This window comes from Excalfactoria chinensis, chromosome 6 (assembly GCF_039878825.1).
Source record: "Excalfactoria chinensis isolate bCotChi1 chromosome 6, bCotChi1.hap2, whole genome shotgun sequence".
Lineage (NCBI taxonomy): Eukaryota > Metazoa > Chordata > Aves > Galliformes > Phasianidae > Excalfactoria > Excalfactoria chinensis.
The window spans coordinates 1,707,608-1,849,596 of record NC_092830.1 but is presented as its reverse complement, the minus strand read 5'-3'; the positions used below and the strand labels follow the sequence as shown (position 1 = coordinate 1,849,596).

At 44.1% G+C, this 141,989-nt stretch overlaps 5 protein-coding genes across 6 annotated transcripts; 2 read left to right on the top strand and 3 right to left on the bottom strand.

Moving 5' to 3' along the window:
* Positions 1-24,103: 24,103 nt before the first annotated feature.
* On the bottom strand, positions 24,104-27,143 carry DNAJC9 (DnaJ heat shock protein family (Hsp40) member C9). Its single transcript, XM_072340378.1, has 5 exons — positions 26,897-27,143; positions 26,678-26,818; positions 26,305-26,559; positions 25,454-25,540; positions 24,104-24,727 (listed from the first exon to the last, which is right to left on the bottom strand). The coding sequence occupies exons 1-5, from the start codon at positions 27,074-27,076 to the stop codon at positions 24,608-24,610; spliced, it is 783 nt and encodes a 260-aa protein (XP_072196479.1). The 5' UTR covers positions 27,077-27,143; the 3' UTR covers positions 24,104-24,607.
* Positions 27,144-27,288: 145 nt separating this feature from the next.
* On the bottom strand, positions 27,289-30,790 carry TFAM (transcription factor A, mitochondrial). The gene is made up of 7 exons (XM_072340219.1): positions 30,649-30,790; positions 30,422-30,558; positions 30,248-30,318; positions 29,416-29,565; positions 28,852-28,947; positions 28,382-28,438; positions 27,289-27,998 (listed from the first exon to the last, which is right to left on the bottom strand). Exons 1-7 carry the CDS (start codon positions 30,714-30,716, stop codon positions 27,789-27,791), a joined length of 789 nt encoding a protein of 262 aa, XP_072196320.1. The 5' UTR covers positions 30,717-30,790; the 3' UTR covers positions 27,289-27,788.
* Positions 30,791-31,426: 636 nt separating this feature from the next.
* On the bottom strand, positions 31,427-44,613 carry UBE2D1 (ubiquitin conjugating enzyme E2 D1). Its single transcript, XM_072340188.1, has 7 exons — positions 44,482-44,613; positions 39,646-39,709; positions 39,520-39,551; positions 36,737-36,814; positions 36,349-36,454; positions 34,813-34,906; positions 31,427-32,322 (listed from the first exon to the last, which is right to left on the bottom strand). Exons 1-7 carry the CDS (start codon positions 44,503-44,505, stop codon positions 32,277-32,279), a joined length of 444 nt encoding a protein of 147 aa, XP_072196289.1. The 5' UTR covers positions 44,506-44,613; the 3' UTR covers positions 31,427-32,276.
* A 27-nt stretch (positions 44,614-44,640) lies between these two features.
* CISD1 (CDGSH iron sulfur domain 1) lies at positions 44,641-52,596 on the top strand. The gene is made up of 3 exons (XM_072340189.1): positions 44,641-44,886; positions 46,208-46,413; positions 50,655-52,596. Exons 1-3 carry the CDS (start codon positions 44,856-44,858, stop codon positions 50,742-50,744), a joined length of 327 nt encoding a protein of 108 aa, XP_072196290.1. The 5' UTR covers positions 44,641-44,855; the 3' UTR covers positions 50,745-52,596.
* A 5,830-nt stretch (positions 52,597-58,426) lies between these two features.
* On the top strand, positions 58,427-89,552 carry IPMK (inositol polyphosphate multikinase). Of its 2 annotated transcripts, XR_011904042.1 has the most exons (7): positions 58,427-58,822; positions 63,096-63,181; positions 77,039-77,135; positions 82,396-82,568; positions 85,586-85,667; positions 86,577-87,299; positions 88,096-88,229. XR_011904042.1 is itself a non-coding variant. In XM_072340186.1 (6 exons), exons 1-6 carry the CDS (start codon positions 58,576-58,578, stop codon positions 87,209-87,211), a joined length of 1,320 nt encoding a protein of 439 aa, XP_072196287.1. In that variant the 5' UTR covers positions 58,427-58,575; the 3' UTR covers positions 87,212-89,552. The 2 variants fall into 2 exon arrangements, 1 of the variants encoding a protein (XP_072196287.1); XM_072340186.1 differs by having other exon boundaries at positions 86,577-89,552.
* Positions 89,553-141,989: the final 52,437 nt, after the last annotated feature.

Here is a 141,989-nt window from a genome sequence, read left to right as displayed (position 1 = left end):
TAGTGTTTGTCTTCAAAAGTACAGAGGTGTATTTTGGTTATAAAGAGCTCCTGAAAGGTGATAGATTGGCAGCCCTAGAGAATTACATTACCCACGAGAGGACTTGGTGCAAACAAGTCACTAGCTCACAAATCTCATTTCCCTACCAAGCATCAAGTACAGAGAGTCAATTCTTCCAGTGTGTTAATCTGCTGATACAGCTGCACCAAGAAACCCAGCATAGAGAGAGAGGTTTCAGAAGTCATAAATGACAAAAGACATAAAGAAAAGTAGGTACTGAAACACTGATTTTCTTATGAACAAGCCTCTCAGTTCTGCTTTTTCATATCTAGAATCCCAAAGGTAGTCACGGCTCATCTCTGGAATCCTTTTATGCTGCCATAAACTTCCTACTGCTTTCTTGTACAATTAAAAGTGAAAAGCAAAGCGTGCCTGAATAGCACAGTGAGTTCCTCTATCCTGTCATCTTTGGGCCAGCATTTCATTCTAATTTCAGAGATGAAAGCAGGTTGTTTATAGTTTTCATCCCATTCCTCAAACGCTTATGTCAAGTGGTCAGGAATTCTAAGTTTCCACTCCTCAGAAGCGCTCAGGATGGACTGGTAGGAGCCTCAGCAACCAGTGCAGTTGTTATTTCATGTCTGCCTATGGCCGTGTATTTCTTTGGAAGACCAGCCAGAAGGCAAAATAACATATAGCATTAAGATTTCTGCCCATCAGATGTTTTCCCTCCCAGCCCTCTTCAGCTCAACAGCCTCTTCATTAACAGCTAACAGGTAAAGTTTTGTTAGGAGACTTCATATTACGTCTCAGATATCACAAGTCAAGACTACAACTGCACATCCTTCTCCCTCTGCACCTCACCAAAACATGACATGGACACCAGTTTCTGCAGAGGTGATGTGAAGATCAAAAATATATTCCACAGTCAACCGTGGTTTGTGGTACAAATAGTGGTAAAGACGCATCTACTTTTCAAAGACATAAAATTAGTACCTACTGAAAGCAGCTTTTTAGTACATAGCCAGTAAGAAAACCTGTACGTTTCAAGGAAGTCAGCAGTCACCACCTCCTTGTCTTTCCAATGGCATGAAGGCACTGGCTCTTCTGCAAGCTGTCGTTTGACTGCATTTACCAATAATGATAGACTGGATGCTTAGTCGTACCATTCATTTGGGAAAGTAAGTTTGAAATGTTAATGACAGCAAATCAGAGATCTTTAGTAAAAGAAAACATACCCGCATCAATTAGTAAATCTCTTTGCAATTCCTTCTTTGTCCTCTCTCAAATCTGTGTGTAAAGCCATATAAGCATAAGACACACAGGCTCACTGAATTTGCATCAGGACACTTACACTGTTAAACACTGGAAGTTATCAGAGAGAAACTGCTGTAAACAAGTTCTGGCTTCTCTCTTCTTTCTAACCCAAATAGTATCTGGTGTCTCAGGAATGAACTTCAAGAGGAACACCAGCAAAACATGAAAACTCAGTTAAGGAGAAAGTCATATGAAGCCAAAAATAAAAACAAACCCAAAAAACCAACAACACAGAACCAAAACAGCATTATACTACTGCTTCTGGCACGACACACGCTAAGTGACAATTTGAGGTCTCATGGGTACATTCCTTACACCACAGCCTCAGCTTTTGAGACGTTCCTCCAGAACACTCTTTTTCCACCAGTGGAGTCATGTGCTAAGCCATGTTTTGTGGCAGAACATCACGGACAATGCTGATCTGTCCTGTTCACACAGCTGCAGACAGAGGGCTTCCAGCCACTTACTGCACCCAACCCAGGAAGTAGCTCTCCTTGGGTTTGCGTCAAAGAGCTCCTGACTGTGCGTCTGTATTTCCAACACCTTCCTTGATAAAAACATTGCTTTGAAACTTCCTGGAGCTAGATATCTATCACTGTCATTATTCTAGTCGTCCCCCAACAGTCCCCAAGTTCTCAGGCTGGTCTCCTTCAGACCAGAGCTTGAAGAGGTCCATAATCTCCCATAATAGTCATTCTGTCTGATCAGTGATACATCTCTGGAATCCTTTCAGAAGAGCCAGTGCAAAGCTTTCAAACAACACGGTCAAGATGCATTTTGCTGCCTCAGGTCACTCAGCTTGGCAATATCTTCTTCCTGCCATGGGAAAGGCAGCAGAGGAACAGAAATTGGAAATAGGACTGAAGAAAATGACAGCCTTCCCACGGGCCTACTGTAGAGCCATCCTTTTGCATTAACAATTTTTATTCTCCTTCAATCAGCCACTGCTGCTGTGAGACCTTACCTGCTCAGAGGTCCCTGCCAGATTACAGGAAACAGGAAAGTAATTGCTCCTTGCTGAACAACCTAAAGAGCTGTAATCCCAAAACAAGACCCAACAAGCTCCCCGAGATCATAATCCCCAGTTTCCCCTTTCTGCTCTCCCTAGGGCATTCATTGTGCAAAATTCCCTTACTCTTACAGAAGCCCAGATAGCTCTGCACAGTTCATAGTCACCACCAATTGCTGTGCATTTTCACCAGCAATGAGCAAGAGCCTGCATGCAATGTAACTGAGTATCTGAACATGAAGAGAAACTTCTTTATATTAAGGGTGACAGAGCACTGGAACAAGCTGGTGAAGAGCTGATGAAGTCCCCTTCTCTGGAGATATTCAAAACCTGCTTGGACATTTTCCTGTGCAACCTACTCTAGAAAACCTTCTCCAGCAGAGGAGTTGGACTAGATGATCTCCAGTGGTTCCTTCAAACCTTCCTATGATTTTGAGATGTTCTAAAGCGAGCAAACCAAGTCCAGATTCCTTAGTCTGTCTTCACAGGACAGGCACTCCAGTGCCTTGATCATCTCTGTGTTCCTCCTCTGGTCCCACTCCAACAGATCTTCAGCTTTCTTCTGCTGGGGGCCCCAGGTTTGGATGTAGTGCTCCAGATGGGGCCTCATGAGGTCAGAGAAGAGGGGAACAAATCACCTCTTTCACCCTGCAGGCCACCCCTCCATTGATGCAGCGTGGGATACAGTTGTTCTTCCAGGCTGTGAATGTATACTGTATACTGTTGTTCAGTAGGATTCATCCAAGCAGGAAATGATACTGTCAGCAAGAGGTGGTTTCTGGACAATATACAAATATTTCAGGGTAACAAAAATAAGGTTTTGGTAATAGTTAGCATACTAGTATCCCTCTGACACTGATCTTTGTTGGTGCAGATGAAGAGAAGGATTTTTCACATCAAGAAGTAGAGACATGACTCTTCTTATCCTGTTTTTATGGAAATGAGCAGCATTATAAAACATGGGAGATCATAAGGAAATTCCCTTATTTTGAAAACATTCATCAGGATCATCTTTTGCATCTCTTTCAGGACTGTAACTTCTTCCTCATTTTACCAGTTGTACCTGCCAAGGTGGGTGTCAGGTAAGACCTGATAAATCTTCTGCAGACTCCACTAGCCCTCCTTTGCTTTGCTTGTAACTAAACTGCTTGCAGGCCAGAGGAACACTAAAGCCCAGACGCAGGCTTAACTTCCCACACAGCCTGACAGCTGTAAAGCAAGGAATTACTTGGTAATGAATATGATAGTCACAAACAACGAAGGGTTAAAAAACAACAAACCAACCAACCCACAAAACGAGAAGGAATGGAAAAGAAATAGAAGAAACAAATGTTTGTTAAAGCAGTAGTGCTTTCCTTCTACATGATAAATTCAGTAGTATTTAGGGTTAAAAAGGAAGCTCCACTGAGAAAGCCAGCCTAAAACCCAGTAGCTTAGTATTTCTGCAGATCTCTGTGATCCTAAATGCAGCTTTAATGAAAAGACATACAATGAAGTTAGGAGGCCTTCGGTTGATTGATATTCACTGCTCCACAATTCAGGGTGATAGTAAGAGAACTGCTTTGCTCATATTCATTACAACACTATAAAAAGGTTTTTGTCTTCTAATAGGAGTTGGGGACAAAAAGGTCTGCTGCCAGAAAGAAAGTTCAACAACTTAATGGCAAAGCCAGTTACAGCCTATCTTTAATGCACTTGCAAAATTAATTCCTTTCACAATTGACAGCAAGTTTTAAGCCAACTCTGTCCTCTGGAGAGGAGACAGACTCAGATTGCTTCAAGGACAGGAGCACCCCTACATCACCATCTCAAAGAGACATCCTGCCAACAGCACAGCGCCCTTATTGTGTGGGGGGGAGGAAGAAGGCAGAAAGATGAGAACAGTCTTCCCCCACAACACATAAAAGGTGAAAGATAAGGTTGGGGAGAAAACCAGCAGAGATTTTGGAGAGTAGGTCTTTTTCCTGCTGCTCCCTGTAAGGTAGGATGTAGCAGCTACTGCAGGAAAGGCAGCAAGTGTGCCTTCCTTCATACCTAATTCTTGCTATACAGGCAGAACACTCTCCTGCAAGGCTGGCATAGCCTCTGACTGTGACCTGAGCCGGATCAAGGTGATGGACAGCATCACCACTGACTTGGATTTGCAAACAAACAGGGATTTCTTGTTGTGGGCTGCAGACTGGAGCTGTCTGACAGGCTACGTGATATCAGGAGATACACAACAACAGATAACTTTCACTCCACAATTGATAAGGTTTGTGTGGATTCATGCTAATGCCATATTTCCAAGACTATATATAAACTAGGTCTGAAAAGGCTGGAGAATGAGAGGATGAGCATGAAATTGCTGTGCGTACACTCAGATAGATGCATTAGGAAGTGCGCTTGTGATATTCTGATAGTTTAGTTAAGCTCTCCTGCTTCTGTATATTTCTACATAGGAAAAAAAAAAAAAAAAAAAAAAAAAAAGCTGTAGATATTCACCCCTCTCTGGAAGTTAGTAAAGCCATACCATGTTAGACATAAGTAGATCTTTCCAAAACAAACAGGCCATTTGCCAGGAGAGGTTTACATTGGGCACAAGCAGGGCAGCACAGAGGTGCGGTGTGCAGCTTCTATAACCCAGTTATTGAATGAGGAATGCTGTGCTAAATGCATGCTAAATATAAATCATCATGAAAAAATGCGTCCCCAGCAACACAACCAGCTATATCTCTTCAACTCCCCAAACCCCCATTACACTGCCTTTATAACTTTCTTCCCCAGTTCATCCTAATCCGAATTTCTGAACCTGGGCCACCCTATGAGGTGTGGCTTTTTGGAAAGCAACATGAGAACAGATGTTTCCATTGAATCAGTTCCGCTTCAAAGGACAGCCCAAAGGCATCTTAGCACGCTTAGCCTGTGCAAAAAAGAGGGAGTGATCAGCAGCTCAGCTACCCCAGAGCAACTCACTCATCTTTACAACCAAGAGCTAATGCCCCAGTTTACCTCCCTACTCCTTCACGCTAAAGACGACACTGAGCATACCATCAAAAACTCTGATTTTGTCTTTTTTCAGTAACCCAGAATTGCACTAAACTCTGAAGCATGAGAAAAGCCCTCTTTGCTAGGATGGCCTCAAATAAAGTGATATAGCAAAGACTGGAAGTAAAAGCATGCAGACAGGTAGCATAGCATTCCCTTAGTTACTTACTTATTCGAAGGCCAGCATGCAGAACATGCAGCAAAGAGCTTTTGAAGGAAGGGCTTCATATAAGTACTCTTCCAATCACATCTGTTACAGTAAGAGAATTGTTTTTAATTGCTAACAGTTATAAGGTCTTACCACCCTGCGCTTTTGAGAAGTAATATGCTTCCATTGACTTTGACAGGTGTTTTCAGCTCTATAACAGAACCAAGGCACTAATAACCTCTCTACTGATAGTCTGCCTTAATGTCAGAGTATCTCTTGTCACTGAAGTATGGATGAACAAATTTAAAGAGGCGGCTTTATAAATACTTCCTTATTCGGGAAAAAAAAAAGCCACAGGAAAAAAAAAAAAATAAAAGAAAAAAAAAATTATCATTTTCAGATTATCGCAAGGGGAAATGATCAAAACTGTGCCCATTTTGAGTAGCATTCCACACCTTCTCAACACAAAATTAGAGCATTTGTCTAAAAGCAGAAAACTTCCTAATGTCTCCAAGAGGTAAAGGAGAAAATCTGGCAGTTAAGGAAAGCCAGACACCACAAACCCTTGTGCATTGGAGACAGGGCATGATAATACTTAAATACTAGCCATGATGTCAGATGATGACACTGGAGAAGACAATGAAAAGGAGGAAAGGGAGGTTCTTTCAGGATGAGATCCAGCATAGCTTCTGTTCTCCACCATAAAACCCAGGGGAGCATCGCAGAGCCATTGCAGATTGAAGACAATGAGTTCTTTGCTTTAAATCAGGATGCTCCTTTCATGTGCAATTAAATATTAACATCAATTAATTCTATCAGTGTACTTCATGGTCTCCTATTATGTACTTCTGTGATTACGTGGTTTCTTACAGCTTAAAACACTAGATTTGATAAATGTTGGGTATTTCATAGCTGCTGTTACTCTCCTGACCTACAGCTGTGAGCAAATGCAGTTTGAAGTAATTAGCCTGAAACACCTGAGACTCAGCAACCAAAGCACAGAATAGCTTCTAATTGAGAAAAGTTCAGCTGTACCTTCCTACTGCTTAAACTGGCTTAAAAGCTTAAGCAGAAACATCTGTTTTTTGAAACACACATGGATTTTGCTGTACTATATTTGAGCACCAAGAGCCTGGGCTCCACAGAGCTAGCATTGCACTCTAGGTACTGAACAGCCTTCTTGCTGCAGACAGGGAATGTGGGAATCTTTCATTCCTTCCTTCAGTTAACATCCTACAGTGCACTGATATCTTGCCCAGCAGATGTATCATTGCTACAATCTGGGCCATCCCATCCTTTCAGACTGCAGGTTATGAGTAGAGCAGCCTGCCACCATTTTTAATGGAACCTCAGTGCAGCACCTGTGGCCAAGATGCAACTAAACACTTTCGGAGCACAGTACTGAAGGATTTGTGCTACATATTGGACACAACCCCTTCCAGAGCTCAAGTTCAGTTGGTATCATAAGCATTGTCTGATTTATAGTATTGGGTTTGTAATCCAGATAGAAGATGTGGTCTCCTCCCCAGCAGATGACATTAGATTCGTGTTTTAACTGTCTTCAGTAAAATTTGGATCAAATTGAGGGCTCTTGCTTGTTCTGCATCCCAATGTCCTGCCTAACTACTGTGTCTTCTCAACTTTTGCCTACAATACCAATTGGTGCATCTCAATCCAGACCAGGTGTGGAAAACCTAGACTAGATGGCCCTTAAATGCCCCTTCACACAGTAGGAAGTCAGTTCACCTTAATAACAAACCTTATTCAGTGCATGAAGCATTTTTGGTCTCATTACTGCACAGTAACAACCACAAAGACACTTCTCAAAGGCTGATGCTTCACTGTGATGGATCACTGAGCATTAAACTGGTGATTTGTACTAACTAGGATCATCAAACCACAGAGCTTTTACTATGGCAGCTGATAAGTATAAACATACACACCTCTGGATCCTACTTCAGCCACACAATCTTAAATAGCTATTGAAATCAATGGTTTATCTGACAAATAGGAAAAAATATCAGACTGGATATTTATATTTTATGTTGGGTAATGAGAACCAGGAAAGAAGCTTCTTCATCAACAGGAGACCCATTGCCTCTGGTAACTGTTATTTGTATTTCATCCACTGAAGCGGCTTTATATTTGACTCACAGCTGCTCACTCTGGAAAGCAGGACATCGATGTTCATGGGAAAACCTTAAGGATTTTTTCCCTTCCCGTCAGTATCTGGGACAAGCATGCAGTGAGCATCCTGCTGTTCTCAGACCTCCTCTCCTTGCGGGTAGTTCTATGCAGGAGGCACCTATAAGGAGGCTCATGTGGCTCAGCACCCTGCCTCTGCACACAAGGCTGAGAAGTGAGCACATAATGAGGAGAAACAGTTAAGCACCATACGTCACCAGTGCAGTATCCACCAAGGTATTGCAAAGTTCTGCCTCGTGACAAGCACAGACTATACAAACACACACACACTTTGGTCAAACTCCGACCAGCTTTTCTGAGATCTCAGGGCTGTACAAGGGACTAAGCCTAAGCAAAGAAAGCTCTGCAGTTTCTCTCTTCTCATGCAGCAGGTCATCTGTATCTTGTGGGACCACTGACCTATAATTAGGAAATGAGGGAAATAATTGAATTTTAAAAATGGAACACATTTAAACAGCAAAGCCAGCCATCAACACATAGAAATAATTTCTTTGCAGGTAGATGACATTACCTTTGTGCAACAGCAACAAGACCACGGCCTGTATCCTATAGCAGATAATTAAAATTCTCTTGTTTGATTTTAAGTCAATTATTGATAGGTGGACTGGATGTCTGACTGTTCTTAAATAAAACAGAAGCAACTTTTGGCCTAACTTTCCAATAAAGGCTCAACAAACTTCACTCAAGACCAGTGGGAGCAGCTGTGAAGACAACCAATTCATGAAACTACATTGCTCCTCTCTGGTAGCTGGTAAGCTGGCTACGAGCATCCTGTCTGACAAGATGTCTGCGTTCTGCTGGGGCATGGCTGCAAGCACTGTATCAGATACATCTCTACCATCACTTCCTGGAAAAGCCTTGTTGTTAAGAGCTGCAATTTCATGTATGATGTTCTAACCACATCCTGCTATTAAGATTTTACAAAGAATACTGCAGCTGGAGATAAATGGACAAAATAAACTCCCATTGGGAACACGACCTGAAAGAACCTTAGTGTTTCTGCATTAAACAAAGTATTGATTTTATCAATACTTTTGTTTACATCGTTTATATTTTATCAATGTCACATTGATCACTAAGTTATTAACAGGAACGATTTTCATATGAAGCCTTTACATAAAAACTGACTGACTGTTACTGTTAAGTAGCATAGTCTACAGTGACAGAAAGCCTGCGCTAGGGTTCAGAATTACATAATCCTTTAGAGTACATCAGGGTTATGTCTTGCTTGAAAATCAAGAAAAAAATCACACAGTGCCTGGCCTACTCTTTGTGCCACACTCACTTGGCATCCCACCTGCCTGGTTCACTCGACTCAGTCACTTGGCCATGGTCACAGCTATTTGGTATCTAGAAGACTAATGTGTTTCAAAGTGCTCTTGAAATTTCTGTCCTGCCATTTTACAGTACACAAATCTACATGTTAGTAGCAAAGCAATTTGGACAGCATGTCCTGATACTCAAAATACAATTAGTTCTTAAAGTGAACGTACGGTATTGTTTTTACTAGCAAAGCCAACTTGGTTACCTCTTGGTTTACCCTGGTAAAACTGCATTACACAGCCTGGCCATAATCAGTCTAGGGGAATTTATCGTGGGTGAAAGTGGTGACTGAGACAAAGCCATTGCCAGCATTTCTCAGCATAGAAACAGCTGTGTCAAGGACTTCCATGTGCATGCTGACTCCTGTTATCCCACTGAGACTGTTTAGACTGTTTATGGTAATGAGACTTCACTTGCATAAGTGTAGGTTCCAGCATCTGGTCTCAAGAAAATCAATTAGTTGTCTACTGCGTTCTCTAGCAGAAAACAAAGACAAACTTCTAAAGTTCAAATGAAACTGGTTTGTAAAAGAAATAGGTTACAAGTTCATGCATTTGGAGCCAAATCTCCTCTATGTTCACCAGGTTTGCTATCTGTTACGAGGAATAGAGGAAATGGAGGTTTGGCTTCCTAACAAAGAAACATCCTTAGGGACCTTGGGAAAAAAAAAAAAGCATTTCCTGTCTGCTAGTTAAACTGAGAATATAGAGTTGGTCTTGAGAAGTCTATTTCCTTTCAGCTGCTGCTGCTATACCTACTCTTCTCTGAATTACATCTTTCTGTATTCAATTTCCATAGTTTCAGATTGTAGACAGCACTGTTGAAATGACTGTAATTGAAAACAAGACAAAAGGAAACATGAAAGAATTACACAAAAGTGGTATTTTCAATCAAAACCACTTCAGCACTAGTGAGTACCTCAGAGACATTTGCAAGCCTTCTAGAACCCTTTGAGTTGGATGCATCAAGACTGTTTTTTTTTTTTCTTACAGGGAATCTATCCAAGACTAAGAGCAATTGCAGCATAGAAATGAACTGAATGTACTCCTAAAGCCAGTGCATTCCACAATGTTTTCCTTTCTTTTCACGACCCGAATTAAAATCCAAGACCAAAACCTTGACTCCGGGCAGGTCGCTGACATGATTGCTGTGATGTAAACAGGCACCAGTTTGACTGCATTTCCCCTTTCCCCATCACCCAGTTCCTCGCCTACTCAGTGACAGTAGTGTTCCTGCTGAAGGCTGGCAAGGTCCCAACACCTGCTACAGTTGGAACAAGTGTGACTTTTGGCCCTGGCTTCAATGGGAGAAGGCTCAAACTTTGAGACACGCTGGAAATGTAGCTATGTGGAAATGTCACTATGTAAAAATTCTTTATTGCTATGCATACTCACAGCATTCAGATTAAGCAGGAAGCACCTTCTCTTCCAAGAGATTTTTGGCCATATACAGGTTGCAGGCTTGGGACACTCAGGTGGCCAAAATCACCAGTGCCTCTAGAGTGGTCCAAACTCAGACAGCTGACCCCACAGTGCACGTGCATTACACACAGCCAGAACTGACCAGCCATGCAGCATCTGCTGCCCACGTGCTGCACAGATGACCTATGCAGGGCAGTCAGAATGCGTCAGCACTAGGTGCCAGCTCCTGTCTGTGGGAAGGCCCAGCTGTGCAGCACATGGGTTGAGCAACCAGATTACCCAAGGCACCCTGCAGCCAGCCTGACTCTGACCCACTGCTGCATGCAGTTTCTGCATGTGCACACATCTTTCTACTTAGAAACCTCAGCTAAATGTTGTAAAACGACCTCTGCTTATGACAAAGGAATTGCAAGAGAACAGTATGTTGCTGGTGTAGATTTAGATCCACACTTTAAAACCCACCACCAGACATTGCTGAGCAGGCTGGGAGGACCTTTGTCAAACTTTGCAGGGCCGCTTTACGTGTTGTACCTTACAAATCCCAGCATAGAGACAAACTTCTTTCTGTTTTGTGTCTTTAATAATGGCTGACATTCCTTCAGTTAAAGTGAAGGAATTAGGTTTTTAGATCAATTTATATCAAGTGAAGCTGGGTTTCCATAGCATAACTGCATATTCTGTGTAGAGAATATTACCAAAACTTCGCAGGACCGAGTAACAAGGTGTTAAAAAGATAGATTAGCAGTAACGTAAATGGACATGGAAAACCAATCCTAACTTCAAAGATATAACGTTGGGGATCATTCTGAAACATTTCAGTTCAGCAGTGAGTAAAAGTAGAATGTATAATGAACACATCATCTCAGCACACAGTCATGATAAAACAGGGATCATTTAACTTGCTTAAAAATACAGACCACATCATCATGCTGTTGCCTAAATCCATGTTTTGTCCAGAGCTTGGATATGTATATGTAGTTCTGTCCTTCTCACTCTTCAAGAAGGTGGACTGATACAGGAAAAAGTTCAAGTTGGGACAAGGATGGACAGGATAACAGCCCATTCCAGGAGATTCTCATTTAGAAAAGACAATACAGGACAGCAATGGGGATCTGTAAAATCATGAGTGGCAAGGAGAGGCTGAATTACTAGAGTACAGTAGAGTCTGTACTCTTGACTCCCAGCAGTAGACCTGGGGGTTAGTTAAACCTGCTTAGTTAAACCATGACATTCGTGGCCACAGGATGTCCTAGGTGTACCAGTTCACATGTAGTTAAGGAGGAGTGAGGACACAGCAGTCAGAAAGCCCTTGGAGGTTCCTTCTCCTTGGGGACCACCAAAAATAAGCTACTATTTTTGTACTTTCACATAGAGAATTTTCATGAGAGATCACTGCATATTCCCAACCACTACAAAATTGGTTCCGGATTAAGACCCCATATCAGAAATAAAGAAATTACTTCTTTTATTGAATTTTAGTTCTCTAGCTTGTGTTTTAAAGGTTTCACGTGAGCAGCATAGATCGTGAATTAAACTGCTATTCTGGAAAGTTATACCACAATAGGAAAGTCGATCTATTTCAAGCATCATAATTTGACAAGAGAATGACATAGTAATAGGTTTCTTAATACTGCAAGAAGGTATTAAAATGCTCCAGCAAGTCAGATTTATATAATACACTGAATATACTATATTATTATATTATAGTACAATATGATTATATTATAAAATATACTAAAATAAGAATTGAAGCCTTAGTAAGTCGGGTAGATAGTGACGGGACGAGGGGAAGTGGTTTTAAGCTCAAGGAGGGAAGGTCTAGATTAGATGTCAGGGGGAAGTTCTTCACAGAGAGAGCGGTGAGGTGCTGGAACAGCTTCCCAGAGAGCTGTGGATGCCCCATAACTGAAGGTGTTCAAGGCCAGGTTGGGTAGGGCCCTGGGCAGCCTGGTGTAATATTAATAGTGGAGGTTGGAGGCCCTGCCTGTGGCAGGGGGTTGGAACTTGATGATCCTAGAGGTCCCTTCCAACCCAAGCCATTCTGTGATTCCGTAAACTCTGGGCTTCTTCACTTTCCTTGTAAGTTTTTAAAGCTTCTCATTGAAATGAACCTACCAAGGTCCCACACATTGCTTCATCAGTGCCCCGTTTTGATTCTAATCCTGGCAAGTAAACTCAACCTGCTTGAAATTTTTCCATGGCTTCACAGAATAGTGTGTACTGCAGAACTCAGCGCTATCAAAATCCAGAGTCTACCACCAGAAAACAATAACAGCCTCGCAATCACTTTTACAAACCCATACCCATATGTACCTACAGGGCAAGCTAATAGTTGTAGCAATAACACAGAAAAAGAACTGAGAAGAGAGCAACAAAACAACATGATTTGTACTTAGACACATCCTAAGAATTGGTTGAAAGAGGCCCTGAGGTGTCCTCATTGCTCTCCACTCCCCCACATAATCGGTCATTTCATCACAGAAGGCAATCTAGTTGGACAAGCACAATTTGCTCTCAAGAAATGCGTTGACTGTCCTTGATTAACCTCTTGCTCTTAAAATATTTTGAAGAAAGAACACAAGAGAATGAACTCATGGGCGTTCTGGGGACTGACAGCAAGCTGAGCAGCCTATAGCCACCCCCCCAGGTCCCTGTCCTTGCCTTTCTTACGCATGGATATAACCTCACTTTTATTTCCCTGGTTGTCCAGGATTTCTCCCAATCACCATTATTTTTCACAGTCTGCACACAGCTGCCTTGCCATCATGGCAGCTATCTCAGCACACTCAGGGCTAGCACGCTTGGCATTGCAAGTATGAAATATCCAGATTCCCTATGTAACACCAAGGCTGTTGTTACTCCACTGCTGGCTGCCTTTCCTTTCCAAACATGCGGTGGTCTGCAATCATGTGAAATCTATTATTCTAAAGACAAAATAGCTTTTAAACACATAGAGTTCACATTCTGTTGACACAGGTAGCTCTGCTGCATGGAAAGCAAGAGAGAGGCACTGATCAGAAAGTTACCAACTGAATACATTGGTGGCAGGTGTTCTTACATATGTAGTTTATGGATGATGAATTTCCAGTCCCAGCAGCAAAATTAGTTGCCTGTGATGACTTACAGCCCATTCTCTGATCCACCTTCTCTTCTGCTCTCTATAGAAAAGACAATATAGTATCTTAACATCTGCTCCAGTTTTGACCTTACATCATATACCACTGTAAACGTGCATTTACTCACACAGAAGATGATGGCATAGATCACAGGGAAAACCAGGCTTTGAGGGGAACATCGACATGGGATTGATTCTTTTTCATGCTTCTTTTTCACAAGCAGCCTTGCAAGAAGTCCTCAGAGTGCAAGGAGCTGTAGAAAAATCCCTGCATGTGCTTTGGTTGCATATTTGCATTGCCTTCCGGATCCTGTTATGGTTTCTAGAGCTGGCCCACATATATCACAACCAGAATCACAGGACGAGAACTAGAGCTCAGCTTCAACAGAGACACATGCTGGATGAACAGAGTTTCATGAGATATCTGTTAGAAGCCTGCCACCCATTTGGATTTGGGTTGCCCTGGAACTGCACTTCTAGATGTGTGTTTTGCAGCTGATGTGTAATTTTGATTAATGTTAACTAAGGCCATTTACATAGTGAAAAACATGTAACATTTGCTATCTCCACGGAAAAGAAAAAAGCATTTGTGTTCCAGCATCTGATTGCAGACCAGACAGCTAAAATATTACCATATTACTTACATGTTACAGTTAATCTGTCTGTTTCTTGCAAAGCTGTTTAACAAATCTTGAGTGCTTTATTGATAATAATGAAAGCAGCCCTCACGCTCACCTCTGAAAATGAGCTGTTATACATGGAGATTAATTTCTATGTAATTACAGACAGGTGTCAGATACCAAGGGCTTAAAAGAATATTGCTGCATAGAAGCCAACAAGGATTACGGGAAAATTGAGACAACTCCTGAGGGAATTTGGTGATGCAAAAGATGCACCATTAATGAGTCACATAACTGCAAGTACCTCAGTATGAAGGGCTGTTGTCAAGGACTGCAACAGACATTGACATGAATGCTCCAGAGAGCATGGATCTCTGTGCCCATAAGCTCACTTGTATGCTGCTCATTAACCAAGCTCCAGCCTGTCCAACCATTCAGCTGCTTCCAGTAATTCTAGGTTTGGCAATCCTTGCGATAATGGTTTGGGGTTCTTTTTCATTTCCAGAAAGAAAGGAGGGGGGAGTTTTCTATTGCCCAGCTGAAACTGAAGTTGTATAGTCTCGAAAAGATGAAATGTCTCCCACTATGTGCTAAGTCCTAAAATAGCGCACCAAAAAGTTTCAGTGTATTGTGGTTATAAAAATCTGGACTGGCCAGTTTTGATTTCATTAGATGACATGTGGTGGACATACTTTGGAACAGCGTTCTGCATTTATCACGGGACAAAACAGAATGAAAAACAACACCTGCAAACAAAATCACACTGAAAAAAAACCCAAGATAAAACTATGGCAAAAACAGAGTCCAGTTCCATCTTTTCAGCCACAATCATTGTGTATTTGTTTTAGATTTCTTCCTTGATCTGCTTTTTATTTAATAGACCTGAGAGATTTTAGGTCCTCTGGCCCTACAAGCAACATTTGTGACTCGCAGCGTCTTGAGGGTTTGCACTGGCTCTAGCTCTTATACAGCACCTGGCATAAGGGAAAAAAGCAACCTTAGTGTACAAATAGAGCTATTTCTAAAGTTCCTGCAGCAAATGCTGAAGTAGTTAAATTCACTTCTGAAGTAGTTAAATTCACTTGGCTCAAAGTTTATTTTTCCATGGGAAACATTACAGTTCTTCATTAATACTTCTGCCTTTCATATCCAATTTACTCAAGAAATAACACGACGTGCTTCTTTATTTCTTGCTCCCTTATTTCTCAAAGAATAAGCATTTATAATGCCTTTATAGAGAAGGAAATATTGACGGGGCTAAGCAGAGTTTCTTATCACAGAAATCGACTACATACTTATTGTTAATTATTGATTACAAATAATAGAGAGAGAAAAGCAAGGCTTAGATGGGTTCTTTTCTAGCTTTCATTGATACTTTACATCTTGGAAGTCTCAGGAGCTTAATGGTTTCTAAAGCATAAGATCACGTGTCAGATTCCAGCATCTCTGCTGTAGTCCTGAAATTGCTTAGCCAGCTCCCAGAGGACTTTTGATGCCTGTAAAACACCTCCTAGCTCAGCTACTTCACTCTAGCTTAAGCTACAAGATCAAAGAATCAGGAACAAATGGAACGATCTCATTACAACTTCAAGGTAAACCTAATTTGCTGTAAAGACGCGTGAAGCAAGGAAGACTCATCCCACTTGTTTTCTACAAGATCTGGAGATGCAAAGATATTCTCATGTGCATATTGCTGTGCTGAAAGACACGGTGCTGAGATGAGCTGTAGAGCAGCACAGCAGCTTCCTGCCAAATTTTATGTCAGATATCAGTGCATAAGCTAGACCTCAATACCTGGGTGTTTGTGCTGCTGGACTTCTAACCTCCAACCATAGGTGACAGGATGAAAGTCAGTACGGAGGAACAAAAGCATCCAAATTCATCTAATGCCAAATATCTGCTCAGGCGTGGCCAAAAGAGGATGATTCTGAAGTCAGACACTGTGGCATAACATAATCCTGGATCATTACAGGAGAAGGGGAACAGCCATCAATAATTCAAATCAAGGCTAAGTCCAAAATGGTACTGTTCAGAGTTACACAAGGCCTGCTGGAGGTGGAGCAGCTTTCTGCATTGATTAAGCTCTTCTCTATACATGCATTCCTTGCTATTTCTGCTATGAAAAGTTCTTTTACCATCACACAGTATTTCTGTCAAGGTATGTGATTACATTTTAATTCCACAGCACGTCATCACATTAAAAATGAAAGCGAAGCATGTATTCTACATATCTTATTTTAGTGATCAAATACAACATTACAGCAAAAGCTCTACTCTGCAGAAGTCCACTTTCATTCCATAGCTTTACAGGGGATTTTTCAGCACCTTGTAGTTGTGGTTTCCTATAGGACACGAGACCAAAATCCATGTGAATTCAATTACCTTGGGAAAAGAACTGTACTGTCATTTCAGCAGTGCATTGCTTATTATGACATTACTTCTACTGAAGGGAAATGAAGAACTAAACAGACACCACTCACGGCCGTGTCTCTACCAGGAAATATTAACCAAGTTTCACTGTGATATCCCTAACAGCAAATAGGAGGTTGTTCCCATCAACAGTTAAATCATGTTAGAAGTTGGCATGCCAAGTATGAAATGCATCTCAGTAGGAAAAGCATCAAGTTTAAAGAAACTTGTGCACCTTTCTATTCTGCGTTTGACGGCACAATAAACATTAAGAAAACAGTTTGGCACATTTCTAATTGATGTTGTGTTGTGTCCTACTGTTTGCAGTAGCATTTTGTGTTAATACAGCATTTGCTCTGTTCTGCAGCACAAGTAATGTACAAATCCTGTGATATTATATAGTCCCAGGCAGGCTTGCAGACCACATTGAAATACAGTAGCTTTTAGAGCACAGTTTCTAGATGAAAAGGCTGCTGTACTCCATCTTCCATATATAATCCATACATCAAAACCAAAACATAACCCAAGGTTAACTCCTTCCTGTGCCTCAGCCTTTTTCCCTGTAGCAGATCTCACTCCACAGTCTCTCAGTGTTATCCCCAGCTCCCGGTCTATGGTGGCAAAGCACAGCCTGCCCCTAGCAGCAAACCAAGAGCTGTGGCATTCTGTAGCAGACACCCACGACGTGCGTGTTTCACGAGCTCTCTCTACTGGCGCTTTCTGGAAATACCACTGTGATTATGTAAGTAACACATGTAAGTAACTGTCGATGTTTTCCTGCAACCATTTTCCAGATCAGGTCTTTCATACGAGGTATGAGTGATGTAGAATAAACATCCCCCAAAACAGGGACAAAACCCCGCTGGGACGATGGGATAACTACCCTAGAACTAAACCCACATTTGAAAGCAAGCTATCTTCAGCCAGCTACAATCTAAAATGCCAGATGGCGGTAGGACTAATATCACTGTTCAAAAGAAGGCAAATATGACCCCCAACAGCACAAACCACTGGTAGGTAGGATCTCATCGGATCTTCACGTCTGGTCTTTCTCGCTTGCTAGGAGAGAGATCCAGAAAAAGGGAAGGTCTACTACTGCCATTTAAAAGAGGAGCTCATCCCTGATGAAGTCTTACATACCAGCAATGTGATTCTCCATTTCTGTTATCTTTCTTTTCTCTAACACGCTTCTCCTTAGTAAGTCACCTTGTGGGTTGACGTAGCTCCATTATATACTTATCCTGACCTAATTCCTTATGCAGCCTTCAAACTTCTCTTCCTTGAGGTGCATTTAGGAGTAAGGAGCCTGTTCTGAGTAAACCAGCACAAGAATTAGGTCTGTAACGTTCAGGGCTCGATTTACTTGGGACAGAAAGCTTTACTGACGAGCTTTCATAGACAAACTAGCTTTACATTCATGCACCAAAAATGGTCTTTCCAGACATTGATTTGGATATAAACCTCACACCATTGCCAAAACTTAGATTTCCTAACAACTAATATAATGCTGAGGTTATTCTGATATCCAGGCCTGACCAAACAAAACCCTCAAGACCTCCAAAGCACAGCATACAACTACAGTCAGAATTCATCATTGCTGCTGTCAGTATTTTTTGTGGTGGTGTGGCTTAACTGACATTTCCAATGCATGTCCCCAGGGAGCCCTGACTTTTCTGACCTTACTTACTCCAGTTGAAATTCCTTGGATTCACCGCTGAATTTCAGTGCTGCTGGACTTGACTCCTGGCCTCTCTTCAACTCTGCGGTTGGAGTTTTGTGTCTGGTTTTGAGAGCTAGATGCTATCAGCACACCAGTGTACCTATGCAACAGATGAATGTCTTCACACTCACAACATCTGGGTTGCAGTAAAGAAGCCAGAACAGCTCACAGGAGGCATTTCCAGTGAGGTCACCAAAGAAGGCCACGAGAACTACACCGTGCTAATAACTCACTTACAGAGGGATATAATGCATGATGAGGAGTTCCATACAAAGTGGAGTAAGATATCCATACCCAGTGCAGTAAGAGTCTAAAAATTGGTATCAGTGCTCATGCCCAGTAAGCCCGGTGCTTATTCAGTACATGAAATAAGGATTCCTGGAAATACTTGTTTGAAGTGCTGCAAAGAATCTAAATACTGCCTTTCAGATGGTTTTGGCCCTATGTGGAGTTCAAGTTTCATTTGTGATCCCTCTCAATACAAAAGAGGCTCAGTCCACAGCCTTTGGGACCTCTCAGGAGATCGCAGTTGAAGACTGTAAACCTTTTTGGTGAATGAAAATTAAACATGTGAAAGAAACATGATAAGAAATTATCCACAGCTCTAACAGCACATAGCAGTGCAAACATCGCAGTTTATCATGTGCATAGTGTTGTATCTACCATACCGAGATTACTTAAACCTAACCACAAGTCTCTTATTAAACATATCTACCTGATGATTACGCTCACTGTGACTTGCCATTGCCAAAACCCTGTGTGTAGACGGGAAGTTAAGAGAGGTGGTGAGACTGAAGCTATACACATATAAATACTACATCTATGTGGGAGACATGTTCAATCGTCTAACAGCTATCTTAAGTGAAAATCACTTAGAGAGGAGAAAGCTCTGAGTGTTCTCATCTATGAAACTATGCACTGAGCACTATGAAAGGAGACAACCGGGAAACAACCCCAGTAAGCAGATAAACTAAGAGTGGCAAGTAACATAAATTCTGTAACATTACCCACATCTCTCTCATTTTATAAATGCTTATTCTATGCACTGTATGCTATAGCCTTTTCCCCTAGTGAAGGAAGACAGACCTTGGAAGGCAGTGGGCAGGGAACAGGCTGTGCAGGGTGGTGGGCACTGCCCTGAGCCTCTGCTAGTTTGGTTTTTTCCCCTTTTTTCCTTTTTTCTTTCCTATTTTCTATTGCCAACCTTCCCATTCCATGCAAGCTGTTACTCCGTTTGACACCTGTGATTGCAGACATAAATGTGCAGGAGTGTGCAAATCTTTTCCCTCCCCGCTTGTTTTTACTTTCAAAGTCTTTATAACAGATTTATTTTAGCTCCCCTGCATGTGACCTGGAAATAAGGTGGTCTTCATGTTAACTCAACAGCATTTGAAGCACTCAGATGTTCTTTAAAATCTGGTTCCAGCAAGTCTGACATAAAATACACTCTTTTTGGACAGACTAAATGTATTCAGTATCACTCCTGCAAGATATTTAGCCCTTAATGAGCACTCGCTTCCCCTGCCACTGAAATCACTGTGCTTTATAAATGGCCTTTTCCATCTAAGAGTTCACAAATTTACCTGGTTTCTGGTTTAAATGACTCACCAAGGGAACTGATGGAGTGACTATCTTCTGAAAAGGAAAAGCTATGCTGACTCGATTGTGGTAGTTCCTTCAATATGTGTTTCCAGTGCTGATTTACTATCTGGCTTTTTAATTTATAAAAGTACAGAGTATAAAAGGCTTCCTCTATCGTAGAATTATCTGCAATTTTAAAGCATTAATTATATAAATTAGCACCTAAAAGTGATTATTCCTCTGAGTCTTCTCTATGAAACATACTCTGGCCATTAAATATTTGTGATGAATCCCTACAGAACTACTTGAAATTATATTTATTTAAATCAGAACTTCATCTCACTTACGACATCTCAGTAGGAACGAGTAAGCCTGATGTTGTTTTCCCAGCAAGACAACAACACGCACAGTGCATGCTATCAGTCAAAGATGTGCCTACCACATACTTCAAATAACTCACAGCCCAAACATGCCAGATTCTTCAGCTTATGGGGAGGCAGACTCCCCTCAGCAAACATCAACCAGCTTCTCCCAAAGCCCTGCTGACAAGCCAGAGCCTAGCATATATTTCCAGTGCAATATCACCTGTGGGTTAGGATAAGCCAAACAGAAGCCTCTCCTCATGTGCCCTGGGATTCCTGTGAGCTCTCTATTCCTCATCCACAGTGATGCTACCAAAGGTGCTTACACTTTTCTTACTTAGGACCCTTTTGTTTCGTCTCCAGTCCAGTTTTTTCCCCACATACGTGCTTTCCTGAAAACAGTGCCAAACAATTAACAACAGCATTTTAATCTCTATGTACTTTTCTACATGCTCAGCTCATCTCTGAGATGTGAAGGGCACAACAGGCTGTGGCTCACCAAGACTGGCAGCCTCAGGTCTTCCCTCCCCAACATCCAAGACTGACGTGCTTGAACTGTACTATTTTAGCTCCTAAACAGGCCAGCTTTGATTTAAACACCACGTTATGTCCTTTTTCATGGCACTGTAAGTGCTTTAAATGATTTTTCAGCCCCAACTGTGCCGTTCTCAAGCACACATCACATTTACACACCTTTTGTGTTTAATTTAAATCTCTGGACTAGTTCTAATATTTCTTATTTTCTGTATTTTCTTGGCCAATGTCAGATTATCTTTTTTAATAAGAGGGAGTGAAATCTCTCAAATAATATCTAGCTCCTATACAGAATCTGATGCTGTGTCCATTCTCCTTCTCCGTGTACATCATTGCCATCTAGTGTTATTTAGGTACACAAAAAAGGCTATGAAGATGGTCATTAGTTACCTTGAGTCAGCAGTAATGTTGACAGCACACAATGAAAACACAGCAGCAAAACATAGGAGTCAGAATTAGAGTACAGTAAAGCAGAACTGTAATGCAGGCATTATCAGAGAATGGTTTCAAAAGCTGGATAGTTAGAATGACTGATCTGGCAGCTCATGTGGTTGAGTTACTGCGTTCTCACAGGTTATATTTGGCTTCTAATTCAAAGTATCAGATAAGCAAACACAAGATCTCAGAGGACTGAACCTGAAGAAAAGCTCACAACTTTGTTCATTTACGGAACACATATTATTCAGCAGTGGTCCTCCCAGCTCACATGCATGAACTGAAGCCTAGCGGACGATCTGTCTGATGCTGTCAGGTCTGTAACTGTCAGAAAAATTCTTTTCTACCATAACTGAAGTGACAGTTTGGATGGGTGAATTTGAGATCATTATAGGCATATTCAGCCTGGAGAAGAGGAGGCTCAGGGGAGACCTCATTGCTCTCTATAACTTCCTGAAGGGAGGTTGTAGTGAGCTGGGGGTTGGCCTCTTCTCTCGTGTCGTTAGTGATAAAACCAGAGGGAATGGTTTCAAGCTACAGCAGGAGAGATTCAGGCTGGACATTAGGAAGTATTACTTCTCAGAAGGGTGGTCAGGCACTGGAATGGACTGCCCAGGGAGGTGGTGGAGTCACCGACCATGGGGGTGTTCAAGGAAAGACTGGATGTTGTACTGAGGGACATGGTTTAGTGGGAGCTATTAGTAATAGGTGAACGGTTGGACTGGATGATCTTTTAGGTCTTTTCCAGCAAAAACTGCTCAAAGCTGCCATGCACGTGCATGTCAATTTTCACAAGGTTATGTATCGGATAAGTACTATGCCAAGATCTCCAAGCAGACCAGAACAGAGGCTCAAGAGTTAAGTAAGGGAAAGCAACTAAAATACATCTGAGTGGACAGATGCAGAGTTTAGAAAGCTTAATGTGGATGCCTGCCTCAGTCCCAAGTGGATTGCTTTGACACATCACAGCTATGTTTGTTTGCATCATTTCTTTTGCAAAAGCAGCATATAAAAAAAGGTCGCTTTATTTATTTATACTGCATTATTTTGTTTTAAAAAGTGACTCTGACTTTCTAGTAGAAATGAGAAACTCATTAAACTTAAAACAGGGAAGAGGAAGTGAGAGGAACAACCTCAGAGCAATGCAAAAACGAGTAAGACGCTGCTTGTTTTGAGTAAGCCCACTCATTCTGACCATCTGACTGCTCCTTTTATGGACAAAAATGAGGTTTTTCCCATGACTTCTTTTGTGACTATGCAAAAATAGCCGTTGTTTTTTGTCTTGTAAGTCACTTAGTATTCTGGAATAGATATTTCTAATCTTTACTAAAAAAAAAAACTTCTCCCCTAAAATGAGTGTTGCAACTACTGCCACATATCTTAGTTTTTCTGACACTACCTTCACTAATGCCCACGTGATTATTACCAAAAAATTCTAAACACAAAACCAACAATAAAATCTCTGGAGGTTGCTTAGGCTGGTTATCGCATGGATCTACCACTCCTCCTTGTTTTTAAGTGACATTGAGGCTACTGCCTAACGTACTGCTGTCCTGTGCTGACATCTTGTGGGCCCTGCTCAGACTGCACTAAAACAAACCCCACAGCACATGCGGAGGGTAACCTGCACACCCTTCAGACTCTGGGCATTAAGTGATTTCTGCAAAATAACCCTTCGCTCTGCTGTTCTCTGGCATCTTGGCACCATTTCTGGCAGATGACCCACAGGCGTCCTGGGTCTCCCCAGCTTCCCTCTGAATGCCTAAACAACGATAGAAAACCTGCGCATCTCCTCCCTTGCTTTGAAAGACAGTGGGCTCACAGTGACAGGAGTCTGGGGTCCCCCTTCTGTTATGCAGTGCTTGAAAACAGTCACCAAATGAGATCCAGAGCTGCCTTTGGGCTCAGTCTCCAGGCACCAGCTCCAAGATGAAGCTTTTTTCCATGCAAAGTGTTAGCCAGGGAACCTCACAAAAAAAAAACCCAAGGAAACAGCTTAGCGAGGCTAACTACTTCCAGAATCAAACAGTTGCAGAATGAGAGGCTGTGTAATTTAGTTATAAAGGTAAGCTGCATATTTTAGTTTACTTCCCTCCTCAGGTCTCAGTGTTAAGGAAGCTGATCACTAACTTCATCCAGCCCTCAACCACTGCAGCCTCACAGATAACGAACCAGAACAATGCAAACACGGAGTTGAGTGTGTTTGGGGTGGATGAATACCCTTAGCTTAATGGATAGGACACTCCTTCTCAAAACCATTCTTCTTAAATCTCAGAATTCTTGTATAGGCTGGGCCTGATTTTTATTTTTCCCTTTCCCACAATGCAGGAAACAGCGATGGTACCAAACAGGCTTTACTCCGGAATATGATGCTGCATCAAAATGCAGGGTACTGACCCCCTAGGTCATTTCATCCTCTGCTATGCACAGAAAACAAATGGTTGAGGAAGAAACAGCTGCTGCAATTGGAGGGAAAATGTGTGAGCTCGCAAAGGAGAGCTTTCTATTTGCAGGTAAGATGGATTTAACATTAACTCATCCTCAAAAACATGCATAAAAACTATACTTTGTACTCTTTGTTATCTGGAGCTGAATGTGATCCAATCACACTTGTTGTGTAGATGGAGTGACCTGGCAGAGTTAGGTCACATACACTGCCAAACAAAGCCCCTGACCTTGTGAGGAAGACAGGGCAGCCCACGAAGCACAGCTGCCCTGAGCAGCTCATTAGTGGGTGAAGCTGCTAACACACCCACAGTAGAGGTGCAAGGGAGAAAAAACATAATTAGATTAATAACGCTCAGAACATAATTAGTGGATCACTGTGTTCTGATTAGCTAACAAAGAGGGCGTGGGGAAGCAAGAGAGCACCAAGTTCTGCAAAACCATTTATTAAATCTTCTGTTTTTAAAAGTTTTTATAGAAACCATGACATCCCTGAAAGACTGGTTAGAAAAGAAACGTGTGAACAGCAGAAGGATAAGGTTTCTAACTCAGAAGTCACAGGAACGAGTGGCAAAGACTCTGAGGTGCGGGATCACACTGTTTCACCTTCAGCAGTACTGACAGTCCTGAACATGATTCAGCACAAGTTGAACAAACAGGCAGCCATCCCAGGCATCTCAGCGCTTCCTTACTGTAACAAAACTATTAGCCAAGAATTGCTTTGACCTTAACTAAAAAGAACTCAAAGGATTTTAAACAGTAGCGCTACAATGCTTTGTCTTCCTTGCCCACAATGCATTCTGCATCACGCTCCTCAGTCACAGCAAGTTGATGCGCTCACACTCTGAAACAGCAGTCCAGAGAAACTCTGAAACTCTCCCAAATCCACATGTTCCCAACTGCAATGATACCTGACACTTCAGCATACACAGTCCTTTATTTCTTTCCTTTCTTGGCTGCGGTCTTCTTTCCTCCCTTTTTAGCCTGACTCCCATATTTTGCTTCCATTTGGGCCAAAAAGTCATCCATTGCCTTTTTTCGGTCTTTATTTCTGCTCTGGGGGAGGAAAAACAAAATAAAGCAAACCGTTATTACTGTTAGATATGGAACATTCTAATGAAGTTCGATAGCTACTTCCAGCTCTGGCATATATTCAGTAGGGAACACAGGCTACGGAAGGTAGAGTTCTGTCAAGTCAAAGCCTACTTTCTACTCCAGGCTCTAAACTCCTGTGAAGTATTGAGACTGAGGTAAAGAGAAGCATTGAAAATACACAACATACGGCTTGTTTAGACCTAGAAGTAGTACCATCTGAGGAATGATTTAATTTCAACATCCTATTTTAAGCCCACTGGACATTAAGAAAGGCAAGACTGAAAAACAGAACCTAAACAGGGTATTTCCTTCCTCATTGCCCAAAACATAAAAGCAGAATAGTGAGACTGATCTAGTTTTATATCCTTGTGGTATCCCTCAGAAAGAAATAAGCATTAACGCTCTTTGTCCAACTGCCTCAAACTAGAAAAGTTAAGAGAGTTTGATTGTGTATGCGGTAAAAATAAGCACATTATAATAATTCACTTTAAAAAGATACAGGTAACAAAATCCATCCCATACTCTGAATATTAACTGAAGTACACCATCAGCACTAAGGTCACTCCCTAACATCAGGAAGGTTTTGTGTAATAAGAGCTGTAAAGGTGCTATGTGTTAAGATGCTCAGGGATAACACAGTTTTAAGCCAGGAACGCAACTATCTTCAATGGATGCTTAAGGCCTTACTTGAATCAGAGCTTTCAAGTCATCTTCTCCATCACCGAGGCCCAGTTCTTTTCTGCTCTCTTCGGCCTCCTTAGCTTCTTTTTCTGCCTGGAGTAGAAAATCAGCCTTTAGGAAGGTATATTGCATCTGGATGCCTTAGAAGAGTTACTAAACACTTAACTTTTGCATTGATACTTTAAGAACCACAAGAAAAAACAGTTTCCAAGTTTGGCCACAAATGAATAACCACAGAGAGCCAGCTGGGTAGCGGGGCAGCTCCTCACTGTTTGGCAGCACTGAACACCACCAGATATCCATTGCCAACCTTGTTCCCCACACCCACACTTGGGTTTTTGTCGCAGCAGCCATTATATTTTCTATCAGTTGAAGGTTACTGTTATGTACAGGGTACAAAGTATCAAAACTTAAAAAAAAAACAACAAACAAATTAACCAAAAATTAAGTTGGAGAGAATTTAGCCTGGGCTGTCATTTCACAGCTGTCAGTAAGCGAGCAAATTGTATTTCCCCCATGTACTCCCAGCTCGTGACTGTAGCTTTGTAACTGAATGGACGTTCTGAGCTGTAATAGTTACTGTGGATAATGCTGAAACAGAAGCAAGAAGGTACAAGCAGCAGCAGCAGCCTGTTACTACTCAAACCCTCTCAACCATTCCATCTGAATTGGTGCAAGCAATAGTTATGGAGAGGGGAGAGAGGTGGAAAATAAAGGTGGTAAAGCATGGAAGTGGAAGGTACTGAGCAGATCTGCAACCCTGAGGCAAATATGTGTCCTAACTGAATTAGCTTCCACCAAGGGAGATTAGAAGCTCATTGAGCAGTGCTTCCTTTTGGTCCCTGCTTGGTACCCACCCGCCTCTTCCTTGCGGTCATTTTCTGCTTGGACTCTTTCACAAAAGCTTTGTAGGAAGGGAGTTCTCCTGCATCAATGGCTTTTTCTATGATCCTCCTCACTCTCGGCTCATCCGTGTAGTCCACGCACAGCACCGACTCCATTATTCTGTCCATGTCACCCTCAAAATCCATGTAGGCCGATTTAATATCCGCTAGCTCTTGCTCTGAATCTTTGTAGTTCTTCTCAAAGTCTTGAATATCTTTGATGGTGATCTGAAGCAAAGAGAGCACACACCTGAGTGACGCGATTCGTTCACAACGCGAGGGACGGCAGTAAAAAGCAGACGGCGTGTCAGCCTGCAGCACAGCGCTGCCCGGCACCGGCCCTCACCTTCTTGAACAGCAGCCTCCAGTACTCCTGCCAGTCCCGCTCGGCCCTCAGCGCCTCGCCCTCCTCGTCCACCGTGCCCTGCTCGTCGTACACAGCGCGCAGCTCCGCATCGCTCAGCACAGCGTAGGCCTTGCCCAGGATCTGTGGGGCCGGTCGGTCAGTCAGTCAGTCAGTCAGTCGGTCGGTCGGTCAGCCAGCCTCCCTCCCGCCCGCACTCACCTGGAAGCGCCTGGTCGCCTCCTCTTTGGCTTCGGGTTCGGCCCGGTCAGGGTGGACGCGGAGCGATGCGCGGTGATAGGCGCGACGGATCTCCTCCGGCGAGGCCTCCCGGCGGACTCCCAGCGCGCCGTACAGATCGGCGGCGCCGAACGCGGCCTGGCAGTCCTGCAGCAGCCCCATCCCGCCCGCAGCCCGCCAACCGCCCCGCGGCACGGCGCATGCGCGAGGCGGGGCAGGCGGCTCCGAGGGCGGGAAGCGCTCCGCTCAGGAAGGCCGCGCTCGAGCGGCTGCTCCGCACCGCCCCCCGCTTATAGCACGGCGGGGCGGCTGTGGGGGCACCGGACTGCCGCAGTTGGGGTCCCGGAGGACAGAAACGCTCCAGCGGAGACGTGTTTGTACAAATTTCATACGGCCTTTAATGAAACGCCATGGAAGTGGTATGTATACACACACTGAGACATACAAAAAGACCAAAGCAGAAGTCGGCACGTCACAATTGAAATGTTTCCCCTTCTCTACCACTACCATGGAGGGAATAAAACACAGCAGCGTATGTCAGCTCCTAGTTACAGAAGGTAAATGGTAACATAGTGGAATATTCTTGCTTTCATAAAAAAAATCTCTTACAAAAGCTAGCTGGCATCTACCATCGTAGGAGAGCTCTGCTGACCTCAGTGAGCGCCACCATTCACAGCTTGATTACCTGGTTCTCGTTACACCTCAGGTTACACCTGCCATGATTAAGTCAGTTTCAAGAGACACCCAATTCTCTTTCCCCATCACCTTCCTTTCCAATCTCTCCAGCGGCCCCTTGTGGGTTGTCCAGAGTTCAGTCCTAACCCTGAGTGCAGCATTAGCACAGCAGGATAAAGACATTACATACGGAACCGTTTTATTCTTCAGGCTTTTTCAACTTCAGTTTTGCCAGGCTTTCATGTAGCAAAGCTTTGGAGCCTCCCCGGGCAGCCTCACTCTTCTTTTTTGGCCACTGCTCTTTGGAACGTATCAGGTCTTCGCGTCCAAGTTCGACCATTTTTGCCTCCCACGATTTCATTTCATTCTGATACCGAACCTTGTCGTCTTGAGCAAGCTGCAGGTACGGCTGAAAGAAAAACACATCTCTACAGCCATCCAGGGGGCTGTATCTGGGTACCTGCCATGCCACATCCTCCCCTTTGCAATATCGTTTCTGACAACTAAGGCATCTTATTGGTGGGCTAGTCTGAGAGAGCAGGCTTCGGTAAAGAACACCAATAGGCACGAGGTATTGGAACCGGCTGCTCAGAGAGATGGAGGAGTCACTGTCCCTTAACGAAAGCTTGAAAAAATATATACATTTCAGATCAGAATAGCACTCCTCCCCTTTTCAAATCATCACCTGCAAACTCCTACTTGGAAAAGCTGGCAGAAAAGCACCTGAGATAAATTTAATAACTTACGTGCAAAACTGCTTTTACTGTGCATCACGAGAAGCCGCAGACATACCTGCTTTTGAGAAGCGGATAGATTTTGCCACGTTTCAAATAACTGCTTCAGCTTTGCCTGTGGGATATTGAACACGCAATACATCAGTGTTATTTGAATGCCAGACATCATAGAGGGTTACAGTTGAAAGCCAGGTGTAAACCAGTGTAAAAAAACTTATTGCCCAACACTCTTGACCTTGGTAAGTAATTGAAGACATGGCCTGACAGCTTGCTGGGCATCATTTTAGACACTTTACAGATGATACTGGCATAGATACCCTAAACAACACCAATAAAACAGACACCAACCCCCCTTCTGAGCCTAGGAACATTCAGACACTGAAAGCTTAGTTCAAAGCATTACTTGGAAAGCAACAGAATCCAAGAGACATCTGAATGTGATGGTTATGACGCTCACCGTATTTTTTAAGACAGCCCTCACAACCACACGTCGATGCTACCCAAAGAAACCCTTCCTAACTTACTTACCGTAGGTGAGAGTCCTTTGCTCTGCTGAAAGTTTTCTGATACAAAAATGTTGAAGCCACTTCGAGGTCTTTTCGGTTTTCCAAGCACAGTCAGCTCCTTTAAAAAAACAGTACAAGCGATTCAATCCATCCGACACACCTTTTCCCACAAGCCAAACTTCACATCAGCGTTCATAACTCATACAAAAAGTACGTGCGGACTGACTCTTACTTCAGCTAAGCCTGATTCTGGAAACCAAAGACTAGTTACTAAATTCCACTCTGCAAGAAAGTAACGATGGTAAGTTTTGTTATTTTCAGATAGTTTTGGCTATGCCATGACATACTGTATGCTTGCAGAGAGAAGAGCAGGTGGGTAAACTGTGTGGGAGGCAAGGCTGAACAGAATGCGCCAATTTCTAGGGCAAAAAGAGTTAGTTTCTGCTATGAGAATGCTTTGTATACAGGAGGTCAAAGAGAAAGTACAGCAAATGACGGGCGTAGTTGCACCTGCTGGTTGTAGTTTTCTTTCTCCAGCCCTCTCCTGGTAGCCTGGGGTGCTGTGGGTTACCTTGGAAACACTTACTCTCTTTATCCTGAAGGATCTTCTTTTTGCCAGGCGTTTTCTCCTTTCTTCTTTCAAAGCTGCAGCCTGGGCTGGAGTTAGCTGTGCTTTGTACGCAGCCAACTGCTCTTCGTATTTTCGCCAGTCTGTCTTCCTCGCCTCCTCATAAACCTACAACGTAACCACCAGCCTTAACGTTCAGCTAAGCACGGCGCCTTGCGTTCTCAAATCCACGCACTCGAACGTTAGAAGCCAACACTTCTAACCCACAGTTCAGAAAGATAAAAACCACAGACTACTGTTTAATATTAGTTTGCAGACTGCCATGTTAAATTTAGGTCTGCTCAGCAGAACAAACTCAAAAGAACGGATTCAAAACCTGGGCGCACCCCATTAATTACCTTAGTCAATCTGATAACGCGGCACGTGGCAGCAGGCAAACGTTCAGATGCAGCTCGATGAAATAGCCATCTCCCACTGATAGATAATTCCCTTTCACTATGCCAACCCACGGCAGCACGCAAGTGCTCTGGTACCCAAACACAGTCCCACAACAAAGGTACTGCTTGTTTAGGTAGGAAAAGAACTAACTGCTAACGGGAATCAAGGTCAAACAGTCACTTATTGGCTACAGTTGGCACTTACAGCAACAAAAGGCAGCCGTATTTGTGGAGCTGTTTTACACCACCGTTTGAAACTGCCACCCTTGGCGCAACTTAACTGCCCATAACACAAAACAAGGTAACAGGACGAGGCTCAACGGCGGGTACTTCCAACAACCAGGTCCGTGGTAACACGGAACCGGGCGAGAGAAGCAGCCTCAGTGCCTGCCCACACAGCCACGGGCACTCACCTGCTTCTGCGAGGCCGGCAGCTCCCTCCAAACACCCGCCAGCTTCTTCACCAGCTCCAAGCTGTTCAGTTCTGCACACCGGACAGCGGAAAGGAAAACACAGTGTTTTCAGTCAGTTCTCCTCGAGGGAAAGCTGCCCCTCTCTCGGTAAAACCCAGCCGCTCGCCGCCCTACCTGGGTTCTGCTGGCGGAACTCCGGCTGCTTGTCCCTCAGGAAGCGGAAATAGGCGCTGAGGGGACGCTTCGGGCGCTCGGCCGAGCTCATGGCCCGAGAGCAGCCCGCCTCCGCCGCGCGTCCAACGCCGCAGCCCCTGCGGGCAACACCAACAGTCAGCGTCGAGGGGAGCCGCGTCCCGTCCCGTCCCGTCCCACCCCTCCGTCCCTTCCCCGTCCCACCGCACCCGAGCAGCCGCCGCGCTCCGTTGGCGAGGCCCGCAGCCCGGCCCAGCAGCGCCAGCGCCGCCGCCATGCCGCAGCCCGCCCGCCGCCGCGGGGCACCACGGGATGGCGGAGGCCGCACCGCCCAGCAGCGACCGCGAGAGGGGAGGAGCCGCCACACGTTGCGCCAAGGTGACCCCGCGGGCCGGGAGCTGCTCGGGGCTCGGCGCCGCGCTCTTCCCGTTGCGCGCAGTTGGCGCGGGCACGAGGCTTCAGCTAGGCGGGAAGAAACGAGCTCTGCCAGCAGGCGCTGCCGGTCGGGTCCTGCCCGCAGTGTGAGCGCAGAGCCCCTGCAACAAAGCGCTCCTCTCATAGCAACACCAAACATTCCATCAGTGAACAGCGCTATTGCGAGAGCAGCAGGGCTGCTCCCCATCGAGCTCGTTACACTCTGTAGCAAGTCAAGTAACAATTAATGGCTGTGCAAGCTTCCAGTGTGAGACCTGTACTGTAACATTTTGACATCGCAAACACACCCTCTTCACTGGCGCACTGGATTCCAAACGCTTGTAATACACAATTCAACTTGTCGGACTCCTGCAGCAAGCAGCAGGTACACCGTGCTGAGCAAATCAGGCTGAACCTGGGGTGAAAGTTAATTGCAACACAGGCCCAAGTAGTGCCCGACACAGGGCTTCGTTCCTTCACAATAAACACACACACTTCAAATTGTCATGTCCTAGCAGGAGAAAGCACGTGAAGGACATGCACTGAGAAAGAAACAAGACAACAGCCAGGACAGCTAGTAGAAAATTCATTTTATTCATATGGAAAAGGCTACATTTAGATTTGTAAAAGGTCTGCATGTTATGCTGCCCACGTGTCAAAAATCAGTCGTGAAACGCAACAAAAAGGTTACATATTTTTCTACACAGCAGTGCAATTAGTTCACATTGCAATAAAATTAAGTCAAGTATGCAACAGAATCAAAACCATGTGTCTCTCCGTAATCGGCATACCCAGAATTACAGTGCAAAGATCATTTTAGGTTTTCAGAAGTCTGTAGTCAGTCTTTAGAATACCCCAGCGGGCAGGATATCTCAATCCCTTTCATCACCAGCAGTTGTATGTTGTCAATACCGTGCATGAGAAAGTCAGTCTAGAATGAAATGACTTACACCGTAAATAAAATACATTTAGTCTATACAATTAAAAATACAAATCATAGCAGTGAACTAGCAGAAGGAAATCCAAACACACCTATGAAACAGACCATATATCTTGAAGACACACATACAGTATCATCACTTAAAAACGGCTACTTCTCTCCAGCAAAAATAATTTGGCTGCTTTACAACTGCATTAAGGATCTTGTAGTCTGAAGATGCAGATGTCCAACTCTTAAAAACCATAATAAATGTCTTCTGCAAAGCATACAAAGAGGATAAATACTCTCGTCACAGTCATAAGGTTATTTTCTGGAAGTTCTCCCTTGCTCCAGAAACACACTGACATGGGTGGAAAAATAAAACATTCAAGGGGCTCGATGGGACGTTCGAACAGTCGGCTGTGCTCCGTTTCCTTCTAAGTTTGAAAAAAGAACAACTAGAATTTACAGTACTCTGTGGTGTATGAAAAAGTCTTCACAAGTTTACATTGCATATTTCTGAGTCCATTCTCTCGCGTGTCTGTTGTATCTGTACGTGCAGAAAGAAGGCATTACAGTGAAGAGTGTTAGAGAGACACGGACAACGGCCACCTATTTACTTCATGCAGACACTACTGTGCTTTTCACTTCTTAATGTTAAAACTTCTAAGAGCAAAGAAGCACACCAAGGGTATGTTTGGTTCTCAAGGCTGGCTACCAAAGCTACTTAAACTCCTAACTAATCTCACAGGTCTGCACTGGAAAGGCTATCATCGTGCACACTGAACTTGCATTTCACAGCTGGTTCCCTTATTTGATGTACACAGCAAGTGGAATCGGCTGCTAATTATTCCCCAGTGTGTGTGCTATTAGCAGTCCGACAAAGTTCACACCTTGAAGTTGTGTAAAATTCAATATAATTAACCAGTGTTGGAGCGGGTGGGGATGGAAGGCACCACGATTACTAGCATTATTCTCCATCCTGCACTTCCATCTGCATTTCACAAGCTGAAAGGAAAGGCACTGCAGACCAGGTTCTAAGCCTCATGTCTCTGCCTTTTGCTATGAAGCTGACTAGCATTCCCAAAGCTAGGTGTCCCCAGAGGGTGTGTTACTTTGCTTCTGCTCCTTGCATTCCATAACATTCTAATCTCCAGACTAGAAGCGCTTCCTTCAGGGCGATCCAGAACAAATGCTGTTAAGTTTGTTTTTAAAAGCCATTCTCCAGATCAGTATGCCAACTCCAGCACTAACTGCTTTTGTTCCTATCAATGTCATCATGCAAGCCCTTGGATTTTTTGTTATTCTCAGATTATTAAATATCAAGTTGCAGAGCAAAATATCCATTGCCCACCTCCTCTACAAACAGGAGGCTGAAGAAAACGGTTCAGTGAAAGCTGAGGCACAGCTTGTTCAACCTGAGGACAACCTGCTTTGCAGTGTAAGCCACAGATCAAGCACTCCTGAAGCAGATTACATTACTCAGTAGTAGCAGACCCTTAACAGTGCTCATTCTAGAAAAGAAGACCAGACCATAGACTTCTATGCAGTTTCTGCCTCATTCCTTCTCCATCCAGTCCTCAAGGTAAAATAATACTCAGATCTTGATGAAGACATGCAATAATCAATAGGCTACTTGCACACATTGCAAGAGATCTTCAGCAACTCAGCACTAAAGATAACCCACAGGTACCCAAACGTATTCTACAAGGTAAGAAATATTTATTGATATCACAAAACTCCCACAGAATCTCAAGCAGAGATTTTAACAATTAAAATGCTCAACATCGTGGCTACTAAGAAGAAAAAAACTCAGGAAACACAACCCTTAAGTATGAAAAACACCCTCAAGTAAACACATAACATTTTCCATGTCTTCAATGAGAAGCTAGATTAGGCTTCAGCAAGCAGCCGTGCTTCTAACACTGTCTATGAATGTGCTGCACGCCTATGACTGACGTACTGTCAGAACCACCAGTACTTCTGTGGCATGTTATTTCACTCTTTGTAAACTGGACTGGATCTGTTTGCAAAACCTTTGCCTCACAAGGACTATTTTCTCCTTGGAACCTTTGGAAACCACACAGTCTAGTCTGCACGATACAGAGCTTGAACTTCTTGCCACCTGCAATTGCTATGAACTCTCAAGAAATGAATGAATCACTTGACTTGCCATCTACAGATGTCACTACTTAAAGCTGCAGTGCTTGAAGAAGCTACCCTGTGAACACAGAGCTCTGAAACAAACTCCAGGAGTGCCAAAGCCCTGGATTTGCAAGCGACCTTTACATCAGTTATCTGATCTTGTGGGGGTTCAGCCAGGCAGGCAGCCATATCACAGCACTTCAAAACCCTCCATAGGAGCGTTGCACAAATAGCAAGCCTCAACAATGAATTGTGGAAAATACAGAACGTTCAGTGCTTGAAGACCCCAGAGCAGATTCCTACATTGATTTATAACATCCCAATTCAAAGTCAGTTGCGGTCCACAAGCACGTAGCATTTCAGTTATCTGCTGCCCACGTTACCCTCCCAAGATCAGAAACTTCAAGTTCTACAGTGTTCCAGAAAGTGAGAGGTTTCTCTCCACGAGGTGTTGTAAAATGTAAGAAACATGACTGACAATGATCCTTATCACTAAGTAAAGCAAAGTACTATCCTATCCCACATTTATCACATCGTGTCCAAAATCTAAGTTTACTGTTCATACCTGAACATCGTACTAAATGCACAGGATTCATACCTAGAGGACTGCAGTCACAACAATTAATTCCTAGCTGGAAAATTGCTCTTCTCATGTGATGAAAAATAAATAAACAACAGTACGATGGTTTTATGCAAATAGGAACAAACAAATACCTGACAGTTGTGTATGCCTACAGGTTCCTGCTTGTCATTTTACTAACATATGCTGTCAATATTTCAATATCCAATACTCTACCATTAAATATCTCTACAGAGATTTTTCAAGGAAGTGGACAGACTGTGTAGCCAATCACCATCTGCAAGTACCACACAAATACATCTGTGTTATACTCACTTTTCCTTGTCTGACTTGTAGATCTGTGCAATATCCGGTACTAAAGGATCATCTGGATTAGGATCACAAAGTAAGGAGCATATGGACAATAATACTAAATAAAAGAGACACGAGATTAAACAAGTTAGTTCACTTGGTTTCTGCAGTCCAGTACACAACATGAAGAAAGGAAGACTGGAAAGGAACTACACGAGTATGAAGCGCTCAGACACAGCAGTCCCACCCAGGAATATATAATTTCTCTAGGTCTAACGTAGTTTCTGATAGCAGCGCAGAGAACTCACAGTCCACGCACCTGTACTTTTGGTTGTCATCTCTTTCCCATGTCTTAGCTCATCAACACAGAACAGACGATTGAGGAACACAAATATTTTCCAAAGAAAGCCCTTCTATCTGCCATTAATATTATCATTAATATTAGGCTACTGTGCAAATCCTTCCCCACTTCTGTGCTGCTCATTATTTTCCTTCAGTGAACATTTCACTTATTTGATACATGCTTGACTTTCACTGGGGAAATACCGTATTAGTCACTCATGATTCCATTTTCAATTCCTGCTACTGCACCAAGGATACTTGATTTTTCCAGCACTTCCTGCACAGGCACATCAAGTAATTTCAACTCTAAACTTACTAATGTAAGTACTAAAAACACACAATTCTACAATCCAAACCATGTTGCGAGAGGGAATTTCATGCTATAATTACAATCCACTGGTTGTTATTTTAGTTGTTAGATTCACAATTTAGCCAGCTCTTCACAAGTAAGAGGTGCCACCACTTAACCTTTGGAGTCAAGTGACAACTTGGTGCAATATGATTAAGAGCACGGCTATGAACTCAGGAGATGGCTGAAAAGAACAGTGTCAGCAGCCACACTTGAAGCAGCTTTTGAAGTGACATAAAAAGTCTACCAAAAAAGAAAGACCATAACCTCAATGTTCCAAAAATATCTAGTGTACCACCTTGAGAAAATTCAACTACACGTTTAGAATACAGCTCTTAGCAATGACTTAAGACAACAGCTGCATCTTAAAGTTTACCTTAGAGAAATGCCAGTCAGAACGATTTATTTCTTGTTAAAATCTGGTGTGATTAAGATCCCTGCCTACGCAAGTATGCTCAAGCAACAAAAAGCCATCTTGAAAACTCCATAAGCAATCAAAGAGGCCCCCCTACGTGCCATTTACATCCAGGTTTCTTTAGTTTTACAGCTGTGTTCACAGATTTCTCCTCAGTTCCACATGCACAGTCAGCTGTAACAGAGAAGCTGCACTTCAGACTAGTTGTACTTCATCTCCCTCAACTTGCTTGAGAACATTTCCTTGTTACATATGTAATACATGATACAATGTGACACTCCAAATAGGCTGGACAAAGATACTGGTTCATAACAAGGATTCCAATAGAACTAGTCCCTTCTGGGACATGCAGGATCAATAAGGTCCCACTGGCCTCTTAGGACAGTGCAGCAATACAAAGGAAAAAACACTAGCGTGTGCAACGCTAAATCCATTAGCATGTCTGTGAGCTTACCTTTAGATACAGTCAGAGCTGGTGACCACTGCGACCTCAGGATATCAAGACAAATACTCCCATTACTGTTTATGTTTGGATGGTATATTTTTGTTGTAAAAGCAATCTGGAATGAAACAAAGTAAAAGTTGCAACTAACATCACATTGTTTATTACACTGACACTCTCTTCAGTTCCAGTCATGTTAGATCTTCCATACCCAATGCAATCCACTGTAAAGTCGTGCATTTTATCATTAGGATCAGTTTCAGGATTCAGTTGTGTCTGTTTATCCATTGTACATGTACTCCGTCCTTATCTTTCTTACAGAAGCGAGCCCCAAGCAGCAAGGATATAGACACAAAGCTCTGAGCAAAGGACTGCTTCAGTCCGCAGACCAAGTGCTTACCTTTGGAGGTTTGAAAGGATAGTCCGTTGGAAAGTGTACTGTGAGAAAAAACACTCCCCCTTGATACGCGCTATCAGGCTGGAAAACAAACAAACAAACATACAGCCATTAATACATTTCAGCTATTCTGGAGCTTCTCTTCAGATGGCAGAGAACCTCCCAGAGCAACGAGTACAGTAGAAAACCTTCTTTTATCCCCAGCACACAGTCCATACTGAGGATACTGAAGGTTCCCACTGGAAAGCAAAGCTACAGCAGAGCCAGCCACAGTTACTACTGCAGCGGCCCAATGAGTGCTGCCCTTTTTGCAGAGGCTAAAGGAGGGAGCAGCGTTTGACCGGTGGAGCTACAAAACTGCTGCTCCATCAGCTCCAAACCAGCTCCCTCCTCAGTATCTGGGCTGCAAGGAGCTGCTGGAGCTCAGCTCCACGGCACCGAGGGGAACACAAAGATCACAGCATGTCTTCCACATCCTGCCTTCGTGCAACACCACAGCCGCTCTGATACAGTCAGGATCTTCCTCCATCATTAAGCTACAAACATACTCACCTCAAGAAGTGGTTTCTCTTTGCAGATGCAAAGAGTAGGATTTTCCAACATAATTCAGTTGATCATGATGACATCAGGGAGTTTTAAAACACACAACATCTTTGTGACCTGCACAAATCTGTGAACATGCATTTTGTTAGAGAACATGTGCACAGGTTTACGGCCAGGCTGCACACAGTTAATAGATAGAAATAAAACTTTGTTGTAGTCATCTGTTGAAGAGATCTTTTCATTCTTATTTTTTTCTAGAAAAGTTGGAAGAAGAAGCCTCAACGCTAAATGACAGAGAGCACTGCTTCAAGGTCAAAGAAAGGGAAGAAGAAAACCTGAAAATCTCTCTTATTGCTTGAGAAGTCCAAAACAGCAAGAGAGGAATCCAGCCTCAGCCAGGCTGAGGGAGAACCCTGTGGGTTGTCTGATGGGAGCAAACGCAGGCTTTTTGTTCTTTTGCTTTTTAAATATAATGTTCACACCTTAAAAGTCAACAAAAAAATCCCATTCTAGAGACGAGTAGAAGATAAAAACCAATAAACGGCGCACTATGACATGTCTCCTTTTGCATTCAAAATGCAGACAGCGTCACAATGTAAGGCAGCCTATATATAGTACTGTTAAGAAGCCAGTGTTAAGTAACATCAGAAGAGACTGCAGCTGTACCTAAAATTAGGCTTGAAATGGCTGCTTGCATGCATACTAAGTTGATTTGTCAAAGTTAAAATAAGCTAAGATCAGACAAGTTCAGCAACAGAGTGAAGCGAGGTCACACCGTTTAGTAGGTAAGATATATAAAATGGTTGATGCCCACAGGCAGGAAAAGAAGTTATCCTATTTACACATGTCATACGTGAGTTCTGAAACTAAGTTTTAGCCCCGTGTTTCTCTCAGCCCCTCAGAAGACATACAGGATGTGCATCCTTCTTACCTTACATTATTGAGACAAAGGATAACGTGCTAATGGTTGTGGCTGAGAAAGTCTGGCAAGAGATGCTCACTCTTATTCTCAACTACAGAAATGTGAGGAACCTGAAGACAATATTTTCCACTACAGGATATAAGAAGCAAGTTGAGAACTAAAAAAAATAATAACAATTTAAGTTGGAACTTAAATGCTAGTATTTCCCTTAACTCGGGTCATTCAGGACAGACATACAAATACTGGTGGCAAAGATTTTTGTAACCCTATATTCTTGGATATTCTTTGCTGTTCTGCTATTCACCTTTAAATGGTGCAGAAGGTCAAGAGCACAATGACTGGGTATGTGAAGGAGCACGGCTGTTAAAAAACAACGGCAGAAGTATTACTACCTATAGAAATGCTTTTCATGATCACCAGAGCTCCTGCTGTGCCATCACAACAGACTCTAGCCTGCCACTGACAAAACACTCACTGATCTTCCACTGCTTCAGAACAACTGTGATAGAGATACAGAAATAGTCCCAAATGAGTCACAATTTCGCTTTCCTCCACCACTGCATCTCACTGGATTAAGTACTATCTCAATTTTCCAGCTCTCTATCAGATCCAGAAGCTTTTTCTCCCCCCAGGGTTACTGCATCCAAGGGAAAAACACCAGGAATACCAGTTTCTTGCCGTGGTATTTGTAAGCACCCTTTCTCTCAGGTGGTGTTTTCATTCATTCTTCTTGCTCACACCCTCGCTCATTTTCCTTTAGAACGTTCTGTTCTTAAGCTACGTCGCCTCCTCTTGTGTTGTGAATCATAAATTGCATCTTTCAGAGGTTTTCTTCAGATTGAGGACATCTTTCTCACACAGAAACCACAAGTTCTCTTGGCTTAGAGTTCCCAAAAGCCAGTTTTGCCAGAGCCGCTTCACACCCCCTGCTATATCCTAAAAGCCCCCATCTTGCACAACACCAATCTTGTTTACAGTTAGCAACTTCAACGTTGCATGACATTGACTATTTCTCCTTTCAGATGGCTGTATCTTTCAGAATTGAAATCATCTTCGAAAAGATCTTTCAACTAATTCAAGCGCTGCAGCTGACCAATTAAGCATCCCTAATTTCAGGCAGAAGAAGAAAGACTTTTTTGATCAGTTAAAAGAAGAAATTAGTATCGGACTACCAGGAACAGCAGTGTAAGCCCCAAATCATTAGCCAGCACACAGCACAGCTGAATTTGACTGCCAGGTTAACAGAAAGCCAAACGAACACTTCCGTAATGTAAATGGCAACAAGTCTACTTTTTAAGGGGGAATGAGTTATTATACTTACAGGTCCCATAATAGTGGCTTGCCAATGAAACACTGCAAGTCAAAAAGATAAAATAATGAGAACTTTTGCAAGCTTTTTCTTAACTGACATAAGGCGAGCCATGGCAACGTCCCAGGAGGAGCTTACAGTCATCTCCAACAGGTCCAGCAGAACAGTGGGCTGGGGGGTCTCGCTGCAGATCACTCAGTTCCTGTAAGTAACACGCAAATATTGGCAATTAAACACACGAGCAGACACCACACAGCATCATCACTTCAAAATGAAGACACAAAGGTTTTATTAAGTAGATCCATAATGTTTTGAAAGTAATTGAAACTTGAAGTGCCCTTTGATAATGGAAAGATTTCTTCTAGATAGGTTAGCAGCTGAAGACAATGTCAGGCTTAATTCAAGGCTTAAACAGGCACCAAGGTGACCCCAAGTAACATTAGTGTACGCAGTATGGTCAGACCTCTCACACAAGGTGAAGGGTCAAAACTGAACCCCAACTGCTGGGATATATTTATCTTTTTACAACATTCAATGAACAACTCACAGTGCCCTTCTCCAGACAGCTCACTGACCAAGGACAAGGTGCCCAGCACCACAACTCAGGCACACTTCTGACGGGTAACTCTCAGCCTCAGATTTAAAGAAAAGCAGAATATTCAGCCTCTTCGGTGCAAGAAGTTATATTACAACCTCACTAAGTCACTCCTTCAACTATGGGACTGAAAACAAGGGAGTTGTCTGCTATACCCAAACAGCTAGGGTGAACTACCAGCCCCCAGCTTCATTGCTCGGGGGGAACCCTAAGCTGTATCAGAAGCAGCACCCTGCCTAGGCTCAGCCTAAGAGCCAAGAGCAGAATCCTGTACAAGTGCAGCTGCTTTTTTATCTGGATTCAAATTTCATGAAGGAACAGCACAGAGAAGGGTAACCAAGTCACTGCCTGCACAAGAAGTCAACAAGTCTCAAGTTTCCACATATCACGAGACTCCATGAGCAGCTCCTGCCACTGTCTGCTCTGACTTGCAACGCAAGGTCCAACCAAGAGAACACTGAGTTTGCATGAAAAAAGCGAGAGTAAGAAAGCAATCTGCACAAGACCGGTGGCCAAAAGGGACACCTCAAAACCCAAGAATTCCATCTTAGAGCAATTATATGTGACTACTAACTTAAAGGCAACAATGGGGAGAAAGAGTTAAACTCAACATCTCTAACATACATGCAGACATTTCCTCGTGCATGTGCCCCACCAGCACAGCTGCCAGGCAGGCACCTCATCTTGGAGCCCCAAGTCCACAACACCACTTCCATTTGTTGGATGCATTCATCAAGACCTTCTAGACTAGTTCATTAATTCATACCAACACTCATAATTCCAAACTGGTAGGAACTAGAAAGGTGTATATTTCCAGCTTTTTCAGGCTAAGGACACTATCAACCGTCCACAATAAAAGCATGCTTTTAACCACAGCTTGCTAAGACCTAGATCAATGCAATCATATTATTTTGTAACCAAGATGAAGACAAGTCTCTCTTCAACCTAATGTGTTAAGTGAAGGTCCCAACTCATGCCACACTTTGCTCTCAAGAAATAACGTACTGACACCAACATGCTCCAGCACACACCATGCTTTACCCCAATAGGACCATAACCAACTCAGATAGAGAAGACAACTAAGCTGAGGACACTGATAGGACTAAGTCTTCTAATCCTCTCAAGCACTGAAAGAAATACAGAGTTAAATAAAATATTGCTAATTCTATGCCACCAACCGGCTGCAATTAACAGGTGCAACAAGAAATGATTTTTCCTGTTCCAAACTATAGAACAGCAACAAAACCTAAACATAGGCAGGGCTGCTAATGAAGGAACAGCAGCACTATGTTAGAGATGTTAACCATCAGCTACTGAAGAGGGACACAGCAAAGCCTCCAAGTGAACATCTCCAATTCATCACCTCCCCACATGCTGTAATAGATCTGTGGGCAACGTGAGACAAAAAAATTACAAATCAAGTTTAACTGATGTAAAACTATGATACACGCTAAAAGGTGGAAGTACGTCTGAATGTGCAGACAAGAGCTTTGCCGCTGAAGGACACTAAAGAATAGACTTCAGAATTGTAAAGCTGGTGAGGACAGGGCAGCTGCTCAAGCGGTTACGTGCCTCATTAAATACAGTTAGATATTGTCTCCTCCAAAGCCACTGGAATGAGATCAGAAAGGGAGATGAATGTTTTAGCATAGTACCTATGGATACTCAGTAAGCAGGAGTACTAATAAGAGAGACCTAAAAATATTCCTCATTTTTACTGCTAAGCAAGCCTGCAGGCTACGAGGAGACAGAAATAGACCATGAGCAGCATCACTAAAAGCTATTTTAATTCTTTAAGATACATGAAACCACATCCAGAGCTTTTTCCCCACACCATTATTTAAAACCAAGGTTTTGAAGTATCTCAGCTATGCTCCTCATCTCTTGCACAAAACGCACTGTGCTTCCTACTAAGTGCTCACATCCACCTCTGCTCCTATATTAACAGTGGATGGAACCATCTGAAGAAAAGCAATTAAAGCACAGATTGTACTGAAGTTAAAGGATTCCCTCTTCTTTCTAAGTTTAGTGAGTGTAAAACTCATATTTAATCACAACATCTCTTCAAGTTTCATTCCAGTAACAAAGGATTTAACCTATTTTTATACAACGCGTAATGCAAAATCCATTCTGTGATGTCACAAGTGATGTTTTGGAAGCAAACGAAAACACTTTCTATTAAGGATCCAAAAGTTTCCTTAGTGTGTTGATTGCCACCCAAAGAAAGCATGCAGTTAGAAGCCAAGTTATTTTCAACATGAAGATGTAAGCTGGCACGTCCCGCCCATCTATGCATATGAAACACATACTGAAACAAACAGACATTTAGTTCAACAGCATGTCTGAATGTTGGAATGCCTCCATTCTTACTGAGTGGCAGGTGAAAAAACAATCAAGCACTGTGCTGACAAGATGAAAAACAACAGCTATTTTCAAACCAGTCTTCAAATGTGTCAGAGAAGATGCTGCTGGTTTCAAAATCTTTAAGTAAAGAAGTCCAATTTCTTAACGCAGGTAACAAGAGCAAGCAAACACAGGTTTTGTAAGCAGTTCACAATGCAATCAACCACGCAAAACATTAATACTAGAGGGGCATCCAAAATTACAGGACTTCAGATGAAAACCATCCCACCAGATGTAACGCAGAACTGACAGGATAACAAACTCGCCATTAGGTAAGTAACGAGAGAATTCAGAGCAGGGATCTCTCAGAAATGCTTCTACACGGGACCAATAAGCAGAGCTGACCTACACAACTTACATAACCCAGCAGCCTGCATTACCTCCTACTTGGCACAAAAATCGCATCATCTCCATTTCCAGAAGTGGCAACCATAAGGACTCATTTGAAAATATCCCTCCCAACTAAAAGTACAGCACTGCTTTTCTTTCCCATAATTGCTAACATCCGGAATAAACAACACCCACCAAGCAGCGGGTTGTTCTTTCACAGCCTTCCATTATTCGTGTTCAGCCCTCAAGTCCACAGGGTGTCCTTTGTGGAGTCCTTCAAAGCAGACCAATGAAAGAAGGCAGTAAAGACACAGATCAAAGTGGCCGTACTGTGTAGGTATCAGTCCTAACTGGTGTGTGACGTAAGACACTAGTACTCACGTTCTGCAGTTGTGCTTCCTCCATAGGTGCCATCATTCTGACAAGGCAAACTACCACCATTACTGCCAACACTCAGGCTTGTGACCAAAGCCCCTCAGCTGTGTTCAAGCACAGTTGTGAAGCACCCTTAAACTACCCAACCTTAACCAGAGGCTGTATGTCTCGACTAACAAGTTCCCAAGCAATATCGCTGTGCACAGCCTTGAAGTCAGCACTTCTTCACTTTCAAAGAACGGAAAAGTAATCTAAAAAGATTAACAGGACATGAAACACTCCCTCTCAAGGATAAATGTCATATCTATTGAATACAAGACTTGTATTCAAGTATGTACTGTCACACTTAAGACAGCTGTGCCTTCCCAGTACATATGGAGATCACTAAAGCAGAAAGAAAATTTACACAAGACAAGTGTAAGAAAAATACAGCAAACAACCCTATTGTAGGAAGATGTCATTTGGAAGAGCACAAGCTATGGAAAAGATACCAGAACACCACCAGACCTCCCTTTTGCTTTGTCTGTTCATCCTAATGGGACAAAAATAAGGTATTCAGAACAATCCCCCTCTTACAAATGCAGGACTTGAAGAAAAAGTGAGAAAATCCAAAGCCAAGAAAGTGCAAAGCATCACCATATTGCACAGAGGCACAGCAGAGCTTAACGCTAGGAACAAAACAGTCATTGGCACGGGGTTGCTCCGAAAGTAACGCCTCCCGTTAATTCCCACGGAAACTACAGGACACAAAAAGCACAGCGATGCTGCTCGATAGAGCAAATCCTCAGCTACAAAACGCTGCTTTTCAACACGGCCACCGTTAGCTCCGTATTGGTGGCAGCGATGAACAGCGGGCTGCGTGCCGTGCTCCTCAGAACCTGTGCCAGCAGAGCTGCTCCACTGTCAGCACTGCAGAAACAGCCCCGTCCCTTCAGTCTCCTTGAAAGTTCAGCAGGCACCGATGACTACCAATGGGTGCCATTTTATCTGCACGGAGGGACTCAGGGATACACCTTTGCCTCGTAAGCTTTTCCACGACAGCCCCCACGTCGTAAGGCCACCCCTCCGTTGCCATCTGTCGCGACACAAGGTGACGATATACCGGCAGGAATCCTACGGCCGCGATATCCCTCCGCCCTACGTTCACTCCCCTCAGGGCAGGGAGAGCGACCGAAAAGCACCGAGAAACCCCCACCCCCACCCCCACCCCCACCCAGCTCCCGACGGAGACAACAGCTCAACCCCCCGGCGGCCTCCCCGGCCCCACTCACTTTCTGTATCCGCTTCAGCGCCATGGGAGCGCAAGGCGACGGCAGCGAGGAGCGCGGCGGGGGGAGGGCCGGGAGGCGGGGCGGGCGGCTAACGGCATCCGCACGCGCCGGCGGAACGGGAAGTAACAGTGAGGGGAGGGGCGGCGGGCGCTTTGTGTCCGCCTTCGCGGGGCACGCTGGGTAGCGCGGGCGGAGATGAGAGCGGCGACGCGGCGACCGCCGCCCCCTCGCGGCCCGGAGGTGCGACCCCCCGTAGCTCCTCCCCTCCGTAGCTCCTCCCCTCGTCCCTTTCGCGGCGTCGAGGCCTTCAAAAGGGGCGGGCCGCGGCGCGTGCGCCCTGCGGAGCCGTGTGTGTCCTCTGCGGAACGGGAGCCATGGGGCTGGGGCAGAACAGCGCCGTGCGGGGTGGGTAGGGGCGCGGGCCTACGCGGGGCAGAGGGACTGAGTGGGAGAGGAGAGAAGAGAAGGGGGCGCCGGCCCGCATGACGGATCCCTGCCGGCAAAATGGCGGCGGAGCGCCCTCAGGGCCTGCGGGCTTGCGTCCGTGAGCCGTTCGCGGCTGGCTTTGAGGGGAGGGGTCCGCGAGTGAAAGGCCGCCGTGTTGAAAGGAGTGGGGCAGGGCTCTGAGCGCGTGGGGATCAACGGGTCGTGAGCTCGAGGGAATTAGTGCGATTCTTGCGCGTTTAGTGAGGGAGGAGCGGCCTGCTCTGTGCGGCGGGGGATGCTGCGCTCTGCCGCCTGCGGGGCGCTGGGAGCGGCGGGCGGAGCTCCTCCTGGCGGCCGGGGCTTCAAGCAGGGAAACGTGGCCTGAATTGTTGGGTGTGAAAAACCATCTTTACTTCCATCGGTTTGAAGTTAGAGAGAGGGTTTGATTCTCCTCTGCAGGGCCGGCCTCAGTGCCTGCTCGTCTCTTGTTTTGTTTACTAAGAAAACTAACTTTAAAAGACTTCCGTATCTTGTTCTGTCCTAGTAAGGCTTTCAGTAAGTTGCCTTGGGGGGGGTGAAAGTACAGGTGGGCGGTAGTGGTGGTTTTAATGGCAATTGTCTTTCATACAGCTGGGACCTAACGTGGCTGAATCTGTGCCATTAAGTATAATCCTTTTGGATCCATGTTCTTTCCTGTACCACTACAACAGGTTTTTAATCTAAGTTGCTTTTTCTTACTCTTGTGCTGTGTTAGTAAATTAAATAATTTCCCCATTGCCAAACATCTCTTTACTTTGTTTGGTTACAGCATGCATTATATGAGTTACTCAATGCCCATGCCCTGGAGGGCTCTGTTTGGGTTGTTGATGCTGCGTGTTTGTCTTTAGTGACCTTCCTAAAACTGAAACGCTAAACAGGCTTTTTTGCTTGTAGTTTAATGTGCTGAACTTGGAAACACTGTATTTTTCCAACGTTGATATCACAAGTTGATGAAGAAAAGGTTAAAAACCAACCAACTGAAAAACAAAGAAAACTACCTTGCCACTTTAATCCTCACCCTTATATAGGAGGCACTGAGGTGGGAGGGAGCTCTGGTCAGTGGAGAAGAGCACATTAACTGGGTGCGTGTCCAAATAAAACCAATATTGTTCTAAAATGCTGTGTTTTGCCTAGAGAACAGAAAGATCTCTTGGAATGTCAGAGGTGTTGTCTTGAGCACAGAGATGTTTACTGCTGGGATTGGTTTTATTTCGATATCGTGGTCAGTAAACTGAGGTGTTTTTTCTTCTTGCTGTTGTAGTTGAATGGATTGCTGCGGTCTCCTTAGCTGCTGGAGCAGCTGCCGTTGGGTATCTAGCTTACAGAAAATTTCTCTCTAAAGACAAATGCTGCAAGGCAATGGTGAATCTCCATATCCAGAAGGATAACCCCAAGGTAGTCCATGCATTTGATATGGAAGATCTGGGAGACAAGGCTGTGTACTGTCGTTGCTGGAGATCTAAGAAGGTAAGAGAACCGTGCACATCGACAGCATTGGAAAACTTATTCGTTTTTCAGTAAAACCATCTTAGTGCTTCATTTAGCAGAAACTAGCTTTTTTTCACTGCAGTGAGATGTAGCAGTATTTCAGTCCTTAAAGCCATGTAGATTTATGCAGAGTGAAACCTTTGAATCAGCATTGATAGCTAAAACAATGTTTCTGTGGCTGTGGAGAAGCAGTTTCACTTGAGAGTACAGCTGCTCTACAGACTAACCAGTCATAAATATCAGGTTCCATTTTGCCACTGTGGTTTATCCAAAATTATTGGTCTGTTGGTAGATGAAGGAGAACCCAGGAACCACAGTCTGAGAGGACCTTCAGTACCTCTTACTGGGGGAAAATGGGAGCTTACTTTATCAGTTAGAAGATTCCTTGCTACTAGTTTGTATGGGTAAAAGCAAAACATTAACAAGTCTCTTGGTATACCAGAGCTGGTGTCAAATAGTCATTTGACATGCTTGAGCTCTCTGCTAAATCATGTGGACAGGGAGAATACAGAATTGGTTTGGGAGGAGCCTTGTTTGTGCATGCGGTATTGGTGCTGTCCTGCATTTATTGTTGCAGTATTGCTGTGTACAACAGAGAACTGCCTTTTGCCACTCAAATGAGTACAGCAGCAAATTTGTTTCCAGTGGTGATGGAGGTAATCTACGTCATGGCGGCCAGAAGTTTTGGAAGAATCTAAACAGATGGACTTAAAGCATTTGTCTTTGCAACCCTTGGTTTTGGGGGTAGCCCTATAGAAAAGCCAGCGAAACTATACTGGCATACTTTTTAAACTACTTGAGAAATTAAGAATCCAACCTAGATATGGGTTTGTCCAATTTGTTTGCATATGAACGTGCCTCAGTTGCTTAACTTCAGTGTTAAGTGTGATACCTGACCTTTCAGAAACACTGAAAGCACTGATCAGCTTTAAGTCTAACCTTTCATGCCATTGAGAACTACTTAATACATGTGTAGTGCTAGTTCTGGGTTCTGCAATGAGAGAAGACAGAGAGAGTAGTCTGTTTACAGCTGGCATGCATTTAAAAGCTGTTTTTAAGTTGAGGTGCTAATGTGTGGGTTAAATCTCAACTGAGAGCTAGAATTGGAAGCTGCTCTGAGTGCCACGGCTTCAGAACAGAGAAGGGTGGAGGAAAAAAGCTGCGTTAATATTTGCAGTTGGTGGTAGTATCTGAGCTGGAGTTTAATCCAGGTTAAAATACTATAGGCACCTTTCTTCAGTACTTGTGACATAAGAAATTGTTACTCAACCCTTGTTATTTATACTTAACTACCTCCTCTGTAGAAAATAGAAGGGATATCTGGATGTAGGGTTTGCATTGCAGCTCTTGCCGTTATTTCAGCTATTTTTTGATACTATCTTTTTGAAGTGAAATCAGAATCTGATCAAGTGTCTTTTGCCGTGTATTGAGGGGTGTTGTTAGTTCAGGAACATACCGCCCTACTGAGGCTGCTGTAATCTCATGCTAAAAGGAAGTAGGTGAGGGATATCATATAAGGAGTCTGTTCTTAGAATGTGCGTTATTTGACTGTGTAAGCTTGTCTCAGCAGACTAAGCCTGGTCTGAGGCATGAGGCTGTTAATGGAACCTGTAGCATTATGCACCACAGGTTATTTCACTGTGCACTCAGAGTGTGTTTGGGAAGCTTAAATAAAAAGTTATTCTTCAGTTGTTGCGTGATTTACTTGTTTGGTTTGGTTTTCCTGAAATAGTGTAGTTCAAAGGAGTGGGTTTTTAAGTTTGTTGCTGTTATTTGTGCTGGCTTAAGTTCGAATGCTTGCTTAATCCTTTGTAGAAAGCATTTATTTATTTGTAACACGGTACCTTCCGATAAGTCTGCCTTGGGTTGTAGTAGTCTGTCAAAGTGGGTGGTAGGTAGCTTTTCTTAAATGGCCCTTTCCTATTCAGCACTGTGCTCTGCAGAGACTTCATAGCACTGCTTGTCAAGTTTAATGCAGAAACCCTCTGTACTGGTGTAGCGGTATTGTCTTAAAACCAGACAATAATTAGTCTGAACTTAGAGCATCTGCACTGGTTGGTGTTTTTTTTAAGCTTTTGATGGAGAAGGAGAGGGGGAGGGATGTCTTAATTGGTTTATTTGTAATTATCTTCAATCTGTGTGTCTTCCAGAGCAGTGTTAGTCCCCAGGCTGCAGGCCGAGTGCTGCTGCAGAGCATCGGAAGAAGCAAACTTGTTTGGTGTCAAGGGAAATAAACTGAGCTGTCCAGACCACTGGACAATTCCCTCAGGGCTTGAGCTTTGCCCGCAGTTGCTAGCCTGCTGTGTCTTAAACAGGATAAACATGCTGTGCCAGGCCCAGCTGCAGTCTTGAAGGTGAACAAGTAGATGCCCTAAAAAAAAATGCAGCATTCTTTGTGTTGTATGTGGCTTGCTTTTTTGTGCCTGGTGTTCCATCTTCTGGGAGCTAGTGGTTTAGAGACCAGCAGGCCCTGAGGATGCCAAGCTGTCCAAGTAGGTAGCTGTTAAAGACACCTCGATGCTAGCTAATTACTATGAATTCCAACTTTTTTGTCACCTGCAAATGTCAAGTGATGTTGCTGCAGCTGGACTGTGGGCCTGCCTTCTTGGGCTATGTGAGATGTGTCTACTGTAAGCTGGGTAGGTGCTTCTGCAAAGGCAGATAGACTGTGGTGTTGTATAGAGAAACAGCTGGCCCAGGAACATCTGGGTGAGGAGCTGATGAGTATCCTATGAATTAGGGTTTAATTTCTGCCAAGTGTCTGTCAGTACCTACTCGCTGAGTCACTAATAACTGATTTGACAATGAAGTTCCTGTGTGAATCAGCTTACGTGACTGTTCTCCAAAATCTGGGGGTTCTTAATTTAGAAAACTCACCTGCCATTTATAGCATGGGTTTTGACGTCTTGTAACTGTGGAAAAACAAAACTCTCACCACTCCCTCTGCTTCCACCCTACCCTGCAGGCATATGCCTCTATTTTTAGTACTCTCAGAACGATTCTTTCTCACTAGTATGTTGTCTTCAGGATATTCCTTTCTTGTGATACTTGGAAATCTTTTCTAGCTAAGCATGGGTGACTGGGCAGTAATCATAATCAAGGACTATGACTGGGCTATGAATATTGGAACCACCAGAATGTCAGAGTTGGTTTGGTGGTGACCGTGAGGGAACACTGATGTTCTAAGGGCACAAGCTTAGTAATACCCAACTTAAATTCCAACCATTCCAGAGCGAACAAAATAGAAAGTGAATACAAATACTGGTGTGATACATGCGAAAAGGGCACAGCCCTGAAAATGCATCCTTGAGAAGTGGTAGGCTCTAATCTAACTCTTTGCTTCACAGAATGTCCATTGGCTCTTGCATGTGAAAAGAGCTGTTTGGGAGCAGAATAGATTTGAGCAGTCCAGGACCTGGGCAGCTACAGCTGGTTAAAGGAGTCCCTCTGGGTCTTGCTCTGACCGGGTCGTTCCAGTTTTGTTGATGGAACAAACATTTCTTTGAATTACTTCGTCAGTATTACCCTTACAAGACCCTGATGAATAACCATGTCAGCAGGAAGTGTGTTTTATTTCCATCATCAGGTCAGAATCCTGATGTAGAATCCAGCTTTTGCAAATGGACTTGAGTATTGGTGAGATAAGCTGGCTATGTCAGATGACATATGTCAGGTCTGCCACTCTAGCTGTCTGGTGGCGGGACTTATCTGTCAGTGTCTCTCTTGAGTAAGAGATTAGCTAGGAAAGCTGTCCTTTCACTCGTCACATGCTAAAAGAAACTGGAGCGGGAGGTAAAAAAGCTTAGGATCTAATTGTATTGCATTTCCTCTCCTCACTTAACTTCTGTAACTGCACTCAGTTCTGGCTGTGGCTCAGGAAGAGGAAGTGTTGGACAAAGTTGAGAGCAAGAAACTCCAGATAGTCCGAGCTGACCTTCAGCTGTAACCTGCATTTTCACCATGCTGACCTGAGGCTGGAACACCAAATGTGGTGTTGAGTGGCTTTGTTTTTCTAACAAGCTTCTTGTCCACTCTGCGCTCACATGGACAGAACTAGTGTTCAGCCAAACTTCAGGGACACCTGAAATGGCAGTGCCAAAATGAAAATCTGCAGCCACAGTGGATTTAATAATATGTTCCACTGAACTTGGAGTGTAGGTTCTTAATTCTGACTGTGAGTGTACTTCATATGTCCTTAATCTGTGTTTTTTCTTTTCCAGTTCCCGCTGTGTGATGGCTCTCACACACAGCACAACGATGAAACTGGTGACAACGTTGGGCCTCTGATCATCAAGAGGAAGGAGGCATAGAGTGGACAGTAGAAGTTGCGAAATGAATGTCTGACATATCCTCTGCTCGCTTGTAATTGGGGGAAAAAACACAAATTTGTTGTCGTGTCACTGAAGAATTTCCAGTGTAGTTTATACATCAGGCTTGTTTATTTTTTCTGGGGCTTGTCTTGTTTTAATCACTACAATGCATAGTTTACTAAATAGTCATAGTTGGGGTTTTTTGTCCTGTGATGTGTGTGTACTCTCTCATTGAGTATGAAGCTAAACTGACGCATAGAATGTATGAGGCTGTTCAGGAAAAGACATATTCAGGAGGTAGTTCTGAGAGGTTTGAAAGTTACCTGTCTGGATAGGGTTTCACTTAGAAAGCAGTGGCAAGAAGGAAATTGTGGTGCCAGAATGGAGCTTAACTTGTAATTATACTGCATTTTCTGCAGGTGTCACGTTTGGCCTATTACACGGCTCTTTGGTGTGGGCTCTGTCACAGAATGTGTTTACAATTGCTGATTATGAACAGACAATGTGAAATGCTTAGAACATAATGGGGCTAAGGGGCAACTTTGCCTTTTACAGCAGTGTTGAAACTTGACCCTACTATCATGTGGTATCGTGAATGTACTACCAGAACTGCAGGCCTGTATTGAGAGCAGGATTAGGAAGGCGATCTGTGAGAGCTTTCTCAATAAACAAGTGGAAGGATATGAAGTGCTCAGAGTGCTGGGTGAGGGGTTGCAGGGTTGTTTTTACTGCTAGAAACACTTAGTTTCCTTTGCAGTCTCTGACAGTGGAGCTAACTTCCCCAGACTGCAGGACAGGGAGGCTGTGCTGATTTATTTCAGAAGCTGAAAGAAAAAGTAAAACCCCACCCTCTTCTTCATTGGTCTGGCTGGTTCCAGAAGATGCTTCCTGCTGTTGCAGAGGGGGCAGGCACGCCTTTCCTTATTAAGTGGCCTTAGGCTCTACGTGTCTTAAATAGCTCCTGCCTTCCTGGGCTCACTGCTAATGTGGATCAGCTAATTTTACCAAAAGAACAAACTTGGACAGGCTTCGGTAACAGGTAGAAACGTGGACAAAAGGAAAGATGAGACAAAGAGGACTCACATCCTCCTTTTGTATGGCACTTGTCTGCCTTATCTAACACAGTTGCATAAATGGCCACAAGTCTCCTTGATTAGCTTTTGATTTATCAATGTATAAATGACTACAAAGCAAAACCCAAAGAGTGTGATGGCAGAGGGCAGTTTTGCATTAAACCTGGTCCCACTAGCATAACTGCAGCTTGTGTAAGATTGAGCTCTTTATGTCAAGAGAGAGAATGGCTACCTCAAAGCTAGAGAGAATGTCTTCTCAAGAAGTTGAACTTTTAACCGTAAAGATTTTTCCAGATAATTGTGGCAATAAGAACTGTGTCTTTAAGATAATGTTTGCTGCAACTGGCCAACACTAAAAAAAAAAAACCAATGATTTGCTTCTCCCTAGTGTGCGAATTTCTGAGGCTGAGGTCTTAGTTGGCAGAAGGTGTGGAAAGCAGAGCAGGTAAGCAACACAGACGCTAAAGGGTTTGCAGGCAGAGTATTCGAGTGGGGTCAACTACTGTCTGTGACAGACCTCTGCTTGTAAGAGGTTGCAACTGAATATATTTAGTCTCATCTTTCTCTCCCCATCTTGACTGTAAAGCTACCTGTTGTTGGTTTTGTTGTTTGTTTTTTTTTTTATGTGCCCGAGTACTGATGGATATGGAAAATGGTTTTAATCTTAAATTATCAAATATATTTGTTTTATCCGAAACCAAGTTCTCTCTGCATTACTAGAATGTGGCACTGGATATTTCTGTATTTTTTTCATATACATGCAATTGAGCTCACTTTGATCTCAAGGTTGTCATGTTTGAGTTCTCATAGGTGTGCTGTTTGTTCCGAGGAAGAATTGCGCTGTAAGTAGAGCTATAATCCAGTGCTGCTGTAACCATAAACCTGTGTCTGGGTTGGGTTTTCCTTCTGAGACTTCCTGCTAGCAGCAGAGTTGTGCTGCTTTGGAAGCAATGCAAGTTCACTGAAAACTGCATTTGTGTTTTGAGAGACGAAGTCCTGAAATCTCAATGAATCTTCTGAGTCATAAGACTGTTTCCTCCAGTAGGACAGGGAAATGCCTTGTGGTACTTGAGCATCAGGAAGTGGGGGGGCTCCATGAGAAGCTCTTCTTCCTGGGAGAGAAGAAGCAAAATCTTTGCTGATTTACATCCTGGTGGGTTTGTCTGGGAGAAGCGACACACTGAGAAATGTTGCCATCAAGTGTTTGTGGTTTCTTTCCATGTACATACAGTTTTCTGTACTGTACCTAAAAGTTCCACTACATTTATATGTGAGCTATTAGAACACAATAATGAAAAGAGATGCCTGAATTGAAGTAAATAAAATTGCCAGTCGTCTCAAAGAGCACCACAAAGTACTGCTCTGGTTTTTGCCTCCATAGCAGAGTAGGTTATAGTCTCATGCTAGTCTGAGTGCTTGGCTGATCCAGTGTTCTCTGCAATCTTTTCAGTGCTTTCCACAAAAAAATCTCAAAGATGTTATTGGTTTCACCTTTGCTAAGATTAAACCATCCAGAAATGATTCTGCAAATGTGTGTCTCTACATCACATGGAAAGTCTTACTTGAAAATACGGTAACTGTTTTTCACAGCTCAAAATAGCTGAGGATTTCTGTCCAAGAGTAAGCATGTTTCTACTTCATTATTTTCCAGCATATCTTTTAGGAAGGTGAACAAATTCAAGTATTGATTTTGCAGCAGTCAATTCTGCCGTATCACAATAGTGTGATTGCCGAATGCTCAAGTGTTTCTGGAATCGGAATGCTTGAAGAGAAGGCAGCTGTAGGTTCGGAGGTACTTCCTGCCCGTTGTAATTCGAGCACCATTAAGCTGGGTGGATTTCAGAGGCCAGCATTGCGATGACGCACCTCTCCGCTAGGAGGAGCCGAACGCTATGCAATTGGTGGGGTTTGGCGTCAGCAGTGCAGCTCTGGAGGTGAAAACCTTGGGACTACCTTAGCGATTCAGATCTCTTTGTAGTGCTTATGGGGCAACCGGCAGCAGACGCAGGGGTCTGTGAGATCGATTCTACACAGTCGTGTAGCAGTTGCACTGGGATTTCCCTTTAAGTGTCATACAGCTAGCTAAGATGTTGAAATGTGAATCAGTGCTGCATCACCGCTGCTCGCTCCAGTAATAGAGCATTTTATAATAGCAGGAAGGATAACAATATAGATGAGAAACTAAACACTGGCATCGTGAAGAAACTGTCAGCTGGCTTCTCTTTCCCCATTTTGAACACACATCCCTTAACAAATTTGGCTTGCTTTGAAATGTTGGAGCAATAGGCTATAAATTGAAGTGAAAGCAGTGTATTGCACTTATACCTCTTTCTAGAGTGAAACACTGACTGTAGTAGTGCCTGTTCTTTAGCTTTGGTGATTAAATTAGCTGAGAACTGGCTCTTGGAGCCCACGGGGTTGCATGCCTTCAGCAGACACAGTTAGTTACTGTGTTTTCTCCTCTTGAGCTGTTTGTGAAATCTTACCTTTTCTCAAATACTTTTCTACAGCTGGCAAGTGTAACCATACATAGCTAAAACCTGGTCAAGAAGCACTGTGATCACAGCTGGTGCTCCTGCTCTAGACAATGGCCAGTGCAGGCTTACACTTCAGAAATGATTAAATCTGTTGCTCTTTTCCAACCGTGTGGTCGTGATCTTTCAATCCCTTTTTGGCTCCAGCATCTGTGCTGGCTAAAGTGCTTTTTAAGGGTTGAAATTTAGTTATTTTTAGACAAGCCTAAGGAGCAAAATACTGTGTAATAGAAGAGCAGGATTGCAGTGAGTGTAGTCAATGAAGAGATGTTCGGTTTTACCTCAGATGGAGGCAGTGTAACTAGCCTCTAGGGAAAGACATGGATGCATTTTAAATAAACCTCTTGGCATGTTAATCATTTAAATCAAGTACTGGGGTTATCCTAAAGCATGAGGATGTGACTGGTAAAATGCTATCATGCATCCGTAAGACCTGAGTAACAGCCTGATAAAGATACAAGGCTGTACATGTAAAGGATTTGTTTAGAAGGGCCAAAGGAGTAATCTTTAGCTACCTGTAATCCATGAGATCAGGAGATAGTGCTGAAGACATTGGCTAATGCCACTATTTCAGAATGAAGCATAACTTGTTGCCCCAGGATGTCGAACTTAAGCCTCTGTCGTTGCTGTTTTCTGGGGTTGGAGGCAGCAAAAACATGCTTGAGCCATTAGGCTCATCACAGATCATGGTTTAATTCTAACATCTGCATTGACTAATCAAGGGTGTGTTCCCGTCCTCTGTGAGAGGCCGAGTGCACAAACTGGACTTGGTACGTGGCATGCTGAGGCAATGCAGAGCAGCTCAGTGATGCCTTTTGTCTTTCTCAGTGCTCTTTCTGATGTTGCCCAACACTCTGTTGGCCTTTTTTGGCTGCGGACCCATGCTCAGCTGATGACCTCAGCCTACTGTCAACAGTGCTTCAGGATCTCTTTTGTGGGCTGTGACAGCTACTTCTAGGTTCCGCATTGGGGAGCTTTGGTTTGGATTACTTTCCCATACATTTGTTATCTTACATTGATCCACAGGGAAATTCTGCCAACACTGGGTTGTCTAACAACTAATGTCAACTAACAAATGTCTAACTTTGAGGAAGGAAGGAACTATTGAAATGAGCTTTGTGAGTCCTCGTCTGCAGCTATATGAAGTTACATTAGAAAACCTGTCGTTTTCTAGCACAAAACAGACTTCTCAGAATCCAAAGCTGCGGTTCAATTTGTAGAAAAGATGATCCAGAAAATGCACAACTGTAGCAAATTAATGTCAAAGTCGTTTTTGAAGTGTACTGTACTATCTCTGGAGAGTGTGGGCTGTTTTATGATAACACTGCTCTGTTTTCTAACTGCAGAAGCCCAGGCACACCTGGTTGCTAGGGCGGAGAGTGATGTCAAAGAGGTTGCATTAGTCACAACCAAATAAAATATTAATGAGAGGCTTCTGTCGTGGTGCTTGATGCCAAAGTGAAGAGGCGATAGCTAGAAAATAGAACGGGATAGTGCAGTGAGTTTTGTTCAGTCCTTGTCGTCTCTGTTGCAATCCTTTTGGCCGCCAGAAGCTACGCAAGCACAGCCGCGTGCTGCAGGAAGTGGCTCTGCGGGCAGCAGGATTTGCTTCTCTCGTTCAGACCTTGCTGTGAAGATGCAGCCCTGGCAGAGGAGCGGCGGTTTGGGCCAAGCAGAGGACAAGTGGCCGTGAGCCACGCCAGTGAAAAACCCAGCGGTGCCTGTTGTCAGCACTGATCTGTTCACCTCATGGCCCCCTGCTCTTCCACGGAGAGTGAGCTTATTTCCTGTACTAACCTACCGTGCATCTTGCGGTTAGTTATTAACTCGCTGTTCTGAAGGGCTTTATTTCAGCGGAAAGCAATTCTCCGCTCCTCCTTACTCAGCTTGGGGGAGCTTTGCAATCTGCCAGTGAGAGACCCTCTTGCAGCACGCAGCAGCTCGTGCCAAATAAATGCACGTGTAATGTTTTCTAAACGTTATTGGTATTGACATTTTCACCCAGCCAAGAGAGGTATGATTGTTCTCCAGCAAAAGAGGAGAGCGATCCAGAATTGAGCATACTTTATGCCAAATGCATTTGGCTGTTGGTGGATTCCCAATGTCCTGCCCGTGTTTTGGGGGGCTGCTTGCAGCCCTCTTTCGCTTTCTCTTCGAGTGCAATTGCAGAGCCCTGAGCTGAGAAGATTCCCCAGGGAGTCTTGCTGGTAGGTTCAGCATTCAGGGCAAGCTCTTACAGAAGTCATGCTTTGTGAAGAAGCTCATTATCTCTCTTTTCTGGTACTCACTTGGTTTCACTTGTTTTATTTTAGGATAAGCTCCCAGATTAGATTAGCAAACTCCATGTACTGAAGCGTGAGGGTGGAATGAGCGAGCTGAGTCCCACGTCACTCGATTCCTATATGCACAAATCTGACTAAAGCAAACACCAGGAAAAAGGAACTAGTCAGTGTTTACTTATTCCAATTACTCACGCTTTTGTATTTCTTTCATCCCCTCCAGCTCCACTTCTGTTAGCTCCAAGGATATCTGCAAAGTATTCATTCAGGACTAGATTTCTGAAGAGCCTTGCAATTACCATTTTTTAACCTGTTAATGCTCCTTTTATTCTTTTCTAGTAGGACTTCAAGCTCGTGTAGATCACACTATTAGATGGGCACCGGCTGAAATGGCTGATGCACTGAGATCCAGATCAGCCAAAGCATCTTGTACCGCAGGGGAAAAGATCTTTCTGGAGGTTCAGGTCAACATCTGAGCCTTACAGCAGCTGCTGCGGCCAATGCCAGGGCTGTTCTTCCTGTCAGACACAAACCACTTGTGCCTTTTTTGTTGACAGCACCCATCAGTAAGTTGGGGTTTTGTTGTGCAAGGGCTGACCAGGCTGCTGTAGGTGTTTCCTCCATCTGCAGTCCCCCTGAGAAAGTCTGACGCTGGGGAATGAAGCTGGGAGCTTGCCTTTGCAGCTGTCTGACTCCTCATCTTGAAAGCTGGATGCTACTGAATGATGAGAGGGAGAAACATAAGTTCCCCGAGTCTTGTTGCATCAGAAAAGACTTTGCTTTTTTAGCCAGTGAAGACAGTGAAACAAATCACTCCATGGGGCTAATGAACTTTGACTTTCCCAAATTGATAGCCATCCTCCTTCCTCTCGGTCAGCTTACTTCAGTACTCTCACTTCCACTGTGACCTTCCCGTTCCTCTGACCACTTGAACTTCTGCAGCAGATCCCCCACGTCCCCACCAAGCTCTCCCAGTCACCTGCCACGTCTCCCAGCTATGGATACCTGAGCTCACCGCACTGCCCCTCCTCGAATGTCGGTGCTGATCCTCTGTACATCAGTCAGTTTGGATAAGAGCTGTAGGAATTATGTGTATCGGCCTTGTTTTCCCACTCCTGTGCACTACTAATACTAAACACGTTGGCAAAAGTGCAAGTGTTAACATTTGTAAAGTTCAATACTGTTTATAAGGGAAACAAACGGCTAAAGGGAACATCAGGAACGAGAGGGCGGCAAACAGAGCTGATGTAAGCCCGTGTGAAAAGAGACACTTATTAAAGCCTTGGGCTCCGGGGTGCTGTGAGCGAATGCAGTCCTGCATCTACCCACAGGGGGGGTAACGTTCAGAATGGAGAATAAACCTTTATCCAGTCCTTATTGATATCAGGCCTCGAGCCTTGGATGAGCTCCCACAGCGCTCCAGACCATTTTAAAGGCTCCCATCCAGTTGAGAGGCACGATACTATCTGCGTGCTTCAGTTCGCCTGGAGCTCCGTGGGCCCAACGGAGAGAAATCAGCCTCTGAGAGGCAACCTCGGGGCGTCAGCAGTACGATCTACAGCGGTGTTTCGCGGCGGGATTCTGCTTAGAGAGCCGCCGGACGGCCGAGCTCTCGCCCCGTTCCAGCGAGCCGCCGAGGCGGGGCTGCAGCACGGCAGCTCCGGGCCCCGGCCCTCCCCTCACGGCGGCGACCCCTGGCGGCCCCCGCAGCTCCTCCGGTCGGCGGTCGGAGGCGGAGCGGCGCGGGGCGGAGCGAGGCGGTGCCGCCGCCTGTCGCCGCTTCAGCGCCGGGGTGGGCGGCACGGCTCGGAACGGCACGGCGCGGCTGGCGCGGAGCGGAGCGGGGTGATGGAGTCGCGGGCCCTCGCCGCTCGCGCCCCGGCACGCAGCGCCCGCTGAGCCCCGCCCGCCGCGACACCGCAGCCCCTCGCCTCCCCCTCGGGAAATGGCCACGGAGCCCCCGCGGCCGGCGCCGCCCGCGGCCGGGCACCCCGAGGGCGGGTGCGGGCGCTGCGCGGGCGGCGGGCGCGGCGAGGCGGAGGAGGCCGCGGCCCAGCAGGCGGGAGGCGCCGCCCCGGGCCCCGCGGTGGCCGTGCTGCCGGCGGCGGCGGGGGGCCGGCGGCGGGGACTGAACGGCTGCGTGCCGCTGTCGCACCAGGTGGCCGGGCACATGTACGGCAAGGATAAAGGCGGTGAGCGGGGCCGGCGGGCGGTGGGGCTGCGCGCTGCCGTTCTCGCGTCGGTGTCTACCTGCGGCCGGGAGCGGCGCGGCATCCCCGGCGCGGACGGGGTCGGTGCTGCGCGCGGTTATGTAACGGCGGTGGGTCGGTCGGGCCGCGGGGTGCTGGCCCTGCCCCCTCCGGCGGGGGGGATCGGAACGGGCCGGCGTGGTTCCCTTCTCTTCTGGTCGTTCTGTGATGACAGGGCTGCGTCAGGACGGCGGAGCCGGCGGGCTCCTGGCGGCCGCGGTTCGGCTTCCATTGACCTGATGCCTTAACAGGTGGAAGCGAAGGGAGCCGTGCTGCAGGCCTGGTAGGTGCGTCCAAAAGGCGCTGAGCCGTAGGCGGCCCCCAGGCCGGAGTGTGTCCAGAGCAGCTGAGCGGCTTCCCAGCACTTCTCTGCAAATGCACGTGTGTGTTTAGATGGAAAGGGACAACTTGTGCTTACCGACTTGGTGCTATGAGCAAGCTCAGGGCAGTGGCTAATGAACAGCGCAGTGGTACAGATGTTGTGAGGATTTAGTGTTTACTGAAGCATATTTCCACCAGCTCTTGATTTTCATTCTGATTTCAGAGGCGCTGGCCCTTCCTATAAAGGTTTCTTTCAGCAGAGGCAGCGGTCAGTGCAGAGCTAGCATTGCCAATGGGTGCGCTCACCCTTCCCAGACATCCAGTTGGGTATAACTCCTGCCTTTGAGCCAAATGTACTCATCCATTCAGCTTCCAGGGTGACCTTTGAGAACAGCTGTAAGGGGAACATGCTGCTATGCTGCCTCTGAACCTTGCCCATAGAAGCTGAGCAGGCTGAGGGCTGAACTTCGCCAGCCCTTTGCTGTCAGTGGGTGGAACTGCAGTGCCAATGGCACCATGAGCTGGCCTTATCTGCAGCTCATGTTCAAGGCATGTCCAATAGTTTACACAGCAGTCTAATTCTCACCCCCCACCCCTGCTGCACAAGCGCAGTAGAGGTCAAGGGGGTACGTTGGCTCATGTACATCGCTTATTGTATTCTGTAGTATGGGGTGGGGTTGGGCAAAAAGGACTCACCTTTGGCACGTCACTTCTTATCACTGTTGTCACCTGGGTGGTGCAGCATCCATACTGTGGGCACAGCTCAAATGGGTTAGATGAAGGCACAGGCCCTGTATCTAAGAGCAAGGCTCATGCTTCCTTACAGGGGTACTGCCCCCACTGATCGCATCGTAGGAACTTGAGTTATGTACTGTAGTGAAGAGCAAAGCTGCTCTGTGATATGCGCAGTTCTCTTATTTTTTGTCACTGAATCTTCTCCTTCTGTGTCTTTACAGATGATGTTCGTAGAAGTACAGGCAGTTGAGATGCTAAAGATACAGGGTCGTGTATAATTCTGCAGTGCTACTCCCATGGTGTCTTTGTTATGAAGCTAGTGGCCAGGTGTGTGGATATATGTAGTTACTGATAGCACTGGTAAGGAATGCCACGGATAATCACAGAATGGCCTGGGTTGGAAGGGACCTCAAGGATCATGAATCTGCAATCCCACTACAGGCAGGGCCGCAATGGTCTGGGCCACGATCTGTGCGCCGGAATCTGTGGTGATTGAAAGCCTGTGTAAGGAGACCAGTGTGTACTGTGCTTTCTCCATTACTTTTTCTGTCGTTTCCTGCAGTAGTTGCCCTTCCTACAGTTTTCTGTTCTGCCATTTCCTATCCCATTGAAACTTCACCTTTTTAAAAACCAAGAAATATAAAACCAGTACTCTTCTTGATTTGGGTACCTCTGTTACTACAAAACATGGCAAACGTGCCTTGGAGGATGTACCCCCAGCATTCATCTTGGAACCTTTTGCTGGTTGAAACTCAGAGCCTTCCTTCTTTTGCCCAGCTTCCTCCTGCACGTCATTGTTGTCCTCTTGGGCTCAACTTCCCTACTGTCCCCACATACAAACATATGGAGGACCTGAAGGTATCCACGGTATTGTTTTGTTTAAGTATACCTTAAAAGCCTCAGCCAGCAGTTCTGTTCTGTTCTAATAACCTTTCCCTTTTCCATTTACATGCTGTGGCTGTCACTGTTGTACAAAAGAAGGGCTCCAGCAGCCTCTCTGCACCACACGTGTCAGACTTCTGGGCATTAGGAGTGACCTGTGGCTGAACACTCTTTTCAATAGTCCCTTCCCCCAAAGAGAGCAAATCCTGTAGTACCTGAGGTACTGAGCTTTGGGCTGTGGCTTTGTTCCATAGGCAGGAAGAGAGAGGCAGGAGCTGATGAGATACGCTACCTTTTAGAGTGTGTTTGTGCAAGACAGGTGGAGCATGCGGACTGAAAGTAGCTTAAGGTTTGTTGTAATGTACACGTGTATGTACTGTGCTGAAGATCTGAGCATCAGTAAGCTCACGAGCTCTGTGTGCAGAGCTGTAGAAGAATGTTACGGAGGTGTTTCAGGATTTGGATTTTGGTTTAGTTCTGGCACTTACTCAGAAATTGCCGATTCATTTGTAAATGAATAATAAAACAGAATCATTATGTATGTTGAGGAACCCCAGGAGCCCTCAGACGAAGCCACAACCGGTGTTGTTCTGTTAGTGTGATCTGCAGCTGTGGTATCTCTTGTAGATAAGGAAAAGCGTTTGGATTTTGTGGGGCGTGCTGAAAGATGAGCCTTTGGCTTCCTGCATGTCTCTGTTGCAGATGCAGGGAAGGAGTCAAGAAATCCAGAGGACGAGGGGACTTCAGACAGCATCATATTACATCCATTTCTTGTCATCCACCTGGATCCAAAGCACAGTGTTCTGGTGGAAAGTACTCAGTGTGTTTTGTCTTCAGAGTCTGGGTTTCTCTTTGCCAATGGAGCCATATATGGCTTCTACTTCTAGGGATGTTTGCCCGGTCTTTCTGCCTTTCTTATCACTAGTACTAATGTGTAGATTTTGACTTGTGTTATAAAACCTTTGTTTAGTGCTGCGATTCTAAGTAATTCATTCAAAACATGTCATGTCTTGCAAAATCTCCACGTGCTTTGCTAAGTGCTTTCTAGTGCATGTGGAAGGGTGCAGGGTGAAGCTGTTGTGTCTTGAAGATGTGACACTGTTGTATGCTTTCCAGAACTAGAGAAACAGTACAAAGCCCAGCTTTTGGCAAGCAACTTGAGTGTCATTCTACACAGATTCTTAAAACCACTCTGTCTGTTGGCATAGCCAACTAATGAACAACTTCTAGATGTTGCGGTTGGTTTATAATGAGTATCTTGTTTTGTTTTGTTTCCAAGACTGCACAACAGAGCCCATTCAGATATTGTGCTTTCCAAAAGGTGAAAACAATTGCTGTTACAAGTGCAAACTGTTTTTGGGGGGCACAAAGTGCCTGGCTTGTTGTGCTGCTTCTCCTCTCAAGCGGTGGGCTGGAGATGGAACTTATTTTGGATACAGTTGACGTATTTTTATCTTCATTTTAAACAAAACAAATTACTCTATGAAAAGCTGTGATGAAGTGCAAGGAGGAAATCTCTGTTCCATAAGTAGATTTTCCCCTGTGCTTGGCAATGTTGAAATTTAGAGTGCATTTCACAGAGATGCAGTTGCTTTTCCCCAGTGCTGTCTGGTCTCCTCCAGTACTGAGTTCCTCATGCAGCTACTCAGCAGCAGAGTGGCCAAGGCTGGCTGGGGAGCACGATGTGCTTCTTTGGGGGCATGATGAAAATGGTTGCCTGGCTGAGATGAAGCTGCGTTGTGTTGTAAGTATGGGTGATAGAGATAGTAGTATCTAGCAAGTGCGAAGTGCTACAGGGATGTTACTTCCATAAAGGTAGAAGTGCTCTTTCGGTGCTGCTTGTATGGGGATACGTCTGCGGGCCGTGGTATGTAAGCTTGTGAGAAATGTGTTAAACTTGGTACTAGCTCCTTTAACTTCTTAGGGCTGCTGGAAAAGCAACTTATCAGTTATTTAAAAAGGGAGTGTCTGTATAATCTTCCATAGTCAACTGAATGTTTTTTTTGGGTGGGACTGTTAATGACAGTTCCCTGTTACTGCGTTGGCCTTGAGCAGAGTTAGATGCGGAAAGTCATCTGATGGCTAGAAAAAGAGGAATGCAAGCAAACCTCTGCTAAGGGCTTTGTGTGGGAGCTGCCGATTTCTTCTCTACTGTGCACGTACTGGAAACAGTAGAACTGAACAAATAGGCTGTCCCTGACGTTTATTTGCTGTTTCTGAATGAAATGAAAGCTCTTGCCCTTAAAACCTGTCCCTGAAGGAACTGCTTCTCTTCTAGGTATACTGCAGCATCCAGATGGGACTGTCCTGAAGCAGCTGCAGCCCCCACCTCGAGGTCCCAGGGAGCAGGAGTTCTACAACAAGGTGAGGGTCCACATGGTTGAGGTGACTGTTCTTCATGTTCAAGTCTATTATTATTGCTGCTGCTGTTAAAGTGTAATCTGAATACCTGAATGGTACAGCACTGGCAGTCTTGTCACAGTATCTATGCTGTCTAGAGCTTTCTCCTCTTTCAGTCTGTATCCCCGTGCTTATTTGCTCGTGGGACGTCAGGGTTTTCATTATCCAAGGCTCATCTCCAGTTGCCATTATCAGTAACTTGGATAGCACGCACCAGGAAAGCTGTTGCTGGTTATCTTAACTTGAAGGTAAACTGTTTTTGCAGTCTTGTTTCCTTACCAGCCATCTGCCCGTTGTAGTTTATCATGTTGTCTTTTTTTTCATGTCATCTTGATATGCCATCTCTTTACACCAGGTACAGATCACTGTAGAAATCTTCATGCAGGATGAAAAAGGAGCCTCGAGACCCTCTTTTTGTTCTATTTTTGGTTTTGGCAGGTTATTAATGGAAGCTACTGAAGATGTTATGTGTTTTGTGGAAATATCTTGCATAAAACTGGCTGAGCTATGTACACTGAGCTAACAGCGTGTTTGCATAGTAGTGTTACTTGATAATTCCCAAGATAGGACTGTTAGACAAAACAGCAGCTCTTGAGTTAGTTAACTGGCTCTCAGCGGGAGCCAGTTAAACCTAGAAGTAAAGATTTCTCTGAGGTTTCCCAGTGACTCTTGTTTGGATGAGGTTAAGAATCATACAATCCAGGCTGAATGGTCACTCTTCAGTATTAGGAGTCAGCTTAAACAGATGCCTCTGAGTACCAGGTTGGTTACTGTTCTGTGAAATCCTCAAGTACTGTTGCTGTCTAAAGCCAGAGAGCAAGGACTGTAAGCTTGATCATGGCTTAGATGTTAACCTTCCTCAGCACAAGCATTCTCACTTGCCTGTTGCTTAGGCTCATGTGAAAAGCTGTGAGCAAGACCCTTGACAACAACTTGAAGCAAGAGTGCCCTTGTTACTAGAGCCTGTCACAGGGGAAGGAATCGGGTCTTAATGCTACTGAGAGTTTCTCTTCTTTATGGAGTCTTGCCAGGTCACTTGTGAAACTGAATGTTTTTTGCTCGTGACCCATCTGGAAAAGGGGCTTGGCGATTCTTGAAGAATGAAGGGGAAAGGAAAAGGTGTGTACAGAATTGTTTGTGCATGAACTAGGATGCCTTTCTGTGGGAGAAGGGAAGGAGAGAAAGTGCTGATATGCTGAATAGGTGAAAGTACAGGAGAAAGGTCTTGAGGATTTCCAGCTCCTCAGTGATTAACTGATGTCAAGGTTGCGTTCAGGTAAGAACCACATGGTGCCAAGTATAGATGCCTAAGCACTCCATATGTTTCAAACAAGGTGAGGGTTACTGCAGGTTGTAGGGTTTAGTGTAAGCTATGCAGTTCTGCATCCTGCTTGCCTTGATATACTAGCTTATTGCTGCCAAGAGGGAAAGGCTTTCCGTCCTGTTTAGCCATTTATCTTACGCTGTGCTGGTGTTTTCCAGATGTGGATGAATACAATTGATTTGCTGGAAGTTTTCTATCAGTTAAACTGATAAGCAGTGAGAACAACAGCAAGACTGCCCCTTTTTGGTTACTTAGCTCACTGCACTTCTGGCCTGTGAAGAGACTTTATTACCTGGGGATAGGCTAATGATCCTCCAGAGAATGGGGGAAGGAAAATCTTACCACTCCTTGAGACAGGGGGTTGTTTACAAGGTAGTCCTGTAGAGAAGGTGATAAGAAGCAGTGCAGAAATGAAACAGCAGTGCTTCTAGATAAACTTATGTGGAGGTTATCTTCTATTTAACTATTTTCTCTGTATTGATATGTTTAGTTACCTGGGCCAGAAAGAACGCCTTCTTCACTTGCAGGTAAAGCAAACCACCTCAGCTGGAGCCACTGAGAACCATTGCAGTTTGTGTAGCAAGATGATGCTGCCTGCATCAGCAAAACAACACAAGTTTGTTCCTGTTGGGCACGTGAGGGATATTGTCTACTGAGCACAAAGCAGAGTGCTGGCTGCTACAGCCCAAACAGAATGAGCTGCCTGCAGTGTTTGGAGCTGCAGGAAACTTAAGCAAAACACCGTAGTGCAAAATACTAATAGTGATCTGAAACAGTTGATGCATATGCCAGCCTGCTCAGAAGTGGATGGCATTGGAAGAATCTGTCTCTGTCCAAGTGGGGAACTGGAGAGTCTCTAATAATCCCTACATGGGCTGCCATTAATTTATCTGTTTTCCTGGTTATATGCTTTCAGTTTAGCAGTTAAAAAAAGATAAGGGAGGAGAGAGAAGAAAGAAAAACAAACCTAAATACTGTTCTTCATCCTTAGAAGGTTATTTGATCAAGTATACCAATTTTTTTCCTTTACTACAGTAATACAGACATTGTCTACTGATGGGTAAGTCATGAGATCATACAACAGTGATAGTTGGAAGGGACGCTGAAAGGCCATCTTTGTCCAATGCCCTGCATTCAATGGAGACACCCACAGCTCCATCAGGAGCTCAGGGCCCCATCCAGCCTGACCTCGGGTATCTGCATAGACACCACCTCTCTGGGCAGCCTGCGCCAGTGCTTCTCCAGCCTTATAATAGAAAATGTAATTCTGTGTTCTGAGGGAGGGGAAAAATAGAGTATAACAAGTTTATCACAAGTTGCTCCTGTGATAAAATGAGAGTAATAAGCTGTTTGTAGCTGTTGCTAATAACTTGATGTATATATAGTAAGCTTAACTTGGAGCTTGATTTTTTTCCAGTGGTAATGTCCACTTTTTATCGTATTCTGTAAAAATCAATGATTATCAAATTAATAACATTTGGTTTTGGTCCTGTAAACTTCCTTCTTGTACCTAAGGGTGTGAACTTAGCATGAAGCTGTTGCCATGTGCAATCATGGTTCAAACCATGATTGGCCTACATGCCTACAACAGAAGCATAGGCTGCATTGCCACTAAGTGTTTTACTGAGTCTCCTAGTACCGTTACCTGGTTGAAGAGTTGATTGGATTTTTTTCTCTTTTTTTAAGCCTTGAATAGCCACCGAATACTTTGTTTTCCATAGATATGAGCAGCAGGATCTAGAAGTAATTGTAAGAGGGTGGTTGCAGTTGTTTTAAGTAGTATCTGCACCGATGATAGGTTGTTTCCATCTCATGTAGACTGCTTGGTGAGGAGGCGGTGAGGTGCTGCAAAGGACTGCTTTTAGAGGAGGCTGCAGCACACAGATGTGGAAGCAGAAAAACAACAGCATTTGAAAATTCATTTTAATAGGAGATGTAGTGATGACCTGTTTCTAGTAAAGCGAGTGAATCACTGCAAGGCAACGTGTGGTGGTGATAGCTGCCTACACGTGCATACCAAGGAATCCATAGAAGCAGGCTACTTCTCAGTCTGTTTCAGTGTTTAAGTTCAGCCTGCTTTATGCCAGTGCGTGTGGACATGCTGAAACAGTCTGACTTAATTCAGCAGTGTTAGCAGAGGGAAGGGAAGAAGCCTCCTGGCCCTCGGACCGCATCTTCAGGCAGGTGAGTTGGTCCACCACACATGCTTGGGAAAGGTCGGCACAGTCTCTGGGTGAGGTGAAACCTTTGTGCTCTGCTGGGAATACAGCTCTTGTTTCAAAGTGCCAGGCTGTACCCAAGAGCCCTGTGTGCTAACATAGCTATCTTCTGCTATTAAGAGCTATTATGTTCAGTAGAGGGGTTTTGTTCATTTGTCACATCAAGAATGTAGCTCTGCAGAAACCGCTGTCCTGTTGGTGCCGTGAAGAGGGGGAGGAAGCTGGAATGCCTTGCTTTAAATAGGGCAGCTGCTTCTGTGGGCCCACAAGGATAGAGCTTGAACAGCAAATATTTAAAGCTGAGGAAGAGAATTTACAGTTGTTGAAGCTAGCTTCCCAGCTACGTTTTCCTAGAAGCTCTGTGTTTAGCAGTAAGAGATGGAGAGCTTCTCTTCTTGCACACAACAGGACAAGGGAAGGTTGCTGGGTGATTTAAAGCGATAGCTCCTTCAGTTCTGATTTGTGACTTTGGCTTCCTGGGGCTGTAGACCTCTGTTACTTCCACGTACCTGCTCTGAGCGTGAAGTACTGAAGTTTTAAAGGTTGGTAACTGACTTGCTAATAAACTGGGTTTTTATAGACAACAGATCAATAAATGTGCCCGTAAACTTTTATTTGAACTGCCCTTTTGCTCTCCTACAGTAACTGCGTGGTGCTTGGGGTTCAAGAAGTACACCTTCCTCCCCTTGTTCTGCTCTTTGACAACTGTCCTACCTGATAAAGTACTTGCAGCTTGGACAACTTCCAATGGTTAACATGTCTTTTTTCCCCCTCTTTGCTAGGAGCTGCGTGTCAGAATTGTCATAGCTGGTGCCTGTCACCTTGCCACGTCATGGCTCCATATAACGTTACCTACAATACTGATGTTTCTAAGGCTGTGGTAAAGGCATGTCCTACCCTAATTCTCACACACGCTCTTGTCCCAGAGGTTACATCTGTGATTTTGGGGGATTGGAGTAAAATGTCAGGCTTGGCACTCTCTGTCCCAGCTCCAGTCTGGCAGCCTCCTTACTTCTACCTGAGTGCCTGGGAACTGAGAGCTGATGGACTATGTGTAGAGTTGGGAAAAGGTATTTGTGGTGGTCATCTGGCCCTTCTGGAGAACAGATCTTCATCCTGTTGCTAGTTCATGACTACTCTGCTAACTGCTCTAGCAGTTGTCTGGAAGTTCAGAGTTCAAGCCCCACTGTCGTATAATGTGAATGCAAGGAAGCAGTTACCACTGTAGATAATAGGAATTGTTTTTCACTCTTGTTACATGTCTTGAAAACAAAGCCAGGATGTAAGAGACACAAATAACTCCAACGTGTAATAGAGGTTTATGTTAGGTGAGTCGGGCACTTGAAAGCTAGGAAGTCATGGTTTCATGGTTGCCCGCACAATTGTTATTGTGAACTTTTGCTGGATGCATTATAGTGTAACTTTCAATAGGGTGATGACCTGTCTTTGTGTGTTCTTTCCTCTAAAAAACTTAGTAACTCATTTTTACAGCCTAGACACGAGGCAGAATTAATACTGCTTGTGCAGCTTGTCTCTCTTGTCTGAGTTAGTCTGAGTTTGTGGGCAGAGGATAACGTGTGAGTGTTCGCCAATTACCAAGTGCCCGAATGTTCCTTGTGCTCCTGTGGTTACAGGGGAAGGAGAAATGTGCAGGAGGTTTGCCCATTCAGACCACTATCAATAATCTTATTTAATTCTCGATAACCTGCTGCAGCTCTTCATTGCAGCTTGATGCTTTTTCTTTTTCCTTTTTGCATTGCCTTATTTTAATTAGCATTCATGCAGCTTCAGGCAGTGTAAAAGACTTCTAGCGACTTCCCTCCCCCTCCATGGCAGAAAATCAAGCCAGCAGCCTGAAAGATGTGTTTTGGCCTGGAAGCTTTTGCACAGAGTTGCAAGAACTGACTCATAATGCTCAGCCCTCTTCCAGCCTATCTAGCACAAATCACGATAAGGCAGCCTGTGTTCTGTAAACTGTTCTCTGCTGGTGACAGAAGATGACAGGGATCGGAGAGGGAAATGGTGCCTTGCTTCAGGATGAATTACCCTTTTTTGCAAACTCAGCTAACTGGTTTTATAGTCTTGATTTAGATGGTAACTCTTGACTGAAAAAGGAGTGGATGATGGCCATAGTTCTGCTATTGTGTACTAAAATAGCCTTATCCTGTGATCAAGTCTCCAGCTAAGGTTCTGGTTACAAGTCCTGTATGGACAAAGCTTCAAGAAATAGCATGCGCAGTTCTCTGAATGTTGTGTTTGAGGGATGCACTGCCTTGCCCAGACCTTTCACTGCTGCATTCAGAGCTGAAGCTCATTATCTTGAACTGTTATCCTTGGCCTCATTTGGGTCTAGCGCATCTGTAGAAGAGGTGATGTTCGTGGAGAACTACAAATTAACTATTTGCAAATGTAGTGGGTATGTTCTGATACACTCCCTTTCTGTCCTTGGCATTATCTTCATCTCAGCAGCTGTCCTGGAGGCATTCTGTTCTATATATTCTATATATTCTATAAGCAAATTTAGGTTTCCCAACCAATGTGTGAAACTGTCTTGACTGTGACCATCTCTTCTGCACTCGAAACCATGAGCCTGGGCAGTGGTACTGTAGTAAGAGGAAGAACACGCAGCACTCTTGACCTAATGAGAAGGAAATGACTTTCTGACCAAATTATGAAATACTGGCCACTTGTATTTGTTTATTTCCTAAATAAAAACAAATAAAGGGGAATGAAGGATGAGCACAGAGAGCCTGCTGAGTTCCTTCCACTGTCTTATGAGCTCTCAGATTCTTTGTGTTTCAGGGCACTATGAAATGGCTTACAGCCTTCTATACCAGAACAGTAAGAATTACAAAGTGTGGCAGATTTTTGTGAATCTTGGGCCCTGCGGCAGAAAAAAGTCTGGGAGGGACATGCTCTGCAGTAGGAAATGAACCCGGGAGAGTCTGCTGAGCATCTGTTCTCTATACTCCTTGTACGTTGTGTGCCACGCAATAATCTACAGTCCCCTTTAATAAATCTAAAACTCATAAAGAGAGACAGTAAAAGGCCATTATTGCAATTTGATGCAAGCAAGGAACTACTGGGTGGAGTTAGTAACAGACCGAGTGGTCTATAGTCTGTGCAGCGCGAGGAAGCAGGAAAAGAAGTGCTGTTCTCTCATCAACCTGATTTTAAGGGAGATTTCTGCTGAGAGTAGATAATGCTGAAAATGAAGCAACAAAGTGTGGTTTCATGTGCGTATCCACGGTATGTTAACTTGGATTAAACTGCACTGTGACGTTCTTGCTGTGCAAGCAATAACTTTTTCAGACCTGATATTTAAGTGACGTTTCAATTCATTTATGATGGAAAGAGCCCCTCTTTGTGAAGACAAAGCTAAGTGAATTACTTGCCTCACCACATACCTGGATTTTGTTTTCCTTCTGCCTAGCTGCAGCAGACTATGCTGGAAGGCTTGCCAGAGGTTTTAAATGCTATTTTTACAGGGTTTTGTTGGTTCTGTCTCCCCCTTCCTGCTGTGTTCTGTCCCAGGTGCAGCACTGCTTCTTTCCTTTCTTGCCAGCAGTGAGCAGGGGTTTGTTTGCAGGTTGGGGAAACAGCTAATGAGCTCATCCACCAGATGAGTGAAAGGAACACGTGGGCCTGTAGCTGGTTCTGTAACTTCCAGTTTTGCATAGGGCAGAAGTGTGTGGGACTCCAAATGCTGCTGTAGGGATGGAATGGAAAATGACTGTGGGGCTGTGGCAGCCCAGGCTTGGGTTGGTTTAAACCACTGTGAAGCTGCGCCTTCAGGGCAGTGCTGCCCTAAGCTCTTTGCGGGGGCTGCCTCTCACAGTGGTAGAAAAGAGAAATCCAACTTCTGTCTGTCAGGACTTGTCTTCCCTTTCTGTCTCTTTGAAATGCAAAGTTAAATTTTGCCTATATAACTGCTCTAGCGTTCCTCCCACCCCTGTTCTGTCACTGCCTTGTGTGGCTCTTCAGCTGTGATCAGGCTGCTTTTCAGAAACAAGGGGTAATGCTTGGTAGTGTTCACAGAGAGCAGGGCAGTGATGTGGGCTTGCTTTCCTTTTAGTCCTGTTCTACCATTTTACTTTTCTTTCAGTACCTCCGGTGATAGACTCCTTAAGTAGTTGGCTTTACTCCAAAGCAATCTTGGAGCAGAAAGTTTGTTTGCAAACCCTCTCACTACCATCGCTCCAGCTTGGTTTTGCATCTTAGCAGGATGTGGACATCTCAAGGTCTTTGTTTCTCACCAGGTCAGTATCTTCCCTTAATACACAAAGCAGTACTCATGTTGTGCTGCTTCATGTGTTGCAGTAACAGCTGTAAAGATCGATGAGAATCTGCTTATACTACGTTCCTTCCAGGGAAGCATGAATTAGCAGAGGGACTGACTGGCCTTAAGATTTGCTGAGTTTCTCTGGCTGCTGGTGGCTGGAGTTGTTGCAGTGCTGCTGGGCAAATGGTAAATGTTGTTGAACTAAGAAGGAAGAGTAGGATTGTAGAATCACAGAACCATTTGGGTTGGAAGGGACCTTTAAGATCATGGAGTTCCAGCCCCCCCGCTGTAGGCAGGGACACCTCCTGCTAGCCCAGGTTGCTCACAGCCCCATCCAGCCTGGCCTTGAATGTTTCCAGGGAGGAGGCATTCACAACCTCATTGGCAACCCATTCCAGTGTCTCACCACTCTCACAGTGAAGACTTTCTTCCTAATATCTAGTCTAAATCTACCCTCTTCCAGATGAAAACCATTTCCTCTCATCCTGTTGCTACATGTCCTTGTAAAAAGTCCCTCCCCAGAGGGAGAAGTATTTACTGTGTTAAATTTGAAACTTCCTTATCAGATGATCAGCCAGACGATTTTATTTTATTGTTTTTAATTTCAGCTTCTAGTGGGGATTCCGAGTGTGAATTCTGCTACAGTCTCTGTTGTGTGTGAACTGACCAAACGTAGGTTTTGGAGTAGCAAACTTCATATGCATTTTGATTTGTGTTTTTGGACTATATTCAATTTAAGAGTCTCTTGACCTACTTAGAAGGCAGCTTACCAGATGTTCGTGCTGTTAATGCAAATACAACCATCTCTGCTTTCCTGGGTATCTTCTTTAAGAGCGTGCCTATTTTAAAAAATAAGACCAAAAGCTGCATCTGGTTACAGTGCTTGAGGGTTTGAGCTTTGTAGCATGTCCTGAAAGAATTATCTCTGACTTCTGAGAGCTCTCTAATTCATTGACTGCAGCTCCTCCCCAAGGGACATTGGACTTAACAGCTAGTTGTGTTAAGGACGTTTTAACCTGGGAGGGCAGGGAGAAGCTCGGTTCTGTGGCAAGGGGTCTGTGAAGAAACGCAGCCTCTAATTTTGCAGTTCTCACCACAAAGGTCCTGATGCCCACTGCCCAGTTCTGTGCACAGTTGGTGGCTTGTAGCAGATGCAAAGGGCATGGGGGGGTTAATAATTTTATCTTGCGTTATTGTTAATGTTTTTGCTTGGGAATCTTGTGGGTTGAAAGACAAGAAGTAAGTTTGCTGTTTGGTGAAGAGGAAAGTAAACTTTTTGCCTTGCTTCTGTGAGAAGTGCTCACTGGAAGGAAAAAGGGATCAGGCACAATGTCTGCAACCAGTTCACCTGTCGTGGCTTTGGAGCACCTTGCTGCACGTGGCACCCACTGCTCTTCATCACGGCTCTGCTGTGGGGTTTGTTCAGCCTTGCCACTGAGCCTGACCGCTGCCTGTTAGCTTCTGCTGCTGCCTGCTGAAGGCTTGAAACTCTGCTGCAGCCTCAGAAACAGGTCAGGGTTTGCTTCATCTCTTGCATAGTACCCGTAGTACTCCATACTGTGCATCTTACTAGGGTCAGCCTAGTTTTCACAGTATAAAAGATGTGGGAGTGGATAAAATAGGACTTATTCTTTTTTGTAATTGCTAGAAAATGACCAGCATGACAAACATCACCAAATAAGTGTATTTTGAGGGAGGTTTCAAAGCTCATCTTCACAGCTTTTGTTTTGTGGTAGTTAAGGTGGCCAACTGCTTTCTGTAACTCTTTTTACCCCCCCCAAATGTGGGGAGAAGGATGTAGTCGTTGCAGTTGTACAACATTCTTATTTGCAGATTTTCAATAGTAAAATAAGCAACTCTGTGTAATAGCATTTAGTATAGTAGCATTTGTAAATGCTTAACCTTTGAATTTATTCTGGTATCAGATGTTTTGAACATAAACAGAGCTGGCTCAGCTTCAGTGGTAGCCAAGGAAAGAAATCCTGCAGACACAAGTCTAAGTGTGGTGCTGCTACTTTGCAAACCAAGTGAGAGCTTGGAGTTATGAAGCCATGCAGTTAAGGATTGCTCAATTAACAGCTGCTGTTTCAACCTCAATTTTCTGGCCCTCATGCTTGCCTGGTATAACTGGGTGATGCAGGAGTCCGAAGGGAAATGCTGTGTGCGCTCAGGTAATTAAAGTTACTGTTCTAATGCGTACACATAGGGAGACAGAATTAAGGCTGCACTATCATCTGTAAGTCTTACACTTGCTAATTTGAGCATGTGACTTAATTAACTCCTTCTGCCCTGCTGCCTGGGAGCCCCTCAAAAAGAGCGTATGATGCTGAGCTGTGTATGCACCCTGAAGCTCTGCAGGCATCAGCTCTGCTGCCCCTGGGACAACTGACTGCAGAAAGCAAGAAGAAAAGGTGCTGTGCCACACCAATATGCCTGCTCTTTCGTTCTGTGGTTTCTGTTCAAATGGCTTGAAAATACGTGTACATTTAAAGCTAAGTATTTTCAGAATCAGTTCTTTTATGGTCTTGTGCTGAAACCACATTTCTGTCACAGTGGTGTCTTTCTGCCTGGACACTTGGAGGCAGGTCTGTACAGCCAGAAGCTGTTTCCTGTTGGTATTTCAACATTGGTTCTGCCCTCCCTCAGCCCCTTGTGTGATTAGCCCTCTTTGCAAAACAAAGAAGAGCCATGTCATGCCGCTGCCTTAAGTAAGGAGAAGAAGATTCGCATTTCTCCCAAGCAGCCCATGTTTGCGTTAAAAAAAATGATGAATCTGTTGGATCAGATTTACCAAAACAGAGTGTACTTTGGATTAAAAGCTACGGGATCGTGAATTTGCCTTGGAGTTAAAACATTCTGAGTGGCTGGAAATTATGACTTCACAGTGTCTATTGGACTATTGAACGCCATGGGACGTAACTGGGGCATGTTCTTCATATGAGCTAGCTGCAGCAGTTTGTAATGGTCATGTTGTGAGCCCTCCAAATGTCAGCATCCTGTTTACTCGCTTTTTAGCCCAGAGGCGATTACGTTTTATGTCTCCAGTTCGTGCTATTGAAAGAATGTAGCCTGTGTAGGAGGGTTACCTACCCTGGCTGAGCTGACGCTGAAGAGTTTTGCAGTTCTGGATCTGCTGGATGAAGATGTTATGTGCAGCAAAGCAACAAATAGCGTATATTTATCAGTGTATGCTCAAGAAATGGGCGTTTTTACATTCAGAAAACAGCAGCTGCATTTCCAGTAACGTTGGTGTATTGCTGATAAAAACAGAAGTACAGTGGTTCACTTATAAAGGTTGTTCTAGGGTGGGTGACAGCCTTTCTCCTCCAACGAGTTTCTCAGCTCTGCCAGCAGCGATACCTTCTGGGGTCTGGGATGCGTGGTTCATTTCTTGTGTAGTTTGAGGACACTTTCATTATAAATCCACTTACATTTCTCATTCTGAACGACATGTGAATGTGCAGCTTGCTGCTGGGTTGGGTGTGGGGAGCAGAAATGCCCACTGTTGCTGTCTGAGGCCCTTTCTCATCAGAAGTTGTTTCTCTCCCGCATAAGATCAGGTGTAATTCCTGAAAGGTCTGTTTTCCTTGCTTTTACCCACGCTAAATGACTTCCTCTGATCTTTATTAACTGAGTGCTTATTCCTGTTTGACGTATAAATATATTACGGGCTGAGATTGAGGTCTGTGTTAAGGTCAAGTAAGTGCTTTGTGTACATTACGTCAAACTTAGAAAGAGAGTTTATTACTGCTTCAGGGGGCAAGATAACTTCATTGAGAGACAGAGGTAATGTACTTTATTCTGTTATGCTGAAATGATGCTATTGAAGAAGTATTATCGTGAGTTTTCCTCCTTGAAAAATGTTTGATATCAGTGTATTAAGGATGGGCTATTCTGAAGATAGCACTTGAGGAGCTTTTTCTGCCATCTGACCTTGACTTTGGGTTGCTACACCCAGTTGCCTGGCAGTCTTTATCATATCCTACTGCTTGAAGTGCGCAAGAGCATAGTTAGTTGTTTGCTCAGACATTAAACCCTGCTATTGGGGAGGGGATGAAAAAGGAAGTCAGTGCAAGAATCTTTCCTCTTGTCTTGTCCTAAGTCTGTGTGCAGTTTCCCTGCTGGGTCCGTGCCTTGGTGGTATCTGGATTCACCCTGGAGAACAGCATTTGTGCTGGGTGCAGTGCAGTCCCCATCAGCTGGCTGAGCTGCTGCCGCACTGAGCTTCTGCAGCGGGCTGAAGTGGGGCTTGTGGTGTTTGCTGAAAATAAGCACGGTGTGAAGTTGCTTTTGTGCTCTGTGCTGAGTCCTGACCCAGAAATGGGATCAATGTGGCTGTTGTGAAAGGTGGTAGTGGCTGTTAGTGATAGTGGGGGCTGTTCCCCTTCACCTCAATTGCAGTCTCCATTTCCCTCTTCAAGCTGGTAAGAGTGAGCTGTGCTGTGCCCAGGAGAGCACCATCTCTGCTGACAGCACCTGAGGCTTATCAAGGATGTCTTGTGTCCATGAGAAGCAGCAGCAGTGCTGAGCTCAGGGACAAGCAAAGTCTTCTGCCTTAATGTTCAGGAATATCAGCCTACCAGCTTGTGTTAACCCACAGCCTGTGCTCTTGAGATAGTGGCTGTTGGAGGGTGTGGTGATGGTGTGCCTGTGCTCTGCATCAGACTGTGCTGGTGTGCTTTGGGCTTTAGAGGTTCTGCCTGCTCTGTAGGTTCCCTGTGATGGACTTGGCACCAGGAGGCAGCCCAAGGAGTGGGTGTTGTTGGATGGTCCAATATAAGTCAGTGCTCGTGTGGTTCTGCCAGCCTGGTCACTGCGTGGTGTGGGTGGTATGGCAGCACCCCGACTCAGGCTGGTCAGTGGGCCAGCAGAGCAGCACCTTGTGCTTGCAGTGCAGTGCCGGTTGGAGTTTAACCTGCATGAAGTTTCTGTGCTGAAAACTAAATTTAGCACTAACCTGCACTGCCTAATTTTAGCATTTTGCTGCTGCGTGAGGCTCTGCCTGGAGTTACACTGCGGTGGTGCTGGTGGCTGGGGCTGCGTGGGGTAAAATGGTGACACGAGTGTGGCTCTGGGGCTTTCCCTCTCCTGAAGTGTCAAAATGCACACCCTTAGATTTCTAATACTGATATGTGTACTGCCTGTAGCTTCCGTCACCTGGTATTCCCCCACCATGACTAACTTTCAGTGGTGAAGCAGTGAGCTGAGCCAATGCTGCAGCGCTCTGTTCGGGTGCTCGTGTTGGTTTTGCATTGCTTCTGACTTTGCAGCATGTTCTAACCACGCTTCCGTGCATTGAATGCTGAAGTGGCGGTAGAACTGGGGGCTGCTGCATGCAACTGCTGCAGGGTTGGGATGCCAGTCTGATGGCAACTGAGCTGGAGGAGCAGCACAGAGAGGGCTCCTACATGGCATGATTATATTGCAGCCTGCACTTGTGTGGGTACGGATCTGTTCCTCTGGAAACCACATTAGTCAGAGCTGCTGTGGGCTATCCCCAGTGTATGTTACCTGACCTTCTGTGGGGTAAAAATAATGTCTGGGGAAGTAGTTTTGAAACTCTCCAAACAACAACACTGAGAGCTGGTGGCAATCATGTGGTTCTGTAACAGAGCGTCCAGAACTGCATTTGAGTGCTGACAAAATAGTACTTTCAGGAGTTTAAGGCAGCTGCTAAACCCAAAGCGTTCTTGTTTTTCTTATGGTAATTGTAAATAAGTAAATAAATAAAGAGCCATAGCAGATGAAAACAAACACATCGGAGTTGTTCTTAGAGTTGTTACATCTTTTCCACTTAAAAAAACCAAAAGGAAGGATTCCACTTGCTTATCTCAGACTGTGATAACTCTCATCTTGTTTGTTTTTTAAAGGCAGAAGAGAAACCCTAAAAGTTTTGAAAACAAAGGCTGTAAGAAATGTTATTTATGGGTCAACAGGAAGTATAAAATGAATGTTATGAACTCATTATCTGTTCCCCCTTCTCTAATTTATTTCAGGTTTATGACTCTGACTGTTGCGACAGCGTTCTTCTGGAGCTGCGAGAGCATCTGCCAAAATACTTTGGTGTCTGGTCACCACCTACTGCACCAAATGGTACTGTTCTAATTTTATCTGTTAATCTAAACCTCCTGGAAGAATCCTCCGGAGCCTGATTTTTGGCAGTTGCAAGCTTTGTAGGCTTCTTTCCCTCTGACACTGCATTCCAGTTTGCAGTCCTCTGGCTGGATTTGGTCTTTGGGATCATCCCTTTGGGCTGGGAGTGATGGGGCATGGCTGTTCACATGGCATACGTTTCCTAATTAGCTGAACCTGATGCTGCTTTGGTCTGGACTGTGCTGGAGGAGTGGGCTGGGTGCCTGTTTGTGTCTGGTCAGGTCACCAGAGCCAGAGTCTGACTCTGTGGGGGAAGCAAAAGGATGGTCCAAGGCAGGGCATTCAAACTGGAATCTGCTGCTGGATCTCCTAAGGCATTTTCCATCACCTTGCCAGTAGGTACGTTGCTTAAGAGTGCTTCTGGTTGTGCTGTGTTACTGCTTGGAGTTGAACAAAGCACTGGTATCTTGTACTCTTCAAGGCAAGATGAATATTCTCAGTGTATATTTAAAATAGCAACAGGGTTTTTTTTTTGCTGCTCTTTCTTTCTCACACTGGGAAAGTGGAGCTTCAGGAACATACAGAAGTAAAAGCTGCCAGCTAGTCTATTTAAATGCAAACACACCAAAATTAGAAGCTGTGCTCCTTTACAGTATAACTCTATCTTTTGCTTACACTGTCCCTGATAGACTTGTTTTCCAAAGACAGCAGTAAGGTGGCAACCAAAGGCACTGTCTGAACTCTGTAAAAAGAAGTGAGGTGAGGACTATGGTAGTACCTAACATGTTCTTGGCTCAAATTTGCCTTCACACTTTCATATTTGGCATGAGCTCAAATAGCTTTACCAGAGCTATCTTTTTCCTTCCCTCCTAATTTTATATGTGTATATATACACATATAAATATATAGAGGGAGCTCTCTTAGCGCTCCCTCTAAGTTTCAAATTGAGTTTTCCTTCTCGCTGTATGATGTTAAAATATTAGAACGTGTGGTCTAGCTGAGATTTGGCAGTTCAACACATCTCTAAGTTTGCACTGGGAATCATAGAATCATTAAAGTTGGAAAAGGCCTCTAAGATCATCTAGTCCAATCGTCCACCTATCACCACTAGGATTAATTAGCACTGTGAGGCTAAGCAGGAACTACTGTGGGTGAGGTGGATTTATTTACCTAGAGAGATGTTGAGGAGGAAATGTGAGGAAGCTATGCTTGAAAATATAGGTGGGTGAATGGAATTGCCATCTGAATGGGGTTAAGTGCAAACCAGAAACTAGGAAGGGCCACCTCAACCCTCCATGAGATTCATTTAGGATTTGCTGTCTGGCATAGAACAAGAGCACATACCCAAGTACGCAAGAGGGTTCTGCTGCTGATTTTACTCTTGCTGAATTTAAGTCCTCTCTGAAGGAAAGGTGGAGCAATTCAAAATACCGTATCAATAAAAGCTTGTAAAAAACACCGTGCTCTTACAGAGAAACTACATAGCAGATGCTACTGCATGGGAGCCAGTGAGAGATGGGTGAAGGGAATCTAAAACTGGAGAGAGGCAATTGGATTTCACCTTTGGTGGCATTGTTGGCATCTGGAATTTATTTATCAACAAGTGGAAGAGTTGAGAAGCTGTTACAAAGATATGTTGGAGCTTGTTAATCTTCTTATATCTCCTGCTGAGAGTTCTGCTGTTGCTGCGTACTTGTTGCTCCAGCGTATTCTTTGTAAGCAGCTTCACTGTGGCTCATTGCGTGTTGGGCTGTAGTTTCTGCTGGCGAAGCCAAGAACAGCATAGATAAATAGCAGGCAACATCAAACCTTTCTTTTCTCTTGTTGTTGAAGGGAGCTGAGGCTTTTTCCTGCTTATTCATATGTTTTGAGAGATGCCTTATAAATTATGAAATGATTTCAGATGCCTGGAGTTGTTTTGTCACTTCTGACTCCAGCAGTGACTGAATGCTTCTGCACGTACGTACTGACGTCTGCAGTGGTTCATGCCACACATACTTGCTGAATTCTGGTGGTCTTTCGCTTCGTCTCCTTTGGGGCTGTAATAAATTATGTAAATAATATGCCAGACCACATCTTCCTGCCGCTCTGCACCGCAAAATAGAACGAGGGGAGGAGAAGCTCTGAGGAATGATCTGTTTAAATGCTTGAAATAGATCTTCAGGATTTTCTCTCAAAGCCAAGATACAAAAATCCTTATTGTGAATTCTTTTCTCTGCAGGGGGTTTTAATTTAACTTATTTTTGGATAGCTTGGATCTTAATTCATTGGTACGAAGCGTATCTGCTTCAGAGATTTTTATCCACTTGTGCAGTGGAATGTTATTTTTCTTGGTGAATACGTGTTTCTCAGAAGCACTTTGGGCTAGCAGCATTCTGCATAATGACATAGAAGAATTGAAGTGCATGACAAATGGGCAGTTTTCCTTTTAGCAAGTGAGGAAGGAGAGCTCTCTGGTTACCTCTGCTCAGCTGCACGCTTGCTGTAGACCTTGGGGAGGGTACTGGGCTCAAATTCTGGAAGAACAGGTGAGCCATGTGCTTCCTTTACAAGAGGTGGAGCAGCAGTACCTGTGTGTGTCTGAATCTGTGCCCGCATCCATCTGTCTTTATCTTAGCTCAGCCTTAGTGCTCTACAGGACACTGTAGGGCTGCGTGGTGTACCACAGTTTTGTGGAGTTTGGGTCAGTTGACTGTAGATATCGAATGCAGTGCAAGCAACGACCCCATAGACCCCTCCCCACAGGACAAAAAGCTTTTTAAGCGTGCAGGTGTGCACTGAGCGGATGTAACAGAATCCTAACCGAGCTGGCAGCTAGCTGAAGGTGAAGACCTGAATTATAATCGCAACAAATGTGTGAGAGATGAGTCATTTCTTAATAATACACAGGTTTCTCCAAGTAATTAGTATTTCCCAGGGTTAGCGTTGGCTCCAAAGTTATCCTAGTGCTTAGTTTTTTTAAGATAGTCACTATGGTTTTTTGCAGCTCTTAAGGGGATACTCTGAGCTTAACAGTGGAAGGAGCGATAAAAAGTGAAATATCCTGAGAGATGCTGAGTTTTGGTGCTGTGTGCTTAAAAAGAGGGATTTGGACAAGCGGAGCTGACAACAAACAGCCGTGAGGTTTTCCACGTGCCTTTGGTGGAAGGAGCTCAATGGAAACACGTTTTGCACTACTTTCTATACATGTACTTCAGGATTGATGAAATGGCATGAAGATAACATGTGTCATTCTAACCTACACTTCGTATAGTTCTGTAAGTTTGAGTCTGGAGCAGCTCCCAGCACAGCATTTGGAGTCAGCACTGAGGGACTGCAGGCAGTTTCTGGGATGTTTTTGCAGCCCCTGCCCCTATCCCATGCTGTATCTCTGGCTCTGCACTTTGGAGAGCTAAGTTCTGAAAGCCTTGCATTTCATTTTGTTGCTGTTCCCTAAGTTGCATTAGGGTGATGGCGCAAGTATATTGGATCCAGTAATGCAAGCAGTAAGCAAAAAGGGCAGGTGTGAAGGATGGTGCTTATATGTTTATAATTCTTGTCGTAATTCTTCTCAAGAAGTGAGAGGTTGTATGGGACCTGGGAGACAAGCGTTGGTCTCCTGTCTCCTTAGGGAGCATCTAATGAGCAAATGTTGCATGTGTTTGCAGCCTGTGGCTTCTCCTAGTTAAGTCTGAGTTGTTTTGGCCTCAGTTAACAGACCTGTTAGGTGGGTGAGCTGGTCTGTAACTAAACTATTTGCTGTAGATACGTTGATTCTGTAGCCCTAAGGACCTGGAAAAAGTAATGTAAGCTGAGGTATTCAGTTAGTACAAGACTGGGTTTTTACAACAGTATATTGATTTAACACAGTTTGTTTTGAGCATGGTTATAAATTCAAAAACATGCTTAGTCCCATTTATAGGCAGAGAAGTATCTAGGGATTAAATGGAATCTATTTCTCAGATTGATGCGTGTGTGCTTTGGGGAATTGGATCGTTTCATCATGATGATAATGGTGTAAAAATTGAAGCCCTAAATAGAACTTATTAAAGTAATACAAGCCAATTTCATTTCTTATCCTTAAGAAGGAGCCTCTGTCTACCGAGTGGAAGCGGAATGTTGTTGGTTCCCTTTTTCTGGTCTCCATCTGGTTTGTTCCCTGCCTGTGAAATCAAGGTGCTTTGTCCCTCTTCTCTCCTTACATTTTAACAGCAGAGTTTCTGGCTCTCTTGGGTATTTCCATTTTAGGTTATTCTAAAGGAGTGGGGAAGAAGACAGTGTTTGTGTGTGTTCAGATCTCAGTAATGCAAACAACAACAACAAAAAGCTCATGGAATAGGCAGCACTCAAAAGAAAAATGCATGTTTCCGTAAAGTTTGTGTATGATAAAAGCTGGCTTTCAGAAACTGATATGAAGAAGGAGAAAGGTGTTGATGCTTCGTCTTCTCTTAGCACATGGGGTGCCCTGGCAAAGGCTGGAGACCCACGTAGCGAGTTGAGTGCAGTCACTGGAGAAGCTGGCTTTCCTGCTGTGCTTTGACAATCAGTACCGTAAATCACATTGGAAAACCTCTTACCGTGTTGGAGAAAAACATAAACCTGTTTGACCAGGTCTTCAGCACTGCTTTAAGTCTTCGGGCACTCTCAGGGATTGGGGCTATTTGGTTCACCCCCCCCAGCCACCAAAGGGACCTGGGGAAATGGCTGAAAGGCAGCTAGGGTGTGAGGAGCATTCTCCGCAATGGGTGTGCTCTGAGAGGGGAGAAAAGAGGAAAAACGAGTGCATTTCTGCCTTTCCAGGTAGGTGCTGTGAAGTGTTAGTTCTCCTTTTTAAAATGACAAACAAACAAACAAGCAAACAACTAAAGACCATTCAGGGGGCTGAATTCTAGCTTTCTCACACATAGGAAGAGAACACCATCTCTATTGCAAAACAGCCATGCAATGCCTGTTTGTATGTGCTTGTTAATGTGATTTAAAATATGTTAATGGCTTAATAAAAGGTTCTCGTGAGTTTCATCCGGGCAATAATTTGAATTTGAGTGCTAGGCTGGCACGCTTTAATTATATGATATTTTCTAAACCAGAAGGCATTTAGGATTTAATGCTAACAGAGTTTGTGGCTGCCAGCAGCCATGACTTAGGCTGTGTTCAGAGGCAAGCCCTGACATCACGCGAGTCCTTTTACTGCTCTCCCTGCTGTGCAGAAACTCGGCAGAAGCTATTTTGCTGCTTCTTTTGCTTTGACCCACCACTGACACAGGTTTTGTTTTTCCAACAGATATGTATCTGAAACTGGAAGACGTGACCCGTAAATTTAATAAGCCGTGCATAATGGATGTAAAAATAGGGCAGAAAAGTTACGATCCGTATGCTTCAGCAGAGAAGATCCAGCAGCAGGTCAGCAAGTACCCGCTGATGGAAGAGATTGGCTTCCTGGTACTCGGCATGAGGGTGAGAACTTGCTTTGGTTTCAAATTCAGCTTCTGCTCTGGCCTGTTGTCCAACACCAGATACAGCAGCTCGTTTACCTGGCGAGTGACAATACTTGGGAGTTTGGTGTAATTGAGGTGTTATCTAAATGTGTTGGTGGGAGCAGTGTCAGACATCAAGTGTGTTTGAAAACACTGCTCTCTCCTTTGTTGCATCCAAAGAAAACACCTTGGACGCGTGTATGCTTCAGGAACAACTGTCAGCAGGAGGTCAGTAGGAGATGGCTAAGGCCCCTCAGAGGCCCACAGGAACTCTGTTACAATTCCTGGTGCTTTAGACGTGAGGAATGTTGAAGATTCAGTGTTTGTGTCTTGGCTACTCTAAAGCTTAAACATAAACAAAAGCTGTACGAAATGTTTCTGGGTTGGTAACACAGACGTGTTTATGTCAGTAATTAATTTCTGATGCAGTGCATTTCAAGGATTCTTTTTTTTTGTGCCTCAACTGACGCAGAATAACTTTTGGTTTTGACACGGGGTTTGTTGCTGTTCTCACGTAGATGCAGCCAGGGCTTCTCAAGCTCTGCACCAGCAAACAGAAATGGCTGAAGTCTTAGATAAGGCTCTGCATCGCTCAGATAGCAACAGCATCCAGATTGCACCATTGTCTGAAATAATTCTAATGTCTCTGTAATGTTTTGTAGCTAATTGCCTAGGCTCCCAGCCGTAACTCTTGTCTTGAGATAAGCTTTTACAGCTATAAATTATAGTGGTCATGAGTAGTAATTATGTAAGCCTATGAGAGAGAACGTGGGAGTCAAGTCAAAAACCAGTCCAACAGTTTAGATCGGGAGGAAAGGCTGAAGATTACAGCCTTGGATTTGGCTTATATCATTACATAACCTTCCTTATCGCATCTGTACAACAGCATACTTGACATTCCCTGTGTCTTCACATAAAAATAAATGCTTGCATCCACACTATTCGTGCTTGTAACTATTGTTTGCAGCGTGGTCATTTATTGGTATGTCTGTCTCGTTGCAGCAAATTCATTTCCCTAATTAAAACCCTCTTTACAATTGATGATTCTCCCAGGCACTGCAGTTTCCCATCCGGTGTTTAACTAGAGGAGATGTGTCATGCGATTTTGGCACCAAATTGTGTGCTGAAGTCAGATTCCAAAAAGATTTCAGAAGGTTCCTCCTCTCCTCACACAGCACTTAGCAAAGCCCGTGCTGACAAATATGGCCTTTGCTCAGCTTGCCTCCTCCTGGTTGTAGCGTGCTCTCTGCCTGCTTGCTTGCTTTCTTATTGCAAGATTCAGGCTATAATGTGAAAACCTTCCTGTCCGGGTGCTGCCTGCCCATCACAGCACACGTGTTAGGTAAGGGATGATGGTGTTTGCTGGACAGAATATGCTGTAGCACAGTCCAGAACGTAGAGAACTTAGTTGTAATTTTTGATATGTGGGGTTACAAAAAGAATCTCCCTTGCCGGTTAATTAGCAGGATTGTTTGACATACTGGCCATACAAGAGTCACTGCAACTAACAGGTAGAAAAAACTGACACGGTAATGTGCTGGATTCTAGTTGTGTTTATGTAGAAACCTCAAAGAAGTGCTTGTAAGCACAAGGAGGAGCCCGTATACCACCCTGTTCTCTCCAGATGAGGATGTTCAGGAAGCCTTGATCATGCACGAGTTTTCTTGAAGGTGTTGCTTGGTGGGTCACATAAGGAGATTTCTTTGTCTCGTGCTGTGCAGTGAAACTCATATGAATGCAGAGCAAACATGTAACGAGCTGTGGCAGGTGGACAAGAAATGAGATTTTCCTGTCTAATAGTTTCTTGGCTGCTGCTGAGATTACAGATTTGAGTTACTTGACTTGTCATCGTTTTGACAGAAATGGGCTAGTGCAGGCAGTCGCAACAACAGGGATACAGAAAAAAATTCAAAGGCAAGTATCCTTTTGGGAAGGATGAGCAGCAGTGACGGTGTGAGTGAAGCACCGTGCAGCAAGAAGCATGGCAGCGCGTGAGCTGCTCAGCTTTCTCTCTTCCAGCTCTCTTTCCTTTGGGGTAGGTGAGGATCCAGCAGGGGCTGATGAAAGCTGTCTGCACTCTGAACTTGGGTTCGTGTTCTCTGCTTTCAGCGCAGGGATGAATGTAATGGTGGTCATGCTTGCTCATTCATGAGATAGTTAACTGTGTGTGATGCAGGGTTGGTAGTTTGTGCAGAGCAGGATTTAGGGCCTGTGTTTTCATACTGGGGCTGGGTGGTCTGAGCGAGCGCCAGGCAGAAAGAAAACTCTGCCAGAGTTATTGCTGCCAATAGGAATTGTCTGCGCTCTCATAAACAAGTTAGACTTCGGCGTGGCTGGCTGGCACGCTTCTACAATGGAAATTATTTCACTTAGAGAGAAAACGTGTCTCTGTGGAAAACACTTCTGAATTAAGTTGTTAAGCTTGTGCAATTCCTGATATGGACAAAGCTGTGCAGTGGGTGCTGCCATCCTTCACTTTGTGTAACCTCACTCAAACCCCAGGTCCTCATTTCAGACATGTCTCATGTCGCTGGACCCTCCTGGGCGCATCACAGCATTGCTTGCTGTTTTTATTGTTGCATTATGTGTTTCTGTAGTTTCAAGAACTGAAAAACACTAGTAGTGAGTTCCTGAGTGTGCCAAGTCTGACTGATGTCACACTCGTAGTAACACTGCTGGGAGCACAATTGTTTCAGGTCTTAGCATTGTTTTCCAAGGCGTGTGCCGTTCCAAATGCCTCCTGCTATAAATAGGTCGATCTGATTTTAGTTGATATAATGGTGTCTTTTTGAAGCCAGAAAATGCAAATGCCGTAGCTTAGAACCCCAAGATGTGCAGCAAAGCACTAGAGGGCAGTGCTGACTTTTCTAAGTAGCTGTACAGCTACCAGGGGGATGGATGGGGCCAAAAAGTATCACCTGTCCGTGAGGTGTCTCGTAGCTCTGCAGAAAACCGTGATTGCTCTGATGTACAGACTGGCCTTTTTGTTCCCTGCAGGTTTACCATGTCTCTTCTGACAGCTATGAGACGCAAAACCAGCACTATGGGAGGAGCTTGACAAAGGAAACAGTGAAGGATGGTAAGGGAGCACATGTACCAGAATGTAGTACTCTTGGCTGTTTATTGTTGTCCTTATAGAAATATATGTATAAGTAGGCTGTGTGCCCCCTCTCTCGCTCTCTCCTCCCCTAGATGGGTCTAAGGCTGTCTTCTCTATCACTTGAACTACCTGTTGACCCTAAGTTAAGTTGGCAGTTGGCTGTGACAGCTGTGTGTCTTCAAGGGATTTCCTCATCACTTGTCTTTTACTACTAATAAGGGAGTAATTGCCGTAGAATCGAATTTCCTTGCAGGTTTGAGGTTTGATACTGTAATGAGGTAGAAATCCCTCAGAGACATTTATGTTTTTAATCTGTTTAGTATTATCTCTGTTTGCATTCTCTGGATAAATGCTGTCTTTTATATTAAAAAATATGTCTTTCTCTGAGCTCCTCAGTCGAAATCTATCCTTACTTTGCTCTAGACTAACAGTAAATAAAAATGCTGCCCCCGTATGGCTGTTTGCTGATAAATATTTCCAGCTAGTTATTAACTGGCATCTGTTTGTCCCCCACCCAGGGACAGGAGGACAGATAGACAAGCTCTTAGAGCTGGTACTGACATGTCAGCTCTGCCACTCGTGATAAACGAGCTACTTGAGCATGTTTATCCCTGGAGAGTTCAGTGGGTCCCTGCCCAATGTGATTGGGATGCTTGCTATGAATGATGTGGGGAGCAGGAACCTTGTTCATCTGCTGTTTGGTACATTGATTTGCTGGATTCCTTTACAATCCAACGTCAATCTATATTTCTGTATGGCTGAAGGAACCTGAATTCCTTGGTTTGGTTCTACTTTGCACTTCAGTTGCATTTGAAACTGAGCGTTGAACAGCATTTGATTTCTTTTTCAGAGGTGAAAATAATCCTCAAATATGTCAATTTCTTGTAGGCATCTCCAAGTTCTTCCACAACGGGTACTGCTTGAGAAAAGATGCTATCGCTGCCAGCGTTCAGAAGATTGAAAAGATTTTGAAGTGGTTTGAGGGCCAAAAGCAGCTCAACTTTTATGCTAGCTCGTTGCTGTTTGTTTACGAGGGCTCAAGTCAGGCCCCAGCCGTGCGGCTGAGCGACGTCACCTTGGCAGAGAAGAGAGGAGTGCCCAAAGGGCTGTTATCAGGTGGAGACATACTGGAGTATAACAACAATATTCATGTCATAAGTTCTACAGAGAACGGAAAGATTGAGGCCTCTGTCAGTAAAGGCTTGTCCAAATTCTATGCACTTCACAAAAAGGCATACTCAAAGAGGCACCACAGCCAGCTCTCGCTAAAGGTTGGAAGCTTGGAGCAAGACAACATGTGGAAAAGCAGCACTTGCATCACACAGGAGCATCTGAACGGAAACGTTATACCGCAACTGGAAAAGGTTTTCTGTCACATGCCAGCAGAGATCAAGGAAAGTGCAAACGTAGAAGTCCGAATGATAGATTTTGCTCACGTGTTTCCCAGCAACACGAAGGATGAGGGCTACGTTTATGGTCTGAAAAATTTGATCACAGTACTTAAAAATATTTTGGATAACTAGATTCTTTGTTATGGTTTTTACTGGGGGCCAACGATAAAGAAGAGCAGCAACGTGAAGAATTTCTGCACTTGTAACGCTGTATAACTGGGTTTGTATTGTTCTACTCTATCTAATTTGTCTTTGTACTTTTGGTAGAAGGGTTTAACTTTTTATAATCTCACTCAGGAAAATAAATGATAGTGAACTGGAGAGCGTGATAGGGTGAAGATACTTGAGATTAAGCAGGATAGGTAAATTAGCAGGGTGAAGTGTATGTGGTTGGCTTAAATCCAAGCAGGGATTGTGCTAGTTCCCACAAGGACTTGAGCTTAGACATTTGCCCACCTAGCCTTGACACTGAGCCATATCTCCATTAACAGGTCTTTAAAAAATGGAGCGAAAACTGCACAGTACAGGACTGGTATCCTCAGTACTGCCATCTTGTGTTTACTACATTGGAATAACTGGAGTTATAACCCTACTTGGAGAGAAGTCCCGTTTAGATTTAGTTGTTTGACTTGGGAACCAGCGTATCCAAAAGTATTTCTGGACGTAGCAGGGTGGTAGTGCTGTGCTTTTAGCACTGCTGTGGGTGCTTCCCCTCCTGGTGGCTCTTTGTAGCTGATGGTCATTGCAGATAAGCTGCAGAGTTATTTGTGTGAGGTGCTAAGAAAATGCTGGACTAAACTGGGGTAACAGGCTTAAGCTGTACAACTGCTAGAGAAACTTTGTTTTGAGAAAGAGTGAAGAAAAAAGAAAAGAAAGGAAAAAAATGAATGTGAGATATTCCAGGAGCTAATTTGGTTTAGGAGAGAAAGTCAGTCTGTTAATGGAGTGTGTGGTGTTGCAACTAAGGGAAATGCTCCTTTGTTCTGATGGCCCTTTTCCAAAAACATTGCTTCTAGAAGCAAACTAACTGAATGGAGAGACGAAGCATTTGGGTAAGCGTACAGAGATGTCCTCAAGCTGTTTGTGTTTTTGCAAGAAGCAATTCACAGTTCTACTGCCTTGGAGCATCAGCTGGGAGCAACGCAGCGAGGGGCCGTGTGCTGCCAAGAGCCAGCACAGCCCGGAGCAGCCCGACAGACCCTGAGCTCAAGCCATCTTCGTTTACTTATTCATTCATTTTATTTCCCCCCCCAACTGGCATACAGACGAGTTGTATGGTTTCAAAACTGCCCCACTTTCTTCTTGATTTTTTTGTTTTTTCCCCTCTCCACAGGAAAAAATAAGAATTAAGGCTCTCAGGCAGAATGAGATTGGGATTGCGGTGTGCCTCCTCTCTGTACTTTGCACATGGCTGTCCAAATGCGCATACACAGGTGATGGCAGAGAAGTCGCACCATACCAAAAGACAGATTTTAATGCTTTAAGTGAGCCCCACAACTCAAACTTCCTAGAATGGGTTTAGTCCTTGGAAATGTGCATCTTTTAAATGTGAACTCAACCTGACAGTGTGGCCTTGCTGCTCTCTGTATGATGTTCTGCACTATGCACTCTCGTCTGTATGCGTCCTTATGAGTTCTCATTGCCACATCTTGTTTTCTTTCTTTGAACAAATGCGCTGCTTTAAATGAAGTTTAAGCTAAAGCTCCATTTTAGACCCTGGGTTAATTGGAAAGAAACGGAGCATTGTGTAGAAACTAATGTGATCTGTAACATTTTTGTACATGTTAGTGGTAATACTGGCCGATGCATTGAAGAATCAAGGCAGTCTGCAAGGTGATGCTTTTGAAGCATGGGGGAGATGCCTGCAGGAGGGGCTGGAAGATTGTGTTAACATTTTCCTGTGAATTCCGGTGATGGCAGAGGGGAAAACATGGGGAAGAAGATGAGGTGTTTCTTCCAGCTGGTATTTCCACTGCACCATGTAGGTAATGTGTTCCCAACTCCGTGAACTAATTCAGCCATGTTCTAGGAAGAGTTTGTGGTTTTGTTGGCTTTGATGCTGGTTTCTGTGTTATGGTTTAGATGTTTTATCCCATGAACAGTCAACACTAGGGTAGTCTAGGCTGGTAGTGGCCGTGTAACTATAATCTCACAACGCTTTAATAGAAAATACAGGGGGAAAACATTTCTACTCCTGTTTTATTTTTCCTCCGTAATTCATCTCTACTGGATTTTAATCCATGTTTTGTGCCAGAGAAATGGGACATCTGCCTCGAAGGAGTCAGTTATTGGAAGTGTTCTAAATGCTCTCAGTGTAAGCGTGTTCTCCTGTCTCTGCGTTAAGATAAATGTCTTCAGTGTTTGGATGCTCTTTTAAGTATTGATTGTCGTGTTGACTATGGCAGTGTTTGTAATGCGCCTGGAATATTGTTGAACTGTCAGATTATTTTGAATAAAAAAAAAAGTAAAATAATTTCATCAGGTTTTATTTTTTTTTTAGTTACTATGGATGTATTTCTGTTAATTTAAAACATAGCCTAAGAGATAACAGTACTTTTTAATGGGAAGTTGTGTAAATAAAGCTTGCTGTGGAGGTGTTTTGGCATAGTGCTGAATGTGAGCATAAGCCCACGGCAGCGTTCTATCCACATTGTTCTTGCACAATTGAGATCTGGTGTTTGTGGTGTCTCGTATCTGCTCAGATCAGGCTGTTTTCAGTTACAGTTGGAGCTGCGTTCACAGAACGGATAGGAAAATGCAATCTTAGCACTATACATATGTGTTGCTACCGAGCTCTCTCCCTGCCATTGATGCCTCTTGTTTGTTGTCTGTGTGACATGGACAGGACTGTGTGGTCGTGTCCACAGGCTCTTGGGTCAAAACAGAGAGTAGGTCCCTTCCCCGGGCTGCTGTGCGATTTGAGTGCTGCTGTCATTGATGGAACCTGTCTGCTTTCATTTTAAGCAATAAGAGATCGATTGAGTAGAATCAACTGTCAAAAGGGAAGATGGGTGTAAGTGTTGTCATTCATGTACTCTCCAAGAACGTATTTATTCTGAAGACTTTCTGTCTAGGTGATGATGAGAACTGTGCATAGGCTTACCTAAGGACAGTTTGAATTGTATACGTTTTTATAACAAAAGCATTTACATATATGGTATTTTTGGATGAGGGTAGAATCTGCAGCATAAATGACACTGGAAAATTATTATACCGTTATGAATCGTCAAAAGTATTTTAACCAAATCGTTGTTAAGAACAGAAATGGAGACTTTACATGTATTACTTGGAATTTGTACCATTTTCTCTTTCTCTGCCATCACACGTGGTCAGCCTGTCCTTTTCTGTAGCTGCAGTTCTGTGGAGGATGTTTCGAGTCTCAGTCAGCAGATGAGGAAATAGCTAACTCCCTTTCGTTTCATTCACAGAGCCCACGTGGTTTTGTTCTTAAAAGGAATTTCAGTGTGTTATTCCTCTGGAGCCCCACGAGAACCATTCCCCACCTGCAGAGAGCTCCCGCTGGGATGAGCGTGGGCCGTGCAGGGCCAAGAATGGGAGTCATTGCAGCAGCAGCAAAGGGAAGGCATGACCTGCTCTGCCATATCACCAGTGGCATTTACAGCCTGAACTTAGAAACCTTTGCCACTGTTTTTTCACTTAACAGTGTGAAGTATTGTCATGTATAGGAAGACAGCGGTAGGTTGGAGACTCGTACTTGCTGTTCCAAGCTCAGTTGTTTCTTCTCTCCCCCGAGTTTTTTTTCCATTCAGCTTTCCTCTGGAGTGCCTTTTTCAGCCCTGGGACCATAGGTGACCTGTAGCATCTCTATGGAGTGATTTAAAACCAAACTACTCATGCCCCATAACTGCTCTCGAAGTGCAGATATTGAAAAACACCATCAAAATGCCTCAGATAACGTAGGAAAAGCAATTTCCCTTTTGTACTTTTTAGCACAGAGAGGCAGGAGTGGCATTTTTAGCACAGAACATGCTTGGGTTGGAGCGTGGAAAGCAGGTTATGTGAAATTCACTTGTGTGTGTGAATATTCTGGGGGCAAGGTGAGGTGACAGCCAAACAGGGCATGGTGTTTCCTTACTGCTGTCAGTGCTGGGGTTTGGGTTAAGAAGGTAACACGGGGGGAGCATGCTGCCTTCAGTGAGTTTGAGGCCAATCTGCAAGTGAAAGCTGCAGAGCAGGTTGAATACAGAGGGACAACTGTAACTATTTCAGCCGTGTTTGAAAGGAAAACAGGCAGAAAAAGAAAAAGAAAAAAGGCAGAAAAAGACCTCAAGAAACATCTTTTACTTTGGCCTTGTGTGGTGGGGATGGGCCTTGTGCATTTGGAGTTGAATTTCTGTGTGTTGTGCGACATTCAACAGAAAACAGTCACCAACAACAAAGGTACTTCAAACAATAAAACCCCTTTGTTTGAATTGTGTACATTGGTTAAAAAAAAAAGGTTGTTTTTGTTGTTGTTGTTTTGTTTTGTTTCACCTAAATAAAGTAACTAAAGTGACTTATGAACTGACTTCTAAACAGGTTGCACCTGACTACAACGAAACCAGAGTGCACAAAGGCACTTTATGCTCTGGGAACTGCACTGGAAGCTAAATGAAAGCATGTGAAATTGCACCTGATGCTGCGTCCTTAATTGCTTTTTAACATCTAGAGTCCGACATTTATTGTGCTTGATGGATGAATGTATCAAGTCTGGTCTCAGTTTCTCTGATAGAAGAGTCTGATGCTGTCACTCCGACTCCTCTGATCTTTGTGTTGGACTGTAATTTCGTTTGCTCTCTTTGCCATTATTGGACTGCAGGGGGTATTGTTAATATTACATGTCTTTATTTTATAGAATATTGTACTATGCTATCGACCAACTTTTGTAATTTAATTCCAGTTGATACTTAGGGTAATTCTAATAGCTGTATATTTGGCAAAATATTAAACTTTTCTGCAAGTGACTTGCAAGCAGAGTTGGTTTCTTTTCAATACAGGAAAGCTGCTAAGAAAGTGTTTCCTTGGACATACCTGCACTGACTGATTCCTCTTTCTTGATTCCCTTTTCTATGTGCTGTGTGTGCACATTGGATCTAATAGGTTTGGTTGCCATTGGTTGTTGTGAATATCTGCCTTGGTACGTAAGAGTCATCCCTTAAAATGAGGTGAGTCTCTAAATGAACAAGAAAAGCAGAAACCTTCAGAAAGTTGGGGCAGTTCAGGCCGTGGTGAGTTAGTAGAAAGTGGAGGCTCTTTTACTCCAGGTGAATCAACCCTTAAAAGCCATGAATAAGTCTCCCTATGTGGCTTTAAGCTGGCTTGATTTTCTTCTTGTCCTTTGAGAAGAGGGCAGTTAATCAGCAAAAGGAATGGAGGGGTGGTAATGGGGAAAAGCTACACCTCATCTTTGTGCTTTGGATGGTAAAGCAAGAGCACAAGGGTTGTCCTCAGAGGGCTTAATCCGAGCTGAGTGTGAGATGGAGATGAGTCAGGGACTCAAAGCAGGCAGATCCTTGCTGCACATCACAGGTCTGACAGCAGAATTCACAGGAAGGAATTTGCTGCCTGTGTCAGAGCAGTTATTGCTTTGCAGATGTGACAAACAAATGAGTCAACCGATGGGCGTCGTGGCTGTAATTATATTGGATCAGTTGGTGCCAATTAATAGTCTTTTCCAGCTAAGGGATGCTTGTAGACAATGCACACTAGTTGTTCTGGAATATAGAACACAGTGGTCTGACTTCACGCCGTCCCTTTTTGTAGATGAATTAAATTGTTTACGCAGGATGCCAGTGGGGGAAGAGACAGGACAATAAAGCTGTGGGCACACAGCTGATTTCTGCTGAAGTTATAAGCCTTTATTGGCTCTGAAAGGACATCACAGTTCCTCGCATCTAGGGGCGATGAAGAGGCATCAGCATGAAGCACTTCTGCAATGCTGAAAGAAGCCATGCTGGAAAAGGTGCCCAGGTCCATGAGAGGGACGGCAATTACATACTCTGTTGATCACCAACAAGGAAGGGGAGCCAATAAAAAGGCTTAACCCAAACATCAGACATTGCATCTCCTGTGGCCAATCTCTGCACAAGATTGTAGGGTAAGTGCCATCCAGAACAGGAACTGTAAGATATCTGCAGTCAGGATGTATTTTCCTTTAGTCATTGCTACATTTAGTTTGACCCTCTCAGCATGAATGCTGCCTATATGCAGTGCATTGTACCCGAAGGGCGTCTTGCAGCCTGCTGCCCTGCCTGTTCCCACTGCTGGCAGCAGGGATGTGGGAGCTGCATCAGCTCATGCTTGGGCTGATGAAGCGTAAGGAGAAATGGAGTGCAGCCCATTTTCCTACAGCTATGTAAGCTTTGCAACATGGCTAGCAATATAAACTTGATTTTGTTAGCAAATGGAGTGGATATAAATTGGGCAAGCAAATGGGACATATACTGTGCCAAAGTACCAATTTTGCAAAATTGCTTTATAAAAGAGAAGCCGGGAAATGCTACCATGAAAATACTGACTTGCTGGATTTTGGTCAACACAAACCCTTCATTCTCAAATACTGGGACTCTGCAGCATGAGCGATGTTTGCTGTTTTGGCATTCTCCTCAGGAACAAACAGCCATTCCTATGGCCTCCAGCTCCTCCAATACCCATCAGTGTAACTTGGTGGGCATGAGAGGTAATTCCAGGAGAACGTCATGTTCAGTAGCAATCCAAAGCTCTTAGCAATTTGTACTGAACAAATAGAGATCCAAGTAGAAAACAGCACTGAGCTGCTGTGTAGGTACATAAGAGCGATGGGTCTCCTTTTGCTTGAGCGTTCTGTTTTCAAAATACTGGTAGAAAGCAGAGCCATGTGGTTTTAAGGTCTTACCTCATTTAAAGTCATTGTGGTGTCTCAGCTGGGGATGCTGTATCTCCCAGGTTCCTGCTCAGGTCACCTCTCTGCTCTTGTTCTTCAGCAGGTAGATCAAAACGTTCCACGTAGACCAAAGTGACTTCTCCATATCACTGCTCTAATCCATCCGCTGGGAAGAAAAATACGTTTTTCATCTGTCAAGCACTATGAGGGATGTAGGCAGTTGGACTGACCACCAGAGACCTTTTCCAGCACCGTGCAGTGTTTGGCACAAGCTTAAGTAATGACTATGAATAGGGAGAGCTTCAGAAAGAGCAATAATGTTATTGTGAAAGGACAGCGTGGCCTCGGCCTTCCTGCTTTCTTCTCTTAAATCTCATCTTGACTAAAGTTGCCTATTACACCCATATCTTTAAATTTAATGGGGAAAGGTACAAGTTTGCAACAGCTCAACTGATTTTGCAGTCTGTGGGAGGAAAATGAAAGCAATAAAAATGGAAGGAGAGCAATGCGGGCATCAAAGCAGCAGTAACGATAAGTCTGGGTCAACAGATGTATCTTTATGAGCTTGTGATTATCACAGCAAATGGACTGCGTGACCACGAGCTGGGCCCTTTGCACAAGTGCTTCTCTTTGTGCTTGCGGTGTTAAAAGAATGAAGCCAAAATCACCACCCACGTGCCCCCTTTTCATTAAACCAGTTATTCATATTGCTAATCACAATGCTGGATTTTGGGGTCTGATCAAATCCTGGCAGCCCTCACAGGTTACAGTAGGTGCCTTTGGCTGCTCCCCGTGGGGCTTTTTGCCTCTGGCCTTAAATTATTTCAATTGAAAATAATGTTAAGGCTTTTTTTTTTTCCTATAGTAAGTGTTTTGTTTTGGCTTGGTGATTCCTTTCAGCTGCCCTGTGAGACAGCCCCTAACCAGTGCTCTGCTTACTGGGGCAGGGAGCAGTGGAGTTGTCTGTCCTGTGTGCTGCCCTTGGGTTATAGCACAGGTCTGGTTCAACAGGGACAACGTTTTGGACATCAGTCATCAGTCCATGATATAAATCTATCGACATGGATTTTAAAGTAAGATCCAGGAGGACTATGCTACCTTGCAAATTCAGGAGGCAAAGTAATGAATATAGGAAGTGGCAGCTCCTCCAGGAGGGAAACCCTGGGGCCTTTGAGTGAGATATGGATGAGAACAAAGCCCCCAAATCCTGGGTGCATCTGCGTGAGGTGAGAGGCAGCGAGGGGGTGGTGGAGAGGGAGGGGGATGCTGCAGCCTCTGGACACATTTGGCAGATGGGATGTGGCACAGGTCCCAGATATTGCTTCTGATTGAGCCTTCATCCTCTCAGCCCTCCAGATGAAATTCCTTAATCGGTTTCTTCAATAAACTGGCCCTCAAAAGCAGCTTAGAGTCGAGTCGATAACCAGCTGCATTGCCAGGGCCAAGAAAGAAGGGATTCTGAGCAGGAGGGCACCAGCAGCTCCCAACAGCTATTTCTCTTGCCCCTGAGTTATTGCTGTCAGCAGCAGGCCCAGCTGGGCAGTGGGAATTCAACCACAAACCTCACCAGGGTGCCTGAGAGCATCACGTTAACACGTTAGTGTACTGAAAATGAAGGAAGTGGCTGTTTTCATCAAAATCTCCCTATTTGTTTAGTACTGCAGTCGTAGGCAGGAGAGCTTCACTCAGGCATCATAGAAACGGAGCACTGGAAATCAGGGACGGTACTGAAGCGCACGGGGCAGCTGAGGAACCAATTGCTGCTGAGAATGCATAGGAAGAGGTTATCCCACCCCATGCAAAGGGGTAAAGGAGAGCTCCTTGAGAGCCACTGGGGCTCTCCTTGGCTCTGTGCTATCAAACCATCCTGCCCAATGAAGCTGCTCCATCCTTCTCAAATCTGTGCCTTGATTTTTTGGTACAAGGGCTTTGCTGGCTCCCACTGCCCAGCAGCAGGTGCCTGCAAGTTTTCCTGGGCTCACGGTCTCCAGCTCATGTCTGCACATACAGGCCTGAAGCTCCTGAGATGTCAGAAGGTCACATTTTGTATCTTAAGGAAATCCAAAAGTATGTGAAAGAAAAAAATAGTAATGCAGTTTCAGGCCTCTCTCCCTTCCCCTCTCCTTATAACATGGAAACAACGTGGAAAAGAAGCTCCCAGACAGCATTCTGATCTCACTGTTATGATGTGAAGCAACATAAAACCTGAAGGAAAAATAGCAATGTCTCCCATGAGACACTGTGGGCTGAGTAGTATGCCTGTAGGTGTGATCATTTGTCCAAAAACTCAATGGAGCAGAACTTTTTGGTGTGGAGGAGCCAGGTCTGATCTAAATTCATTCCAAAGTGAGCTAGGTTTTGTCCGGTTGTTCTGGGGAATGGCTACCTTGGTGGCAGGGTAAAAAGAGCAGTAATGTGTGCTTGTAAGCTACTGGCTGTTACCCCATGAGACAGAAAGCGGTAGCAGGGCAATATCAAGGCTAGGAAGGATGCTAGAGATGCAAGAGCGCTCTCAAAGTGAGTGCTGTAACTCCTTCACAGGGTGTAACACCTGGGAAGGCCTGGCCTTTGGTTCTGAAATATCTTGAAACCTCCTTCTAGCATTATCTCAGATCTGGTTTTGACCCTCAGGGGCTGAAATTGAAAGAGCTGCATCTGCAGAGGATCATTTCGCTGCTAACAAACTGCAGTGCAGCACTAGATGTCAGTAGAGCTTTGCTGCTTTCTGCATCCGACCATACCGGCTTTATTTGCTGCTGGCCTTTGGTGCACGAATGTGCTCTCCGTGCTGCATGTCTCACAGGTTTAACACGTTCAAATACATTGTCCTTCAAAAACTGCATTTTCTCTTTTGTTGATGCCCTTGGTGGATGGCCGTGTTGGGTCACTGACTCACACGAATGATGTTACCCTTGTTGGAGCTGCTCATTGAAACTCGGATGCGAAAGCTTCAAAAGCGCTTCAGACACTTCCCAGGAACCCCTTTCTGAAGAGATGCCCCTTGTCTGAAAGCTCTGGGCCAGCTGCATGCCTTTATTCAACTCAAACTCTGTCAGATGGATGCTGTAATGAAGTGTCTTTAACACCTCAGGAGAGCACATGTTGAAAGGAAGTAGCATAATGGGCTGAAGGACTTTGCCTTCTGTCTTATGGCACTCTGTAAGCAGGGGATACATTCATGGGGTCCCTGGGCTGATCTCACACCAAATACAAAGTACTGCGGCTGATGTAAGGACAGAAACCAAGTAATACTGCTGCTATTTGCTTCCCTAACAAATATTTGATATGTTAACACAAAAACTTATCAAACCAAACCTTCTTTATTGAAGAGCACAATGAAGTACTGTGGGCTGCAGTTCAAGACTAAAGAGTAATTAATTCAGGGATGGGTACTTCCCATTTATGAAGCGGCTTAAGGCAACCTTAGAAAACTTTGTAAGACAAGAATCAGTTCATGTGAACATGATGCAGAGTGGTGGGTAAATTTCAATTGTTATTACTAATTTATTTACGGATGGGGTTATGTATCATGTAATAGTAAGAAAGCGTGCTCAGCTGGCGGTATTGCAGGAGCTGGTTTTTGCAGGGGGGCTGTTAGCTGATGGCTTGAACTGGTGAACAAGCACCTGCTGAAGGGGTGAGGCTGGCCCAGGCAGATTGCTTGCACCTGTGCTCCCCAGGTGACCAGAAGGGCTGGACTCTATGATTCTATGTTCTATGACTCATAGTAGGCTTCCCCAGGGCTCATATGAGGGTCAGGCACTGCAGAGAGAGCATCTCTTGGGCTGTTTGCTGTGGGGTGGAGTGTGGCTGGAGAGCCCAGTCAGCAGTTCGGTGAGTTTAGCTCTTTTTTTTTTTTTTCCTGTATGTGGTAATACAAATATATGGAGGATATGAAGCGATGTGTTGTTTACGCAGGCAATATTAGAAGTATATATGTTTTTTGTATTGGTTAGTATGTGCATTGTGTGTTTTGTGTAACTCATCTGGGTTAAACTGCTCTCAAAACATCTTTAAGCAAAGTATTGGGCCTGCTGTCCATTATGTAAACACAGATGTATGCGGTATGGAATCTGTATCTGATTTTCTGTTAAAGGCAGCCTATTGCAATTCAAGTAAGAGTTACTGTCCTGTCCCATTCTGAGAAGATGAGCCTACTGATGGAGTAAGACCAGCATTGCAGACATATAATTGAGTTAACTGGTACAAACAACTTTGTAGTTACGCTGTGCAGAACTTTATTTAATATAAGATACTGTTAGCTGTATGGGTTGCTAGCGCAAGTAGCTGGTTGCTAACAAAATTAGGTTTTTAGACATAGCCCAGCAAAATTACTTGCTTATTTTTTGCTGCTTTATTTTCCCACCCCAATGTTTCTACACTTATTACTCAGTAGATGTGAGTGGAAGCACCCAGCTAACTAAAACTCTGAAATGGGAGAAAACAAAGATCTAGATCTTGAAGATAGTTTTAAATCCATCCCTGGAAGGTCAGTAGTTGGATTTTTCTCTTCCGAAATAGGATTATGAATCTTAAAGGATTAAATACTTCAAATCCCCTGTGGTTTGTGATTGGCCCAATTTTGGTTTCTCAGAAAAATAACTGCAAAGGAATCTTTTTAAGCCTGTGGTGGTAGGACTGGATGTGCAGCTGTGGTCAGTGCCACCCAGGCCTTGCTGATGCTGTAGTCTCACTGTTCCTTTGGTGTATTTCCTACTGCTAACTGATGGTTTTCTTTTCATAGTGGGGAAATGAGATGTGTTGTAGTGATGAGGTGTGAATGGAATAGGTAAAAACTCTTTGTAAAAGCCCTTGTGTTGGAATGCGAAAGGGGAATGACTCCCCTTTTGTGTACGACTTCTTCCTCCTCCAGTAAGTTAAAAGCTGGCTAGAGCTGAGTGGTGAAATCAAGCCTGACTGTTTGGGCTTGCTTTGGCACTGCGACAATGACTTCCAGGATTAGTCCTAGGGCCTGCTTGCTATTTCTGAGCGCAGCTCCCTTGCCTGTGTCCCGTTTCTCCTGCTTTGTTGTGCAGTTTCTGGTAGGCTTTCCTATAGGCGCACCAGAGCCAACCCTGTGTCCTGCATTCAGCAGCGATATCAGTCTGCTGTTAACACTACTTCGGCTGATATAAGGACAAAGAAAGACTTGAGACCTCCTGCTAGCTAATGACCTGCAAGTAGTTATACAGATGAGAGGCAGCTATCCTCAAAGAGAGAAAGGAATTTGAAGGAGAAGGAATGAACTGTGCTGTGAGGATATATTTTGTTTTGGGATGAGGCTGCAAAGAGGTTAGTGATGCATAGACGGAAGCTTTGCTGCTGACTTCCCACCTCTCTCTTCTCCTCTCATCCTTTGCCTTGTGTATTAATTTTCCTTTGTAATGGGGTCAGCCTGCCCGAAGGCATGCATCCCTGGCCTCAGCCAGGGACTGCAGGTGCATTTGTCATAGGAATAAATGGCATTTAAAATGCACAGGAAAGTTGTGGGGGCTATGATGAAGGTGATGCTACTCAATGCTTCTTTATTTAATAAGCTGGCAGCAGCTTTCTGCACATAAAGGATTATTATTTTGCAAAGCAACCTGCTGTGCAGAGGGAGGGTGAAGAACAGAGGCACCAGAAATTTGGAAGAGGTTCGTTAGTGGCATGGTGTCTAGCAAAGGAGTGTTTGGAAGTCAGTCCAGCAGTAAGAGCCAAACAACTATTATCCAGGAGGGCTGTGGGGCTGTGCTAATGAAGCACCTGATGAATGGCTATCTCTACCTGTTTAATTCAGCTGTGCTGCAGCACCTGTGAGTGAGGGCAGGCGAGGAAAGGCTCAGTCATTAAGTACGCTGGTTTTTGTAGTTTCAGATCTGCTACTTGCTAGATAAGAGTGAAAAAGATAGGAGTCTCCACAGTGATGGATGGGCGCAACCAAACCTGTCTCCATTGTAGGCAAAAGATACCTGGGTATCCCATCAGAAGCTGCTGCTCCAAGACCCAAGTGCTATTGCTTTGCCTTGAGCTTGGAGGAGTCAAAACAAGCCCAGGCCCTTGTGCTGAAACCCAACCTGCTCATCTAGCTGTCATCTGCTGTTTGTTACCAGCCCTTTCCTGCTTTGGGATCTTAAAAGCCATTTTACTGTTGGGGTCTCTCTGTACAACAGAACAGACTGCCTGTAAAGTGCAGAGCAGCCTTTTTGACAGCTACTGTAGGAAAAATTACTAGGAAATGTAGCCTGAGGGGCTGAGTGCTCTGGGAGTTTTTTTGTAGCAGTGTTATTTCCAGAATAAAGCCATTAATTTTGCCTCTTGACTCTACTCATGTTCACTAGGCAAATTTTGTGCCTTGAAATGTGAGTGTCTTCTTAACTAAGAGAAGGATAAGAAAGGTCAACGGGAGAAATGTGAGAAGAGGAAAAACAAGGGAAAATATATCAGGTAGGAAGGGAGCAGCAGAGAAATGGTGCTGAGGTGGTAGAGCCCCCCCCCCTGCTTTCAAGCAGGTGGTTGTGCTGGGGGCTGGATGGGAAGTGGGGAGCAGCTGAGGTGGTCAGGGAGAAAATCCCACAGTGCAGCCTATGGTGCAGGGGGGGATGGTGGGTGGGAATATCTTCCTGCCCTTGTGGATGAGGGAGGAAAACAAGCAGTGGGAGCAGGAGAGAAGACCAGCTTTTTGCCACCCTAGCAAGTAATTATTGGGCTGAGTTCTTAATTTCCACCTTTTCATGGACTGAGAGATATGAAAGGACTGTGTGGGAACTGCCATGGCACCTGCTGTTGATTAGCAGGGAAGTGCTGTCCTGTGCCTGCCCCTGTGGGCTTAACCTGCTGATTGAGTCAGCCTGTGTGGTGGTGTATTAAGGAATGGCTATGTGCTGTGCCTCTGTGTGGGCTTGCTTTTTATTTCCCCCCTATTGTCTTTCTGCCTTTTTTTTTTTTTTTTTTTTCTTTTAATCAGCATGAAAATGTGGGCAGCAACCTGTGTAGGAGATCTGTAACCAAAAGCAATGGAACTGTTTTCACCCAGAGGGTGGTGACGCACTGGAACAGGCTGCCCAAGGAGGCTGTGGATGCTCCATCCCTGCAGGCATTCAAGGCCAGGCTGGATGTGGCTCTGGGCAGCCTGGTCTGCTGGTTGGTGACCTGCACATAGCAGGGGGTTGGAACTGGATGAGCACTGTGGGCCTTTGCAACCCAGGCCATTCTAGGATTCTATTTTAAGATTTGTCTCTTGAACTCAACAGTAAGGTTATGTCTTCAGGCTACAAATCCAGCTGGTTTTCATTTTAGGGGTGGACATGTGGCTTTAAAGCCATTACTGCAAGCAGGGAAATAGCAGGTATTGCTTTACAGCCTGGGGAGAACTATAGAAAATCCTCTGAACTGGTACTTGGCAAACAATGCCATAAACAGCACTGAATGCACACTATGTGGTATTTCTTAAGGGTTCATGTGCCATTCACTTAAATATGCCACGATCTTAACATAGAATGATTTTCTTCCTTTAAGGAGAAGCCCTTAAAAGTGCAGGGATTAGCAGCAGGACTGTCCCTGCTGTAGCTGGGATAGGCTGGTATGTCTTTGCACTGGCTACTCCACCTTTACCCACACACCTAATGGCTGCAAGTCTGCTAACAGGAAGATTGTTTTTTCCCAAAGACCAAATTCTTAACTTTAATCAATAAAATGAGAATAAATCACGTCTGCAAAGCTTGAAGGGTTCCCTGGGAGGTTTTGTGGTCTAAGGAAAACGAAATCCCTAACTGGCTTGTATTAAGCCAAGGATGTAGTGAAACATTAATGAGGTTTCTAAGTATAATTTGGGATCGTTACATTGCTCACCAATGGTAGCCTCAAGGCATGTTTATACCAAGCCTTCACCAGATAGCATGTGAGATGCTGGGCGTTAAGTTTAAGCTGAAGGGTAATAATTGAGCTGTGTCAGTCTAGAATATGTTTGTCAGAATTCCCTATTTTATTTAACCGTTTCGAACCGGTCATGCTTGTAGGCTGTTAATAGGTAACTTAGTTAACAGGCACAGCTAAATCTGAGCCATTACACATATCTACTGCTGCTTTTGATTATAATGTGGGATCCTGTCTGCACATAAAATGCAGAGAGAGACTGACTCCAAAATTATAGGCTGGCCCTTTAGAGACAAGTAAAATTGGTCTTTCCTCTAACTGATGTTTATTATAAACCTGAGTCTATCAAAAGCACTGTCTAAGCAGTGAAAGTGTTTCCTGAACAGCACTGCATCAGACATATACGTTGCTTTAGTTAACATTTGAACCCCTCTGGGGACCTGTTGGGTTTGAGTGTTTAGTGTCCTGGGAGTGTCACAGCATGGGTCTTATCTGTAGTGTCATTTGTCACTTAAAGCTGGTGGTAGTGGATGTGAAGTGGCTGCTTTTGGTCTTAAAAGGGGAAAAAGAAAAGGCTCGTTGAGGGGAAAATCATGACAAGATGTTACCTTGCAGGCAAGCTCTCATGATTCCTTAAGAACTTACATAGTACCTCCTGCTTCTGCCGTGTATTTCATCTTGGTACACAGTCTACTGCTGTCTGTACCTTAGTGCATGTATTGTGCCAGTAGCGTTAGGCCTGCAGACAGTTAATGGAAAGAATAATATCAAGGAATCTGTCTTCAGTTCTCCTCTATGTGTTGCTTCTGGCTGAAAGAAAAAAAAGTACAGTGAAGTATTTAATGAAATACTTAAAAGTAGCAACTATTCGACCATTTGGCTGTATGCAGCCAATTAATTAATTAACTTCACGTGAGAATTCCAGGTGTCTCCACCCAATGCGATTTGTCAGTCAGCTCTGTGGGGAGGGCATGGGATGAACCTTTTAGAAGCACAGACCTCTGCTGCTCTTTGGGTTATAGGAAGTGAGAGTCCTATGCAACCGTGTGGTTTTGGAAGGTCAGGACCTGCTTTAGACCACATGCTGTGGCTTCTGCTGGGGTGCACGTGTACTACTCTGCTCCTGAGCTGAGATTTGGTGCAGACAGCTAAGAGAGCACTCTGCTTGTTTGTATGTCTGAAATGCATCCTGGAAGGGCCGTTGCCAAACTGCAAGTTGGCACTGGCTTCACACTGCTTAGAACCCACTGCTGTATGTGCCATGTATGCTGAAAGGTAAAACCTGAGGCTGATGCAGTTACATAGCATAGTTACATACAAAGTATTTTCTTCAGTAGTGACTTAGATGAATATTATTTATTGCAGCTTTTTCAAGGTAGGGGACAGCAGAAAGACCTTCATTCTTCTTTCCCATCTTTAGTGGCTGTAGGAGGAGTCTCAGTTGAAAAGTGTCAGGGTTTCCCTGTTTCATGCTGCATGCAGGGGAGAGCTGTGTGTAGTGAGAAGCATGCTGAGGAGCTGATGACTGGCAGAACAATTAATCTGTAAGGAGGTGATAAGGGCAGGGATGGACGTTCTGACACTGCAGATGTGACAAATCAAGAGAAACTGGTTGTGAGAAGATGTGATTTGTGTCAAATGGACTCCATGCGTCTGTCTTAGTGCAAGAAGGGTGTGCAAGAGCGTCGTGTCATGTCAACAGACCTCGGGTACTGTCTGGTCTCATTTTGTTAGCTTTTATGAGAGCCTGTTAAAGTAATGGAGAGCAAGTCTGATCTCGCTGGAAGCAGAGATGGCTGCTGAACACTAATTTTTTCTTAATGCCCTATATGAGGGAGCTTAATATTAAAGCAAAGCAAAAAGTCAATTGGAAATCCTTGTAAAATTAATAGTGCTGAACTTATTAGCATTGTACTTGGTCTGAATAATATACATTTGTCTTTATCTCAAGGCACAGGTGTTGTCTGTTTCAGCTTGCTTTTCTCAAGGTGTTTATTGGTTAGCTCAGCAGAGGGGTTAGCAGAGCTGAAGTGGGGGGGATCTCATGAGGAGTGAGAGGACTGAGCTGCTTCAGGAGTGCTCTTGGACTGCTGGGCTAGGAGGTAAATCAGGAGAGACAGTAAATTGGCATTTTGCTGTTAGTCTGTCTGATGTTTTTGGGGATCGATCAGTGTTTCTACAGCGGAACTCATAGTTCGACCCATTCATTCTGCTGCATAAACAGAAGCCGCTGCACAGAGCTTCAGGGATGGGTGTTGGACAAGAGCATGTTAAGAAAAGTTGGATTTGATTTTCAGACCATGGAGGCTGAGAATATATGTGTTTCTTGGGTAGTTCCCAACTGCTTCTGCCATCATCTTGTAGACAGAGCTGCCACCCTCAAGAGAAGATGATGTCCTGACTCTTCCACAGGGCCTTTGTCAGCTTCTGAGGAGGTATTGGCAGTTCCCATCTGAATTTCTGCCCCAGTATGTTGCCAAAAAAACAAACAAACCCTGAAACAACCAAAAGCTTCTCAGAGCAATCTTTCTTTGCCAAACAAACTGAGCAAGTAACCTAGCAACTTTGCCCTTCAAAATTCACAAAGGTGGAGTCAAAGCAGACACATGTTACGCATTAGCCAGACACCCAAAATAACCAGATTCTGGTTTGTTTTCATAGCTGTTCACAGAACATAAAAGAAAAAAGGCAGTGTTCTGAAGAGACACAGGAATGAGAAACAGAGGGCTTTTGTGAGACGCTAGATGGTGCTCCATATCCATGCTGTTGTCGGGATGCTCGTGGCAATCCTCTTAATACTTTTGGCCTTATTTAAGTCTTTTTACTCTAAATCAGGTTTGGTTGTGATCAGGTAGGGCAGTGTTTATTGTTCTGGAAAATATCCTAGGTAGAATTCCAGCTTAAATACTCAAATGAGGCCACTTTAAGATTGACGGGTAATAGGATATAACTCAAATATTTTTCGAATATTAACTGACTTCACTGGGTGAAAGTGAAGCTAACCGAGCAATATATCCACTTTATAGATCATTAAATTAAAGCACACTTAGATTTATTGACTGCTGGAAGTCATGCAGCGAGGCAGTGGCAGGGCTGGGAATAAAACCCAGTAGTGTGCTGGCTTGCACTTCACTCTTGTGTTGCTTAGGTGATGATTCATTTGAGCACAGATCTGTGGCTAGAACTTGGATTGGGTGTTGACAGATCTTTGTTATGTGAATCATTGCTTCTTGTGATGGATGTGCTCACACTTGGGCCAACAGATGAGTATCACGCTTTTTGGTATAAAATGGCTTAGGTGGATTTAGCTGGATAGTCTCTAATTGAGCAGTTTCGATCTATGGAGTATAGTTGTGCCTGGCAGCACCCAAATCCAGGCAACCTGCTAGTTTCTCTCCATCTACACCAGCAGAGCCATCTTCCTATTGCTTGCTCTTTGCTTGTCCGATATGAATGGAACTGACTTATCCTTATCTGCTGGAGTCACCTTCTCTGCTCTCCTTCAGCCTACAAGACTTCTGTCACTAGGTACCCATAGCCACTGCCCTTTTCCCAGGGAGGTGATACCAGGGTAGCTAGGAACATTGCTCTCCTTCTGGAGAGGTAACCAGCTCTGTTAAGTACCGAAGACTGTTGCCCAGTTATTTGGTATCAATTCAGTTCAAGATGTAAGAGGCAAAGTACTTCCAGATGCTCCTTGGCTTCCTCTGATGACGATGCTACATTCAGTGGTCTTTAATTCCAATACTTGGTAGAAAAGGTTTGCTTGGCACTGATCTTCCCAGCCAGGTAAGTGTGAGCACATCTGTGATGCGAGTTGAAAACATTGAGACTGTATTAAACGTTCTTATCAAGATTTCTGTATGGGATTATGCAGAGGGAAAAGGTAGAGGTTGAAAAGGGACCCCAAAATAAGATGTGGTGTTATAAAGTAGCATGGCACCTGAGTTCAATAGCAATTTTTTTTCTGTGCAGGTCTGTTTAGGTTGGGCTTAAAAGGTTGATCAGTGATGGTTATTATTTCAGTCTGTCTCAGTGCAGGTGTACAGGCAGCCTACTTGGAAGTCATTACCCTTGTTAGAGTTTGAGATGGCAGGCTGTGCTACTGAAACTAATGTGATGCAAAATTGCTATTGCAGATTGATAGCATCGGTGCAGATCTGCAGATACTCTGTGATATTTTCTTGTTTTTTGTGTCAGTGGGTAGCTGCAATCAGACTGCAGAACATCTGCTGTGCCTCACAGACGTGACAAAATGGTGCAGGTTCCTGTCCCGTTTTCTCACGAGCTGTATTGGTCAGTGCATCCTCAGTGTGGGAGGGTAGGAGTGGGAGAACTGGCTTGTAGGAGAGGGAAGAGGTGATGGGTTTGAGCTATGGAAAGAGCCGCTAGAGAAAGAGGTTTGGAAGTGATTCTGACAGCAAGGAGAGTGAAACAAATAATGTCTGGTTTCAGCTGACCTCCAGAGGTGGATTATTTGCACTTCTGTTGTTCTCCACTGTTTTATCTGTCTCTACCTTTGCTTCTCCTTAGATGCTTTTCTGCTAGATTAAATTGAGGAGATGAAGCTGACTGCCTGACCCTCCCTCCTCCAGCAAAGTTGGCGGTGCAGCTATCTTCCCTGTCATTCGGGCTGGCAACCTGCAGGTCACTTATGTTTCTCTCTATTGTCCTGTGGGTGTATAGGCTGCTTCTTAATCCTGTTGCTTCTCTTACTCTTCGGCAGGCACCTGCCTTTTTCCTCTGGGTTCTCTGGATCGTCTTTCCTACCCTTCTTAAAAATGGGTGTGACGTTGCCTTTTTTTCCAGTCACCAGGGATGTCAGATTACCACCATGACTCTTCAGATATCATTTGGAGTGGAACCATTGGTTACTGGGGAACTTGTTTCTTACAGGCATCCTTTAATCTCTTGATTCCTTCCTACTTTATCTTTCTTCATCTTATTTTTCACTTCTCATTATCTAATTTGATGCCTTGTTAAAGCCTTCAGGCAGCTGCTTTTAATGCATTTGTGAGCTCATGACAAAAAGGCAGCTAAAACTCTGCCCTACACTCTCTTGTTGGGTACAAGGTGTCTAGGTTTCAGAGCAAGATGGAAGGCAGGCATTGTGCCTGCAGCCTCCTTTCCAGAGGATAGCAAAGAAGTGACTTGCCTCATAAAGTGAAGATTCCTTTCCTTTTGCTTTTTTGTCATTTTTTTTCTTCCAAAGAGCAGGCTATGGCTGTCATAACAGAAGATGAATTCCATCTCTACTGTGTTTTTGCCTTGTGTCGGAAAAGACAGCTGCTGCTGCTGCTTTGTGCTGTCTCAAAGATTATCGAGTAGGGCTTCTGCCCGCTCTGTGAAAGATCTCTGCAAAACAACATCATTTACTGCTAAAGGAAAAATGTTTGCATGGGAAATGAATTCATTTCTCCAGCTTCTTTCTGCATCTTCAGAAGTTATTTCCCCAAGGCCTTAGCTTGTGGTGGAAACTAGCAGCCATGATGCCTTTATCATGGACAAATCAGACCTTAGGTAACGTCACAGAGCTTGAAGATATCAGAGTCACTCTACTATTTGACTTGCTATTGCTATTTCAATAATTAATGTGATATTTAAGGTACAAACTCATATTTAAAGTGCAAAATCATTCCAATAGATACTGTAGGACTGTCCAACCCTATGGGCAGGTAAATGAGTAACCAAAGGCTTTCACAGCAGCTCGAGTCAATCAGGATGCTCTTGTTGGGAAGAAAGGATAGCATTTCAATGCTGAGTTTTCTACATAGCAATTAGCACAGCCTTTGCAGGGGGTGTGAGAAAGCAAACGGATGGAAGAACCTTCTAACAGAGGAGCTAGGTCGTGTTTTTGACACCTGGAAGGCAGTTGTTGCTGCTTCTAGTGGAGATTTGGTGTTCTTCTCACTCTTTCCTAGTGAACATTTCTGTGGGGAGTTTCAGCAGCCTTCTGCTCTGTTCCAGCTTTTGGACTCTTCTAATTACATTGTATAGGCTTGTTGTGGCTAATACTGTGCTGTATTGCAAAACTGAACAAATCCTGGCAGTCTATAGCCCTCCCTTACCATGTGCTCCCTTCTGCTGCTACCAGGAATGTACTGTTGTGCAGCTCCTCACATGGAGGTACTATCCATGAAAGTCTGCAGTAAAGCAGTTGCTCAGCAGGGAAAATCCAATTGCTTTGCACTGGGTGACTTTAACTAGTGTGATGTTTCTGATGGCTGCAGAGGCATCAGTTTCATTTCCTCTAAGGCAGCTTCAGTCACTCTGGTCCCTTTGTAAAACGGGTATTTCTCTCTGGTTTTATGTCTTTTTTTCTGGAGTAGAAGCAAGTATTGCGGGAAGAAGGATGGTTGCCTTATAAACGAGAAAACACGGTAGAGATGTAAACATGTTCAAATAACACAGAATCATCATTTAAGTGTACAATTCCATTGAAAGCAAGTAAAGCACTAAGTGATAGTGGGGGTGCTCAGAGGGAATTGTTAAGTGAAGCCATCTCCTCACTGAAAGATGCTATTAGTGAGCTAATAAGCCAAGGAACATGTGGGGAAAACTTCAGCTCATTTTGATTTCAGCTTATTTTCTTGAATTAAATAAGGATGAATACGTGAAATATTCATGATATGTATTATATATCATATATAATACATGGAGTTATTTTCTGGAGTCCTCCCCTATTCTTGTTTCGAGCTGCTAGGCACTGCATTACTAAAGCTGTCTCTGTAAATGACACTGTACTGGGCAATGCAAGTTTATCCTGCCTGATTATTGACTGGGAAGATATTTCTCCTTACAGCATCGGGCCCAGCAGAGCACAGCTGGGCTAGAATAGCGGGGGAGAAAGATTGTTTTCTTAGTTGCAGGGAAGATGTTCAAGTTGTCTGTTGGCTGTAGAGTGCTCCCCAGGGTGTCTCCATCTTTTGGGAGGAGGTGGCAATGGAAGGGATCCATGCTTGATATTCTGAAGGCATCTCTAGGGCAAGATGACTGCAGGGACTGCACGTCCCACACTGTTGCAGTGATGTGGAGTTTAACTGTGGTGGTGCAGTACTGCAGAGCCGACCTGCCAGCTCATCTGCTGTCACATCGAGGATTCCCACAATGCCCTGTTCTCTCTTCTATGTTATTGAGGTTATTTCTGTTGTTTTCCCTTGCAAAAACATGTTCTGGCAGATATCGAGTCTGTCTTGGTAAAACATCTCTTACCTGTGCAGAATCTGCTAGCCCAGCGGAGGTCAATTACTCTTCAGTGTTGCATTCATGTACAAAAAAGCTTCCTGTAAAGCCTCTATTAGCTGTGATTTAATGGTTATCCAATGGTGCTGTTCTGAGAGAACCTCTGCAATGCGGGAAGTGATTTCTTCTCAGTTTGACATATGAAATAAAAAGAACTTCTTTGTGCTGAGTGACTCGGACTCTGCCATATTAATGAATAGCTAATCCAGGTCTGAAAAGTAAAGCCTTGCAGTTGCTGCCTTACATAAATAAGAAAAGGTTGCTAAGTACCAAAAAGAGGAGCTCAGCTCAGAAGCTGCATGCGGTAGAGCCTGTTTGTTTCACTGTTACCTGTTGAGGCCTTAGAAATGAGGATTAAAACAGGACCTTAGTGAATGCAATGGCACAGAAGGCTGTCAGCCACGTGAACGCAGGGCAAGTAACGAGCACTGTGTGCTGTCAGAATTCAGTAAGTAAATAAACCCAGCCCGTGTGCAGCTGAATTCATTCATCAAACCATATCCCAGAGTAATGGATGTCTGCGTGTGTTCCAAATGAGGTGGAAAAGTCAGGTGTGTGAAGTCCAGATAATGCAGAAATAAGCACTGAATCTGGCGTCTCCTTTGCATGGCAACAAATGGGGGGAGCACTCTGTTAGCAAATCTGCTACTGATGATCTCGACGGGGCAAATTAGAAACGGATGCAGCTTGAAAGGTGACAACGGAAAGGTGGCTGTTACATACAGGTTACTGTTGTGAGGTGCCAAAGGATGAAAGCGGCATCCCCAAACCTCCTGTTGTGCTGGCAGCATAGCAATGGTTCAGAGCAGAGGCAAAAGGAAGACTTGAGGCTTCTCTGCCGCAGCGTACACAGAGCCATCCACAGCAATCTGACACAATGCAGTTACGTGGTTGTTGCTTAGAGCAAAACGAGGACAGCAGCACATGTGTTCTTTGAGAATGTATGGGCTTGACAAAAGGAGGAGATTCTGGGTTACCTCAACCCTGTCTTAAAAACCACAGGAGATGCATTTCTATTTTTGCCCGGCTTTCAATTTTATTCAGGAAAGTCACTTTGTCAATATTTTCTTTTCAATCTTGTGCTATAGGCACTTCTGCCAGAGAAGTACTTGAGGGAGCACTAGTGAAGAAGATGCCATATGGCCTACTTAGAGGCATGCATCAGATCAAGGATGCCTAAAGTTAACTCTTCAAAATGGGCTGTTAGAGTATGAGTTGGTTTCTATGCAGTGTGGGATCAGAGCTAGGGCAGCTTGGCTCCCCTTTCCCTGTTGTTTTTTCCCTGCAACTGGGGAGCTGCAAGCCCCAGGTATGAGGATGGTGACCAGTGAATTCTCTGAGCTGTTCTGTCTCTGCCCTCTCCTGGTGAGTTCACTCCAAAGTTGATGACCGACTCCAACGGTTGTCTCAGGCATGTAAAATGACTGCATTGTCAAAAATACTCATCCCCATACTATGCTGGAGAAAAGGACCTCCTCAGGTCTTTCTCCTTGGTTGGAGAATCTGCAGAAACCTTTATTTCTGGTCAAGGGACAAAGGGGTAAGAAGCTGATGGAAGGAAGCCAGACATTGCTTATGTCATCACTGGTTTCTCCTCAGCCAGTTGGTTTCAAGTTGGTATTTCAGGATGCAAATAAATAATGCTGCAGTTTGATGATGACTGTAGGTAAGAATTTCTACTCGCATTAGGAATTCCCCAAACAGGGGCTTAGTTCACGGCTGGATGTTTGGTTTCAGTTGTGCATGATGTACTAGACTTGCACAAAACCTTAGGAGAGAGTGAGGATAAACCAGGGAGGAGGTAGGGTTACATTCAGAAATAAACTCCTGGACATTAAGAAACAGGTAAATTTGAAACTTAGTGAAAATACTTTGCCTTTATCGAGGGTGAAATGCATCAGAAGTGGCAAAATGCACCCATCCTGAGCGTGGAGTTTGATCATCTGTGGGATCTACTCTATTCCAATTAAGAGCTCAGCAAGGATCCTGACCTGCGGTTTGGAGGTGCTTTTTAAGTTCCTTCCCTTTCAGCCACTCACAGTGATAATACAGGAGAAAAAATTTACTTAAAGGCTAATGGGGGATAATATATATATATATATATTTTTTTTTTTTTTGATTGGAGACTTTGATGTGATATCTTCAGAGCAGATAAGAAATTGCTAATGTGCAATGAATAATCTAGCTGCTGGTTTGAAACTTCAGACTTCCTTCAGCACTATTTCATGCACCAGCTGTCTGTGATGTCTGTCTCATGACAAACAGAAAGAAAAATGTCTTATCTGTAGTGGAGGAAATGAAGAAATGTCAAGGGGACTGCCAACATGGGCAATGAATAAAATCAGAAAGGTGGAAGGGCAGACAGAATATCAGATGTTCTGCAGGAAATGGCATTGGTAATGTGCTGAAATGGGTTGGGATAAGATCAAGCCCTCTTTGGGGTGACTGGTGGATGTCTTTGGCTGACGATGTGAGGAAGGTTAGAAGGCTGTAGTGCAAGGATGGAGATCCCTGCAGGAAGGGCTCGAGGAGCAACGTGTTGGTGGGATGCTGTGACTATTTTGAGTCAGTTAATTAGTGCTTCAGCAATGATTATTTCTGCTGCCTCTGGACAGTGTGAAGGTGGGGATAACCCCAGAAGAAATGGCTGTGAAATAATTTCTGGGAAGAGCACAGTAATGAGTCATTAGCATCTCAAATAGCAGTGTTGGTGGTGCCTGTTTCCATTGCTGTGTAATAAAATGAATTCTACATTTAAGAGAAGATTTAATAGCTTAAGCTGTTATGCATTAATGTTTATAATGATGTTTTAATGGCTGGAACCAACTTACTAGGAAGCGTTTTCTTTACCAAATGTGGCCCAAACCCAACAGGAGGTGGAATACAGCCATTAGGACTAAGCGTGTTATGGAATGTCCTGGCAGTTAGCTCTTACCTTTGAAGTGACATTTGTATTATCAACAAGTGAAATTAGGAATGGATGAAAACTCAACATGTTTAAGTTAACTTATCACTGCAGGCTAGCTGCCTTGTTAATGTAGCCTATGGTAAGGTGGTTGTTGCTCGATTACAGGTTTACTTGCAGAAGTGTAGATTCTTGTTGGGCTTCTTTAGGACCAGTGAAACCTTGCACACTGAGCGATGCACTTTGTTTTTTGTAAGATTCTTCTGAGCTCTATGGGTTGTAAACTGCATTTCTACTTTCTGAGGACTCAGGGAGCAAAGCAGTTTAAATCATAAATGGCAAGACAGATTTTTGCCTGTTTTTTTTTTTTTTAATGTGCTTGCTAATTTTCAGATTAAACAGTGCAGATATACATAGATCATCTAGAAACAAGCAACTGCTAAGTAAGCACTGGAACTACGTGCTGTAAAGCATCTTGCTGCTACTGTTGTTATCTGCAATATGTAATCTAAGGCATAGATCCATAACAGCAAGTGTACAGATGAGTAACATGCAGTATGGCATGTGTAGTTATACAGCAATTCTTCAGAGTGAAGCAGGGTCAGTGTTTGATTCTTCCTGCCACCAAAGCATTTCACTTCATAGTCTTTTTTACCCCTAATTAAATAAATACTTTAATTCTCATTATTGGGCAAGAAAAGAAAATCGCTGATGAAGTTTCATTTCAATAGGCTGCTTAACCTCTGCAACTGAAATTGACATGAAGAACAGTACATAGAGAGAGGCAGAATCAGTGCCTCTCCAGCCAGGAGTGCTGTGGTTTGGGAATGGAAGGGGGGCTGGGGTGGAACTGTGCTCCAGAGCAGTTCTGCCTCACTCCAGCAATGTTAATGTACAGATATATGAGAGAACAAAGCCTTACCACAGAACATTGTCCATCTGTGTGAAGTTAAAGGTACAGGACTTGTAGTGATGTTTCAGGCACTGCTCCTTCCTAGGTCAGCTTGGTCTTGCATGCCGTATTGAAGCAGAATAAAGCCTGCCCTTCTTCCATTTGAAGAATAATTAGTAGAGTTTTAGGCAGTATTATGAAGTATGAACTAAAATCATCTTCATCACATCTACATCTCACACTAAACTTAACCTGCTTTTTGAATAATGTAGCAGGGAGAGAAAAAGGTCTGAATTTAGAGCGTGATTGTTCTTATTGTTTAAATGGGAATAAAACCACACTGAATTCTAAGAGTTTTGAGAACTTCAGTGGCTTGTGGTTAGGATTTTCCTAATCAATGTCTGGAAGGGGTGGGAAAGTCATTCAGTCACCCCCAAAAGCATTATCACCACAGAACGGCCAAATACTTCTGTTTCTGACCTGGTTTTGAAGCTGGTAATACATCAGATACATGGGTCATGTTCAGATGTCTGAAGTTTCTGATGGTGCCCAAACTGACACAGAGCATCAAGGATTTGCAAAGAGTCTTGGGCTTGAAATCCAGGCACAGGGAGTCCTTTTGACCCCCAGATGGTGATAGATGGTGGGGACTGCAGCAACCCAGGTGCAGATCCTCATGAGCTTCTCCTGGACCCTCTGCTCAGCCTAAGTCTCTCTGCATGGCATCCCATCCATTGGGTGTGTTGACTGCACTACACAGCTTGAGGCCATCTGCAAAGCACTGAGGATCTGCTCAATCCCATCATTTAAGATATTATAGAACACTGGTCCCAGTACTGACCCCTCAGAAATGCTGCTTGTCACTGGTGTCCATTTGGACACTGAGCCGTTGACCTCTAAGATATCCAAGGCAGCTGGGCCAGGCCATGCACTGACTCCTGCTGCTACTCCAGCAGGGAAGGAAAAGGGCCAGGAATGGAGTAAGTTGTTTTTGAGGGCTGCTGATAAAGTCCGTCTGTCCAAGTTCACTATTTATTGTTGGTATCAAATATCTTCAGCTGGAGAGCCAAGAACAGGGGTTGGTTAATGAAGATCCCAGGGGTAAGAAGAGACTTTGATATAGGGAAAACTTGTTGGAATAGATGAACTGATAGTACTGTGAATTGGGAGGAGGGGAGAGGAAGGGAATCTGTTGCTGATATTAACCCTGAAAAATATTGAAGTCTATTAGTACTAATATTAGTCTATGGTACCTGACAGAGGGGGGGGAAAGTGTATGTGGAAAGAAAACAAACTGGAGTTGTATTTCTGTACAAGTGTTAGTTGGAGTTACCAGCAATAAACTGCATTAATTTTGTGAGTGGTAGGAAAGATTTTTTTCCTTTGTCTAGTAACGGAAATAAAAACCTCTGCAGCTTCATTGAAAGGCTGTTGAAAAGAGAAATAAACATGTAAATGGTGCCAGAGAATCATTAGCTGGTGGTGATAAATTTAATAAGAGGCATTAGTGCAGAAATGGCAATGCTAGCAATTTGTATGCATTAAATTTTCTGAGGCTTGCCATAATTCAATGAATGGAAATGATGGCACAGTACCAGAGGGTGATGCTGTTGCTTGGTATGTGTAGTATGAAGCCAGTGTACTTTTATAGCTGTGGGAGCAACCAATGTGTTGTAGCTGAGATGGAAATACTTTGTGTGTGAGTGTGTTTGGGTCACGCTGATGAAGGAAGCTTGGCTAATTGCTTTGAAGCACAGAGGTGTGCTGAGGGGGTTATGAGGTTGTTTGCAGAAAAACAGAAGGTGGTGAATTTTGGAGGAATACTTTGACCATAACAAAGGTGTGACATGCATCTGAGTCATGCTTTCAGCTGCCCACATGATGAGTGGAAGTGGCAGCTATGAGCATACAAAACCTGGTGCACGGACTATGTAGGTGTGCACAAAAAGACACGTGAATCCCATGAAATACAGTTCTCTACAAGCCAATATGCATCACCTTTAGCTGATGAGCTTTTGCTTTGTCCTCTTTGCTCTGGAAGTGTATAGGAAGGAAAAATCATTGCTAGAAATGCAGTCAAGGATTTGGTCTACTCCTGATCTAATGTGGTATTGAATAGTAGTTTTTGCCACTGTATTATAGCTAAAACAATGCTATGGGCAACTCATAAGGCCTCTGACACATCTCCCAATGGTGGTGGTAGAAGCTGTGACCTGAGGATTTCTTACATGGCGCAGTGAACTTTGGGCTCTCATCTCTAAATATATGGAAGGATCATGCTTCTGCATCTGGAAAACAGAACAGCAAGCTGAAGCCTGAGGAGGTCTGTAGGTTTCAGCCTTCCACTGTGACTTGAAGCTTATGCTGAGTCTTGTAGGTAGGCTGAAACTGCCTGGAGTGCCACCAGGCTGGAACCTGAGGCTGTTTTATGGTTCATGTGAACCGTATTGTTTTTCACCAAGCATCTCCTACAGGTTGCTCTACTACTAGCTGCTTTGTTCAGATAAAGAGGTTGAGCCTCTGGATTTGGAGACAATGGCAGGGACACAACCTCTTGCTTCCGTGGCTCAGGTTCTTTTATCCTATAATAAACACTTACTGAAGTTAAGTTTTGTGGTCTGTTTCACTGTCTCTGTGTAAGGATCTTGAAGACAGAGAAGCAAAATGAATGTCTGATTTTTACCCTCAGAAGTGTTGTGACTGTCTTCATGTTTCACACCAGATAATATATTCAGTAGCATTTGTTGATGGAAAATTACGTTCTTCTGTCTTGCTTCTTAGTTTGAAAAATGCCCTAGATTTCTTTGGAGTTGAGCTTTCTTCCATAAATCAAATATACACAAGTAGGTTTGCTGATGGAGACTTTTATGGTGTAAGATGGTAAGTCATGATCCAGGTAAACCATTTTACTTACAGTGAGGGAAGTAAAGACCATCCTAAATCATAGGCTTATTGAGCTTGGAGAAGGCTGTGGGGAGACCTCATCCCTTCCAGTAATTGAAGGGAGTGTACGAACAGGAGGCTGTGTACAAGGGTTGACAGTGATAGGACAAGAGGGAATGGTTTTGAACTGAGCCAGGAGAGGTTTAGGTTGGATCTTAGAGGAAGTTTTTCACCCAGAGGGTGGTGATGTGCTGGAGCAGGTCTTCCAAGGAGGCAGTGGATGCCCCATCCCTGCAGGCATTCAAGGCCAGGCTGGATGTGGCTCTGGGCAGCCTGGTCTGCTGGTTGGTGACCCTGCACATGGCAGGGGTTTGAAACCTGATGATCATTGTAGTCCTTTTCAAACCAGGCATTTCTGTGATTCACAGTAGATGTGGTTTAGTGTCTTGAAGTTGACATCACAATGATGGTAGGGTCTGTAAGTAAGAATTCTGTGAGACATATGTTAAGGAGTGATACCTGGAGGTTTTCAAGTGAAATGCTAACCTTTGAGGAAGGAGGTGGTTGCACACTTGTTCAAATACAGTGTCAAGCAAAGTCAGTGCATATGTGCTTCGTGCATCCCAGAGGTGGGGCTGTCCCTTGGGTTAGCTGTATCTAGATACAGCAACTGTATGATGCAATCTCTCTAGACCTTCTGTCCTCTTTGGTATTAAGAAGTAGGTAGGTAAAATAATACAACAATATATATATATATATTTCTAAATTATGGGGGTAAAGAACTATATTGCTGAATGTGAGTGGCAGCTTCTGGCAGCCTGTTTCATAGGCAGAGCTGGATGTGAACAGACATTATCTCTGATTTTCTTTATTTCCTTTTTATTTTTTGAGTACTTTGGTGTAACACATGAAGTGTGGAGATGTGGCACCAGCTACTTGTCTGTTAGACACTGAGAAAATTCCTTCTCCCACCCTCCTGTTTAACAATCAGTTTTGAGGGCAGTTTTTAATCCCACTTGGACCAATGAGCCTTTCCCCTGTTGGCCTTGGCACTCCTTGATTCACCATGAAATCAGCTCTTCTAAGCCCCCTCTTCTGGTTGCTGCTGTAGGAAGAGGAGTGTTTTCTGAGTGCAAGTGAGCTGGTTTTATGTTATGTTCTGCTGTCCCCTGGAAGCTGTTTCTAAGTGCTTTCTCAGCTTCTTTTTAGTCTCCTGCTTCTCTTATAAGTACAGTTCTGGATGAAATTAAGGTTTTGTTTATCCATATCTTCAGATTACTCCTTCTAGAGCTCGAATGTGGAAGCTAGCATGTTGCTTCCTTGCATCCCACGTCTTACTGCCTTTCCTTTTACTGCTGGGCACACTGCCACAGTGCCTTCTACATACAGCTTCAAGGTAATTAATATCCAATTTGCTCTGACAGATAATCCATTTATCGTGCCCTGCAGTGCAGCTGGCACAGTGCTGCAGCCTCGCTGTGCTGTGGTTGCACATGCTAGGTCAGGAGGATGCTTTGCTGTGCCCAAATACCTCTTTGGCATAGAGAGTGGGTGAGGGTGCCTGTCGTGGTTTTGTGCTGCTCTCTGTCCCAGGCACTGTACTAACAGGGATGGAGAGATGTACTTGAGATGTGTCAAACTCAAGATGAGCATGGAATCACAGAATCACGATGTTATTGTGTGTGAATGGTTCTGAGCTGTGCAGGTCCTCCTGCCCCAGGTATTTTATCAAAAATCTTCATTATTTTTTAGCTGTCTCTCTGTTTTTGTGCTGCTGCTCCCTTTCCATTAGCAGCCTCTACTTGGAGGGGTTCGGACTGTTTGCCAAGCTTAAGATGCCTTGGTGCATTTGGGTTGGACATAACATTTCTGATGTTAGTATTTCATGTCATAAAAGATTTCAAAATACAGTGTTGCTCTTACTGATGGACTACTATGGCAGCAAAAAATAAAGCAAGGAATCAAGGGGTGGGTTATTATTTGGGCCCCTCACTGCAAGAAGACATTGAGGCCCTGAAACGTGTTCAAAGGAGGGCAACAAAGCTGGTGAGGGGTCTGGAGCACAGGCCGTATGAGGAGAGGCTGGAGAGGCTGAAAGAGCTGGGAATGTTCAGCCTGGAGAAGAGGAGGCTCAGGGGAGACCTCATTGCTCTCTATAACTTCCTGAGGGGAGGTTGGAATGAGCTGGGGGTCGACCTCTTCTCTTGTGTTATTAGTGATAGGACCAGAGGGAATGGTTTCAAGCTACAGCAGGGGAGATTCAGGCTGGACATTAGGAAGTATTACTTCTCAGAAAGGGTGGTCAGGCACTGGAATGCACTGCCCAGGGAGGTGGTGGAGTCACCGACCATGGGGATGTTCAAGGAACAACTGGGTGTTGTGTTGAGGGACATGGTTTAGTGGGAGCTATTAGTAATAGGTGAATGGTTGGACTGGATCTTTTAGGTCTTTTCCAACCTTGGTGATTCTATGATTTAGCTCTTGGATGTCTGTTACAACCTGTGAGAACCTTCTTGAATGGAAAATAAATTACAGCACCTCAACCTCTGTGAATCTGCCTGCATTTCTCCTTTCTTGCTAAAGGAATTATTTCTACTATTACATTTATTGAGCACTGTTATGAGGTACTAATGGGAGACAGCATTTCTATTTCCTATAGTGAACACAGTTGTATTAAATATAAGTGAGGTGATGGCAAATGGCAGGCCTAGCTGTTGTTTTCTCCTGTGAAGGTTTTGAGCTTCCACCCCCATCTGTGGGACTGAGAGGTATTTGGAGAGAGCAGAAAACACACAAATTATTTGTTTAATGGTGCACTAAAAATGTACAGCTAAAAGTGTCGCTAGGACATAGTTGTTGCCATGTGCGCCCATGGTTCAAACACATAGTCAGATGCTTCTGTCTTTGAAAAGCAAATCCAAGGGGAAAGACCTGATTATGTTCACTAACAAGGTGAAATTTCTGTTATGCTGGAAAAAAACTTTGCCAAGAAACTTGGAAAGCTGTGTTGTTGCAGCTAGTGGGGGGTTAGGAATGATACCTGGCCCAGTAAGTGTTAATCTATACACCAGGGAGAGGGAAGGGCTGGGAACTTAGGGTGCTGTCTGCCTGTCCTTTCTTTTTCTCTCCTGAAAGTTTAGTCTGAGAGTTTTAAAAGGGTTCTATGTAAGACTGTAAGTGCCACTAAAGCAGCTGTGATGCTTGCATGTAGATCTGTTATTTGGGTAAGGAGTGGTGCTGCTTTGACACCCAGCAGCAAGTGCTGGAGGGGAAGCTTCTGCCTGCCTTGTGCTTGTCTCTTGGCTCCTCTCATGAGCAGTGTGAATGTAGTGGAGTGGTGTTTCCTTTCAAGATTAGCTGCACCTGTGTCTCGCTCTGATAAAAGTTTTATGTGCTGATATGTCAGTGTCCCCAGTGTCAGAGACCTGAAGGCTCACTTTGGAAGCATAACGCACTACTGTCCCATCTTTGCTCTCCAAAAGTTTCACTTTTTACCTGACTTTCACTTCCTTTGCCCTAGTTGGGATGGGTTATCTGGGTATGGGTAGACTCTCTCCATGAGGATGCAGAACAGATCCTTCTTTTCAAGACCTCTGAAGGGAAAAAGTACACTTGAGTTCAAATGTTTTGAGTCAACTTTCTTATGCAGCTTATTTAAGGAAAATGTCCTACATAAACTTATAAGCGCACAGTTGCATTTCATGAATTACACCTGTGGTGAAGATTTATCTACAGAATTTGTCTGTGTTTTATTTAGCATCAAATTGGAATGTGATTTGAAGCTTCATGGACAGAATGTACTTTGATAATCCATTATGGAAGCTTCTAACTCAGGTGGTGTTATTATATATGCTTATCCACCAAGCAGCCCAAATAACTGGGGTGTGCATCAGCCACTTTTGCAGTGCTTGCTCTTTTCTGCATTTCAAACTGCTTTTGAAAAATTAGCCTGTTTATGAACAACCCCCACAACCCCTGAGTAATGTGGGGGTAATAACCTTTGTGGAAGTCTTCTGCCTTGCTATGCAGTTCGCATTATGAATTTGGAGGGAAGGGTAAAAACAGGTTGAATCGTGGTCAGAAACAACCCAAGTCATAGAATCATAGAATGGCTTGGGTTGGAGGGGATCTTAAAGATCATCAAGTTCTGTTTCTCTTGCCACAGGCAGGATTGTCAACTGCTAGGCTGAATACTAGAGCCTCATCCAACCTGGTGTTGAATGCTTCAAGGGATGAGGCATCCATGACCTCTTTGAGCTATCTCTTCTAGCATCTCACCGTTCTCTCAGTAATGAACTTCCCCCTGGCTTCTAATCTTAATCTCCCTTCCTTGTGATTAAAGCCATTCCTCCTTGTCCTGTTGCTATCTACCCCTGTATAAAGTTGATTTCCCTCCTGTTAATCAACTCCCTTTAAATACTGGAAGGCCACAATGAGATCTCCCTGCAGCCTTCTATTTCCAGGCGAGTTCAGTTCTATGTATGGTTGGCTTTCCTAAACTCACCTCTGCAAGTGTGGATGTCATTCTTACATTCTTCATTCAGGTGACACACTCTTTTGGTGTCTGTTCTTCACATCATTTTCTCTCAGTTTGACTGGCATTGAGATCTGAGTCCTTGCCAACCTATGTTGATTTTGTACCTCCCCTGGCTGTCACCCAGCAGTACTCCCCCAGCAGCTCTAGTTTAAAGCCCTGCCAATGAGCCCCACCAGCTTGCTCTCTATTATATTCTTACTTTTCTTGGTCAGTTTCATCCTATCCCACATCACTGTCCCCAGTTTGTTGAAGTTGGGAAGTCCATGCAGAAAAAGAATCCTGAAGATGACCTTACAGCTCTCAGTCCCCGCTGCCTTTCTCTCTCCATCCCTGTGTAATGGATGGTATTGTACCTCTCTGTTGATCTGGTTGTGGCTGCACACCTGACTTTTTCCTGACACCACTTATATAAGTGATCTGGAACTGGGGACAAACTGACTTTGATAGTTTTTTCATAATGAAATACTTCACTTTACCCTCCTAAACAGAATAATCTCTTGCAGTTTCATGATATGGCTTTATCCAAATTGACTGTATTAAATGGAAGCAGAGAAGTTTTTTTTCTACCCCATTTTTCAAAGATTTTATTAGCGGTGTCTTCATCTTCAGTCTCCACTGACGCTGCCTAGAAATGCATTTAGAAAGGTTAACGTTCAAAAATAATGACACTATCCTCAATTGTACTGGTGGCCAGGATATTGTGTGGTAATAATGTCTTCTGCTGCAATAAAACATTCTTCAGACGATAGTTTTGAGAACCTATATAATTCAAGGTTAAAGATACCAAGATAAGTCAAGCTAGGCTTAGTGTTTTTTGGTAATGGCATTCAGAAGAAGTCCTTTGCAGCCTGTGGAAGTGGCTGCCTTAAAGCAGTGTTTCTCTTTGTCAACCAATTGGCTTGTTAGATGAGGGACTAATGAGAAAACATGAGAGTTTCTGGAGAGATACCTGTTGTAATTTTTGATTGGCAGAACTGATTTCACTGAGGTCAAACAATTAACGTACTGCAGCCTGATCAGTATTACCTCAGTTACAGAAAATACTATGTTGTTGTACTTCTGTGTGTTAGAGGAGAATCAGAAACTGAGATTTCTTTTTGCTCCAATTCAAGCCCTCTGCCAGGTCAGGCTTCTAGAAGGATTTTGGTGGGCCTTCTGGGGTGACAGAAAAGCAAGCTGGCTTCAGATGAGACTTCTATCTCTGGGCTGTGCAGAATCACCTCTTCTCTCTTTAATTATTTTTTGAGACCCAACAGAAAGACCTGGACAGGTTGGATCACTGTGCTGAGGCCAATAGATAAAGTTGAACAAGACCAAGTGCTGAGTTCTGTTCTCTGGTCACAACAACCCCAGGCAGTGCTATAGGCTTGGGGCACAGTGACTAGAAAGCTGTGTAGAGGAAACAGATCCTGGGGGGTATTGCTTGGTGCTCGGCTGAACGTGAGGGGTTGGCCTTTTTTCCCAGGTGACAGTGATAGGGTAAGTGATAGCCTCCAGTTTTGCTGGGGAAGTTCAGGCTGGATGTTAGGAAAAAATCATTTCTCTGATAGAGTGGTGATACATGGGCTGCTCAGGGAGGTGGGGGGGGTGTCACCATCCATACAGGTGCTCCAGAACTGCAGATATGACACTGGAGAGTATGGCTGAGTGGGCTGGTGTTGGACTCCATGATCCTGGAGGGCTTTTCCAATCGTAATGACTCCAAGCCTGTACTACAGAATGGGGAAACGATTTTGGGAAAAGCTTCAGAATACAAACCTGGTTCAGCTCTGTCTGGGGCACGATGGAGAAAGGCTAACAGGTTTAAACTGTTGACAAGTGCCACAGTCTCTCAGCTCCAACAGGGTCCAATGCAGTTAGTCATGGCATCACCCGGTGGTAGGATATGTTTGATGATGCTGTTTAACAGGCAGCAATTTGACCCATGGTAGTGGAAGCATCCTCTCTTACCTTTTTCTTTGCCACAAGGAAGCTACCAGTTGTTTGGAAAATGTAGTTTTCTTCAGGTGTTATGTGATGCCAAACAATAAAACACGGGGAAGTGGAACTGGAACAGCATTGCTTGTCTATTGTCAGTCATTCATTTTGCTATGCAAAGCAATTTGTTGCAGCAAATAGTAAAACATTCTTGTTCTGTTGAAAGCAGAGCTGTGGAGTAGAGCTCTTGGCTGGACTGAAAGATGTCAGCCCTGCAAGGGATGCATGAAGATTTAAAAAGAGATGGGCCAACTCGTGTGTCTCCCAATTGCTGGTCAATCCCTGGAAGTATCTGGAGTATTCAATTCTGTTTTTTGTTTGCATGTTTTGGAAGATGAGTCTAAGGCTTCAAGTGGGTATAATAGGGACAAGACCACTCTGCTTGCTTCAGAAAAATCTTTCTTGAACGTTTTAATGGTAACTTTAATGCACACCACTTAATTGTTCTTAAAAGGCTCCTTGGCAATACAAGTTTTGAACTGATGTATCAGTATCTGTGACTTTCCATTCTGTTGTTTGTTACTGATAGAATTAAGTTGTCTTTCTTTTACATCCTTTGGAGCTTGTGAGATGAATGCATTGGTGGGTGAACCTTTATTGTAAGATTTTGGGTGTTCCTGTAAAGGGCCAAATTTTCAGCTTTCTTTGGAAGCAGCAGGTTTAGACACAGAGTGACCTTCTGAGAATTTCCTCTCTATCCGAGAGCTCTTTCTTTTCTCTCCCCAAATAACCAGGAAGGGCAATAGGATGTGGCAGTCCCTGGGATGTGTGTGCTGCAGTCCTTGCTTTCACTTGGCTCAGTACCGGTGCTCAGTGCCCAACTCTGGCACAGATCTTCACCTTATACCATCTCTCCTCGAAGTGCATTTGAACAGAACCACTTTTATTTCCTTGCTGCTCTTCTTTGTCTTTTGAAGGCTTGAGACATCCTCTGTCATTAATTCATTTGGACATCTCCATGCTTTTGTACTTCATTTTTTTTCTTCTTCAAGTCTTTATGCCTATGTAGGGGTCTGTGCCTGTATGCATGTTGCTTGCCTGGCGCATCTTGCTCGGTGCCCCACACTGGGTACTGTTATGGAAATTCATGTTAAACCTAGGAGGTTGTGGGGAAGGTATCATGAGGACAGCAGCCTTTGCTGTCCCCATGTTCCTGGCAGGGATCATGTCCTCCTGATGGCGCTGCAAGCCAATGGGCACTTCGATGGTACAACCATTTCTTCTCTCCTTGCAGACTTAATCTCCCATACTTTGTTCTTCCCATTGTATTCTTTATTTGACTTACATCTTGTGTACTTAAATCTGGAAATTGCACTGCACCCTTATGACTTCAGAGGAATTCCCCAACGTATTTGTTTAAAGGCTCCAGCTCAGACTCTCCATCTCATGCTGTCTGCTGCTCGGCTCCTTGGTCTTTCAAAGCTGCCAGCTGAGTTTGGGCTTGTGATGAGACTTGGCAGTGATTAAAAGCAAAACCTGTCATTGGTTCACCTAAAAGCTTCTACCTCTTCCTTTTGTTCATGCTATGAAAAGACTCCACCCTGCTAACTTCAGTTAAGTCAACAATTGATCAGAAATAGGAGTATCTTAACCATTTGCCTCACACTCCTCTTGCTTCTTAGCATTGTTTCTTTTTAGCTAGATCTTCAATTAATTTCTAAGCAAGGTGTAGGGAAGAACCATGGCTTAAAATATGTCAAGCAGACCTTGTGCAGTAAAGATGTAACCATGTGCTTTGAAGAGGCTTGCAATGGAATTCCTTTCCACAACCTGTGATAGACTTGAAATCTGATCAATTTACTCTACAAGAAGGCAGATGGAGGTGTATGTGTCTTACTCTTGGAGATGGTACAGCTTCTAGCAGACGGCACTATGCCTCAGTGCAAGGGGGAGAAGATGGGCTAGCAAGGAAAGGAGTCAGGAGTATCACCTTCAGTTGGCAGCAAAAGGTGATGGTGTGAAGTGTGAGTGACTGCACTGCCAACCTAAGGAATGCGAAAGATGTGCATTACAATTAATTTAGTCTAACGCTCAGTTTTCTTTATTCTAAGAGGATTCATTATTCTAAGGAAAAAAAAGCCCAGAGCTTTAGAGAAATAGTAGCAGTCAGTGCTGCATGTCCTGGTAGCAAACTGCCACAGGTGTTTAATGTAGGCTTCAGAAATGCAGGTATTATGGCCCCTCCACAAAGAGAAAGCTTAAGGAAGTTAGCAGCTCTCGCATGGGGATAGGTAGCCACCACAAACCAATTTTTAGTCTCACTTAAGTGAAGTCCTTGATCTTGAGATGGGCACTTAAATTAATTTCTGAAAATTGCTCCTTCAATTTTATGTTCTACCTGTGATAATAAAATAGAGTACATCTGTAAGTTTACGGCACTCTGGGGCCTTGTTGGAAGTGTTAATCTGTCCAGGAATAGTAGAAATGAAAATGTGAGCTGCACTTCATTCAGCTGTTCTGGCTGGGGAGTTGTCCTCGATAGGACTTTCATGGGGTTTTCAGAGGGCTTATTTATTTATTTATTTTTAACAGTATTTGGCCTTTGCTTGCTCTGCTTTACCCGGGACCAAGAGCTGTCTTAAAACTTCTACATTTTTCTGCCTCTTGGTTTTAAATCAAATGTTTTGCTCAAGTTCAGGCTGGAAAAAGAAGTGTGAAGTATCTGCCCGTGGTCTGTACACACAATTCCCAAAGCTCTGTTCAACAGAAGTGAGGGAGTCCATTGAGTCAATTCCAGTTTGTTAAAGACAGGGACACCCATCTTGGTCATAGAATCTCAGAATAGCTTGGGTTGGAAGGGACCTCAAAGATCAACCGCTTCCAGCCTCCTTGCCATGGGCGCTATTGATAACTGTTTGACCAAGCACTAGATCTGGCAACCCTATAAAAACACACTTTTTTGCCTCCCTCCTGAAGAAAGGAAGCCAATGGGCACACAAAAAAAGAACACATAGATGGCTCTCCAGCTTCAAATTTGACTGGATGCTTTGTAAGCTTCGTGAGGTTCCAGAATGCTGTCCTAGGTAATAGAAGTCGTGTTAAATTTCACAAAATGTTAATGCTGATCTGTTTCATTAAAGTGATTATTTTACTTAATTTCCCCCCCCAAAAAAAAGTAGTGTAAGTAGTACTACCATAAGTAGTATTTGAGTGTTTTGGTTTGCTTTTCTTGTATTGGAAACTGAGAAGAGGTTTGGGTGGTGTGGAGGAGAGCCCTGCAGTGACTGATCCCTAAATATGTTGTGCCAAAGACCTGATGAGATTTCAGTATACACTGATGAAACAAAACGAGACTGTTCTGATATGGCTCATGGGGTTTCTAAAAATGTTTCTCTTCTGCTAAACAATGAGTGGTATTTCTTCCAGATGGAAATGGGTATTCCCTTACAATGTTAATAATGAAGTTTTGGAGCAAAATAATTGAATGCTTTGAATCCAGAACTAGCAACACACTGGCATCTTAGTACAACAAGGAATTATAGAGCCTGACTGACATCTGTGTTGTTGACTGATCCGGGTGGAATGTCGCAACACATTAAAAATAGAAAATCCCAACACTTATGTTTCTCATTGCCCACTTTTTTGTTTATTGGTCTTAAGTAAGATCTCATATAGCAGCGTGATGTACAAGCTATGTAATTTTTATCACACTTGGTAATTGGAGTGGTGTGGTACCTCAGTGAGTAGAGGTGGGCTTAGTCCCCCTGCTCCACACATGACACACAGCAGCTGGTGAGAGGCAGCTCCACGAGCCCGGCTGCTCCAGCTGCTCTTGCTTAAAGTTGAGCAGCCCAAGAAGCAATCTGTCAGTCGGGTTGGCAGCTACTAACAATGCTCAGGCCTTTCATCAAATCCGCCTTCAGTTCCCCGAGACACAGAGTCTGCCAGTCTCTGGTGCCTCAGAGTGCATCAGAGCATGGAAGGAGAGGAGCTGAACTCCAGCAGCTCAGTTAATTGTTTTTGTCTGCACGTCCCTGTAAGTTCTGTGAGATGACATTTGCTATCAATGCCTAGAAACAGCTTTGGTTTTTTTTGCTTACAACAAAAAAAACTGCTGTGCATGTTACTAATTTTATGGCTTCACTTTGCTATCTCTATTGGTTTCCGTGAAACTAGTCCTGTTTTCTCTTTGTAGTGCTGGTGACATCAGAAGTGTGCCTTTATCTCTCCACATATAGTTCATCTCCCTCCTTCAGTCCCCTGATATACTGCAGTAAGGAAAAAAACATTAAGGTTCTATGTATGCAGTAAATACCATTTTTCTTCCTTGTCTTTCCTGTTGCATTTTCTTCAGCTAGAGGCTGTCATTTCTATCAGAGCCCTCCAGTTTCTTTTTACTCTCCGTATGTTCAGCTCTGAGACATGATTGCTGTTACATTTCTAGATGGTTACTGTCTATGTTCCTTTAAAAAAAAAAAAAAAAGCTTTAATAATTTTTTCTCAAGCCAACGTTTAAGACAAATGAGGTTATCAGGATGCACTGCAAGCTTTGGGTTTATGTACAGACTCAGAATGTGAGTGAGGGCAGACTTCATTGTCAGTGGAGCTTGCAGTTAAGCCAGGATATCATTGATCTGTATTTATATATGCATACCCCACTGCTACATTGATGCTGGAGCTACCCCTTTATTTCTGTCAGGATGTGAAAGCCTCGGATAGGTCTCAGTAGCTGAGGTGAGTTAAATGAACCTTTAATGAAGAAATCAGCACTTCCCAGTTTTTCAGTTTGCACTGAACTCCAATGGACAGTGAGAGTACAGAGCTCAGAAGGTCCCCATCAACACAGACCTTTGTCTGATCTGTGTTGGGAGAGGTGGATGGTGGGAAAGGTCTCTTTCTGGCTTATAAGATGCTTACTGAGCTGTCACAGGGCACCTCAAGATGTTTGTCCATCACTTGTTTAAAAGTAATTCTGTGCATTTCTTGCCCAGTTTGCCCACCATCTAATAAGGGAGATGTTAAATTAGAAACTTGTATATACTCACAAGGTGTATCGCTTTTCTCCCAGCACTACTGGCACATAGATAACAGCATGGTCCCCATGGGCAGACCTACCTCCTCCAGCAAAATGCTGGCCACCCTCATTGTGCTTCTAGCACCACTTGATGTCAGCGGTAATTTTTTTGCTTTTTAATGTGATATAGGTCAAGACCTGTTTACATAAAATGCTTTGAAAGTATGCTTTGCAGAAATGCTTCTGTAGCCTTTCCTCAGCTATAGCACGGCATAATGGTGAAACCCTAAAGACCAACTCTAGTGAGGATGCAGCTTCATATGGCACTCCTCAAATGCCTTAGATTCCCTTGTGGCAAGTTACTTGCAGAGCAGTTGTGTTTTCTACATCTGAACGCTTTCTATATTTGGAAAAGGTCTGATCATTTTGGACTGATGTTTCATATGAGTTATACTTCTGTGAAAGATCAGTCATAACTTCCAAAGAAGATCTTCGGATCTTGAATCCATACTGAAGCAGAGTTCTCCAGACAGGAGTTACTTCTACTGAGCATGGAAAGTGTCTGCCTTGGGGAGAAAGACTCAGTTGTGAGTGATCTGATTCTCAGTTAACTCTGAATAAAAATGAAGCAACAAATATAATATTGAAGTGTGGAGCTGCTATGGGTGCAAATACTGAGAAGTTGAAGTCTGTGGAACGACGTAAGATCATGAAACTTGTGATTTTCCTGTTCTTCAGGATGGTTGTTGAGGGGCTGTTCTGATATATGTTGTGGGTGATGTCTAACTTGCATGAGATGTATTAGCAACTTGGGTATGAAACACCTGCAAATCCTTCAAGATAAGGACCATGTTAGTCTCCAGAGGGAATTTTATGCTTCAATTGCCTATTATCTTTGGACCAGATGGTGAATGCGGCTGGGTTCTGGCTTGTGTTAGAAAGCTTGTTGCTACAGTGAGGAAGGGAGGGTGTTAAACTCCTACAGAATAAAGGCTGAAATAGAAACGAGTGTCCATTTAGTGTAAAATTAAGATGTTATGAATAAAATTAGTCAAGACATGAAAGGGAGAAGAGAAATGGTTACCATTTACCTGTCAGTGCTGTGAACCTGGAAAATAGACAGGAGGACCTACAATAGCTCACTTGTGAGCACAGATCTGACTGTGCTGCTGAAACCTGGCAGTGAAGTTGCGTGGTTAGAATATTAAAACCCTGGGTTTGACCTGTCTTGCAAAGCCTGAATGAAAAAGAGGAGTGTGAATGCTGCTGTGGGGAAAGGCATTGCCACTTGGAGACTGCTCAGAAATATTAGTTTGAACAGCTAGTGAGAGGCCAGCACCAGTGTGTTTGAGATGATTTTTCTGCCCCCCATGGGCAGGGACAGGAGCACAGAAGAAGCAAGGAGAGTGCTCTTTGAGGAAGGGCTGAGCTGCTTCAGGACTGCTCCCTGGGTAGAAGGCAGGCTGTGCAGAGCCCAGCACTCCCAAAGCTCCTGCTGACATGGCTCTACATTGAGAGGTAGGAGCCTTCTTTTGAATAAGAAACTTGAAGTGTGTTTTAAGGTGGGACATTTTCTTCTGTGTCTTACAAGGGCAAAACCTACATTAGACTTTACTCTGACAGGCTGAAATTGAAACATGGGATTGAAAATTGAGGGTAGATGAGGTACAGCGATCGTTACTTTATTACATGTGTAGAGTGCCTGGAATAAAACCCAACAAGTTATGGTCTTAAAAGCTGCCAAGACCATTGGCTAAGCAAGTAGGAAGGTGTGTAAAAGTTTTGAATGATGAATGCGCACTTAGAAAGTATTTGGCCTTCTATGACAGACTTGCAGGAAATGCATCCTGAAAACAAAGCCAAATAAAAACCAATGACTGGTGATAAAAGTAACGTAGTATGTTTTTCTGTGAGGTGTTAATGTCACAATGTTCTGATTGAGAAACAAAGCATCCAATACCAAATGCACTGCAGAAGAGTGGGGACCACAGCGGGTGATAAAGTGCAATCACCATTGAATTGTGGGCTTGGGGTGGTTTTCCTGGCAGGGTTTCACGTAGCTGGTGCCTTGTCTCTGTTCTATTTTGCAGTTGAATTGGTCATTTGAGGAAGGAAAAAAAGCTGGTAAGATAACTTGCAATAGAAATTTTCAGATGGCACAAATAATTGCCATCTGTAAACTCCTAATCTGGGGAAAAATTGGAGTGATAAATAATGAGAGGTCATACTGTTGGTTCAGTGTAGTCTGAGTTATTTGGTAAACTGGGTATAATATTCCTTGTACTAGGGCTAAATGTGAAATGAGGGATGAATGAGCTGATGTGACCATAGCCATGTACCCAGCCTGTGGGAGGGGAGGACACGACATTGCTCTGCACATGACCCAGCATTCTGCTTATGAGCCAACCTTGCGCCCTGCTAATTTGGGGGCAGCCAGGGAGCTCTGAGCAGCACGGGAGCTGGGCTGGAGAATGGGCTGCAATTGCCTTAGGAGGCTCAAGCAGCTCTGTCTTGGTTTGATGAAGAGGAATTGGAAAGGCAACATGATGATATCTGTAATTGTCTCCACGGGAACAGATATTTGGTGGTTCAGCAAATTCACCCTTCTCTCCCCCCCCCCCCCCCCTTCAGTGGGTAAGTGATTAAGATTTGTCACAACTCTCTTCACTGTAGAAGACTTTCTGTCACAGGTTATTTTAGAAACCAACTGTCCTGTTTTTGTACACAAGCTACAATGCTGATGCAAACAGGATTTAATTCTGGGAAATCCAATGAGCAGCATGCCAGATGGAAAGATCGTGCTGTCTCTTCTCACTTTACCTTGAAGGTATTTGGCTGGGAATATCATCCATACAGCTCTCTCTCAGCCAAGAACTGCCTTTTGTGTTTGATAGAACCTTTTCTTTTATTCCTTTAGGTACTATGTTCATTTTTTTTCTGGTTAGGACTTTGCCTTGGAGCAGGTGCATGTGGTTGGTTGTGTTTATACAGTTCTCACTGCCTTTCCAGTGTTAAAGTCTGTTCCTGTGGGACAGCCTGGAGGTAGAAAAGCCTACAGGACAGTACCTGCGAGCTGGGTGGGTTTCCAGCTGTACATCCTTCAAGGAGACTCTGTGGATTTCTTAATGGTAAAGAGCACTTAATTCTCATTCTGCTCTGAGGCAGAGCGCTTTCAAATGCATTTTATCTCCTAGCAGCATCATTTTCTGTTTAAAATTAGTCTGTTTTCATAACTGCAAATTGAATTTCTATTTCCATTCTAGCTCTCCTTATTCTGAGGCACTCGAAATAAGAAAAGGATGCTTTTGGCATCACTGCAGTCATGAAAAATGCAGCAGTCCAGTCTTCCCTTTTGTGTCTCTTTAAGGACTTTGCTGCAAGTTTGAGCATGATGCTATAAATTAGGAACTCTGTTTACCCACTGGAAAAGCAGAGCTGCCTTGTGACATTGAGTTTAGATAAGTCCCCTTTTTGTCCCTAAGCTTTCATCTAGCAGATGCAGGCGAACTGCTGAGTGCATCATAAATTCTCAAGGCAACTCTAAAAAATGCTTCAAAAACATGATTGTTTGTGCAGAAAAGGTCTGTAAATTTTGAGCACCAAGCAACACATAATTCAATGGTGCAGTGAATGGCAGTGCAGTGATTTAGGGAGATGGGGATCTGGCATTAAACAAGACATTTAGTTTTCTTCCTTTTTTCCTTGTATTCAGTTGATTCTTTCTTCCTTGCCCCATCCTGTTCCTTCCTGTGTTGCCTCCCAGCTGCCTCCTCCCCTTGTCTCACTGAGCCTCTTCTTGAAGAACTGTGCAAATTAAAGGTGTAGATGGACACTGGAGTGTACTTAGGCCAACAGCATCCAAGAAAAATGAGAATGAGTTTTCTTTCTTCCAGTATTTGGAACTGTTGGAACAGACAACAAGTGTTGGGACATTGGTAGCTTTACTCAGAAGACTGTCCCATTGCTTGATGAATAACATAATCACAAAGCTTTCCCTGCAGTCTGGAATGTTTCCTCTGTTTTCTTCGTTTGATAGCCACTAAAATGATATTGATACACCAAGAAGCAGTAAAAACTGTCAAGAGTTAGTGGATGCTGCAGTCTCTGCTGTGTGGTGATTGCCTTGCAAAGCAGAGCCAAAATAAAGGGAGCTCTCTAAAACATTTCTTACAGCAAGCTATGTTGTATTGCTTATGCCACAACTCTTCATGCATTGTTGCTGTGATCCTGGAAGTGGTGCTAAAAATGACAAGATAAACTGCCCTCAGTATGGCTGTACTGGGGTTGGTGACTGTGTTATCTTCCTGATGCTCTTCAGTGTCTTTGCAGACTCAGCTTCAATTTGAGTAGTTTGTTTTCATATCTGAAGTGTGCAGCACTTCATATTACAACACATATTATTGTCTACTGATTGATTTAAGTGTAGGAGCAGTGGCTTTATTTCACCTAGTGTTGCTGTTTCTGTGTCCCTTTCTCTCTCTCTCTTAATGAACCTTGTGATGCCCACTAGTTTGGTATCGAGTTCCATTGCTTTTCATCCAGGTGATGAAGATTTTGAGGTATGGCTTCCACGTTTCCATGTGCAGGGTTTATGTCCCTGTGCCCCCACCTTTCCTGGCACCCGTCTGCTCTGAGTCTGTCTTTAAGGAGGTGCTGGGGATAAACCTTTTATGTATTAACACAAAATATCTCATTCTTGCCAAACTGCTTAAGCTTGTGTGAGCTCATCTGTGACAGGGTCCAGTCATGCTTGCTTAGCTTTCTCTTCCACCTCAACCTGAGCGCTTTGCTCTGGTGCTCAGTCTTCCAGCTGAAATTGTATTTTCACTGCAGAGAAGGTTACGGTGGTAATAAGGTGCTTTGCCTGTAATGATGCTAGGAGGGACCGGAGCTCAGCTGCATCTGAGTGGAGCAGCCCCAGAAATGCTTTTCCTTAATGATCTGTACGTGAACCGAAGCTGTCAATAAAGCACTGTTTTCACCCTATGCCGCTGGCGAGCTCCCCAGGGCAGTGTGTGGTATTGATGTCTCAGGTCCTGCTGTTTCCACTCGGTCTGTCTGGCCCTGTGCACTATAAATGCATGTCACCCTCAGTTAAAAATAAGTTTTTGGCTGTAAAAATAATCACTTTGTCTTCTGAACAGAGCTCTAGGATTGGAGTGATGCATCAGTAGGGGAAGTATGCAGAGAGGGAAGGTTTGCTGTGTGTTGCCTATGTCTGTCTCAGTATATCCTGGACAGCCTTGAGAAGTGAGAACAAAAAAACTAAAAGAGGTCTGAGAAGGCAAAGTGCAAGGTGCTGTGCTTGGGCTGAGGCAGTCTGAGAGAGGGGACCACAAAAATAGGGCTGGGGCATCTCTTCTAGGAAGAAAGGTTGAGGGAGTTGGTTTATTTAGCTTGGGAAAGAGAAGACTCCAGGGAGATCTCATTGCAGCCTTCTAGTGCTTGAAAGGAGCTTATAAGAAGGGGCAGACCGACATCTTGGACAATCTGATAGTGACAGGAAAAGGGAGAATGGCTTTAAAATATAAGAGAAGGGTGACATAATAGATATTAGGAAGAAATTCTTTACTCAGAGGGTGGTGAGGCTGTGACACAGGCTGCCCAGAGAGAGCTGTAGGTACCCCATCCCTGGAGGTGCCCGAGGCCATGGATGAGGCCCTGAGCAGCCTGAACTGGGGGAAGGCAACCAGCCCATGGCAGGAGGAGTTGGACTGGCTGATCTTTACAGTCCTTTCCAACCCAGGCCTTTCTATGACAATTATTCATGAGATGAGGAATAAGAGTTCGGAGCAACTCCTGAAAAGTGAAGTGCTGACCATAATCTCTGTGTTGGCATGTTGCTGTGGTTCATATCAACATGTTTTAGGAAGGGACTTGTAGGACACCTCTGTAGTGTCAGTGCAGCTACTTAGAGTGTCTGATGGAGACAGAGCGCAGGCAGATGTCATTTCCAAATCTGCTGGGCATAGAAGCAGTATTAAGCTGCAGTCCCTAGGTTGGTTGTTCCTGCTAAGCTTATGCTTTCAAATGGTTTAGTCAGATGAAAATAAAAAAGTTCATGTCCAAAGAAACACGATTTGTTCAAAAATACTTTTTTTTTTTTTTCAGGAATTACTTCCTTGGTCAGCTCCAGTACATTATACTCAGCCCACTGAAGCAGTAAATACACATCAGCTCCTCGGCAGGCTGACCTTTGCTGTATCCTGTGAATGTTTTTTCTTCTTCAAGATTGAGCTCCTTTTTCACTTCGGTGATCTCCTGATGGTGGTGAAGTGACTGAGCTCTCTGGATCTTTGCACTGATATGAGTATGGCACTGTCTGCTTTGAGCCTGCAGTTCTGCTGTTGTCTCGGGAATAAGAATGATTGCAGGAGGTTTGTTTCCACTCTTTCCAAACCCATGCCCAGTCTGGGATTTCTGCTGGTACCTGCCTTGTTTCTTGCAGTGAGGCTGCAGACCATATTGGGGCAGGTGCTGAACTGGTCTGGGTGTTGGATTTGGGAAAATCCTGCCTGTGAGCTTTAGGCTTTTCTAGCATGTCAGAAAATCCTGTCAGCAGTTTCTTAAATCATGTCTAATGAGAGCGAGACCGTTGTTTTTAGCTTCAGAAAGAAAGAAATTGTGACTAGCATCGTGGACTATATGCTAAGTAGAAAATGCTGATGATTCATTAAGCTCAACATTAAGGCAGATGAAACTGCATAAACTGTTAATGCCTTTTGGTGGTTGTTGAGTGTATTTCAAAACTTCAGTTTTTTTCTGCATATCACAGGATTTTCTAGCAATCTAATTGTTCTAATGCTGCTGAAAAGCACTTTCACCTAGATTGCAGAAGAGCTTATTTTCTTGTCTATTCACATATACAGCAAAAAGCCATTTCTTCAGGCCTGATCCAAAGACCACTAATATGTATGGGAAGTGCAGGTGGAGTCCTTTCCCCTGGTACTTATCTATGGAACAGGTTAGTTTAGATTAGGTTCTGCTTGACCATGTATGGATAAAACCCCCACATCGCCCATACCCTGAAGGTAAGAGCAGAATGAGGCACTCCTCCCAGAGGCCTCTTATACCTCATCCATGGGAAGCAGACCTCTGTGCTGCTGCTGTGGGATGTCTCAGTGCAGGTCTGAGCATTTTCCCCTAGTGGCCCTTGAGGCAGTATTTGCTGAGCACTTAACTGAGTAACCAGGGAGGAAATGTCTTGTTTTCATCCTGGTGTGCTCAGCTGTCCATGACCAGCACTTTGAGAAGTAGGCTTCTGAGGGGGAAGATGGGAGTAATAGGGAATGTGAACTATGGCCACGCTGTTCCTGTTTCTAATTTATTGTTGTTCTTGATTGCATAAACCTCTGTCTCCCTTTCTGCAACTGTCCTTAGTAGGAAAGGAACCCAATCACAGGGCTTTTGGGTTAGTCTCTTCCAAACAAATAGGGATCCAACCTTGTGATGTGGGAGAGTGGCAGAGACCGAGATGGAGATCTTGCAGCTGAGGCAGCCCAGCTGCTGCTGTGGTGGTATGTGGCGTTGCCAGGAGGGTTGTACTTTATCATTGGCCCTTTCTGGGGGGAAATGTAGAGAAGAAAGGGCCAAGTAGGTTAATGACTGCCAGAAATCCTGGACAGAAAGATTGCTTTCTCTAAAATAGCCATGTAAAACCAGCAGCCTCCCTTAGGCAAAGGGAGCCTTAGTTGCTCCTTTTCTCCATTTCACTACTTGCTGTATCCCTGTGGTATTAGCTTCACATTGCATAGCCCTGTAATGTTTTGTGCAGTGGAGATGTACAAGTAGGTACTTCTTGATGAGTGAAGACCTCACGATATGATTCAATTTTAACCTTTGTTCTTTCTATCACTGTTTTGCCTTGAGGAAAACAGCATCTTCTGTCTGGAATGTATGCTGATGCCAGGTACACCAACTTACACTTTTATGGGAGTGGCAATCACAGAGATTACTAAATAATCCTCTAAATCATTGCAGCATGCCCAACAAACTACTAGCTAAAATAACTTGCAGTGTTTTTTAGGCTATTATTTCTCCCCAGCATAAGTAGGAGCTCGTATGGTGTGTGTGGTGATTAATCTGCACACCAGTAAGAATAAGTATCTTCTTGGGGTATGAAGACAAGCCCCAAGGCTGAGTTATTGCATTCATACCGTTTCAGAATCAACAAGAGGCTCTGGAGATAGAATACTGCATGGCAGCAGGGTGCTCTGATGGTACTTCCTTTTTGTTGTGCATTACTGCATATCATTCTTGAGTATTTTAAAAGCTATTAGTCAACTTGAAACTTGAATAAAATGAACAGGGAGGTTGTGACCTGCATTCATTAACCTGAGTGGAGGAAAGTCTCATGCAAGCGTAATTTTAGCTGCAGTGGGTAACAGCTCTCTAGTGGGCTGCCTTGAGTGCAGGTCTGAGTCCCTCACCATACTGAGGGCAGAGGCTGATAGAGCAACAGCTAATCCAGGGCTCAACTGGGGTGCACATCTATGTTTTATTTATATATACATGTATATACCTAAAAGCCAGAAATCTGAATAGGATGAAGTCTTTCAGGAAGCCAACAATTATGGGTTGAAAGAGTATGGAAACTGCACATGAATACTGAGACCAAATCTAATTTTACATTAGATTTAATAAAAATACCATAAGAGCTTTCCTCATTACACTACTCCTAATTGGTTATTTTCAGATTAGGGGATGGAAGGAGGAGGGGTGGGACTTCCAGCGCCTTTTAATGATTGTACTCATTTAGTAGAGTAGTTTAAGCGTGACGTATTTTGATTGTCACAAAAGGTGTTAAATGGTAACGAGACCTTTATTATTTCTGATTAAATGTCAAAAGGTTCAAATGTATTTTGATCCCAATCACTGCCTTGCTTGTGATTGCATTCTTTGCTCCAAGGCTAAATAAAGAAAACATTATGCAAATGGAAGCTCTTATCCACCCAGAACTATATTAAATCTATCTGAAAGCATTTGGCATTAATCTTTGTTACATGTACAGCGCTGTCATAGGTTACCCTAAAATCTACCGGTACCCATGACAGGGGTATAGACGGCCTGCAGGGCTGCTATCCCAAAAGGAAAAGAAAACAGAGAAAGAGAAAATAAATACAGCGGCAGCGATCTAAGGAGGCACACTTATTTACTAAATACTATATCGGAATACAGAATAACACAATATAATGCAATATAATTGGAATTAAGGCTAACGAATGAAGTAAAATAAGAGAGAGTGAGTCCCGAAACCGAGAGGCCTACTGTAACTCTAGGCGAAACGGCTGGAACGCTCCCACACACTCCCCCATGGCTGGCAGAATCCAAGAGAGCGAGTCCAGCACTGAAGTGAGATTATATAGTGCTGGTCATATGACTGACCGTGGTGCTCCCTGGGACATGTAGTCTTCTTTCTGTGAGCAGCAGACTCGTCAAAACTATCCATGCTTAACATGATGTTATGATGTGGAATACTGATAGCAAAACTACAAAATTGCAAAACCATGACATTCCACCCCTTATTCTACATCATTACATCATGCTCATCACACACACACACACACATATATATAGTCGTGAGCAATCAGCAACCTTATTTTCTTAACAATTTATATCTATTTTCATGCAAATCCTTAGGCTGAAAATAAAACTCCGTAACTTAACACACTATTATTTACTAACTCGAGAAATGGCAAAACTGCCGGAAAGAGGAACATGATAACGGTGGAGGGAGAAAAAGGGGAAAGGCAGCACTAGTGGGGCCTCCCCCACATCAAGGTGCACTCATCCTTTCCCTAAGCTACAGGGCTGCTGCACGGAGGACTTCTCGGGACTGTCCTCCTCTGTCTCCATCAATCTGGATGTCAGGTCAGGAGCCCAGAGCATAAGCAGAGGGGAGAAGCAGACCAGCATCACTGCTGGTGGTATGGCCATCCTCCAAGTCATCCATTCCCTTCAGTGGAACAGAAGCATCAAGGAGAGGCTCATCAAGAAACTCCCCAGCAGGTGATCACAGTATTACAGTATCATGCGAGTTGGAAGGGACCTTAGAGATCATTGAGTCCAACTCCCGGGATTTGAGCCTTCTGTGTAGCAGAGCGGCACTTCTACCACTTGTGCCACAGCGGGGATTCGAACCCGGACCTCCGGCGTTGCAAGCGGCAATTCTACTACCGCGCCACCGGGGCGCACGTTGGTGCCAGCAGCTTCACATCCTGGCCTGGAGAGTTCAGCTCCAAACCCTCGTAGGGGAACAGCGAACTCAGGCCTCGTGGCTGCAGGATGACCCCCCTCACTGCGGGGTGGCTCACTTGGCACATCCACACCATCCTCACCATGGGCTCCTTCATCTTGCCCAGGTGACAGGGATAGGAGTGGAACTGCTGGGGCAGTGTCTGGAGTACCATGCCTCCATAGAACTTGCTTCTCCAGCCCTAATATGGTATTTCGGGCGATAGCATGGGGTACTGGTATGTTTCAAGCCACCCAGTGGTTGCCTCCACCATGGTGAGCACATAACGCTTACCATTGTGAGATCATGGCAAGGTGATATAATCAATCTACCATGCCTCCCCATATTTATATTTTTGCCATCGCCCTTCCCCCTAAAAATTTTCATCCTCTTGGCTTGTTTAATTATGGCGCATATTTCACAGTCATGAATGACCTGAGCAATAGCATGCATAATTAAGTCCACCCCTCGGTCTCTGGACCACTTATATGTTGCATCTCTTGTTTGATGGCCCGAGGTCTCATGGACCCATCGAGCTAGGAATAATTCAATCTTGTTCTGCCAGTCTAAGTCTATTTGAGCCACCTCAGTTTTGGCAGCTCGATCAACCTGATGGTTATTTTGATGTTCTTCAGTAGCCTTACTCTTAGGCACGTGAGCATCTACATGGCGCACCTTTTCAACAATGTTTCTTATTTGGGCAGCAATGTTTTTCCACAGTTCAGCAGCCCAAATAGGTTTACCTCTTCATTGTTGCCAGTTGTTTTGTTCCCACTGCTGCAACCACTCCCATAAGGCATTTGCCACCGTCCATGAATCAGTATAAAGACGAAGCATTGGCCACCTCTCCTGTTCAGCCACATCTAAGGCCACCCCTCATGCCGGACGGCCGGGCCTCCAGCGGGATGGATGGGGGGCAGTGCAGTTCTCCTGCCCCATGGCCATAGCGGTGGGCGCCTGCTCAGCCTGGAAGCGCACCAACCCCTTCCAGATATGGAACAGACCCACCGGGAGAGCCGAGACCGGTGCTGTCCACTTGGGGTTGCGCTGCTCCGCTACAGGCTGCCTCGTCTGGGCTCGGGAAGGAGCCTTGCTCTGACCGGAGGTTGTTACACTCGGACTGGAGGGCGTCGTGCTCAGACTGGAGAGTGTTGCACTTGGACTGGAGAGTGTCGTGTCCAGACTGGAGGGTGTCACACTCGGACTGGAGGGTGTCACACTCGGACCGAAGGGCATCTCGCTCAGACCGAAGGGCGTCTCGCTCAGACTGGGGTGTGTCTTGCCTGGACCAGAAAGCATCAAGTTCGGACCGGAGGGTGTCACGCTGATATAGGAGGTCATTTCTCTCAGCTCTGAGACTCTCCATCTCAGTTCTGAGACTCTCTATCTCAGCTTCAGAAACTTTTTCCCTCTCTGCCTTTTCAGCTCTGAGACTCTCTCTCTCAGCTTCAAAATTGAATAAGGCCCAATAGGCATTAGCCAGGCCCCAAATCATTTGTGCCTCCTGAGATCTGCCTGTGCCGCAACATTCCTGCCTCAAATATGCGATCAAGCTCTCAGGATTCTTCAAGTGTTCAGGAGTAAAGCTCCATGACACTGAAGATGTCTGCCTTTTTAAAGTCTCCTCAAAGCCTCTCCACACTCCCTGCCACTCAGTATTCTCTGGTTCTGGGGAAGACTTCCTCAGAATGTTATAAATCCAGATACTGAGTGAGATTAATAAAATAACCAACAGTATGTTCAGGGAAATTAACAGTGTGGTCAAATGGGCATTCAAAAACTGCATAATGGATTCAGGGAAGGGACAAGGAGCATGCAGTCCCCTGAAAAGCAGTTTTACAAGCAGTTTTAACAGAGCACACATTTTTTTTTCCCTCTCTTCTATAACGAGATAGCAGAGCTAAAAGTTTACAAAATATTCTGGGGTATTGGCCGTCCGCCTGGACTTTCAAGGTCAAGCTCCCAGGTGCAGAAACGTAAACTTTAGATAGCTCCTTAACGAAAAAAAAACTCGTAGCTCTGTAAAAGCTAAAGGAACAGCAGGGAAAACAGCAGCTTTTGCAGTTCTTCCCCACTTTTGCCCCTTTTTGCCCAAATTTCTTGGCAATCTGCCCGCATTCTCCACCAATTATGTCATAGGTTACCCTAAAATCTACCGGTACCCATGACAGGGGTATAGACGGCCTGCAGGGCCGCTATCCCAAAAGGAAAAGAAAACAGAGAAAGAGAAAATAAATACAGCGGCAGCGATCTAAGGAGGCACACTTATTTACTAAATACTATATCGGAATACAGAATAACACAATATAATGCAATATAATTGGAATTAAGGCTAACGAATGAAGTAAAATAAGAGAGAGTGAGTCCCGAAACCGAGAGGCCTACTGTAACTCTAGGCGAAACGGCTGGAACGCTCCCACACACTCCCCCATGGCTGGCAGAATCCAAGAGAGCGAGTCCAGCACTGAAGTGAGATTATATAGTGCTGGTCATATGACTGACCGTGGTGCTCCCTGGGACATGTAGTCTTCTTTCTGTGAGCAGCAGACTCGTCAAAACTATCCATGCTTAACATGATGTTATGATGTGGAATACTGATAGCAAAACTACAAAATTGCAAAACCATGACAAGCGCTGATCTTGCAAGGGCTGTTGTGTATTTTGACCAGTGTGGAAGGCAGGGTATGGCAGAAGACTTAGCTTAATTCCTATTTTATCCCTTCACATGGTGACCAGGCTGAGGGAGCACAGAGTAAGATGGTAATGGCAGGTTGGAATATCATTCTTTGTTTCTGTGATTATTAAACAGTCAAGCTGTTTGTTAAAGATGTCTTTTGAGTCTAATCTGAAACAAGTGGCTTTCGAAATGATTCCTACATACAAGTCTTTCTGAACCATCCCTGCTTCTTCTCAGCTCATGTGCCAGTAATGCTGAATGAGGTCCTTCACAGCCCATGGGTTCTGCTTTTGTATGATAAGGACTGGGCATAAACTGTGTAAAACAGCAGTTAAAGACATTACAGGTCTGGAAGTTTATTGCTGGCTTTGTACACCAAAGAAAACCTGTTCTCTTTGGAAAAGCCATTAATAAAACACGATATGCTGTTAACTCTTATATTCTTTATTCACCTTGAAATCTGGTTGGGGGGGTGGAGGGAGAAGTGTAGTCATAGGACGAATATCAGTTTTGACTCTGAAATCACTGTGCTTAATGGCAGACCATGGAGATACGAAGCTGGTTTTTATTTCAGTCTGTGACAACTCCCATTCAGTAAACAGCAATGTTGCTATTTTCCAGGAAGTTTGTGTCTGGAAAACACATGAAGGGCAAATAAAGGAGATATAGGGGCTTCTTGGTTCCTCAGTTCAGGATATGGAAGACCCAAAAACATAATAAGGTGGCTAACTGTCTTCCAGAAGGAGCCCTTGATCCCTGACATGCATTGCAACTACTCGACAAATTTGTTGCTTATTTTCTTACTGATGAGCTATTACTGTTATTGATCTTTATTCTCTAACTTCTGTAGTGTCATTATGGTACACTTTGGTTATTATGTGACTTTCCAGGTTCTTAAAAAGCATTCTATTTGTAATTTACTCATCAGTCAGTCTATTGATGAGAGCTAAAGCAGTGCATCCTTTCAGCACCTATTTATAGAAAACGTATTTATTCTCTGCATACTGTGACTGAAAGATCTAAACCATTATTTTAATGTTTTTAGTGGCAGAGCAATTGCATTCTGTGAGGAACCCTATGCAGGACACTGCTGCTAAACCCCAACCTTTCATCTAGCATCTAGGACTTGATAGTACTTTTCCAGCTGGTTAAAGATGCTTTTTTTTATTATTATTTTTTTTTTTTTTTTATTTTCCCTTTTCCACATCTTCTCTTCACTCATTCTTTAGGCACTTGGTGCCATTGCCTTGAGCAGATTTGATTTCTGTGTGTTTAGTGCACCTGTATATCTGCCCTTATTCTCAGCTGCCCACATATGGCAGCACTCCCTGAATTAGTTTCATGTACAATTGGAAGGTGAAGGATTTTATTGTGCTCGTTGATTTCCATTTGTTTTGGAGGCACTGAGACATGAGCTGAAAGGTCACATAATCTGTAAGAACCCCTCATATGGAAGTAGATCAGTTATAAGCTTGAGTTTACACACCGTATTAACAGTAATTATGTTCTATTTTTCCTGCGTAATGTAAATGCTCAAGATTTGAACATGAATTGACTTCAACAGGTAGAAGAAATATTAGAAGTATATTTGATAGCCTGAAATGTCTCTGAAAATCGATATGCATTACTCCTAACAAACGTCTCCAGGAACGCATCAACGTTACATATATCTTAAAATAAGTTTCTGGAATGAAATATTTAGGTAACTCTTGTGTTCAGAGAACTTCTGAGATTTCAAATGCTTCTGAACATTAAAAAGAAAAACAACCAACAAACAGCTCTAGACAAACCAAAAGAAGCAATGAAACAGCAAACACAAACCAAGAAATATGAAAGAGGGGGAAAAAAAAAAAATAAAGCAACGGCATTCCACTCTAAGGCTGTCTAAAATTT

What these genes read in the sequence shown, in the direction of transcription:
- UBE2D1 (XM_072340188.1), bottom strand. Translation starts at nt 44,505, where the DNA reads ATGGCGCTGAAGCGGATACAGAAA. An exon ending in CGCTGAAGCGGATACAGAAA is followed by an intron (nt 39,710 to 44,481) that starts GTGAGTGGGGCC and finishes TGTTACTTACAG; the next exon opens with GAACTGAGTGATCTGCAGCG. An exon ending in TACAAGTCAGACAAGGAAAA is followed by an intron (nt 32,323 to 34,812) that starts GTGAGTATAACA and finishes CTGCACGTACAG; the next exon opens with ATACAACAGACACGCGAGAG.
- DNAJC9 (XM_072340378.1), bottom strand. Translation starts at nt 27,076, where the DNA reads ATGGGGCTGCTGCAGGACTGCCAGGCCGCGTTCGGCGCCGCCGATCTG. An exon ending in AGGCGACCAGGCGCTTCCAG is followed by an intron (nt 26,819 to 26,896) that starts GTGAGTGCGGGC and finishes CCGGCCCCACAG; the next exon opens with ATCCTGGGCAAGGCCTACGC. An exon ending in ACTTGAAAGCTCTGATTCAA is followed by an intron (nt 24,728 to 25,453) that starts GTAAGGCCTTAA and finishes TTCCTCCCCCAG; the next exon opens with AGCAGAAATAAAGACCGAAA.
- IPMK (XM_072340186.1), top strand. Translation starts at nt 58,576, where the DNA reads ATGGCCACGGAGCCCCCGCGGCCGGCGCCGCCCGCGGCCGGGCACCCC. An exon ending in ACCACCTACTGCACCAAATG is followed by an intron (nt 77,136 to 82,395) that starts GTACTGTTCTAA and finishes TTTTTCCAACAG; the next exon opens with ATATGTATCTGAAACTGGAA. An exon ending in AAAGGAAACAGTGAAGGATG is followed by an intron (nt 85,668 to 86,576) that starts GTAAGGGAGCAC and finishes AATTTCTTGTAG; the next exon opens with GCATCTCCAAGTTCTTCCAC.
- CISD1 (XM_072340189.1), top strand. Translation starts at nt 44,856, where the DNA reads ATGGGGCTGGGGCAGAACAGCGCCGTGCGGG. An exon ending in GCAGAACAGCGCCGTGCGGG is followed by an intron (nt 44,887 to 46,207) that starts GTGGGTAGGGGC and finishes TTGCTGTTGTAG; the next exon opens with TTGAATGGATTGCTGCGGTC. An exon ending in GTTGCTGGAGATCTAAGAAG is followed by an intron (nt 46,414 to 50,654) that starts GTAAGAGAACCG and finishes TTTCTTTTCCAG; the next exon opens with TTCCCGCTGTGTGATGGCTC.
- TFAM (XM_072340219.1), bottom strand. Translation starts at nt 30,716, where the DNA reads ATGGCGGCGGCGCTGGCGCTGCTGGGCCGGGCTGCGGGCCTCGCCAAC. An exon ending in GTTCCGCCAGCAGAACCCAG is followed by an intron (nt 30,319 to 30,421) that starts GTAGGGCGGCGA and finishes TCCGGTGTGCAG; the next exon opens with AACTGAACAGCTTGGAGCTG. An exon ending in GCAAAGGACTCTCACCTACG is followed by an intron (nt 28,439 to 28,851) that starts GTAAGTAAGTTA and finishes AATATCCCACAG; the next exon opens with GCAAAGCTGAAGCAGTTATT.